We start from the raw sequence: 134,469 nt of genomic DNA on the forward strand, positions 1-134,469 counted from the left end.
AAAGTGAAGATGGTGAAAGTGACTCTACTGAAAGTTATGATCTAAATGAGGAAGTAGGTGATGAAAGTAAGGATTTCATTGATGACGAAGATAAAGATTTCATTGATGATGAGGAGGCCTCTTCTGAGAATGAAAATGAGGATTTTTCTGATGATGAGGACAGTGATTACAGTGAAGAAGACACTGATGATTAAACCTAGTTCAGCTTTTCAATATTTAGCATAAAAAACAAATATCATTAACATTGGCATATAACATAGAAGTCTTCAATGCAATATAAGGAAAGTGATATATGATTATTGGTTTTAGTAATTCTATGGCTGATTTCCAAATTTTATAATAGTTTGAAAGAAGGTAATTTTTTTGGGGTATATTGCTCATAGTTAAATTCTGTTGAACACAGTAAGGAATCCATACTAAATTATACAAAGATGTATGCAAAAGTTGTTCAAATGGTGCTTAATATGGTGGATAATGATTATTACCTTTTTATTGTTTAGCATATTCACAAGATGATCATATTGATAAATGTTTAGGAGACTTGATTTCCTTATTTTTTCATAAAATGACACCCTTTAACATTTAAGGAATATTTAGTCACATGTTAGGATTTTCATGTTGTCACTTGTTCACTTATTATGTGCTATTGTAGACTAGTTATGTTTTATAACATTTTTTATTGCGCTCAACCCTTCCACCGAAACCGAACTCTATAAAAAAGCTGCAATGCTAAGGTATCATTTGTGATTTCAATTGCAACCAATTTTAACAAGAGTAAAACATCCTATATGCAAAAACAATATTTGATTTTTATCCATAGCTTAGATAGTAAAAATGTTATCATAAAATGATATAGGCCTCAGGGAACAGTTAGTATCTCAGGGACTGCAAATGTGCTTTCATCCTTGCAACCATTCAATAATAGTACAAACGTATGACATTCATGGAACCTATTTTTTACAAGAAATTTAATTTTTTAAATTGAACTAAAGATTTTACAAATTTTATGTTTTCATCAGATTTGATTAAGTATTATTTGTTACATCAATAGATATAAACAATTCACCAAAGTTTCATGGACATTGGTGAAAGCCTTTTTGAGTTATTGTCCGAAGTGTTAAAAACCCCCCTTTTTTATGAATAAAGCCCCATAAATCAAAAACTTAAAATCTGAAATTTATAAAAATTGAAAGGGAGCTTACATCAATAGATATAAACAATTCACCAAAGTTTCATGGACATTGGTGAAAGCCTTTTTGAGTTATTGTCCGAAGTGTTGAAAATCCCCCCTTTTTTATGAATAAAGCCCCATAAATCCAAAACTTAAAATCTTAATTTAAAAAAAACCGAAAGGGAGCTAACGTCAATAGATAGAAACAATTCACTTAAGTTTCATGGAAATTGGTGAAAGTGTTTTTGAGTTATTGTCCGAAGTGTGGACGACGGACGGACGAACGGACGGACGGACAACGGTATACCATAATACGTCCCGTCTATAAGACGGGCGTATAAAAATGTACACTCTAGTCATAAAATATAAATACAAGTTGGCGTAATAAAATATGTATGTTTAATTAGAATGATTGGGATAAAGGTTATAAATGAAAAACAGAGGATGGAACCTCTACACAAATGAGTATAATATACAGAAAGTTCTAGTATTTTAATCTTGGTATTTGTGAATTACAATAAACAACAGACAAAGCGAAAAATTCTATAAGAATTTTAATCACTTTGTGATTAAAGGAAGGGCTTTAACATAGTTTAGAAAATACAACAACTCTTGATCGTTGTTCTTCATCTCATTGTTATTCGTTCAGAACTATTTTAGGGTTTTCTTCTATGAGTATTGCAATTAATTCAAATGTTACCAAAATGTTTATTTCTTTTAAAACTTATCATGACTAATGTTCAAATTTCATCAGTCAAATGTGGTCATAGGCGGATTTTCATAATTCTCTTTTAGATCCTATTAAACACTATTATTTAAAATTGCTCCCGACAAATTCCCATATTCAATAAATAAGTTTTACAGGATGGATACAAGCAATGTACACAGACATAAAAGGTTGTATACTCAGCAATTGTTTGGTGTCCAGCAGTTTTAACATTTGGATGTCCAATTTCTTCGTTGACCTTCGTATAAGTATTTGAAAATATGGCAATTAAACTTAGACAAGATAATAACCTCACGAGTTTAGAGGCAGAAACTGCTCACTGAAAATATTTCAAGTTGCAGATGATACAACACTATTTCTGAAATCACAAAAAGATGTAAGTTTAGCAAAGAAACAATTTAAACCTTTTGGAAGCTTATCAGGATTACAATTAAACAGAAATAAAACAGAGGGATTTTAGTTGGGAAAACTTTAATATAGAAGAGATAATTTTGAAAAAAAATATTGAAAAACAGATAACATTCAAAGTCTTGGCTTTTACTTTGGTTGAAACAATCAAGACTCAAAAACTAAACACTGATAAACAGCTTAATAAATGTGAAAAAAAACAGTATCAAACTGGATAAAAAGAAATTTAACATTAATTGGTAAGATAATAGTAGTAAAATTATTAATTCTTCCAAATTTAACGTATATTGCATCAAACATGTACATATCAAAGGAAATAATATAACCTTTTAAAACTCAAGTATATAATTTCATATGGAACTGGAAAAAAGGTAAAGTTAAACGAGCAGCCCTTGTAAAGACTATGTAGAAGGTGGGATAAAAAGGACCAACATAGACTTGCATCTCAAATCACTTCAATTACGCTGGATTTTAAAACTTAAACTCTGGTGATAATTGGTCAATCATACCCCCGAATTTGGTAGAAACCTTTTGATATTTCAAATGAACATTGAAAATGTTAATATGTTAGACAAAAGATATTTAAATCCCTTCCTGAGTTCTATCAGTAATTGATTAAAACTAGGATCAATGTATAGGGTGGACAGACAAAGATCCCACAAACATTTCTAGATATAAGAAAGCAGATTTTATAGGGCAATCATAACATACAAATAAAAGGAAAAAAATATTGTTTACTAAATGGATTGAATATAATTTACTTTATGTAAATGACATACTTGATAAAAGAGGTTATGTATCAGAAAATTAAAAAAAATACTTAAACTAAATAATAAACGAGATTGGATAAGATAAGAGAATGATCCTTATTAAAGAAAGTTATTCCAAAACATTGGCAGAATATTTTAAAGCAAGGAAGCTCATTTAAAACAAAAGTACACATAGAGAATACCAAAAATCTCAAATACTACTCAATCATTATATCTATCCAGAAATGAGTTATAAAGAAAAATATTCAATATTATTTGCCCCTCATAAATAAGGAAAATTTAAATATAAGCTTTAAAAGCACTCTTAATTTTATATTTAAATATCTAGATAACAAATTTAAAATGTTTAAATGAAAATCACTCCAATTCATCCTTCCATGCAATGAATTATTGGAAAGAATTAGAAAACAATTCATGCAATTTCTGCAAAGAAATTGATAACTATAAAAAAAAAACATAACATGCCTTTATTATACTACTTACTGACAAGGAATATTTAAACTACTAGTTTATCTTCAAGTAGATAGATATATTCTACGGCTAGAAAATTTAATAACTGGCTATAAAATATCAGATATAAAATATTTTGATATAAACACCCTGATAACAGTTATATTTTTCTTCATATATAAGGCACATTTTATTTCAAAAAAAAAAAAAATGAAGATAGAAATCTTCAAAATTTTCAAAAAGGAAATATACGACATAATAAAATTAAATGCGATAAGAAATATTGAAACCAGAAAAACTTTTTAAAGACATCAATATATTGTATACTGTATATAATATCTGTATATGAATTTTTATAAATTTGAGCAATTTCAAGAAAGAGTAAAAATCAACAATTTTATCAAATATCATATTCTGATTTCAAGAATCCCTCAGACTATGAAAAAATGCCTTAAAGAGAACTGTTTAAAGAAAGATTTGGATAAGCCTGATAATGGTGATACTTTTTTGAAGAGAATTATAGGTAATGTGAAAGCAAAATTTGTATATAGAAATTTAGTAAATAAAGTTATAGAACTACCAACAGTCAAATTTTTGAAATGGGAAGAACTGTTGACTATTGATTCAACAGAATGGTCAGAATATTTCAGGATAACCAAAAAATCCTGTAGAGATGTTTATTTAAGAACTTTTCAATACAAATTTCTGCATAGAATCATAGCAACTAATACCTTTTTATACAAAATTAAATTAAAAGACACCAAGATTTGTACTTTTTGTAAACTTGGTGAAGAAACCATTGAACATCTTTTTTTTGAATGCCCAATAACTTTTCAATTGTGGCAGTCTTTTTCAAATGTAGTAAATCTTTTTTTTGTAAACTTTGTTCTTAACAAAGAGAATGTGTTTCTTGGTTGCAAACATGAAACTTCTTATACGTTCAGGTATTTCACATCCAATTTTTTATGGAAATATTCTTAATAAAGCACACAGGTGTCAGTATTCACCTCAAAAACTAACAAAACCTTTGAACAGACTTATTAAGAAGGGATATAGTTACGATACTGTTGTCAGGTCATTAAAGATTGCATATTTTGGCGTTAATATTGATTCACTTATAGGGTCTTTGCATCGGAATTAAACACATTTATTCAAAAACCAGTTGTTGGCATGACACGTGTTATGTTCTTCTCATATATGTTATGATGGTATGATACTAAACCCCTAACGGGAAGGATTGTGCCTGATGTTCATATGATGAAATCATAATCTTTCAGTCAGTTTAATTGAAGTCTGGAGCTGGCATGTCAGTTAACTGCTAGTAGTCTGTTGTTATTTATGTATTATTGTCATTTTGTTTATTTTCTTTGGTTGCATCTTCTGACATCAGACTCGGACTTCTCTTGAACTGAATTTTAATGTGCGTATTGTTATGCGTGTACTTTTCTACATTGGCTAGAGGTATAGGGGGAGGGTTGAGATCTCAGAAACATGTTTAACCCCGCCGCATTTTTACGCCTGTCCCAGGCCTCTGGCCTTTGTTAGTCTTGTATTATTTTAATTTTAGTGTCTTGTGTACAATTTGGAAATTAGTATGGCGTTCATTATCACTGAACTAGTATATATTTGTTTAGGGGCCAGTTGAAGGACGCCTCCGGGTGCGAGAATTTCTCGCTACATTGAAGACCTGTTGGTGACCTTCTGCTGTTGTTTTTTTCTATGGTCGGGTTGTTGTCTCTTTGGCACATTCCCCATTTCCATTCTCAATTTTATGAAAGTTTTTTACTGAATCTGTTAGTCATAATTACAAAGAATTATATATACAAATGTAAATTAAATGAAACAAAACCAAATATGGTTGGGTTAAAGAATAGAATAAAGAAATACCAATTTCTTGAACATTATATTGCAGAGAAAAATAACAGAGTCCAAGTGTGTGAAAATTTTGGTCTCCTTTACATGTAATATTTAACTAATTATTGTTACATATAAATGAGAAATTTTATTTTTATATATATTATGAGCAAAAATTTATCCTTGAGCTTTTAAGTTTTTTTTTTTATTTTTATTTTTGTCTTTAAAATATATAATTTTTTTAAATGTAAGTCAAGATACATATTGTAGCATACCAAATGAGTAAAGAGTATTTGTATTGTATGAGAGAAAGTCAGAGAGCGAGAAAATATTACCAAATAAAATTTATATGCAACCTTAAATATTATAATTGTAAAAATCAATTTGTCAGTGATAAAAATTGTTTACTGAATTATTTTCTATAATATTTAACCCCTTGAAACCCTTGTCAGGTGGTAGTGTAGGGGTACATGTATGTTAAATCCTGACTATTGAAAAACAAATAAAAGATAAAAAAATATAATATCTGTAGGTAATGCGTAAGTTTGACCATGGAAGTATTATATTGACATAATACTTCCATGGTTTGACAAATCAACACATGCTTTTTTCCTAGTATAAATAATATACCACAAGGTGCAAAAACAAACGTATTGGTTTTAATGTAACATAATTTGATACACATACCTATATATTTATTTACATTAGCATGGTCAAACATGTTAGCTTGAAAAAATAAATCCTCCTAATTATAAAAGAATAAGAAATTCCAATTACACAGATATCCTTGTGAGAAAGTAAACATACAAAATCATTACAAAACGATACGGTGTAGATCCGTTATTTTCCCGATTTGTAAGGAGACCCAAAAAATTCAATAAATGAATCAATTTATATTGATGTTTATTGATATTATGTTTTATGTTTAATTGTATAACACTAACATGTATATACTATTTTATTATATATTCTCCCTGGGTATATAATAATTGATATGTATACAGGGCTACTAAGCACAATGCTGTAAGCTAAGTAAATTGTTTAACAGCATTTAGTGCAATAAAGATGATTTAATTGTTTAAAAAAATTTAATACATCCATTTCATCTCTTTTTTTGGGGGGGAAAGGGGGGGGGCTTGAGCGTTTGTATTGACCGTAAATCCTGGCACTTTTATTGGCCGCACAACGTTAATACATTTTCATTTTTATAGATGGGTCAATACAAATACTAGTAACAATTAAGGTGATAGTCAGATTAAATGGCGCTGTTTCCACACTGATATGATTTATATCATAATTTTCTTACAGTTTTCTTTGGAGACTTTTGGTTATAATGTTAAAACAAGTTTTATTATAAAGAATCACCAGCATCATAAAACTAAAAATAGACTGGCACAAAACTTGTCAACAACGATGCGGATGTACTCATTAAGGAAAATTTCGCCTCTAGGGTGCGAGCTCTATTAAAAAATATATATAGATATAGATAGTCCGGTTTTTTCTGTTTTGGATACGAAATAAAAACTCGAATCAATGGTTTGTATCATCAATGTTTCGGATAAATTCTAAATCAGTCCGGACCAACTATACTTATTTCTTAAGGGACCTATGATTGCGTTGGATAAAAACCGCATTTTTTATACGTGTGCATTTAAAACAAATTTCTTGGTAGAGAGGTCTAAAAACAGCACAAATATCATTTTCCAAACGACCAAAAAAGTGAAAAAAATATTTAAACAAAGCGCATTTGACTAACAGGTCGACCAACTGATGTTCTTAAACCCTGCTGACCAAACTACCAATCAGAAAACAATAAACTTGTGGATAAGAAGGTAAACCGTAAACATAGGGTGCAACAATTTGTATACTATATCCTGGTTTCGACAACGAATGTCTCTTTAGTGATGTTAGGGATCGAAACGGTATTTGGATGGTCATATAATTTACATCAAATTTAGAATAGAGTCTTTTTAAAGAGTCAAAATAGGTTGAACGGATCATATACGTTGTATACAATTTCCAAAGAAAAGTATAATACAATCCCGAGCGGAAAAAATAAACAAGTCTAAATTGAAAACAACGTTCAAACCTAGTATGTTTGTGTCGGATAAAAACAGCAATTTTTATACCTGTGCATGTATATCAAATTTCTTGGGAGAGGGGTCTAATTACAGCACAAACAACATTTTTCGAAAGACCAAAAAAGTGAAAAGTATATTTTAACAAATATATATATAGTTTCATGTTTATATTTATTTTACAGTTGTTCAAAGTTAGGCAACCGATTTAATCGAGAAAAGTTAACGGCCTAATTTAATTTCAAAATAATGAACGAAAAACAAATATGTAACACAGCAACAACCGACAACCACTGAATTACAGGCTTATGACTTGGGACAGGCAAATACAGAATGTGGCGTGTTTAAACTACATGTAGTTTGTCGGGACTAAACCCTCCCCCTAATATACAACAGTTCTGTAACAGCAAAACAATAGAACAAATTAAAAACAGTAAAAGAAATAAATATATGAGAAACAGAAAAAAAGCAACAACCACTCAATTACAAGCTACAGATTTGGCACAAGCACATATAGACTGTGGCAGGTTTAAACTAGTTTGATGGCGCCAACCCTCCCTTAACCTTAAACAGTGGAGTAGCATTACAACAGAAAAACAAACTATTACAATCAGTTGAAAAAGGCTTAACTCACAGTCAGATACAAACAGTTCGGTTATAATATTGTAAGAGTTTATAAATATAATGATTAGTTTGTTAAAAAGATAATAACTGAAAAAAGGTTATGAATTTTCAACTTTAGATTTATACTTGAGCTTGTTAATAGCTAATCATATAAGTTATTTATTCCATGTTTAACAATTAAGTTGAATATTTATAGAAACTACATTTTGTGGGAGTATTTGTGTGAATTTGAACAATGATTGTTACTTAAATACCAGCTAAATACACAAAAAGCTGACGGAAAAGCAGACAACGATTTGCACAGGTGTTTACGCGGCAAGTCCATTGAGGATATATTGTGAACAAAGTGCCAGACGAATTCCCAATACTCAAGGAAATCGTTGATGGCGCCAATCAACGAGTCTGACGTAAAATTCATTTCTTATTTTATTCTTAACAAGATGTTGGCATGAGAATGGGTTATGTTCTTCTCAGTTATTCAATGATGGTACGATACTAAATCCCTACCGGGAGGGATTGTACTTAATTTTTCAAATGATGAAGACATAATCTCTCAATCAGTTTAATTGAGGTCTGGAGCTGGCATGTCAGTTAATGCTAGTTTTCAATTATGTATCCTTGTCATTTTGCTTAGTTTCTTTTGTTGACTATTTTGATATCGGATTCGGACTTCTTTTAAACTGAGTTTTACTGTGCGTATTGCTTTATTTTACATTGTCTCAAGTCAGAAGCCTACGGCCTTTGTTAGTCTTTTTTGTTCATTTACTGTGGATTCATTTATTTTCTTGGGTACCAATTGTCATGGATGAAGGAAAACTTGCATGTTCGTGGACATTTAATTTAGTGGTTTTGCCGAAGTCTTCATACAAGCCTACAGAAAAATGTTCATTCGTTGAAAATTTTATTTCATGGTTCACCGGTACCCAAGAAATTCACGAAAGTTGGTATCCAACGAAAAATAATGAATCCACAGTATATGTTTTGGAGTTAAGTGTGACGTCCATTTTCACTGAACTAGTACACAATTTTATTAAGAGTCCAGATAAAGACCACTTCCAAGTGTGAAATTTTCTCGCTTCGTTGAAGACCCATTGTAAGCCTCCTGCTCTTTGGTCGCCGGGTTGTTGTCTATTTGACACATTCTCCATTTAATTCGATAACAAACTGAAATAATTTCAAACCTATTACTTCTGCCTAATATAAGATATATCAAACTGTAGGTTGACAAGTTTCGACAATGACTATAGCTACAGCCTGTTTAACACATGGATCCCGCTGAAAATTGGACTTCAAATTTCACCAGAAAACCAATTACATTTTCATTTGATTCTGTGATCAGTAAATACTCGACTAATCATGTTTTCTTTTCTTCTGACATCCGATAAATTACTCATACAACACTTTGATAAAGAGATATTGGCCACATGTAAACAATTAAAAAGTAACTGTTCTTTTAAAAACAGTCACAAGATCAATAAATAATTTACAAGATTAACAATACTCATTAAACAACAACGTATAAGACGTAATAAAACATTTACCAAGTTTAAGTTTTGAAATCAAAATTGAAGCGTTTGAAAGGGGTGATTTTTTTTATATATACCTTATTATCGCTATTTTGTGCATTTTTCGTTTGATCTTTTTTTTGTGATAATTTTCATATCATGCTACTCGCTTGAGATGGAAAAATTATGGCTAGAAACTAAGCAGGCACGTGGCGTTGCTAACGAAATTGACATGAAATTGACAACGTCGTCATAGGTAAAATAGCGATAAACAGATTACAATTCACTGTGCTTAAACGGCTGTGGGTAACTTACCCACAGCCCAAGATGGAGCCGCCTTGCGTCGTTTAGGGTCTTCTCTTCTATAGAATAACAATACCATGGATGCATCAATTAAACCACTGAATTAAAAAGTTGTAATAATTGTATAGGGAAACCCCTAAACTTAAAAGGTGATTAAATTTTACAAAATAAACGATCACAGCACGATTTGAAAAAACGCTTAGGCTGTCCGTAACTTAAAAACAACTTGTCCGTAACTTTTTTCATGATACCAATAGGAATGTCCGTAACTTTCAAAGAATCGACATACGTGGATGTAATGTTTTACTTATGATAGAGATTGCATCGAATGCATAATCAGAAATGAAGTACATCTCTAGTATGATATAATTCATTTGAATTAGAATGGAAGACAAAATTGGGAATAATATGAAAACAATAACGATAAATCCGTTAAACTTGGGTCTGATTTTTTATAACGTCGGGATACCCAAATTGCCCTGTTCGGAGGGTGGTTTCCTACCATTGCAAATAATCTGTTGAAACATCATTGTTGATTTTTATTTTTGAACAAGTCGACTACACAAGTATTTTTTACACATGCATGTGGCGTGTATGCACTAACTGATTTTCTGCCAGCAATGACAAGAATAGATCATGCGTAAATTCGGGATTATTATTTTTTTGAGGGGGGAGGGGGGATCAAAATTGCCCAATCACAGGTTCAGCCAAAAACGATTATATTAAAAAAAATATTCATTTCTATGATTTAAAAAAAAATCACTTAATTCTAAGTCCAATGACATTACGATTCTATTAGAATTTAAAGTGGCCTGTTGCATTCGATGCTCGAACTTTATAGATTTGCAGTAAATGAGAAAACTTGAAGAAAGGACATTTTGTAAAAATGTATAAAACCTAGTTTTACAGCTAGCTGCATATTTCACTTGTATGCAAGTTGCATTAAATTTCATTAAATTGAACTAAACTAAAAGACACAATAGTTAAAATTCAGTGACATAAAAGGAATAGAGCAATCAACATAGTGTTGTTAGAAACAATTAGAAATAGTATATGAAAATATAAATAACTAAAACAACAGGGTAATTTGATAGTTTAACAGTCCCTGATAACATACAAAGAGAAAAAAAAACATACTAGGAAACGTATTAAAAAAAACATAACACTATAACTTACTGGTGGGATGCATAAATACCGAGCCGCGTCAAAGAGTATTCATCAAAATACACATAAAAAGAAACAGAGGTGAAAATAAATCGCAAACAGATAATTAAACTAAAAAAATTAAAGAGTATGACAAAGACATGGTGCGAATCGAAAACGTCGATAAGACGCACATCAGTTAATAAAAGTTCAAACCATAACCAGGATCGAGTACCACAAACCCCACATAAAACCTACGTGGTGTAAGTATGATGCGTTAATAAAATCACATTTGGTGGTGAATGAGTAGTATAAACGGCCGTGAAGGTTACACATACGATGTTAATAGTCTTCTAATTGTTGAAATTATAATTCTTAAAATTTTAAATCAAAAGTTACCCACATCTGAAAATAAAGTTACGGACAGTCTGCTTAGTTTCGATCAAAAAGTTACGGACGTCTTATGCATTTTTTTTAAGTTGGCCTTGCGCTTTAGTGAACTCTATATTAACAAATTAATGGTAATTGCTAGTTATTTCTTTATTCAATAATCCTATAAATGTTACATTCTGCATGAAAAACGTCGCAAAAGGTACATTTTGTATGAATTTATATATCGACAATTCTAGAGTCCGCCATCTTGGGCTGTGGGTAACTTAAGTTACCCACAGCCGTTTAAGCACAGTGACCATTGGTCATCTCAACTCGATTGCCTCTCTCGCTTTCGCCGTCCCGGCTCCATCGAGAAAATAACTTTTCTTTTCATAATTTTATAACACAGTAGAAAAAATCTAATACAATCCTTCTATTTTTTCATAGTTTATGAAACAAAAGAGTGGTTAATGTTAAAGTAGGAAAATTGTAGAATGAATCCTTTCCCCTCAATTTTCAGTGGCTTACATCTCGAAAACCCGAATTATTTTGACATAGAGTAGCAAACATCCGCAAGGGGGAACATTATCAATTAAAATAAATTCTCAGTTATAATCAATGTTTTGTCTTTCTTCATATGAACATATAAATTCGTATATCTTTAGATCAACAAGATTAAACATTAAACATGTGCGTCCCGAACCCCCCCCCCCCCCTTTTTCTTGTGTATCACGCAATTCTGTGTTGACGTGAATTATCATTGATATGGTCATAATCATAAATTAAGTGACATTACATATTACAGGAACTGAAAGAAATAAAACGATATGAAAACGTTAATGGCATTCTCTCATAAAAGAGTAATATTGGATTCATGAAACGAAATAATACATATATGCCCTTCACCGGAAATAAGATGTATTTCTAATTTTCTGTATACATAGTACTTTTATCTTGACTATTTATTTAATCCTATCTTGACTATATAAATTACTACGGTGGAAAAAAGTTCTTTACCTGTATCGTGTGTATATATCTAAATTAAATTGGCAATTCTACAGATAAAAATAAGATAAACAGGACAAGCTGTTAAAGTTATTCGCATGGTGTCAGACTATGATATAATCGATACATGTCGTATATTTAAAAACATTCCTCTCATGATTGTTCTATTAATTTTCGTTCTACTTACTGATTATTTAACCTGCACTACTCGACCAAGTTTCACATTGTCATTACTCCGTAGCATCAGTATGAAACCGGTGGAACTTTTGTTACACTGGTAGAGACTTGTACATTTCTTATGAATCTGTGTGAGTTTGTTTTGCCTTGAAATATGCGAGTGGCTATCTAGTCCTATTACTAAATAGAAGCCAATAATAATTTCAAATACTATATTATTACTTTATCTTTAATATACATTTCATGTGCGTTTAGCTCATATATATATCATGAAAAGGAGAAATATCGTGTTAGTTGATAAATTGTTTCTCTTGCTCTACATGCTTTACCTACCACTGGAGTTCAGACTCATTCAATCGTCACAAAACAAAATAGAACAAGTTCACTAATTTGTCCTTTAGAGATAATGAATTGATTTCCCATTTTGCACCAATAGATAAGAAGATGTGGTAGTATGAGTGCCAATGAGATACATAAGTTCTTAAGCAAAACAATTCAAACCAATGTGAGCCAAAGGCTAATTGTTGAAGGCCGTACATTGACATATAATGGTTTACTTATGTAAGTTGTGACTGGGATGGATAATTGTCTCATTAGCACTCATACCATATCTTCTTACCTCTATATCCCTTAGCATGAGTTCGAATACCGGCGATAAAAGGACAAAACTTAGCTTCCAAAAATTTGTAGATTCAACATTGTTGATACGATAGTCCAGGGCTTGTATTTCCTATCATGATGTCCTTGAAAGAGGGTTGCTGCTCATTAACCAAGAGTTCCAAAAGATGAAGTTGAAAGTTAAAATCATTCCTTCGTAAATTTTACGGATGCCATCACAAGTTGGTTTACCAGATGACATCAGATATTTCGATCTTTGACTTTGAATGTCCCTTTGGTATCTTTCGCTCCTCTTTTACTTGCATAGTGATAACTACTCTAGTACTCTGAAAAACTCTACAAAAAAGGGGGGGACAAAAGAATACCAGAGGGACATCCGAACTCATAGAACAAAAATAAACTTACAATCCATGGCTAAAAAAAATAAAATAAAAACAGACAACTAATAGTACAAAAGACACAACAAGGAAAACTACAGACTAAGCAACACGAACCCCATCAATAACTGGGGGTTATATTATGTGCTCTGGAAGGGTTAGCAGATCCTGCTCATCATACGACACTCGTCGTGTGGCTCATGTTATTACAAAACCGGGGCCTTATATAGCTGCCTATGCGGTATGGGCTTTGTTCATTGTTGAAGACCGTAAGGTAACCTACAGTTGTTAATTTCTGTGTCAGTTTGGTCTCTTGTGGAGAGTTGTCTCATTGGCAATCATAATACATCTTATTTTTTTATAAAAAAAAGTCTTATTCGGTAAATCACATTCGTGAGAAAAAAAACCGGGATTGTAGTACCGACACAAGGAACATATCCAATATCATTTGCAAAACAGATATTGCATTACGGTCAATCAACTCGTGATGGCGTCTGTAAAATTTACGAAGGGATGATTTTAACTTCACCTTTTTTTAACTCTTGGTTCAATAACTTCCTTGTGGTCAGCTTATCAAGGAAATTATGATAGGAAATATAAACTCGGGACTATCGTATCAATTGGTAATCTCATATGTTCCGTATGCATGCGCTGCTGGAATTTTGCAAGGATTTCTGAATAACTTTCAACCCTGTATACCACCATCCCCGATGTGAAATTGAAACATCGTCTAAAAGAAATTATCAACATTAACATGGTAGCATACGCTATAAGTTTATAAGCGATCAGTATGCTGCAGTTTCTTTCGGACAACATATTTATTATGCCCGCGTCACACTGGTCCGATTTACGCCGATGGCAACTCGATAATGGAAATTTTCAAAATCGGGACAGATCGTATCCAGATCGGGCTATTCGTAGTGTCATCTTTAAGCATCGTAGAACCATCGGCCACTTTTTCTAGCCTTCGGAGACAACTTCGGTAAGGGTTCTAAATTTTTTAACATGTTAAAAAATCCCCGAAGGTGCGTCCGATGTTGAGGGTTCGTATTGAGTTCGTATCACCATCCTCACCATCGTAATGTCACCGGGAATGCATCTTTGCACATCGTATTGCATTCGTGTTTCCATCGTTTCCATCGGGCAGTTTTGACATTACGATGTCTACACGAATGAATCACGAAGATACCCGAAGGTCTTACGATGGCAACACGACTTCGTGAAGACCTCTTAATCCCGTCGTGTTGCCATCGAATAAAAGTACGAAGGCGACAAGATGGAACTACGACGGCAATAAATCCAGCTAAATGTAAGTTAATTTTCGCGCTAAAATACATTTAAAGTGCCATGCGCGATATGCACTGGTCAGTCTAATACGACAGTTAAGAAAGACGTCCACAAAACATGGAGCTCATATCATATGATTCTATGAGAACAAGAAAGGTGACAGCGTTGTTTCTATTAATTCAAATGGAACAAGAAGAGCAGCTATTACAGGCTCAGGATTTACTTTTACAAGTAAAATATTATTTTTTGTCAATTTTTCATATCAAGTAACATAATGAATATCATAAACGCGCCTCGTACACCAACACTGCAGGTACACGTATATAGGGAAACCAACCTTTTCTTCATTATTCTGATTTTTTATGTATCGTCTGAGTTGTTGTCACACGAATGTTTACTCCATAACCATTTTGTTTTCTATATGTCATATTTTGCCGCATTTGTTGCTTTCCCCACATCCTTCCTTTTGTCTATATTATTATGATATTCTCCTGGAAAGAGCTCTTTTTGAATAAAAGGGATCAACGAACCCATTACCTTACCTTTAATATACTAGTAGATCAGTAAACATGGGCATAATTATGGGTGATTATTCAGACTAGTGCACACATTTTACAGTTCAAACAAGGCAATGCCGAGCGTGGCATCCCCTCGTATGTCACATATAGAGGACAAATATGGACACTATATTTGTATATGACACATGCAGAAAATGGTAAATTGAATATGCATATTTGATACATAAACTATTTTTTTAGAAATCAACCAAAACATTCGGTAACTGGAAATACCTTTAATATTGTCTTTAGAACCAGCATAAAAAAAAAATGAGCAACCAATTTCCTGTGTACTATGCTATTTCAAGGAGAAAAAAACAAGTCCATCTGCATGACCTTCACCTTTGGCCTTGAACGTAAAAAATGTCCGATCATTACAAGGAGGAACAATATACCAAATGTGGTTGAAATCTTTTGAAGCATATTGGTTTTAGAGTTTCCACAAGGGTGATATTGCCTTGTATTACAACTGCCACTGTGACCTTGACCTTTGAACTTTAAAGTCAATAGCGCTTAAGATATTCTTAACGAGTAACACCATACCAAGCTTTGAGCATTTTGGTTCTAGAGTGTCCATAACAATTTAATCTACACGCAACTTACATGTAGTAGGCGAGGGGATAATAAACTAAGTTTTATAAGAATTAGACAAAAAGATCGATTTCCCGCCATGCATGGCAGACTTGTACAGAAACGATATGTTGTCGAAATTCTGTTCGTATCTTTTAGACATCGTATGGCCATCGCGCCATCATCGTAATCCATCGTTTAGCCTTCGTAATCCATCGTGTAGCCTTCGGATGAGATATGAAGCTTAAATACCCGTCTTCGGTTAACCTTCGTATGTCCATCTTTTGCTATCGTATATAATTTCGGCACCATCGTATAGACTTCGTTATTCATCGTACTTGCTTCGGTCACTGTTTGATATTTTAACGAGTTCGGGACCAACTTCGTACGAACTTACAATTTTCGCATTCGGGTGTCCATCGTATATAAAAATCGGGACAGTGTGACGCGGGCATTAACAATAAATCTAATAGACAACTCAATAAGGTATTAACCATGCTACAAGCTCTACAAAACATGCATTTTTCATTTTGGGGAGAGTTGTCTCATATGCAATCTTATTTTTAACTTTTGTCTTCAGTGTAGAAGAGCTAACTAAATTCATGTCCTCTTATATATACAAGTGTTTGAGGTTGATTAAGCACTTAAATACTGATTCTTGTATGATCATAAATTTATAAGCTGACAAGTTTCTCCCTTTTTACATAACAGAGGCTTAAATAGTTGACCTTTAGTTATTACGTAACTCACCATGATGGCTTTCCAAACTTTAAACAACTGGCAAGAACATGGACTATAAATGTAAACAATAGATGCGAGTTCAACAAAAAAATTATGAATTTAATTAAAATGTTGTTATAAAAAAAGTTCTCGATATTCATTTTTTGTTATGCTAAAGACTGTTGACCCACGTATTTAAAAAAAATCACAATTTAGGTAGTAGAGTTAATATATAATTCACATGTACAAGTTTAAGTGGGAAATAGCGATTAAAAAAATTATTAGGTGTCCGTTGATTTTTGTTCTTAGTTTTTGAAGATTAATATATACGCAATAGTATATGTAAAATGTTCATGTTCAATGTACAGTGACTCCATGTCTCCATTACTATAGGTTTATAAACATTAAGTATGTCCTTTACTAATTACTGATGATTCAAAAGAGGATTTAGTTTTACACGTCAGATTGGATTATATTTGTGTATCCTGTATGTAAATAAAAGGAAAATAATGTGAAAAGAAAAATGTTTGTTTTATGAAGAATATGAAGACCAATTAAAATAATGTATAATTGGATGATTGTAAAGTTATGTATTATTATTTGTATATGCTGTTTAAGATTTAGTACATGCTCAGGTAAGTCTACATGTAATACACATTGTTTACAGTTTCAAAAAATATTTTTGTAATTTTTATGAACACATAAAATTTATTTATTTGTAGATTTATGACCTTTTATCAGGTATTTGTTTACTAATTACCTTAAAAAAATACAAATCGCAAATGATTTATTATAATGAATCTGTTTTTAATGATGAATACGTCACATTGTATAAGGACTGACTGCGGGATGTGCTATTGTCACTATGTAGTATTTACAACATTGTATATGCTGTTTAATTTTATTTTTTTTCAAAATATTAACAAAAAATCATTTATGAGATTAACAGTGGATGATTTTATGTGAAAAACAACTGCTGGTATAAAATTAAATTTTTAAAATTGGGAAATAGTTAAATCATTATCATAAATTTCAATCGCACAAAGATTTTTAAATACAAAAGTGCTTCAGGCTAAACTTTACAATAACTTGATAGTGTCCAGGTTAAGATGTGACAAAGTATTGTTAATGGGAGATGGGTTTCAATGGAAAGAAATTACCAACTGACCCATGTTGATATCACACATGATTAATTTTTATGTTTTACAATAGTTGAAATATATTAAACCTATATCTGCTTTAAAGGAGCATTATCTACGAAATATATAAAACAATATTAGTGTTTTATCAATCATTATTGAAAGTGTTACAGTGAAATAAAAATTCGCTTGCAGCAGCCAGTTTGATTAAATTTTGTCAAAATAATCTTCGGTTGTTTTTTTTTTTTTTAATTTTTGGTCGGGTTATTGTCTCTTTGACACATTCCCCATTTCCATTCTCAATTTTATTAGAATCATTGCTGATGAATTGTTCACTTGCAAGTGAATAATTCGACTACAGAATGAATGCGTATTCATGTGAACTTCAATATAACCCTTAGCTAGAGATGGGTTACACATAAAATAGGCATTTTATCTGTTATAATGCAAAGAATGACAACATTTTTGTTTAGGGGCCCGCTGAAGTAAGTCTTCGGGTGTGGGATTTTCTCGCTATGATGAAGTTCCATTGCTTCTTTTTTTTTCTTTTTTTTCTTTATCTTTGGACGGACGGGTTGTTGTCTCTTTGACCTATTTCTCATTTCCATTCTCAATTCTATGAAAGTGAAATAAGGAAAACCCATTTGGGTGACTGATCGATTCACAACAACGCATTCTTATACAGGTAATAACGATGATAAAACTATTTTTTAACCTTTAATATAAAATCAAACAGACCTAGACAAATTCAATTGCACGTGTTCGCTATCTATTTATATCTATTTTTATGTGTTTATGACCGTTAACAGTCTTTGGGAGTCTTCGATTGATAATTAGATAGGGTCTAGACTAAAATACACACGAAATTCTGGCTGTTACATTTTAATGAGTCTATGTATTGTGATTTGTTTATTAGAGATTTTTTGTGTATTTTGGATATACGTTTTCGTATGTTATAAATCAAAAATGAGAATTTGAGTCAAATCGATGAACATGAATTTGACAACTGAAGCCCCTTTCATCAACGTGTGTTCATCAAAGTTTATTAAACGGGCAATAACCGGTAAAAACTCACACATAATAAGAAAATTAAACATTTTTTTACAACACTTTTATGCAATGATTCTTATTATCTAGTGTATTCATAAACTGTATAATTTTGTCCTTTTTCTAAGTTGAATATACGTTTTAGTATGCTATAAATCAAATTTATGTCAAATCGATTAACACGAATTTGATATTAATGCTTATGATACAAGTAAAACAGTTTTTGATACTGATGAATCAGGAAACAGATGCTTGCTGGAAGTTCTGTGATTACTTATTCTCTTTTTGATTTCGACTCCAAATCGACACGAACAAATCTTCCTTTGAAGCAGGAGATGCTCACTCTTTTGGTGTAACTGTTAAATTTAATAGGCTTTTTATTATCAAAAACATTAGATAGTATGTCTTCACTGGTTCCATGTTTGGTGGATTTTGTTGTTACTGTATTTGAGTTGTTCATAACATGTAAACAGTTGATATTAGGCGCATTTGATGGTTTCAGATTAGCAAACTAGTCGTGGTTTTGGCTACAATGAGACAATTCAATGAGCCCTATTTGGCCTGAAATGTATGTATTTTAAGTTCCTTTATACTAATATGGAAACATTCGTCGACATTTAGCATAGAAACTAATTGAATGACAAAGACCATCAAAACTTGTTTTAACGGGGCATAAGGGGACAGTTTCAATCATTGTTTTATCTGTTTCCTGTTTCATCAGTATCATAAACTGTTTCATGTGTATCAATAACTGGTTCGTCTGTATCAATAATTGTGTCATCTGTTTCTCTGTTTCATCAGTGTCAAACACTGTTCTATCTGTTTCAATAACTGTTATGGAAACAATAACTGTTTCATCTGTTTCCGGTTTTATCAGTGTTTCATCTGTTTCATATTTCATCAGTATCAAAAACTGTTTCATCTGTATCAATAACTGTTTCCTCTAAATCAAAAACTGTTTCATTTGTATAAATAACTGTTTCATTTGGATCAATAACTGTTTCCTCTATATCAATAACTGTTTCACTTGTATCCGGTTTTATCAGTGTTTCATCTGTTTCATATTTCATCAGTATCAATAACTGTTTCATTTGGATCAAAAACTGTTTCATTTGGATCAATTACTGTTTCCTCTATATCAAAAAATGTTTCATCTGTGTCCGGTTTCATCAGTGTCAAAAACTATTTCATTTGTATTAATAACTTTTTCATTTGTATCAATAACTTTTTCATTTATATCAATAAATGTTTCATCTATTTTTGTTTTATCTGTATCAATAACCGTTTCATCTATTTTTGTTTCATTTGTATGAATAACTGTTTCATCTGTTTCCTGTTTCATCAGGGCCAATAACCATTATATCATTATCAAAACTGTTTCATATGTTTCATATTTCATCAGTATCAAAAACTGTTTCATTTGTATCAAAATAACTGTTTAATCTATTTTTGTTTCATCTGTAACAATAACTGTTTTATCTGTGTCCTGTTTCATTAGTATCAATAACTGTTTCATCTGTTTCCTTTTCCAGATGTATCAATAACTGTTTCATCTATATCAATAACTGTTTCATCTGTTTATGTTTCATCAGTGTCAAGAATTGCTTTATCTGTATCGATAACTATTTTATCTGTATCAATAATTGTTTCATCTGTATCAGTAACTGTTTCATCTGTTTCTGTTATCAGTATCAATAATTGTTTCAAAATAATCAGGTTTCACTCGGTTTGTTTGTTTTCATGATAAATATTTTAGATTTGCTATTTCATTTCTTTCAGTTAACTTAGCATTTAAGAAACCAGCTATTCTCAGTTCCAATTACACAGGGTCGGATGGGACGATATATTTTACAGCCGATCGAGCTGTAGATGAAAATACAAATGATGTATTTGCGACACCCGGAGATCCTGCAGGCACATGTACCCATACCCGTCAGACTGCAAACTCGAAACCAGTATATTGGCAAGTGGACCTCGGACAGACCAGTATTGTAACACGGGTGAAAATAGCGTACAGAAATGATCGTAAGTATAAACATTTAATTTTTAATTCAAACTAACTTCAATAATTTTTTGGTGAGATATCATGGGTCTGACATGAAATTGCAAGACCGGCGAATCTAATAAGCAAATAAAATTTGTTATTTCTAAGCATTATATATTTGATACTTAGCTGATAGATATAGGAAGATGTGGTATTAGTGCAAATGAGACAACTCTCCATCCAAGTTTCAATTTATAAAAGTAAATCATTATAGGACAACGTACGGTTGAATCTATATTGGAGCTGGGTTTTTTTTAACATTATTCAGCACCAGTCTTTAATTTGGAGATAGACGTTGGAATTATTAAGATACCATAAGGTACGGAACTCCCTCAGGTAAGGTTAAAACTAGTTTGATTTTGGCCCTACTATTCAGTTTTCTATTGTTCATTTCGCTCTTGAAGTTTTCAAGTTTTAGTATTTGAGCGGTCCCGATGAAGGTAAATAAAGAATTTGTCTAGCAGTTGTTTGCATCCTCCTCGTTCTGTTCTCTGGTAGATTCTAGTAGTTGTCTAATTAGCAAACATAATAAATCTCCTTATTTTTAAGTTTAAAGGTCTGTTAAGGTTCTATTGCATGTAATCTTTTCCAAAGTTCCATATGTTTGCAATTCAAATTTTAGATCTAGAACTTGAAATATCGATCAATCAAATATGTTGTTCAAAAACGGTTAAGAAAAACATCAACACCTAGCAAACAGACTAGCTTGTTTGTTAAAGACTGAATCGAGACTTGCAAATAAAAGAAAAAAATATATAAGTCAATGAAAGCAATACTTTACAACACAAAATAAAAATTAGAAGATTTGGTATGATTATCAATGAGACAGTTATCCCTCAAAGTCAAAATGACTTGGATGCAAGCAACGATAGTCTACAACATGACCTTCAATAATGATCTATATCAATACTCTATTCTCATAAAACCAATGCAATGATCAAACCCCATACCGTATAGTTATTCCATTTTATATATTTGACAGAAGGGATTGTCTTGATCTTTTCAAAACATGTTACCCTCTTAACGGACGTTGAAAATTTCATGCTTTTGAAACATTATTATTTCTAACGAGTTGGTGTTGTGTCAAAAACATCATATTCAACCTCTCCAATTTCAAACACTTCAATGCACCACGAGATCATATTGCTTCACTCCAATTCTAAAACTATACGGTACTAAATTTTGTTTACAACAATTTACAATGATTTAATTTCCTTTTTCCAATACCTCATTGTGCTATGTCTTGTTCACAACGCCATCAGTTCCCCTATTTTCCACTTGATACCTCGTTTAATATAGTCAATAGTCTTAAATAAACTCATCATAGATACCAGGACTAAATTTTGTATATACGCCAGACGCGCGTTTCGTCTACAAAAGACTCATCAGTGACGCTCGAATCCAAAAAGTTAAAAGGGCCAAATAAAGTACGAAGTTGAAGAGCAGTACGGATCAAAATTCCTAAAAGTTTTGCCAAATAAAGCTAAGATATTCTATGCCTGAGGTAGAAAAGCCTTACATTTCAAAAATTCAAAAATTGTAAACAGTTAATTTATAAATGATACCGTCTGACATAAACCTACAGTACAACGACTATCATGGCACTCGGGGTTGATAGAGTACAACTGTGTTGTCTATGCTTCATGTAAATTTGTATCACTTGAATTGTTTCAGGCAACGATAGAATGAATGGTTATAGCATTACATTTTCAAACGAGTCATTAGCTAATGGTATAGTGTGTTATCAGGATACATTTCCTGGAAAGCCGTTGACAAATGACCAGCATAACTGTACAGTTATTGGAAGATATGCTCGATACGACAACAACATTGGGTTCGCAGAAATTTGTAATTTTGAAGCCTATGGTACGTGTGCATTTTGTTATATTGATATTTTTATTACATTTAAAAATGATTTGGTTAAGGTCTGACACATTAAAAAATACATGTAAGTGTTCTAATTCTATCAAGAATCATTAATATTTATTTATCATATTAATAACATGATCCTAAGGAATGCTAAAGGAAAATATTATAATGGAAGCAAAGTTAAATGTTATCAACAATATACTACCAAACATTGATACTTTTTAAGTACAGTCAAGCCTACTTAAGAGACCACCTGTATTAAGCAAAACATGTGTTAAAAAACCACCTGTCTTAAGTGACACTTTTTTGCTCTCCCTTAAGTGGTCTCTTAAAACAGGTTTGACTGGATATTCAAAAAGTTTCATAATATCCGAAGAACATATTGCATGTCTAAGTTGACGAAAGTAATCGGAAAGCAACGATTTCAATAAACATGGAAAGATGATAGATGATTGATACCTAAGTTCTTAATACATAATTTTTTTATTAGTTGACATTAGCTTTAATAAGTTGATATTAGCTTTGAACTAGCTGTCAATAACTGCGAGTACTCTCGGTACTGTACTTTGTCTTTTTTGTTGTGGAGATGTATAAATACCCTGCCACGTCTGGTCTGTATTTTGTTACTTTTGTTTTTCTGCTTTGTATCGATCTTATTTGATATACCATTTTCAAATGATTTTTATAGGGTGTTCATGTGTTACGCCCGCTAACATGTTAAACCCCACCACATAAGTGTACGTAGTTATCAAAGGTACCAGGATTATAATTTAGTACGCCAGACGCGCGTTTCGTCTACATACGTGCCTGTCCAAATTCAGTCTGTGATTCAGTGGTTGTATGTTGCTGTAGATTACATTTGTTTTCGTTCATTGATTTGCACATAGACCAGACCGTTAGTTTTCTCGTTTGAAAGGTTTTACACTTGTCATTTCGGGGCTTCTTACAGTTGTCTATGTGATACGGGATTTGCTCATTGTTGAAGGTCGTATATGTGTCATTTTCAAAAAATTTCGAATTTTTGAAATTGCCATATACGATGCAGGAAATGCTTACCCTTCCGGAGCACCTGATTTCACTCCCGGTTTTTAGTGGAGTTCGTGTTGTTTCTTAATTATTATTTATAACTGTTGATGTAAATGTCCTTTGGTTTTGTGAGTCTTTGTTTACTCCTTGGTTTTGATTGTTATTGTCTTATTAAAAGTTACTTATTCAAACAACCCTCTACATAAGCAAATCAAAACAAACAGTACTTTTAGAACAACATATTAAAAGATGCAATCTTAATGATGTCATACAAGAATATCATGAAACATTTTTTGATCGAGGGTACAATATTTTGTCTCTCCTGTTACCATTTTCAAAAGAAATTTTGGGTTATTAAGAAAAGGTTTAGATAAAATGTTGAGCTTGTTTTACGTAGCCAATTAGATGGTTTTCAAAAGAATAAAATTTTATATATATTCATTCTGTAAAATAAGAAATTATTTGCCAATTTTCCAGGTTGTACTGAAAAATGCCTCTAAAAATTGGTTTTCAAAGGTTGTAAAAATTACCACCAGTAATGCAAAGTCTAAGATAGCAATTTATATTGTTGGGCATTTTTTTACCCTTTCAAATAAACCCAACATCAAGTAAATCCCTCATCAGTTAGTTTACTTTTCTCGTTATTTCATTGGTAACAGGAACGTACGTGTATGATATATCACTAAATAAAAGTCTATCCTGTTACCAAATGATGCATTAAAAATTGTTTGAGGTATGTTACTGTTAGCATATTTTTTTTAAACATGTACAGAGCAAATGTTTGTCTATAGGGTCTGTTATTAAGCATTTTTAAAAGTTTTTGATTATTTTATTAATATGCTTTACAGAAGACCATATCGATAAACAATTGTACACCACATGTAGTTAACCGTTATTTGTACGATTTATTCAGACTTTCAATTTTAGATATCTGTATATTTTATTGTTGCATTTTGATTATTCAAATACAATATAGGATGTCCAGTCGGGTCATATGGTATAAATTGTGCAACATTGTGTCCAGCCACCTGTTTGTCCCCTACTTGTAACCCTGATAATGGATATTGTATTGGCGGATGTCGAGCTGGTTGGCAGGGGAATAAGTGTCAACAAGGTAATATTTATCATTTTAGTTACTTATTCAAGTAGATATGATATAACATATAATATAACCATTTCCCAACTAACTTGTTATGTGATATTTCAAAAATTGGAATAACTAGAAATGTACAAACTTGATTGCTGGAAGAAATATTTGATATTCTGAAGGTGTGTGAAATTGATATGCTAACAAATTATAAAATCAAAAATAGGCCAACTCTTTGCAATGCATAAAAAAAAATTAAAATCAACAAGTAAGTAACCTAATTCGTTAAACATATCCGAATTTACCAATTTCATTCGATTTATAGTATGTGATGATGGCACTTACGGATTAGGATGTGGCAACAGTTGTTTCTGTAGAGGGTCTGCCTGTAATAAGGTGACGGGAGAATGTCCGGTTGGAGGATGTCTAAGAGGGTATAAAGGGACTTATTGTAACGAAAGTGAGTAACAACTTATTATACTCTGTTATCTGTTTAGTATTATTTGTTTTATTGGAGGGTGGATTTAAGGTATAAATATTGGAAGCAGTAATTTTGTTCCATCAAAATATATGTTTATAGACAAAAACATTTGGAAAATACTTGAAATGTGTTTTTTTTTTTACATATTTCGTTGGTGTAATGATATGTTTATAACTACTTACCTTAATCACTACATGGGTTAACTCATTTGAATTGTCAAATTATTTAAAGAAAAATTAGTATTTACTATTTCTCTCTGGTTCTTAGAATAATGGGTTAGAGATGCAAAACTATAAACACCCAAACATATAACTAACATATAAAGTAGTATTTGCAGTTTTGCTATTAATGGTACTGCATGTATATTGCAACTATTCGGCCAGTTTATAACTTTAATGTAATTGAATTTCAGCATGTACAGGTAACCAGTTTGGGTTTGACTGTCTGTCTGTTTGTAACTGTGCTGGATCTGACTGCTTTCCCGAAAACGGAACGTGTTTTAGTGGAGGTTGTTTACCTGGATGGGCATTGGATTCTTGCAGTCAACGTATGTGAATAATGTTCTATATGAGTAATATAGTTATATGAATAATCAGGGATGTTGGATATATGTAAGTGAGACAGAGAAATCAAGCAAATATTTTAGACAGCGACCCTATAATATAGAATAGAGACAGAAATTTATTTTATAAGTTTAATAAGGTCTATGGACTAAAGCAATTGGGATTATGATATGATTTAAACATTCATTGAGCAGTTTTTTTTTTTGTTTTTTTTTAAAGTTATGTAGAAAGTTGAACATAAAGTTTTGAATTAAATTATGAACGAAGATGTGGCATATTTACATTATGAATAGACATATTTAAAACAGAAGGAAAGGATGAAGATTGTACTGAAGGTGCCATTTATAACGGAATTATCTATTACAGCGTGTCCTCCGAATACGTTTGGTCAGGACTGTAATGCCACCTGTGGTAATTGTGCTCGCGGCAGAACATGTAACCCCGTAACTGGTATATGTGATAACGGCTGTGCCGATGGTTGGTTGGGGATGTATTGTAATATTTGTAAGTAGCAATTTAGTAGAAACACATATGTATTGAACAGTTATAATGCTTTCATTCAATCAAGGAATTGTATATACAATTCCTTGATTCAATAAGGCTTATTTCAGACGGAAACAAATTCTAATTAAATTTTCCTTTGTTTCTTTTCATTTCATCTTTTGGTGTTGTTTCTCTTTTTGTACCCAGCATAACGTTTTGTTGTAAACATCGACCAGTTAAGGTTTCTATACTTGTTTCGGCATTGTATTTCACAGCAACGTGTCCCTTTCAAATACATAAAGTTGGAAATTTTCATTTCAAATCGATGTAAAATCAAAACGATGAGTACAATCTTTATTATAGCATGACTTTTACATGGTAATGTACTTCCGTTTGTCTGGGATTTATCCTGTTGCTTTTGATACAAATTCGTATTTTAACTTTAATTAACTTAAGATTCATGCTTGAATAAATACCAAAGAGATATAAATGAATTATTATTTTAATTGGCAAAATAAAGGCCACGGTTCACAAATTTATCAAACATTAATTTATCATCAAGAAAGATGAAACATTAGCATGATCATGAGGCACACATGATCAAAGTTAACACATTAGCGTGGATCACTGTTGATCAGTTATAATATTAGAATGGATCACGATTGATCAATTAAAAACTTTAGCATGGATCACGATTGATCAATTATAACATTAGCATGGATCAAGAATGATCAATTAGAACCATCTGTACAAACAGAGCACTTTATCATTACTGTCCAATACTGACATTGACTTTAAAATACTGGCCCTGGGAACAAAAGCTCAGTAACGGCTATTATAGTCCATTATGTGAACATGGTGCAAGGTTGTTGGCGTTGTGTCGCTTTCCCGCCAACTGGTCACATGTTAAACATGCGACCACCGCCATGAAATAAAAGAAAACGACCCAACAAGCCGTGGCCTTATTGACTTGGTTGCTACATATTTATATTCATCCCTTGTCTTGCAGGACGAAGCCTTTAAATCAACGAACGTCATAGCACACTATTGCAAGTGCACGACTTAAATTAACAAAACATTATTAGATAGTAACCACCATGTTGTACACTAAATCATTATCTGTACATTTTCTTTCATTAGGAACGCTTACACAACATCCTAAAGAAAATTTTGAATTCTATACAAAAATAGTTCATTTCCCATGTTTGAAAGATAAACACCGTCGATGTTGAAAAGTCCCTTCTCATTCCATGTTATTTCAGGATATTTTATGTATCCTCCACCAGACCAGCAAAATTGTTTATTCTAACCGCAGCTCGGTTCAGAGACTTAATGTTTTGGCCATTCCGCCAAACTAGCCTTGGTGGTATCTGGGACCAAATTAATTTAGCTTTAGGGAGCAATTCTAAAACCTTACAAAGAGACGACTTAATTTGCCGTGTAAAATTATGTAACTTGCAGGAGCCTATGTTGTTGCCCCCACAATGTATAATTAAAAAACTGGCTCCTGTTCAAATATTAATAAATATTTTATCTTTGGTACTAATTCGTGCCAATTCTTGGCACCTTTGCCTTGCCACCAAATGGTACATTTTTTCCGCTTCAAACCCAAACCGTCATAAGTGGTGCGGGCATTGGTAAATGCATGTTTTACAATGGACGAGCCTATTATCCAATAGACTTTTCCTCATATCTCTCAAGTATTCCTATTAAAACACAATTAAACGTTTAATAACATAATTTACCATCTATTTACATCTACATATAAAACAATAATTGTCTTTGATATATGACCACATCAAAATAAATTTTTTACAATCTGATGTATGACCTATATGCACCAGATTTCCATCGTCCTAGCTTCATAATTTCCTCATTAGAAATTCCTTTAGAAGAGGCTTCTGAAGCTGCCCCAATCCTGAATGAATGTGACTTGTAGCCACTTGAATCAATACCTATTACATTCAATGCCTAAGATAATATACCAGAGAACTGATAACGAGACACGCATTTTCCACCAAGGTGACAGAGTAAAGGACCATTTTTATTTGGTCTTACTCTTAGGTATCTTTTTAATAGCAGTATTGGACAAACTGTTGAATCCGTCTTCCTTATATCAATAGAAAAAACCTTACCAGTTTGATCCCCCTTAGAGTGCGTTAAGTGAAGCATAATAAACTCCCCTTTTGCTCCCCATAAAATTTGTGTACCATGTATTGATATTATATTTTGCGCTTGGCCTAATTTTGTGTAAACTAATTCTCCAACTCTCAGAAAGCCATGAAAGGCGACTGAAAAAGCTGCCGCAAAAAGCAAAGATTCATATGCTGAATAACAAATCGATGGCAACTTTTCAATTATCCTAGCCAAAAGTTCCGATGTAATTGGAAGCCTTTTATCCTTCGAGAACTTACTGCGTTTCAAACCCTCTAACATTTTTCGTATAATAAAATTTTGTGAATAGTCCATAAGTTGAGACTGCAGAACCTTGCAACGAAAACCGATTGCAGTCACGTAACAGCTGACAGTTTTATGCGCTCTCCCTTTCAGCGATAAATATGCAATAAAAAGCACAATATGCGATGGGGGAGGCAGCCACACGCACTCCATACTAAAGTCTTTCCGAAATATCCCGAAACTCCGCAATCCCGTTCTATATGTATCCTTCGTGTTCGAAGCAAGCGAGGCATCTACTAGACGATCAATTTCAGACCGGAAATCAGCTGCAGAAAAGTTTCTGGGATTGGTGTCGCCTCTGTCTCTGCTTGTGGTGCTACCATGCGGAATCTGTGCAACTGTTTACGTGAAATAGCATCAGTGATGAAGTTTGAACGACCTTCAATATGTACTGCTTTAAATTGCATATTAAGGTGGTACCTAACACTACAGGGAGATAACTCTGTAAAGTCAGCTAAACGTTTTAATTACGTTGTGTTGTAAAAGCAATATTAAGCTTCTCAATGATCAAAATTGCCGTTTATCAAATTGCTATATATTTTTGTTAAAGAAAATTTTATGAAAATTAAACGAGCCAAACTAATTTTAGTGAAAGTGTTGGGTACCACATTAAAAAGCATTGTGTGTAATACAAAAGGCCGAACCAACTCCATCACTCGTCTCGATTTTGAGGATTTCTTGTTCAAAATACTCACAAGTGCCTTATTATCTGTATGAATAAGTAGTCGCTTGTTGTGCAAATCCTCTTTAAACAACCAAATCGATAGCACAATAGGCACTAACTTCAAAAAGGTTATATCAGCCATAACATCAGTGTTTTCCCAACTAGAAGGCTATTGAAAATAAGCCCATCGGCCTTAAAAGTAAACTCCACAACTTAAATCTGGGTTACCAGCGCTATCTGTAAACAAATGAATTTTACTATTTGAAAGCCATTCTCTCTCACCAAAAGCCAAAGTACCATTGAAATTCTCGAGAAATGTAAGCCAAGTTTTTATGTCCTCTTTCATACCTAGTGTCACTCGGATAAAATGATTTGGCCTTTGTATACCGCACATAGCATCACAAAACCTCCTGTTAAAAGCTCGAACTGACGGAATTGCTTTGGCACAAAAATTCAGGGAGCCCACTAAAGATTGAAGATCCGTCAGAGTGATTTTTCTTTTCTTTATAGTCAATTCCAGTTTTCCCTTAACCTCCGTTGGTTTGTCTTGTGGTATCCGAATAACCGTCTCCAAAATGTCTATTTCTAATCCCAGAAAAGTCATAATACACGAAGGACCTAAAGTATTTTCCTCTGCTAGAGGAACTCCAATATCTCTGCAAATAGTCCTAAAATTGTTCATGAGATGTAAACATTCCCCCGACCTAGCTTCTTCGGCAAACAGGAAATCGTCTAAATCATGCTCTATTGATTCCTTGCGCGATTGAAAACGGACCAACCACTCTAAGAAACATGAAAACTTTTCGAACAGCTCGCACGCCGCCGAGCATCCCATTGGGAGCGCTTTCTGGAAATAAAAGTTGTCTTGAAAGCGAAAACCAAATAAAAACAAATTCATCCGGGTGCAATATTAATAATCTAAATGCCTAGACTATATCCATTCGTGCCATTTCTGCCCCCTTTCCTAGTTTATTAATAGTGCCAAGAACTTTGTCAACGGATGTGTATTGCACAGTTGCTAATTGGGGGTCAATAAAACTATTAATACTACTTCCCAGTGGATAACTCAAATGTTGTATCATACGCCATCCGTGAATTTTAGAGCCAGGAGGAGGCTTATCAGCTACAAGCCCTATCGGTGATAAGCGGAGGTTGGAAAAAGGTTTGTTTTAAAGGGGCCCGCTATTCGCCCTGCCTGAATCTTTTTCGTAATTGTTTTCTCTAATTCAGACTCATGCTGCTATACCGAAGTCAAATTCGAACAATTTACAGCTTAACGCGGACCCAAGTAATTTACTTTAAATCCATTTGTAAATCCATCTAACAATATATGTGCATCAATTTTATTTGGATAACTTTTTAAAAAATGTCTTAATCTTTCCACTTTAAATCGGTGTCTTTCCTTATTCCGTTAGCCTATAATGGCTATATGCTTCCTGGGACTGACAATGCGGACTTAAGGGAGTACGCTGATCAGGTTGATGTAATTAGAATGCTTCAAAATGGCATAGAAAATAAAGATATAACACTTTATGACATGTTTTCATGTTTAATTAAGAAATCCATGATTTTTCCAAAAATCCACACTTTCTACAACCTTTTAGGTAGTAAAAAATTAAGAAATTGTAATTAGAACCATATTTCAATAATTAATAGTTAAAAAGGAAGGTCTTATGTTCTTAAAAACTGATACAAGAAAAAAATCCATGTTGGAATTAGAAAAAAATCTTCATTTGAATTTTCAAAAACTGGATTTTGCCCAAAATCTTCTCTTTTTACGACCTTTTAAGGCTTAAAAAATAAGAAATTGTAATCAGAACCACATTAAAAAAATTAATACTTAAATAGGAAGGTCTAATGATCTTAAAAACTGATACAAGAAAAAAATCCATGTTGGAATTTGAAAAAAAATCTTCATTTGAATTTTTCAAAATCTGTATTTAACCCAAAATCTACACTTTTTACAACCTTTTAGGGCGTATAAAATAGGAAATTGTCATCAAAACCACATTTCAAAGTTGAAGGTTAAAAAGAAAGGTCTAATGATCTTAAAAACTTGTACAAGAAAAAAATCCATGTTGGAATTCGAAAATTTATAAGCATAATTTTCAAAAACTAGATTTTACTCAAATCCACACTTTTTACAACCTTTTTGGAGGTAAAAAATAGAAAATTGTTATTAGAACCATATTTCAATAGATAATAGTTAATAAAGAAGGTAACATGTTCTTGAAAACTGATACAAGAAAAAAATCCATGTTGGAATTAAAAATAAAACTGAATTTGAATTTTCAAAAAACTGTGGTTTGCCCATATTCTGTTCACTTCCAGTAGTATTACTGCCTCATTTTACTTTAAAAACTTCATAAACAAAAATTTAGATATGCCATTATAGAGCAAATGATCATGTGATGTTAACTAGTAAACATAGTTTTCCAACTTTTTAATTTAGATTTTTTTTCAATCTGTAACACACAGTCATATTTGTTGACCATCACAGGAATTTGTAGGAAAATAGCCACGTTCAAAAACTTTAACCCTTATCATAACTGGAAAAATTAACCAACTTTACCTGCATACCATAATATGGTATAATTGAAACTATAACTTGAAATTGAAAGGGGGTAAAAACAATTAATGCACCATTCATACCAAAGTTCCCTTACAATGTAAATATCGACAAGTGCAGCAGTAGGTAAAACCATGACAATACTCAAAATCATCCCCTTTATTTTTTTCAGAATCAATCATTTGTAATAGCTGAAATACTTTTTAATTATCACATAAATTCTTGCTCAATACAGTCCCTATGATCAATTTCACAATTTGAAATAAAGTATTTTCCAAAATATCAATAGATGACTCTCCACTTTTGCTTTGACCAGAATTGCATGCTTCAGATAATAAATGGATAGAAAAATAAACATTCTAAATAAGAAAAAAATACCGGAACAATATTTTACATGCCAATTAGTTTTTTTAAGAAAACAAATTTGTCCTCTGAAGACCCTAATCTATACTATAGACATTTATTATAAATTTTGAATATGAAATAACCTAAAGTATGTATACACAAGAATTGTCTTAAAAGCCCCAATCCGAAAGAAATCAAATGTGTAGCAAATTTAGATCTTTTGGATTATGATATCAATTCCATGCAAGATTGGAATGTAGTTCTAATTCGGATATAAATATATGAAAGGTACATCAAGCATCTGGTTTTAAACTTTTGAAAAAGTCAGATATGGCATCCACTATCTTCTTTGATTTGGTGACACGCACTTTTCCATTTACATCCTCCTCTTTCAGAACATCTTCTATTCCTTGGCGGCCATCTCTCGCATATGAAATGCGTAAATGAGAAAAAGACATGCCACTCGCTGCTATTACATTTGCAGTTCTTAGTGTGATTACTTTCTTCTCTGTAAGAGGTGTCAAAGTAGGGAGAAGTAGTTTTGTTTTCTGGTTGTGGTCATATCTCCTTGCAGCTGAATCAAAGGAAAAAGATGACAATTGTTTTGCTTCTGTTGATGGAGCCAAGTGATGGAAAAGACGACTCAAAGCAACAACGTTCTCCATTGAATCATGACCGTCATATGTTTCATTTAATATTGTATTGTACAAATTTGATTGTGAATATGAGGTTAATCCAGGTAATAAAGATTTGAATAGTTGTAGCGTATCTAAAAATCCAAGAATGGAACATGAACATTCATTCATAATTGAACAATCATTTAAAGCACAAAATAGCACTGGAATGTCATATAATTTGATGTTATGACCAATAATTATGTTTTTCTTGTATTGCGCTAAAAATAATATAAACATCTTTAAAGCCTCTTTGATGACAACAGATTTCACTTCCTTGTCATGGCAAAACATCTTGCTCCCTTCAACTTTGATCCCTGTTATTTTCTGTGCCTTAGGTGTTATTAGTTTCTTTGGAAGTACATATGTGTTGATGGAACCTTTGTCAGATGTTGCAGAAATCTGTGTTATGTGAGAGTTTCTTGCTGAAATATAAAAGGCATAACATTGGTAAATCACTTTCATGATAGGCATGTTGAACAAGCACTAGCCAACAGAATCATGCCAATAAAAATTGAAAAATGCATTAACTAGAAATTTTTTAAACTTTACAAGCCCAATCTTTTGAAGCCTGTCATTCATATTATCTATACTATTTGAATGCTCATTGATCTCCGTTTTTGTTTTCAAGATAGTAGTAAACTGAAGCTAAACTTGTCAAAGCAGGGACTTTAACTTACCCTGGGTACTGAACAGTCCATTTTGAGAATAAATTTGTTTTGTAAATTTGAGACCTAATATTTGACCATACATTGTTGTTTGAGAATATATATATATATATAGTAGCCATACATATTTCGATCTTTTTATAGCTTACTATGAAGTATGGGCTTTGCTCATTGTTAAAGGGAATACAGTGACCTATAGTTGTTAATTTCTATGCTATTTGGTCTCTGGTGGAGAGTTGTTTCAGTGGCAATCATACCACATCTTTTTTTATATATACACTATATCTTGGAGGCATACAAGTATAATATATAGCACAATGCCGAAATACAAATAAATTTCATATTTCAAGACACTATACGTATATCGTTTTTATACTGAAATCGATAAAAAAATAAAAATAGAATAAAAAAATGTAACAAATATTGATAAACAAGAGTGCACATGCTGAAATGTCTCGCCTTCTTTACTAATCATTGATATTATGTTGATAGACCTACATATAAAGCTTTATTACAACTGTCACATAAACTAAACATTAACCAAAGAAAACGAAACATTGATCAATGAACCATGAAATGAGGTCAAAAGATGAACGTATTAGAAAAATAGACCAAAACTTAAAAACTTAACTTTGACCACTGAACCATGAAAATGAGGTCAAGGTCAGATGACACCTGTCAGCTAGACATGTACACCTTACAATCATTCCATACACCAAATATAGTAGACCTATTGCATATAGTATAAGAAAAACAGACCAAAACAAAAAAACTTAACTATAACCACTGAACCATGAAAATGAGGTCAAGTTCAGATGACACCGGCCAGTTGGACATGTACACCTTACAGTCCTTCCATACACCCAATATACTAATCCTATTGCTTATAGTATCTGAGATATGGACTTGACCACCAAAACTTAACCTTGTTCACTGATCCATGAAATGAGGTCGAGGTCAAGTGAAAACTGTCTGACGGGCATGAGGACCTTGCAAGGTACGCACATAACAAATATAGTTATCCAATTACTTATAATAAGAGAGAATTTAACATTACAAAAAATCAAGTAGTCACTGAACCATGAAAATTAGGTCAAGGACATTGGACATGTGACTGACGGAAAGTTCGTAACATGAGGCTTCTATATACAAAGTATGAAGCATCCAGGTCTTCTACCTTCTAAAATATAAAGCTTTTAAGAAGTTAGCTAACGCCGCCGCCGCCGTAGCCGCCGTAGCCGCCGCCGGATCACTATACCTATGTCGATCTTTCTGCAACAAAAGTTGCAGGCTCGACAAAAATAAAGTGTTTGGAATTTCCCTCTTGGGGTACCATTTTGGGGTATTTCCCTATGAGCGTAGCCCAGGCGGTAAGACATTGACATTTTAAGGAATTAGAAAGGGAAAATGAACTTATTAATAACATTTGATAAACATGGTTTATAAATTACCAATTTGAAGACATAACAAGTTTAAATTCATAAAAGTTTGACCATTGTTACTACACGTTGTCATGGTTGTGACGTGACGTTGTTGGTGAAATATGGTAGTTCCGGTAAGTAGGTGGGGCTAATAGGTTAGTTGGGGTCATTGACGTATAAAGCTAACGTTTATACGTATCTATAGTAAAATAGCTGATTGCAGTATAAAATATATAGCACAAACGGTTCACCCTTTTAAAGTACCTGAATATAATTTATGTTTTTAGTGTGGTTTATTGTTTTTGTAGTTGATCAATTTTATACTGAATTTGTCTGATAATTTGGACACATGTATAAAGTTTCAATTATTTTTATGAAAAATAGGGTTGCAATTTCAACAGATGACCATATCAATGCAATTCTGAAAACATATGTCAGATCAAAATTTCTATAGGAGAGATAGATCTTTTTACTGCAATCATACCTAAGCCTGTTGCTTCAATGTCGAAGAAAATTTTATTAACTGTAGTGGACCATTCAATGGTTTGGTATGCAGGTTGCAGTGAAGGACTTGGAATTTCTTCAATGTCATCTGAAAGGTGGACTTCCAAACCAATGCCAGAAGAATAAGTTACACCTTCCCTAACTTCTCTTGTGGCAAGCTTTTGATGTCTGAAATAATCCAAATGAATAACTAACAAAATGAGGCATCATAAAGGGTCTCTTCAGCCTTAGTCAATTAAATCGCAAACATTTCAAAATCAAATGATGCTTTACATGTGCATTGTGAATACATTGTATATCAATCAGTCAAATTACATTGAGTTATCATACAACATAGGTATTTGCGAAGGACAGACATATGGATAGAGTAGCTACTACATGTATAGAGCAATAAGGGTATGTCCTTATTATCTATATTATTTCACATATGATAATGAACTGTAGGAGGACTTTTACTCACAAATGGAATACAGTCCTGACATTTTGGTGGTTTTTTTTTTAAAGCATGCTTTATCATTATTGTATGCAGCCAATGTATAAATATTTTTCCAATTGGTTGCAGGAAATTATTGTCACAAGTGCACTGTGTTTGTGTGTATTGTGACATTAATCAATCAAATAAATTTATTTGATAGTCAGCTCATTGGTAATCTGACCCTCATAATTCAAAAATAGCACCACAGAAATAATCCCCCAAAAGATAGGCTTTTTTTAGGAGAACATTCCGCTGATTTCAAAAAGCGTTAAAAATTTAGGTACCTTGTTGACTTTAAATTTCTTCGTCTTTGTTTGAACCTGTAGGTATTTGCTATTGCCTTTCTTTTTCGGTGTTGAATATCTCTAAGGACTGCCAGACGTAGAGTAAAATATCCTGAATCCATTGACATTGTTTTTATAGCTCTTTTCTCTCCGAAAGTCACTCCGAAATGATACACAAGGCTTTCTTTTCTCATTCTGACTGTTTTGTGTAGGTTTTAAATTGCAAAACAAAGCTGCATGAGCACCCCCGCATTTTAAGCATCTATGAAGATAACGACAAGCTGAACGGCCGCATCTACCTTTATTGTTGTACAAGAAACTTTGAATTTGTTGAATTACTAAGGCTTTTCTACCTCAGGCATATATAACATTAGCTGTATTTGGCAAAACTTTTAGGAATTTTGGTCCTCAATGCTCTTTAACTTCGTACTTTATTTAGCCTTTTTAACCTTTTTGGATTCAAGCGTCACTGATGAGTCTTTTGTAGACCTAGAAACGCGCGTCTGGCGTATATACTAAATTTAGTCCTGGTATCTATGATGAATTTATTTACCTGCATTCATTTGAGATATTTGAGGTTCTTGTATAGGAGTTACACCCTGGGAAATATACAGAAGCCATAACTCAATGTCTACACAACCCCAATTCATTGATGGGTTTCTGGCACGTTTTAGTCTAAATTGTTGATCATAGGTTAACCAACCCATATCAGCACATATGCCTGTTGCCAATTTTACATTATGAATATACTTAATCAAACCCGGGGTACTACTAGGATGTGCTGCTGTATAAATGGTAGTATGAATTAAGATAGCATCGAACCATGTATTGATGTCGGATATTTTCTTTCAGGATTTTGGCATTAAATTAAGATTTCCATTATTATCCATAACTACTACCCTTGATTGCTCGGAATGAGAAATAACCAATAGGTTTTCTAATTCTACATATTCCTCATTAATAATTTTGTCTCTTACTTGCTGTGAAATGTGCACCCTAAGGTCATCATTGAAACTTTTTACAGGGGCAATACTATCATTCTCATTTACAAGTATGCTGTTATTAGTGAGATTTATACCTGACAAATCAGTATCTGGGGTTGAGCAGAGTGTGGGTGTCCTCTGGATAGCCTCGATTGCTTTAGCTATTTGGTCCTTTAATTCAGGCACGATGCGTTGGGTGACAGTATCTGCCACCTGCTCGAGTTCAGGACTCAGGCTTGCGGTCGCCTGCTGCTGGGGAACTCGCCGAGTAGTGGCATTCACACTTCCAGTCCTCCGGTAAATACTGTTTCCCCATCTGAAGAATGGTGTGCGGACTTCCTGTTGGCCGCCGCATACGGGCTTCTCGTCTTCCGGGACGTTCTTCCCATATTACTATCACACATTCTGAAAAACTAATATGTGAAATGTGAACAAATCCTTTTTTTACTTACTTTATGCAAGTGTGTACGTTGGTTTAATTCAGAACTTATATATATCGATCCTCGCTATAGAGATCAATTAGTTTTGCGTTGAAAGGATTTTTATACAAAACCACGCCTAAACGTTAAATCCCTCTGCAAAACTTGCCAAAAATTTATCTTTACTAAATCTTATAAAACACATTTTTCTTTTCTGATAATTACATGTTGTATTAGGTACTATTGATTTTCAAAAAATTGCGAACCTACATTATAAAGAAACTGTATAAAGAAAGGTAACTCGAATAACTGAAACGGCAGCTTCACAGAGCTAAAGCAATCTATACCATATTAGGATCGATTGAATTATTTATACTTCTTTATTGACTGGGGTTAATTTTAGAAATATATCTGAATCCTATCATCTTAATCTAATTGACTCATCTTCTTATTGGTAACTCAAGTTGTATTTTCGTGAAACTAATTTATGATAATCAGTCTTGATGGCTGAAAATTCAAAACCACGAAATCATCCGTGATTTTTTTTTTATCAAACATAAGAAAGATTGTTATATCATTTTTTAAAAGGAGATCTTGGTAAAAAAAGCTCTTTTAGACTCAACATAAAAAAGAGAAGTTATTCAAACAATTCTTACTTCGATATATGCAATAACTAAATTAATTGAATTCTCTTTTCAGCATGTGATCCGGGATTTCATGGTTTTAATTGTTCAAAAGAATGTGGAAATTGTTTTAATGGCACAATTTGTAATCCTCAGAATGGACATTGTCCTGGGCAGTGTGATCCTGGTTGGCATGGCAATACATGTCGAGGTGAGAAAATCTTTCCAAATTTTGCCTGTGATTTAGAGGTAAGTGTTGTTTAAAGAAAAAAAATGTGTTAATATACCAAAGGCCTATGTAAACCACACAACAATTTAAAAAAAAGGACAGACAGGAAGTGCATGAAAAAGGGCAAATAACAAAACGTTGCACAAAAAATAGAATATTAAAAAATAAAAAAAATAAAACTCTAAATACGTCAGTTTTTTTCAATAGTTAACTTACAGAAATGATTTTCAGTTGTTATTTCTAGGTTATGAGATGTGTATACTTTCTATTTCAGCATTAACAAGCGATTCCGATGGGTCTTCAACGGTGACAGTTGTTATAGTTGTATTACTTTTATTGTGCCTGGCTACAGGCCTGATACTAATTTATATAAAAAGGTAAACCATATTATCATTATTTAATTTTAATTCAAAACGTTTTGTGAGAAACCCATATCAAATTAAATTTTATGTATCCTCGGATTCATGAGACTTTAGTCTATTTATTGAGTATTTAAAACGTTCCTGGTTTTATATGTAAGTGTTTCAATCAACCATCCCAATCAACGAGATAAATAGTTTTACTAAATCATTTCTTCTTTTTAATATATGAGCTCCACTGAATTTTACATAAAGTCATTATGTTGATGGAGTGAGTAGAAAAAAATACAAGAAAATGTTGCTGTTCCTAATTTTTTGCAATATTAATGTTTTTTGTTGTTGTTTTTTTTAAATTTTATTGTAACTTTTAATCTTCATGATTCTAATGATATGACCATTTCAGAAGAAAAATAGCAACTAAACAAAGTTTTAAATACAGTAAATCGTTCGTTGATTCCAGAGGACAAAACGATGACCAGAGCAGAAACTCAAATGCACAGATTACAAATGAAGCCATATATTACAACACACCCCAAACAGTAATCCCTGATAAAAAACAGGATGAACTCCAAAATAATATAGCTTTGACATCAGGTAAAATTAGTTAAGGTTAACTATCATTGTCCAAAGTAAAGCAAAGTTTTATTTTATTGAACAGAAAACGTGTTTGCATTTGCACCAAGACATTTGACCATTAACCTTTACATACTCGAAAAAAACACACTGAAATAGAAATATTCCACTTGTTTACTATTCATTGCAGTCCGTTGGGTGTATCATCCTTGGCATGGTATTAATAGTTATCAAAGGTACCTGGATTATAGTTTAATACGCCAGACTCGCGTTTCGTCTACATAAGACTTATCAGCGACGCTCAGATAAAACCAGTTGTGCCGCCTCTTTATCATATTTTCTGTTCAGTATTTTGAATTGATCAATCATGTCACCCGTCAAAATATAGAGTCTGTTGTCATCCTAAATATACATGAAACATTTTACTATACATCAAGATAATAGACTAAGGAAAAATGTTCAAAACAATACATAGCGAATTCCAAGCTGAATACTATTGAATACTAACGTTCGGTTTGAATCTTTCTTATTTTGCTTTTTTAGTGATATGAGATCGAAAATAAATAATAGTGATATAAACAGCAACACTTCCACTCGAAATAAAAAAAAATAAGCAAGGAAATTATTGGTTATTGGTTTTTTTCAGATGAGGTTATTTATTCAAATGAAGAAGGGGAAGATATTTGTACGAATACTAATATAGAACTTAACGAAATGGCAGAAGTGATTGAAAATAAACGCAAACAAATATTTACAGAGGAATATAATGTAAGCTTTAATTTCAAAATCAGAGTATTAAAAGTAAACCAAATGAGTATTGGAATGAGTGTCATGCAAAACATAAACTGCGCTAGATTTGTCCCATTTTATAGAATTTTTATTTCAATGCTTTTCAACGTTGTATTTTGATTTGACTTTCCAAATGATTTGATTCAAGTGCCACTGCTGAGTCCCTACTATATTGGCTAAGTTTATACCTAAAACTATCTATCTCAAACCAATCTTTCTTTGTATTACTGCCCGTGAAAGGTATATTTTCTAACCACTATTGTTATACAAAATTCATTTCAAGAGGCGTCATTCAATGAATAGACCAATATTTTTTTGTTGTTGATACATAATGTTTGGTTTACCATTTAATCATTATTTTCGTCTTTCCAGCAACTTCCAGCTGGTCATCAGTTTCCCCATGAATATGGAAAACATCCAAGCAATAAAACCAAAAACAGATTTTTAGCAACATTTCCTTGTAAGTCATCCAATCATAAACATGCACAGAAGAAAACTTTATATACATTATTTTATTGTTTAGGGGCCAATTGAATAATGCCTCCGTGTGCGAGTAATGTCACTCTGCGTTGAAGGCCCATTGGTGGCCTTGGGCTGCTGTTTTCTTCTTGGACACTACTTAAGTGTCGCGAACACCATCTACAAATTGATTGACCGATATTTCAGTCATTTGCGAAATGTTTTTGCAGACTTTGATATTAAGATACCAGAAAAGACTGATCTGGATTGTTTACATTTTTAAATCGAGCGTCACTAATCAGTCTTTTGTAGACGAAACCTGTTTCATGCGTGCAAAATTGTAGGCCTGGTTTATATTTTGAGATTATATATAATCACTGAGTCGATGCATCTATCATTCTTGACTTGGTACAGAACATTTAAAGACAAATGGTGGATTGATCCTGGTTTTATGGGTAGCCAAACTTCCGCTCATATGGCAATGTTAAAAATCTAGCTGAAATGATAATATAATAGTTATCAAAAGTACCAGGCTTATAAATTGAGACGCCAGACGCGCATTTCGTCTTCATACATAAGACTCATTAGTGACGCTTAGATCAACATATTTAAAAAGCCAAACAAGTATAAAGTTTGAGAGCATTGAAGACCCAAAATTCTTAAAAATGTTTGCCAAATAAGGCTAAGATAATCAATGCTGGGAATAAATAAATTCTTAGTATTTTCAATAATTCGTACTTTTGCAAATATAAGATATATAATTGATATTCATCTCAACACCGAAGAGCTGACTACAGGAAACCGGAACACTTACCATGTCTCGCTCCTTTTGCGGGTTCATACAATTCTCTCAGTTGTTGTTTGTTACTCTTATTTGTATAAATAAAGGCAACAGTAGTATACCGCTGTTCAAAACTCATAAATCAATGGACAAAAAACAAGACCAGGGTAACAAACTAAAACTGAGGGAAACGCATTAAATATAAGAGGAGAACAACGACACAACATTAAAATGTAACACACACAGAAACGGACTTAACATTAGACAAAATCCTATGAGAATAAAAAATATAATATCAAACCCAAATACATGAATTTGGGATAGATAAGTACCATGACACGTCTTATAGTAACGTGAATTCACACTCGAAAATAAGAGAAAACAAACGACACAACGGAAACACAACGTTAACATGTAACACACACAGAAACGAACTATAATATAACAATGGCCATATTCCTGACTTGGTACAGGACAGTTTTAAAGGGGAAAAAAATGGTGGGTTGAACCTGGTTTTGTGGCATGCTAAACCTCCCTCTTTTATGGCCATGTGAAATATAACATTAAAATGATAACACAACTTTACAGGACTACAATATAAATAAATAGGAGAACATAATTGACAAAGAAACACACGAACAATAGCCAGCAAAAGGCAACACGTTTAAAATTTTAATACGCCAGAAGTGCATTTTGTCCACACAAGACTTCTAAATCGATAAACGAGTTCTCTACATTGGTACCTACTGTTGCTTAAATTCATTGATGAATTTGTAGTCAGTGATTAATTCAGAACTTTTTGTTGAACAGATGATAAAAATAGAGTTATCCTTCCTGCAATTAAAGGTGTAGAAAATTCTGACTATATAAATGCCAGCTATATTGAAGTAAGTATGCCTTATAACATTATGATCCACTTGAATTGAATAATGTCTCATATCAAATACCAAAAACCCTTAACTACTCACAAGATAAAATTAATTTATCACAGAACCATTAGTAAATGATAACCTTGTTAGAATATGAATAAAACAACACAATGATGGCAAACAGTGAACATGCAATTTTTAAAAGTCAACCAAAATTTACATATAGAGTTCAACAAGGGGTTATTCATAGTGGTGCAGAATCTGTTTACCCATCATGAGCACCCCGGTTAAAGATGATGTTCGTTTTACTTAATGTTTATTGTCTGTGTTGTGTTTTGAATTTTGTTTTTTTTTCTGACTATGGTGTTACAGTTTTGTTTTATCTCTGATTTTCTATTGCCCCTTAATGTTTTCTGTCTGTCAAGAAAAAAAAAAGGAAAATAACAAAAATACAGACCTCCAAGGAACATACTAAACGGAAAATCTCTTATCAAATGACCAAATTCAAAGGTCAATCCCATCCAACAAATGGAAAGCAACTGTCATATTGCTGACTTGGTACTTAACCTCTACCTTTTATAACAAACGTGTAGAAATAGTTTTACAACAATGTAAGAGCAAAACAACAGACATGATAGGTAAACGTCACTATATGAGAGGATTAGTACATAGATACATTTTTGTAATATCAAAGCATAGAGATACGAACAAGTGAAAACTACAGTCGCTGTAATTTAGGCTACAATATATACTTTATTGTCGTGTTTTGCAATACATACAAAGTTGATGTATCAATTTCATGTTACTCGTGCTAGTGACACAATAAAATATGTATGTCAAATGTACTTTTCACAATGATATGTTATTTTGGACTTTCATTTTAGGGTCTCGATAAAGAAAAATCGTATATCGCCTCACAAGGTAGGTACATATATATGGATATAGTTAAAAAGATAATAACGTTCATTTTAATTTGCTGATGATTACCTACTTTGATTGGTTATTCATGATATTAACGTATAGTTTCAGTTATAAAAAAAATAAAATAACAAAATCGATATAGAACTTTTTAAAAACATTTGAGGACTTTTCTAATTTGCATGTGTTTTAATCTAATATATGAAATATTCTTTTTTCCCGCAAAGGTCCAAAGAAATCAACAGTTTCAGATTTCTGGCGAATGATTTGGAAAGGAAAAATCGAAAAAATTGTAATGGTTACCAATCTGGTTGAGGGTGCAAAAGTTAGTTTATTTAACAATTTATCAATTTGTCCGTTTTGTACAGAAATTAGAAAATTATGATCTCTAGTGCAAATTAGAATATTTTTAAATGAATAATAAATTGTAAGATGGAAAGTTTTTTTTCTAGTTTCAGAAAGTTGCATTTTGGAATTAATAATAAATGTGTATTCCCTCTTTGAAACTTTTAGTTACAGAAAAACAAATGTATAAAAAAACGCAAAAAGGTAGTTGGAAAATTATTATGCGGAAAAGTACATCTGTTGTAATTCCAAGCAGGTTGTCTTAATGTCTTAATGTGTAGTTTCAGTTAAACAACCTCTTTGCCATATTTAACTTAGATTTGATGTTTTGTTTTAGACAAAATGTGAAAAATACTGGCCGGATACAGATGATCACTTGACACACGGTCCTTTATGTGTCAAAAACAACAAGGAGACTAAATATGCTGCTTTTACTATTAGGGAACTATCAATATCGAATAAGAAGGTAGTATGTAGCATGCTTATTGATTGTCGATTTTTATATAAAGAACGTAGATACTTTGTTGGCAATGCAAATAAAACAAATATAAACACAGTAAATGCATGAATAACAAACACTCATCAACGTAACCAGGCTTTTCAAGATACACACATAAGAATCATCAGTTCAACTAGTACTGGTATCAAAACATTTGGGAACTAAGAACAGAAGAGTATGGAAATATAAAATCATTATCGGGATGTTCAGACATTGGTTAAAAAGTATATAAAAAATTCCGAACGCCAAGGTAATTGAAAAAAGGGAAAGTCCATAAAAAATATTAAGGTTATCAGCCAACGGAACGTGTTAAAATGAATTTCAAAGGCAATTTTTTTTCTCAAATTTTAGTTATTGAGTTTCTGTTTTTACATGAGACAAATTTACAGATACTCGATAAAAATGATTTAAAATATTCTTTAATGACCTCAATTTTGATAGATAATTTAAAAAAGAAATATTACACTTAAATATAAGTAAAGACATTAATAAGAATTTGAAATATCTCAATTTAGAGCGAAAAGGAAAGAATAATATACCAGTACCATTTCACAAGATGGCCTGACCATGGAACACCTGATCCGTCCCAACTGGTCCACTTTAATAGCAGAGTACAACTGCGAAATACAAACACCGGACCTTTACTGGTTCACTGCAGGTACTTATATTTGTAAAAAAAAACATGTGAAAGGTTCTTTCGAAATTATATTATATCTGTATGTGATTTGAGTTCGGAATGAACCTATTCCCAATTTCTTTTTTGGTTTGTTTTAATCCGTCTTATTAAAGTTTAATTGTTTATTTTTTATTTTATATGGTCCTTTTAATCATCTTGTTAATTTGCATTTGTATGAAAAACTCCATTGACTTTATTATTTAAAGTGGTTGTGTGCCAGGAAGCACGATGTTATATTAAAATCGTTTAGCTTGTTGGATTTACCAAATAACATATGAAGTAAATAATCTTAATCAATTTCGTAAAGGTTGTATTGTTATTACCATTATTGCCATTATAATTACTAGAAAATAACTTAGTAAAAAAAAGAACAAAAGGACACAACATTTCGTAAAAAATAGTCAATTAGATGGCGTAATTATTTTTTTAAATATCCCCACCCCCTGCCATAAAAACAGATAAAAGATTAAATGAAACATTATAATGTACAATGTGTTTTAGTGCTGGAATAGGAAGAACGGGGACGTTTATTGGTTTACACGAGTTAACAATCCACGGTAGAAAAACTGGTTCTGTAGACGTGTTTCAATATGCAAAGTTGATGAGACATGGACGAATTAATATGATACAAACTCTTGTAAGTTTTAATATATGAATTCAGCAGACAGTTTGGTAACACATGATACAATAAAGCATATATCGGCAGGCGTTTTTCGTTTTTTTTACAACCTTTACTTTCTTGAATGAATTGAAAAAAACCATCAAAATGATCATAACATAATAAATATATAAGAATAGGATGATAACAACATATAAAGGTCCGACCGACATTTTTGCAGAGAAACATATGGTCACTCGACTTTCTTCTATATTATGTTTTGCTAAATGTAACATTCAAAATTCGCTTCTTTGAAATAGATATTAATGCACAATTACACATACAAAGGTGTATTTCATCCTACAGAAAGACTGTTGAACATGGGAATTGGATTTATTGGAGCTTTTACAACACTCAGTTTAATATTACGTCATAGGTTGCAAATATTTCAAAAATGAATATATAATAAAAAAAACCACAAAGAACACATGTTTTTTCTATGGTAGACAGCATTTAATAAAAACCACAATATTACAAATGACTGATTTGGGTTAGGCACATAAATGATGTGTCGGGGTTACACATAATTATAATACTTAGTTACATAAACGTTCTAACAAAAAATCTTAATATTAATGTCATTAACAATGAATGAACAGATATAAGTAAACGCAGTTGACATAGGATCATTACATTCTTATTTAGGAACAATATATTTTTCTGCACGAAGCTTTATTGGAAGCTCTGACTAACCTAGAAACATCATATCTCCGTGAGGACTTTTCTGAAATAAGACAGTCATTATTTTCCTGTGACAGTCCTACAAATCAAACGAAACTTTGGAGTCAATACGAGGTAATTATGTTTTAATGTTGAAAGTTATCGATGATTTTGACCAATACTGGTGCAAGGATATTCCTCCATTATGCTGTTCGGGGTATTTTTCGAATGTTATTTCAGCTTGTTTGACAAAATTTTACCAATTGTTCATTCCCAACTTGTAGACGTTCTGTTCTTAACTTTCTGAATTTAAAAGATGTTTAGTAAAGATTACTAAAAGTGAAATGCAAAATTGTCAACCAATCGATTTATTATAGTTTTTTTTAAATGTAAAATAAAGGAAACAGTATTATACCGCTGTTCATAACTGATAAATTGGTTGAGAGAAAACAAAACCGAGCTACGAACTAAAACCGATGGAAAGGCATCAATGTTAAGAGGAAAATAACGGAACAACCGAAACTCTGAAGCTCAACAAAAAGAAATGTTACCATACATGGAAGTTTTGATCCTTTTTAATGATTTATTTTCCATCTAACATGTGCAAAATATAAATTTTCATGCATTTTTATACATGCATCCTCAAATAGACAACTCCAGATTTCATAGTTCAATAAGAGAATTATTACTTTATTAAAACATAAAAGAAACTCAATCATCAACAGTTGCGGAAGAAGCTTTTATATGTATGACATAGTGAAAGGTGTAGTTATGTATTTTCTATATATTTGTAGCATTTAAAAGCAAAAAAGCCAATACAGGATGATAATTGCTATACTGATGCACTGTCGGAGAAAAATAAGTCTAAAAACCGGAACCATGAAATCATTGCACGTATGTAGACGCAAATATTTAGTTTTTGTTATGTAAATACGTAAAATCACAAATTTGGGTAGCATACTATTATCAATCAAGTTCTTAATTACTCAGACTCTAGTTAAACAAATGCTCATTACAAGTACATCAAGTTCTAAATTATTCCATTCTTAAACAGACAAATGATACTGACATTTCTAAATTACACCGACCCTAGACAGACAAGCTTTCATGATGTATAATTAAAATTCTACTTTACTCCAACTCTAATTAAACAAATGATCATATTACATACTTCAATGTCTTAATGACGTCGACTCTTGAGTAAAACAAATCATGACATATAAAAAAAAGTAGTTATCGTGATATTGTAATATTAATTTATGGTCAATTTGTTTTTGAATTGAGAGGGTAGTCCTCAAAACTCAGAATACATTTAATTGTTAGTTACAAAAACCTAACATAAAAGGATTTCGTCTTGTGTTCTGTAAGATTACGGAGTTCCTTCTCCACCAGTGGCATCCTTTGTGTTGTTAAATGCAAGTAAAAATCTTATATTAAGTGCGTTCGGTAATGGAACATTCATTCAAAAAACCTTTTTGGACCTATTTGTAGTCATCTATTATACAGCATGTGGCTGCTAAAATGTTATTACCAGAAGATTTCAAACAATGTACCTAACATTATACATTAAATTGTGTTGACAAATATGATACTTTTTAAAAAACAACAACATTATAATATGTTATGAGATGCGTGATCCACAACAACAACACTGTATGTCTAATGTGAGTCTGTGAACGTAGAAACCATCAAAACTGACTAAACACTTTAAGAGTTACTGTCTGAGTTACGTTTACTCTTGATTTCCTTTTAAGCTGGGGTCATACATTCACGATTTTTACTGCCGTCCTTGACAGGACCATTCCCGATTAAAATTTGTCAAAAGTCTGATCAAGATCCTGTGAATCGTGGATGGAAATCCGATTTGTATCTTTCGCCAGGTAAAATTCGACCGAGTCTGTCACGACTGCGTCCCGATTCTACCGAATGTAATCCGACAGAGATCAGATAGTGACAAGACAGTGAACCGACGCTGACGGAAGTTATCCGTTCGAAAACTGTCGGCATACTCGGGATGATCAGGTACTGTCGGAACGTAATCCTATCACGGTCTGCTCTATCGCATTGCAAACGGCTTTGTCTGGTCTCAGTCGTATTGTATTCTGTTATTGTCGGGACTTCTCCAGATCATTCCCGTTCCACAGGACACCGTCCCGAATACACAGAACATTGTTAGGAATTCGATCCGATACAGCAGAATCTGTCACGACATAGGCACGATTGTAATCCGACTAGACAAAATCGGCTGAGTTTCCCCGAATGTTACGGGACGCACCTAACTGTCGGGGTACTTTGCCGAACTATTCGGACCCTTCCCGACCAGTAGTAATCTGTTACGAACTAAAACGACTGCGTTCAGACAATAGTAGGACATTCCAGATAACTGAGGATACTAATCCGACTTTTTCACTTTTCGTGTCGTATCGCTGTCTGATCTCAAACGGGAGCAATAATCGGCAATGTGTGAACCCCGCATTATGTGTGATTATCTAGAATTGAAGATAAGGAAAATATTTAAACGCAAATTGTGAGGAACTACTTACCCCTATCTATGAAAAATGAAACATTTATAATACATATGGTAAATGGTTGAAGAGGTTTCCATAGCATATGACGTTTCAAAATAATATTTACTATTGTAGATAATAGATACCGTACCTACCTTAATACATATGCTCCATCAAGAACAGATTATATTAACGCAATCACTGTTCCAGTAAGTAGTCAAAATATGCTCGTATACAATTTAAGACAAACCATACCCCAATTGATGTCCATAAGCTTGTTCTGTGTAATGCAATACTTTACCTGCAGAGAAATACTCTGAACTTGAAAACTACAAAATTGCTACAGGCATACTTGGCATGAACTGTTATGAGGTCTAGTGATTTGATTCCACTTCATTCTGGGTTTATTTATTTTCGCTTATATTTTCAGCCATGTGTATTGTTTTGTAACTGGACTTAACAGAACATCAATATACATCTTGACTTTTCTATTTGGACACACAGTTTGGATTTATTGTCTGAATCAGATGAATCCAATACGATGTGTAATGAGGAGAGTTGATTTTTTTACTGTTTTTTTTTAACGTATTCCCACGAAAATTTAAGTAAAAAGTTCTAGGCAACACAAAATGAATAAATGAATGAAGTAGAATTAACAAAATGTCAAGTACAATATCAATTTGCATTGTTGACTTTAATTAATGTCAGAGTAAATATATTCAAAGCAGTCATATTAAAAACTGATTAATACGTGTAAGTAATTATATATATATATATATATATATGTAGTATGAGTGACAATGAAACAACTGTCCATCCAAGTAGTATGAGTGACAATGAAACAACTGTCCATCCAAGTCACAATGTATAACAATTTAACAAGTATAGTTAAAAGTACGGAATTTGGCAAAAGTAAGGCCTTGACTAACACCGAATGCCAAAATAATGGAAAATCAAAAACCTTATAAAAAAGTGAAAGAGCTGATAAAAGGACCAAAAGTATAGCCACATCTGGACAATAAACCATAGTTTTGCATGAGTGAGATATATTCCTGAATTTAAAACAACTTTCAAATTGTTTTAACAGCACATTCCGATCAGAACAGTATTCGTATTCCATTCCATTACCAAAATCCAAGTACTGGCTACTAGGCTCGTGATACCCTCGGGGACTTGCAGTCCACCAGCAGAGCAACTATCTACACATATGACACACATTAACACATATCCCAACGACGCTGATTATCTATTTAGATGTTTTTACGACAAATAAGTTACTAAAATGAAGCAGAAATGGTTGAATTACAACTAATTTTCATCAAGAGTTTTTGTTTCATTATTTATTATTCTAAAATACATAATTGTAATATTATACTTTTTAATTATTCTGTGGTTATTCCCGTATACAACCTGTGATGTAGGACGGGTTGTTACCTGGAACACCTGAAATCACTTATGGTTTACTTTGTGCTTATAAAGGTACAAATATGTTATGACCACAAATGCTTATACAACGTACAAGATTGAATACAGATTCAGTTTATATAAGAGACACAAATGTTATCTTCTAATTTAAGATTCGTCTTGTCTTTTATATTTAGCTTTTTATTGTTGTAAAGAGACTTTAAAGTTACTCTAGGCATCAAATTACTGTCAAATTAATTAGATAATTGTGTTTTACAGTCATACAGAGACTTAACAGGTTATATAACAACTCAAATACCTCTACAAGATACTGTAGATGATTTCTGGAGTATGATTTACGATCACGATTGTGGCTGTGTAATAGTGCTAGATAAAATACCAGATGTGAGTTTTTTTCTTATTTAATCAAATAAGTGACTAACTGGAAACATAAAGATCATTTTGAAATTATATTCTGTTATTTACACCCTTTTTTTCAGAAGGAGTATTTCTGTTTGTTCTAACAAAAGTAACTTTACTGATTAAAATTACTGCAAATCTCTGTATCTTTTCAAACACATTTTCTGCACACATTTTTTACCTTAATCCTTCTGGTTTACAGAAACAACTAGTAGTAATTTGTGTTTGTCATAATACCGAGCTATAGAAATTAGTTTTTACTTTGGTCAGTTTAAATGTAATATACATAAATTGTCTGTTTGAATTTGAAATTTGTCTTCATACAATTACAGACGGTGATTTCAATCCCCTTCTGGAAGATATATTGTAAATCGACACAAACAGTGGACTATGATAATATGCACAACAATTTCATCAAATGTTGCATTCCACTGAACAATGCGCTGATGTTATGAGTAGCTTAATTACCTCTCGCTATTTACCTTTTTCCTTTCTATCCTTCCAGTGCGATATTAATTTAGAATTAAGGATCTCAAATTATATGGAAATGCTTTTACTAAAAAAAAAACATTTGTTGTTAATGTTTCACAAAAATCGAAACTAAATCAAACCAATTTCACCACATTTCTTTCACGAGTAAAATTTCAGTGGTGGCATATTCCCAGTTTAGTACTGTTATAATTTGGATAAAAACAAAGAAACGAAATACTAGTAATTTGAGTTAGGAAATTGTTATGGACAACCTTTGAATGTGAGTTTCGTCTTTTGAATTGTAGGATGTTACTTTTACACCTCCAGAAAATGAATTTATGAGACTTGAATCTTTTGTTGTTTATTCTGAACGTGAATTTCCGAGGAGTGACAGCATAACTGATTTTGATATAATTCTCAGTCCTCAAGGAAGTGTGAGTATACTATTATCTAACTATACGTTTTATCTAACTACAAGAAAAGAAAAAAACCGATACAAAGTAAGTATTGCAACGACCTTTTTAATATTTAGAACAACGAAGAGCGACAAAGTTATAATGAAAAAAGTGTTAGGAGAAACCAAGAGAACAAGACAAAAAAGATAAACATAAAATACATGACACAAAAACGATAGAATGAAAAATATAAACTCTCAAAACCTGAAATGAAATGTGTGGCTACGGAGGTAAGACAGTTTAATTTCAGTTCTACAAGTCGCACCATACAATTACCCACAAATGATGAACACAGTACGCAATCATATTCAAAATATGACTATAAGGGGATAATGGAAACTGTTGAACTGTAACGCCACACGAATGAAGGCTTCATGTTCAAATTGTGACAATTTCATGCATAATATATCAACACTGTTGTTATATTTTACAGAATAAAGAAAATGACAGGAAATTCAAAATGTTTATTAGTACTAAAGAACAACATGATGTTATACCAGACAATACAGAGCTGTTTGTATCCTTATGCGAATGTGTCGTTGACTTTGAAGCAACAAATACACAGGATTGCCCAGTAGTACTTGTATGCCGGTATGTTGACAAATGCAATTATTCAATTATTTTGTGGATTATATTGGAAAATGTAATGTAGATGTAACTACTTATAAGGGACGACCCGTTGATTTTCTGAGGGTAAAATTTATTTTGGAATTGAAAATCTTAGCCAGGTTAAGAGCTCAACATATACCCTTGCATAAACCAGGATGAAAATGAATAATCTGCAACACAAAAATGCAGAAAACTATTGTGGACAAATAAAAATATTTTTCGGCGCGACAAAGCCATGGAGAAAAAATAAGCTTAAAATGAATAGTCAATCCGCACTAAATCATGTAAATTCAGTTATTTGATAGATAAATTCAAAAATAAGTCGGAAGTCGTGGATAGGGCAATATCATAAACATATCTAGAAAGACAAAATTTCCCTGAAGATAATTTGATTGTATTACGTGCTAGTTATATTTACAAGGGTTTGGTATGAGATCTTTTAAAGTTCATGTCGTCTGTACAAAGTGCCACGCAAAAGGGTTCCAATAAAACATATTAATGACATAGTGACACCATCATAATGACTGAAGTGATAAAAGAAATTGAAAGCTCAGTCCACAGTAGCTAAAAATAGTGATCAGGAAAAAAACACAGCAAATAAGAATAAGAAGTTCTGTACTTTAACGTGTTTTTTTCAATTGAAACAGAGACGGTGCATCACGGTGTGGTATATTTGCTGCCATGACAACAACCATTCAGAGAATACTAGTGGATAAGGACCTTGACATTTTCCTGGCTATTAAGACAATTCAACAAAGGCAACCTCGATTCGTTGACTCATTTGTAAGTTGACAAATCAGTATTAGTATAAGAGTATAAGGAACTTGGTAAAACCATTTCGAAGGTACATGTACACAATAGTTGTCAGGATTATAATTTAATACGCCAGACGCGCGTTTCGTCTACATAGGTCTCATTAGTGACGCTCAGATCAAAACAGTTAAAAAGCCAAACAAGTACAAAGTTGAAGAGCATTGAGGACCGAAAATTCCAAAAAGTTGTGCCAAATACGGCTAAGGTAATCTACTCCTGGGATAGAAAATCAAAACATAAAATAAATGGATCGTGTATTGTTAAATTTATGCAATCATATAATTCATAAGGACAAGGAAATTGAAAACATAAGACACATTATTTAGAGCGATTAATGTCGATATGCCGTTGGGCAGGCAGTAAAAACTTCAATTTTAAGCAGGGTATCTGATTAATTTTGTCAACTCCCTTTATAGAATTTTCGCTTATACATGATTCATATTCATATTACTTTTGCAGACATCCAAATATTTTTTTTTAACAACATACTCGATTGCAGGATATGATAAGATAATTTAGATGTTTCGAATCTGCATACTTATAATCATGTAAATTTCATTATTATTCATTTCTATCATTTTAGGAGCAATACAAGTACATCCATGAATTAGTAGACGACTATATGGATTCTAATCAGCTGTATGTGAATGTATAGATTTGAATTATTTACCAGTCCATCTTTTTTAATCTAAAACTTACAATGTCTAACGTCAGTTTGTTGTTTAAATATTTGTCTCATTTTTAAGTCTATGTATATTTTTATAAATAAAGATAATATGAAAGAGTTGTTTGTATATTTACCATCAGCAAAACTGTTTTAGGGATTGCAATGACTATGAAAAGCTTCATTAGTGCGTTTTCATGTTGTTCAGACAATGACCTTAGATGCTTAATAGTGCGACAGACGACTTTGCACCTGACTTTTGTATATGGTTTTTAGAGATTGTATGTTGTGTTGTTTCGCTATTATCTATAAGTAGTACTTATCCCACATCTCTCTTTTGTCGGTTGCAGTGACAAAAAGTTTACTGAGTGTCAATAGGAACGGAACACGGTAAACCAATGTGTTTGTCCCTTTTTTAATGAAATGAAACATTAGGGGCTTCGGTGTCCGAGTGATACAAGTACTGTCTAAATCACTAAACAGTCAACACTGAGGTTGTGAGTTCGAACCCCGCTCGTGCAGGTGCACTCGATTCCGATCTGTTTTCTGTTTACATTCACCAAAACCCCGCGGAAATCTCACTTGCGTAGGAGCGTTCTAAAAGTCATATACGTTAGTACAACAAAGTTTACATTAAAGATTATATAATTGTCCCGAATAAACAGCTGTCACGGATGCAAACCATTTCCATTCTCAATTTTATTAAAGAAACAATTATTTTAATAAAAATATAAATCTTTGTAAGATCTAGTTCAAATATTTATAGTTTTTCACTTGCTTTCCATCACGATATAATTAACGAGACGTTTTTTCAAACACAACCAAATCACCCACCATGACAGCATTTTGTCCAATCACAGAAAGGATTTTCGAGCATGCGTATTATGTTGCCATAGTTAAGCGTCCTTAAGTTCAAAGGGCACAAACCGAAATTATACCGACTACGTCGGAAAAATTACACAGTGGTATCTTTTGAAAGAGATTGAGTATTATTAAATTTTCCGCTGCCAAAATTTCTTTTGTATAGTCAAAAATATACATTGTAGTTTTTACTTGATATAACCACTAGGAGCAGGTTCTGCTTACCCTTCTAGAGCATCTTAGATCATTTACGTTTTTTTACCTGTTTGTGCTACTAGTATTCAGTCTGTAATTTTCTTTGGACAATTTGGTAGACTGCTGATGGTATTTTCGTCGTTTCATTTCTTGCCATTATAGTGGGTTTTTTTTTGCTTTTCGACTGATGATTTGTTTTGTCACTTTGGAATCTTTTGCCTCTTTTCAACAGTAGGATAACCTTCAAGTATTAATGTAGTCTTAAAGTTTCAGCTCCCTAATGGGAAATTTTGATTTTAAACATATTTTATTAATTAAGATATAAAAAGGATTGAGCAGCAGGCACAGCCTATAAAAGCTCTCTCCATAATACACGTACAAGGTATAATTCAATTATAACAACTGTATTTAAAATAATGCATTATAGTAGAACATGCATGCTACTTGTGTGCACACATGAGCAAATATATGTGAACAGTGTTACTTACTTAATGCAAAGTATATTTAAATATATAGGCAATTAATCATTAGTTTTGTAAAGTACCTTGAAACATGCAAATATCCTTTATAAGCCATTGGAAATATATATATATATGGCTTGAAAGAGACACTAAGCTTGCTTAGTGGAATAAATGAATTAATGTTGGAGTGTATGAGAAAAAAAATGAAAAAATAAAACTAAATCTGCGAAAATTAAGTAAGTTTCAAACAAAACGTTGAGTGTCACTGATATATTTCTGAACAGATTTAAAAATAGCAATATTCATATCATATGAAAATAATCTGTTTCCAAAAAGTAGTAAATCAATATTTATGTCAAGATTATCAACAATGGAGTAGACGGAATCAAGAAAGATCTGTCTTACATCATTATACTTAGGGCCAGTAAAAAAGAAATGTTGGTTATCATCAACAAGATGGTTACAGTTTGCACAAAACGTGTTCTCGGATAAGAACTGATTAAACAAATGAGATTTAAGGTTGACAATGACTTATATTAAGTCTCCTTATCCCATAATTGAAAGGTTTAAATATATCATCAGTCCAATAAAACTTATCCAGTCCACTTCTTAATATACCCAAACTTGGTGATTTTTGTAAACTCAAAGGAAGACTATTCCAAAGTCTAATAGTGGAAGGAATGAAACTATTAAAAAACGATCTAGTTCTAGCAAGAGGCGGGTGAAAAGTATTATTTCCATTTCTCAAAGTATAGGGGGTTTGTCTGGGAAGATATGGCTGGACTAATGGGAAAAGGCCAGAAGAGCAATAACTTGAGCAAATGTAAGTTAATACTTATTTCTATCAATCAATAATCATATTATTATGATGCGCTAAACTCTTGTGTGCAATCTGATAAAGGACAAATTAAATATGTGCTAGTAGTGTATACTTTCTTAATTTTTATATTTAGATATTGGACTTTAGAGTATGGGTTAAATGTTAAGCTTATCCTTCACTTAAATTACTTAGTATGAGTAAAACAAATATATAAACAAATGAAATACGACAAGAGAAAGTGGTTGTTGATCATGTGTTTGAGCATTCCTGATCAACAGAAAACCACTTCTGACTAACCAAATTTGTAATTTAATGTTTTTAGCAGTGTGGTGATACCGCCGCTGGTGGTAACTATAACTCTGGTCTTCTCTAACGAGTGAATTATGGTCTCATTAATCGGTGATATTGTCTTGATTTATAACATACTTTTATAACATACTTCACTGATGATTTTAGAAATGATCGAGACATCATGTTATTTGTCATTTGACCTCTGGCGTTCAATACTGTAACATTTGTAAACATAGCGTTAGAGCGTTTTTAGCACTAAATTATTTCGACCCACTCACTCCGGTCATTCCCTGAAGAGGACTTCAATTTATAAAACTCTAAAAAATCATAATATATATAGTTTTAATTCATTTATCTTTGAACTCATTTTCATTGATTATTGGTCAATGTTATTTTCGTGTGTTTTGGTCGTTTTTTTCAAGTGATATATTAAGCAATAAGTCAACTGTATTTGTTGTATGGAATTGTTGTATCATCTCACCGTGTCCTCATTTTTGTGGTTCTTTGGTTAATGTAAGTTATTTCTTTGTCTTTCGATCTGTTTTTTAAGTAATATAGTCAATAGGTCAGATATATTTGGTGTATGCAATTCTTGCAAAGTACTTGTCTGTCTGGCAGGTATCATGTGACCTGTACTTCATTTTCATGGTTCAATAGTCAATATTAATTTTTTTTTGTGTTTTGGTTTGTTCTTCGATTACCATAAGCAATAGTTTAACTATATTTCTGTATATAATAATTATATATAATATATAAACATGTCTGTATGACAGGATTTATCTGACCTTAGCCTCATTCACGAATATGAATATTATTTAAAAAAAAAGTGTATGTAATACTTGCAGTAAAACATTTATCTTTCAGTCTATCAACATAAATCAATGGTCAGTAAAGCAGGCGAGACATGTAAGCATGTACATCCTTGTTTGTTTGTTGATAAACTCTACATACATTGTTGTGAAATGTTATTAAACAAAATTTTCAATGCTGATAACTTTTATCTAACTTCATGTTGATCACCTTTGTTTATTTTGTCGAGGTTTTATCATATTACAGATGAATAACAATTTGATATCTTTCATTCATTACGTTATTAGCAATTGATAACGTGCATATAAATAATTTTGAACATTTTCCATTAAAATTGCTATTTCTGATTTGCATTTAGTAATCTAGTTTTGTTTATTCTTACATTCACAAGAAAGTATACAATGGGACGTATTTTGCCAATTCATTCGACAATACATAAATCAAAGTTAGGTTCCTATTTGATTATTAACTCCTCAACTGTTTCTGTTTTTACAAATATTAGGGTTTATGCATTCCTGATGAAGGTAAGTCCAGAAAAGTTTTTCGGACGCAGGAAATTAATAAAATGTTTTCTGTGAGAAAATATCTATGAGTAAAGCAAATAGTTTTCTGAAACTGACATCATCAAGATACTTTGTTTAGTTTTGGAGGACGTTTTTGTGATTCCAATTGTAAACATTATATATCTGTGTAGCAACATTGAAATACCTGCATATGGAGTATATATTTCAAAATTTGGTAAAATAACCCAGGGCTTGTGTTTCCTATCAAGAGTTTTGTAGACCGTTATTGAATGTCTGTGTTACAGTTGACTATGGATATGTTCCACCTGTTATGCATCAATCTCATCCCCTTTTTACCGGTAGCAACATCACACACTGCGACTTATTACCGATTATTTTTCTTAGAATGAGTAACAAAACGGATGCCACCAGCCGAACATGAGCTGCTTACCCTTCAGGATCCCAAGTTCACTTCTAGTTTTATTTTGAAGGGTTTGCATATCTTTTGCACAAGTTACCAGTCTTGTTTTTTGTTCAAATTTTTTTCGATGTCTGTTTTGTGTTCTACACGTAACAGTCTTGACCACTCTTAGACACTGTGCTTCCTGTCAAACTTTCACATTTATTAAAAAATAAAGGATTACTAAATTCAAATGACTAATGGGTCTATAAATGGAGTTAAATCCTATAAAACCACTATAAGTCACATTGTTAAACTTTAAAAATGGTAAGTGTTTACAAATATTATAACATTGTTTCATTAACATATTTAACATGGTGTGTCAAGGATTGATCTTCATTTTGTTTACAAAAATAAGCAGACAGGAAATTTATAATTTGAAAAATAAACATTAACATAAAACACACGTCAATTTTTTGAATTTTCTTTTATTTCATGGCTTACATATCCATAAAAGAAAATATTTTATACAGAACTGCATTGTTTATTAATGTATGTATGTATTCTGTATGCATGTCCTAAAATCGGAGCAGATTTTTTGTGACCTATTTGGGCACAAATCGTGCCTTCAGATGACGACGTTCTTTTTTGCAGTTATTTATCTGAGTCGTCATTCTCATGTGCACAAAAACTATAACGTTTAAAGATATATACTCATAATGTTTATGAATGTTATTAAACAAAAACTGGTTTCCCTTTGATGATAATTTTTATCTATATATATATATCTTCCTCACCCTTGTTTATTCTGTCAAGGTTTTATTATATTATAAATAAATAGTGGTGTGATAAAATTCATGCAGTATCATCTAAAATCACGTTTTCTGTAATGATCAACGTGCACATAACTAATATAAAATAATGGATGTGAAAAGAGATCGCTCCAAAAGTTTCAGCAATAAGAATGAGATTTTTTATATTGGAGACCAATTAAGGTAAATATAGATACGTTGTATATGCTGTTATTTAGAGCTTGTCTGAAGCTAGAATAGGTTTACCATTCAAGGCCGTCTGGTTTGATCTGCGTAAATATATCCAACAAGCCATATTTTTAGCACACAAGGATTCAGATTCCTTCGAGCCTTTTGTTTGTCTTATTTGGTGTATTCCATAAAAAAAATTATAAATATGTTGCAAGTGCGTTAAATTCACAAAAAAGGAAAAAAGTTCAATATGTTTCCGTCATATACCCATTGCTATCAATTATGATTCACTTTGGTTCATTAGACCTGAACGTCTGTGGTAAAGACTCCAAGTGAATCGATCTGTTCGATCATATTCTTATTTTAGTATATCTTGTATTGTTGATAATTTGTGCCACATTCGTCTAGTTTGACCCTTTTGCTATCACATTGCGCTTATTGTCAGACTCTACTTAATTATTTTTTTTGAAAGATTGCCCTTCGAAACTACTACACTAATTCAATAAAACTTCAAATGTTTTATCTTTAGAGTAAGTTGTCTATCTATATCTTTTTTTTTTTATCAAAACACTTAAGGGTTTCTACCTAAATCATAGATAGCCTTTCTCCTTTTTGAAAACAACTGATCGAAGTTTTGACTTGCACTGCTCTTCGACTACCTGATCTATTCTGTTTTTGTTTGCTTATATAGCGCACTTGACCAGTCTTGAAAAGATGAAACGTGCTTCTAGCTTAACATATCATAAGCCTTATATCTTTGATGACTGTTTACAAAATATTATTCTAGAAAAAAAAGTAAAATAACAAAAATACTGAACTCCTAGAAAAATTCAAAACGGAAAGTCTCTAATCAAATGGCAGAATCAAAAGCTCAAACACATCAAACAAAAGGATAACAACTGTCATATTCCTGGCTTGGTACAGACATTTTCTTATTTAAAAAATGGTGGATTGAACCTGGCTTTATAGATAGCTAAATCTCACACTTGAATGACAGTCACATCAAATTTCATTATATTGACAACGATGCGTGACCAAAAAAAACAGTCATAATAGGTAAAAAAGTCAATAATACAGCAGTCAACATTGTGCTATAATCCTTATCACTGAAAAAATACAAACATGTAACAAAGAAGCACAAAATGGCATACAGACCAAGCATGTTAGTAAAATTTAAAGACAAGAATACACAAATTTATCATAGTACAATAACACAATGACTCTGTTGGTTGAAGTTTCGTTCCAGAGGATATCACCTGCCCAATATTCATCACTTTGTGACGCCATGGAATATCATGGATATAACCATTTCCTGTACATTTTCTGTTTGTACAATTTTGAATCTTTCGAAAACTAGACATAGATGCCTTAGTCATTTTTGGCTCAACTTTTCGGAAGACAAGTTTAACTTGCAGTGCATGGCATCACACAGACTGAAATAAATTAGAAGCAATATAGTACGAGTTTTCAATATGAATATCTTTCGACTATAATTGAATATATATTTTTCAGGACACGAATTAATTTTTCGAATTTACTGAAAGACAGAAAATATCACTTCAAAACTTATAAAAATTGTTTCATTGGTAAGGAAGTTGTATCCTGGCTAGTAGACTGTAAACTTTGTGAGTTCCGTTCTTCAGCCGTTACAGCACTGAGAACTCTACAAGACCACCATATTCTCCACCATGGTAAGATAAAAAAAAGATTTCGACCATTTGTTTTGATGTTCAACAAGACATACGAAGACTTCTCTCTCCCTCGCTTACGAGACGTAAAATGAATGAAATGATTTTTAAATGTGCAATAAAGATTAAGTGTAAAGGTTGAGATACCTTCCTGTCACAAACATACAAAGTGTGATTTTATTGAATGTCAGAAACAAGTGACATAGCAATACTTTTAAATTCCTTCCACCAACCCAATTTATTCTTTGGATAAATATATTGAAGTAATTTATTTCACAGACATGGACTTATTTTCGTATATTTTATTCATTAATCAAGACACCTGCAATTAGGTGTAGTATAGTTAAGAAAACATTGAATTGTGCACCAATTTAATTACGTATTCCAAAGAGATTTTTTTTTAATTTCATATGTCATCATGTTGATAACTCCACATTTTCGGTGTTTCTTAACAGTATAATGAAACTGTGTAACATAATATAACTTAAGTTTCTTTATCACAACAAGACTTTAAGAATTTTAATCTCTCCTAAGTTCTGCTGTCATTTCCCATTACCTTTAAACAGTAAACGCATGTATTACATTTTGTAGTATGTGATGACCATCTATTCAAGGACGACATGTTATTCTACAGATTTAGAATTGATGATGGAACACATAAAATGGATATGGATCTCAAAATGTTTTATAAAGGCCAACAAATATATAGACTGTAAGCACAAATATAGTTGTTTTACATTGTCATTTTGGGGCCTTTGATAGCTGACTATGCAGTATGGGGTTTGCTCATTGTTAGAGGTCGTACGGTGATAAGTAATTTCTGTGTCATTTGATCTCTTGTGGAGAGTTGTCTCATTGGCAATCATACCACATCTTCTTTTTTTATATTCATGTATTGTATTATTGCTAAAGTGGTGTTCAAAACTCTGTGACAATTAATTTTGTGAAACGATGTTCAGACAGAAATATAAAGTTTTGTTCAATGTCACGTCTAATAGTCTCAAACCAATCAAAATCAGTGGAATAAAATATTTCACGCAGAAGTTGACAATCAGTTAAAATGCTTTTTTCGATCAAAATGCACACTGTAAAACATCATAGAAAACCGACGTCATTATTGATACAAATATTTTATAACAGTTTTTTTCTTCAAGTTTTTCCCCATGCAATCAAAATATTGTCATCCCTAGTTTTGTGAAAGGACAAGAGAAACAAAATAAAATTGCCAGGTATTGTAGAACACAAACATAAACAAACCGAACATAGTCTTTGGTCATATGAACAATGCTTTAAAAAGTTATTATGCTCTAGACCCTTTATATGTATGTGTTGCAATACAATTTGATTACATGCAAAATATGATATTACAGAGCTACTTCTAAAAAGAAAGGCATAATCCGTGATTATCAGTTAAATGCTCAAGTATACAAAGAGGCTTTTATTGGGTCTGCGTTTGTTGACTGGTTAACCAATCAAGAACATATTGGAATTGAAGACGCAGTTGATTTAGGCAGAAAATTGTTGGACTATAATATCATAAAGCATGGCAAGTGACAAATATATTTTATAGTTAGTCATATTTTTTATTACTTTTACGCTGGATGCCAAGTGCTGATAACATACCACAAATGGCCTTTCTGGTCATGAAAAACTTAAGGAATAGAATCACTAATTCAACTGAACGTTCGTGCAAGAAAGAAGTAACAAGGACGTTTGGGTAACTGAAGAATCTCCGTTAAACATTTTTATTCTACAAATAAAAAATATACAAAATGGAAATATGAGGGTATATTTGCACTATCAATCAAATCAGAGTACCAGTTTACTACCCAAATTCCAGAAACTAGTGTACTCTGATATAGATTTTTAAAGAATGGTGTGTTATCAGCATAGGTCACGATTAGATAAAGAAAACATAAGTATGGGTTGAAATAAAAGTAAGGAGATCTGGTATAATTTAAAAGGGGGTTTCATTTGGGGGTTCTGATCCTGGATCCCGCTTAATGTTTTGTTAGATTCCACATCCTGATCATCATTCTATTAATAGCGACTGTAATTACATGTTACCCGCCCGACTCGTTTCCCGTTTCATGCACAATAGAATGACTTCACATGTCACGACTCAAAAATGAGAAATTCCGCGCCACGCTTAAATTCAAATTAGACCAGCTGCAAACGACATAAAACTCCATAGACCGGACCGAAAGAAATAGATCTGATTCGAACATGCAGTTACAGGTCAACGAAGCGTCTTCAGTAGCGAGTAAAAATTCAAACAAGAAAACTTCTGGTTAAGTTTGAATTTTACTAAAACGAACGAAACGACTTAGACAATCACCACTGGAATACCAGTTCCTTGCTTGGGGTAGGCACATAAAGAATGTTGCGGGGTTTAGCATGTTTATTGTCGTTTAGTTCTCCCTTATCCTGGATAGTTGTGTAACAACAACCACAAGAACAAGCTGTAAAAATAGTTAGAAGTGCTTGACTTATAGTTCGATACAAATGATAAAAATAATATAAGACACAAAGTACAAGAAAAGAAATCAAATCAATGTTAACACCGATGGACACAATACTTACATATCTTACTTCATTGATACATTTGAAAATGATGATTGTTTTAAAATATTTTATTTGTATTTTCTAATTGTATAAAAATATTTTGATATATATTTTTTTTATAAATTTATTTTTGTTTACCCTTTATTTATTCCCTATTCTTACTTTTTCAGTAACAGACGATCACCATTTTAAACATGACAACTGTTTACTTTATCAGTTTGAATTTGACTTTGATCAAAAATTTACTTTTCATAATGTGTTTAAGTTTTCTATGCCGACACATTCCAGAAACCTTTCAGATTCGTCAATTATTGTGAAAGACTTTAACCGAAAAAGATCGGCTAGTAGTGACAAATCTCATTCATCGGTAGATTCACATGACGAATTTGACCCAAACAGGAGATTCTCAGATTCGTACACATGTAAGTATACACACATTTATCATTGCATTTTCGTGAAGATAATTAAGAAATGACTGTAATATGTTTTCTGTCTATGAAGAAATAACATCAAAAATGTGGTCCACACTACTTATTTTAAAGTGTGCACCGCATTTTTTTATGTTATTTCGAATAGACAGAAAAAATATAAGTCATTTCTTATATTTAATTTAAAATTTCATTTTAAACCGGAGTAAACCATGGAAAAACGTTGATGACATCACGGTCACATGGCAAAATTATGTATATGAGCTGATAAACAAAACAACGTCAGCCAATCAGAAGACGCGTTACATCCAAAATAAAATTATATTAAAGGGGCACTAGCTGTCAAATTCCTGGTCACCGATTTGACTCAAATTCTCATAATTGATTTATAATAGTGTAAAACATTTATCCATACTACCAAAAGTAAAAAATAAACAGTTTACAGAGCATGGGGTAGATAATATGTAGGTCCCTTTCGTGCGTATTTTAGTCCAGACGCCATCTAATTAACTATCGATTTGACCTCAGATGACCATATAAGCGATGTAAACATGAAATTCAACGAAGATATGAATAGATTAAACCAACACGTGCAATTGGATTTTTTTTTAGGTCTGTTTGAGTTTTTTATAGATTAAAAATATATGTTCCTCATTGTTTTAACCGTATAAGAATGATTTTATATGGATCGAGTCAGTAATCAAATGATTTACCTTAGTTTCACTTTCATTGTTGACATTCTTTTTCTTTAAATAACCAGTGAGTACACGTACAATGCATGCGTTGTCAATCTGTAGCAAGGGATTAAATTGAAGTTCAGATGAATACGGATTTAATGAGATCGACTAATTCACTTGCAAAACTGAAGTTCAAAATTTCTAATATGTAGATGTTATCTTCAATTGTTTTTTGTTTCTACTTTTTATTAGAACTGTCATTTCTAAGGGAAGCATGACATTCCACCAGATAATGCTAAATTGAATGACTATTCTTATGATTGGAATAGTTCATCCATGGAAGTAAAAAACAACCTTTGAAAAAAGTAAAATCACAAAAATACTAAACCATGAGGAAAATTCAAAACGGAAAGTCCCTAATCAAATGATAAAACACATCAAACGAATGTCATATTCCTGACTTGGCACAGGCAATTTATAATGTAGACAATAGTGGATTGAACCTGGTTTTATAGCGCTAAACATCTCTTTTATGACAGTAGCATCAAATTCCATTATATTTACAACGATGCTTGAACAAAACAGATATAATAGTTAAAATCGTCAAAATAATGAGTACAGCAGTCATCAATGTGTCATAATCTCAAATAGAACAAAACAAACAAATATTTAACAAAGAAATACAAAAAGCATGTATCAAATTAACAACCACATTCATTGCTTACTTATATATGTATGTTAAATCATCCCATGAAGGATTGAATAATTTGAAGTCCTGCGAAAACGATATTTTGATGGAAAAAATATGACATGGTTCCATATTACTATTTAGAATTTTCTTCATATGATGTTATTCCTATATTAAAGTGAACCAATTTATCGGAAGATAATGTGAACACCATTTAAGATTTTGGTTCATCTCGTTATAGTTCATCTATTAAAAAGATATATGTTAAAAAAAATATGTTCATGGGATTTGTCTGAAATTAAGTATAGAAGTTTATTTGTTGCTTTCTGATAGCAAAGAAATTATATAACATGTATTGTTACAGATTTTTTATTTACACTAAGCGCTTATCTAAAAACAAAATCAGAGTGAGCTTACCACCAAGCCTATTTGATCTAGTACTGTTGTTTTGTACAATTTAAAAACATAGAATTAAATTTACAATTTTATTTAAGGTTCCATCCATGACAAAATTAGTGTAACTTCGTCAGATAATGAAAGCGTTGACGGTACAGAATCAATTGACGGTGACAGTTCATTAACATCGCCAAAGTCAGGTAAGTCTGTTACGTACATCATTTAAAATGTATGACAGTGATACGTGAGAAAAGATTGTTACAAGAATACTACACAAGTCCAACGACATCAACATGACAAATATATGCGTCTATTCAATGATGGATAGATATTTCTTTTCATTCAGTAAATGTATAAAGTATTGTTTGTTTTCTTTAGAACATGCATTGTTATGTTATGTTAAAGGTTTTAAGTACTATACTAAGTATTATTTTATTTTGTTTTAGTTTTGCTGAGACATGCAACAGTAGCTGAGTTAGTGTCACCTGAGACTCCATATATCAAAAGATCATTAAGGGTAAGTATAAATAAGTTATAGCTGCTAATAATATCGCGACTGTTTTTATAGCAAGTTTAATGAGGGTATATAATCATTGTTTACGTGTCTTTTAAACAACGCTACGAGGAAATGAATGCCAAAAAAAAAACCATGCCCACCAAGCACGAGAAAAGACATTCGCGATTTCCTCTTTAACACGTGATATTTTTCAACAGCTGGGTTAATTGCGGTATAAAATAACGGTTTTATTATTTTTTTCTACTTTTCACTTGAATTGTACGTTTAGATTATTCTTTCATATGCCGCCGAGGTACACAATAACACGTACGGCACTTTATGTTATGTCCCATCGTAGGCAAAAAAATTGTCAGTGCCGATGTACTGGCTACAAAGCTGAATATATCGATAAATACAAAAAGAGACAACGAGTTAAAACATCCACAAATATTTCAAATCTTTCAAAAAATTAAACATAATATTAAACGAAAGCTGTCTTTCCAAATGACATGTTAAAATGATACCAAGGCAATCAACAATCATAAATTGCAGAGCAACGGACAACGTCATGTTATGGCCTTTTATATCTTTCTTTATTGTATGCGATTGTTCATTGTTGAAATCAGTCCATCATTCTATAGTTGTTTACATCATCTTTATTGATCTCTTATGAATAATTGTCTCGTTGTCAATCATACAAAACTTTTTTCTCTTAACACCTTATCAAAGTAAGCTGTTTATTGCTAAATCAAAATGTTCCAAAAAGTTGTTAAAGATGTTTTTTGTTGTAAGCAGTTTGATTTCATACATTGCATATTATAGATCACAAGTGACTCTGTTGGGTATGGATTCGTTGTTAGAGGTGATGGTCCAACTTACGTCCAAACCATTGATCCACTAGGGCCTGCTGCAGCTGCGGGACTTAAGGTGACTAGTTTAATCGTATTTGACACAACTATTTTGAATTACGGGTCCTCAATGCTCTAGATCTCCAACTTTATACTTGTTTGGCTTTATAACTATTTTGATCTGAGCGTCACTTATAGCGTCACTTATGTAGAAGAAACGCGCGTCTGGCGTATTAAGTTGTAATCCTGGTACCTTTGATAGCTAATTACATATATAAATTGGATAACGAAAAAGAAAAGTACTAAATATCTATTTGCGGTCAGCATTGGAAATGCTGAATGAATTTTTATAACCAGAATGACCTTGTTTTAGTATTCATATATAAGGAATGGAATAACACTCGTAGTTTATAGTCCCATTGCTTTACATGTTAAACTCTGCAATATCAAGCATTCTTAGATCTATTGACTTCAGTTTAAAATTTTGAAATTTACTTGATACTGGCCGAAAATTCAATATACTTTTATTTGCACATTTGAGCACACGGTTCCCGAAAGTTTTACAGTGCAAAACAGCTACTTCTGATATGAGCTAACAGGCAAATGTGTCCAATTTCAATTATTTTATTTAATATTCAAAAGAATATTTACTAAAAAAAACCCAATAAGAAATATTTAGAAAAGGGGGCCTATGATTCAGACAAATAATATATGATGTAAATATTTTTTTGTAGGTACGCCAGTATATCCACTCTGTGAATGGAAATAATGTCTTGAAGTTAAATCACAAACAAGTTGCCAAAATGATTATGGACGTTGAGCAATATCTTACTATATGTATCATGGTGCATAAAAGAGATGCAGTATTTACCGACATCGATTCATTAAAAACTACTTAAACAGAAATAGAATATTACACCGTAATTTTTACATCAATTTGAGTAAATCAAATATCAGATAAAAGAGATACTAACTTTATAAAATTTCCTGAGTACTTATATTATTCAGTATTACCATATTGTCTGACTTTTGTTAGTTGCCTTACCATGACAATGTGAAATACTTTTATTGAAATACCTTTCCTTTAAAACAAAAACACAAATTAAAAAATACAGGCGAGGTTGGTGGGTAAATTCTTTGATAAGGTGTTAATACAAATTTTGTTTGGTACCAGTTTTTAGTGCTCCCTCATGGTGATTAAGTTTGTCCGTCCTGTGAGAGAATTCATTTGCTGGTGAATTGGTCTAATCGTTACCGGTTGCTTTGTTTAAATTGTATCAGAACATAATGACATTAAAATAACCATGTTGATGATTACTTTTTTCATAAATATATACCACTTACTTAAATTACATCGATTTTTTTCATTTCAAACGTCTTGAAAATTGCAGTTCGCAAAACTATATTTTTACTGATAATATGATGGCAGTTAGAAAGATATGTCGTTTCTGTGCTCTTCCAGTTGTCGATAAAGTGGCAAACGTACAAGACCGTTGATGCAGAAAATTTGTGTAATGGAAAAAATAACTAGCATACATTTGTTGACTCTATGATTTTTGATATGTAAATCAAAGTGTAGCTTGTTCATTTGCAATTTTTCTAACATGACGATGTACATAAACTGGCAGGTTTATTTCAACATTCGAAAAGTAAATAATGAGCCACAACCGTAGATTTTCGAGTATAACAGAGTTGAAAAACGTGCAATATATTCAAAATACTTAGCTAAAACACATATAAAGTTTTAAACTTCTATATTCGTCTCATATCATACAGTCAGTTCTTTTTTTATATCCGTTTGATGACACTCTTAGGTGATTAGAAATCACTAACAATTATAACGTCGTCATCCGTATCACACATATCTTCAAATATTAGACTGTCCTTAATGCGGGGTTCACACATTGCCGATTATTACTCGCGTTTGAGATAAGACAGTGATACGATACGAAAAGTGAAAAAGTCGGATTAGTATGCTCAATTATCTGGAATGTCCTATTATTGTCTGAACGCAGTCGTTTTAGTTCGTAACAGATTCCTACTGGTCGGGAAGGGTCCGAATAGTTCGGCAAAGCACCCCCACAGTTAGGTGCGTCCCGTAACATTCGGGGAAACTCAGCCGATTTTGTCTAGTCGTATTACAATCGTGCCTATGTCGTGACAGATTCTGCTGTATCGGATCGAATTCCTAACAATGTTCTGTGTATTCGGGACGGTGTCCTGTGGAACGGGAATGATCTGGAGAAATTTGTTCGAACGGATAACTTCCGTCAGCGTCGGTTCACTGTCTTGTCACTATCAGATCTCTCGGATTATATTCGGTAGAATCGGGACGCAGTCGTGACAGACTCGGTCGAATTTTACCTGGCGAAAGATACAAATCGGATTAGAAGCGGATTTAGAACGGGGTTATCGGGATAAATTCGCTTGGAAACGGTTGAATATCGACGTTTCCTGAACAATATCTGATTGTTGTCGTGATTAAATTTTTAAAGTTTGAATTTACATCCACGATTCATAGGATCTTGATCAGACTTTTGATAAATTTTAATCGGGAATGGTCCTGTCAAGGACGGCAGTAAAAATCGTGAATGTGTGACCCAAGGACGGCAGTAAAAATCGTGAATGTGTGACCCCAGCTTAAGCTTAAGCTGGGGTCACACATTCACGATTATTACTGCCGTCCTTGACAGGACCATTTCCGATTAAAATTTATCAAAAGTCTGATCAAGATCCTATGAATCGTGGATGGAAATTCAAACTTTAATTAAAATTTGTAAAAAAAAATATTTAATCACGACAACAATCAGATATTGTTCAGGAAGCGTCGATATTCAACCGTTTCCAAGCGAATTTATTCCGATAATCCCGTTCTAAATCCGCTTCTAATCCGATTTGTATCTTTCGCCAGGTAAAATTCAACCGAGTCTGTCACGACTGCGTCCCGATAATGTAATCCGACAGAGATCAGATAGTGACAATACAGTGAACCGACGCTGACGGAAGTTATCCGTTCCAAAACTGTCGGCATACTTGGGATGATCATGTACTGTCGGAACGTAATCCTATCACGGTCCGCTCTATCGCATTGAAAACGGCTTTGTCTGGTCTCAGTCGTATTGTATTCTGTAATTGTCGGGACTCTGACGTGGGTATCATTGACGAATTTAGAATTAATAACGGGACTGTTTCGGGACGGTTTCGGCAAAAACGGTTCGCAATCGACAAGATTTGGACTCAATCGGCAGAAAAACAGCAATGAAAAATTTCTCCAGATCATTCCCGTTCCACAGGACACCGTTTCGAATACACAGAACATTGTAAGGAATTCGATCCGATACAGCAGAATCTGTCACGACATGGGCACGATTGTAATTCGAGTAGACAAAATCGGCTGAGTTTCCCCGAATGTTACGGGACGCACCTAACTATCGGGGTGCTTTGCCGAACTATTCGGACCCTTCCCGACCAGTAGGAATCTGTTACGAACTAAAACGACTGCGTTCAGACAATAATAGGACATTTCACATAATTGAGGATCTTAATCCGACTTTTTCACTTTTCGTGTCGTATCGTTGTCTGATCTCAAACGGGAGCAATAATCGGCAATGTGTGAACCCCGCATTATGCAAATTAAAATGTAAGCTCCGCCCGATCAGTTAAAATAACATTGGTAATAACAATGATCAAATGCATATACGATTTGACTAGGGACGACCGTTTTCATTACTATTTTGTTAAAGAGTTTTTTCTATTCATAATTGTGTCAGTTCATATGACAACACTTTTCCATCGTTTTGATTACAAGGAAGCCGCTAGATAAAAAATGCACACCCCTGATTGACCGAATCATGATATGGAGGATATTTACTTAACTGCACGTAAAGAAAAATTGTTCATCGTATTTCTGTTCAATGTAATTTGCATTACAATTTACACGATACGATTTCTATGAAAAAATAGATTATTTTAACAGGTTGGGAACAAACCCCCTATATGGTGATTATACCTGTATAGAGGGATAATCCTTCTTTAGAGGGTAAAAATTATCCCTCTATAGAGGGGTATTTTTATTTGCACTGGATTTAAAGCAAATTAGGGCAGAATGGCATTCTCTTCTTATTATGGCAGTAACCTTGAACAGTTGATGCACCAATTGATGTACTTAATTTAATATGCACATGCCCAGTTTGATGCTTATCTGACTAAATATACAATCTATTGTCAACCATGATTGAAAGCTGTGATGATCAGGTAAGTTCTACTCACTTATGCCTCACTGAACAGAATTACTATTGTTAGATTGAACATGAAATTTAAAGGTCAACTATTCCTTTTGTTGTTAATCAGGTGTTCAGATAGGTATACAATAGATTGCAAGTTTTGTCACATTTTAGCAGAAAACTGGTTATCCCAATTTTTAGTTAAGTGCATATGTTGATGCATATAATGCTAGAGATTATAGCCAATATAACTAGAAAACGCCATTCGGCCCTAATTTGCTTTAAATCCAGTGCAAACAAAAATACCCCTCTATAGAGGGATAATTTTTACCCTCTAAAGAAGGATTATCCCTCTATATAGGTATAATCACCATACAGGGGGTTTGTTCCCAACCTGTTTAATAATCATAGGAGTGTGGAATCCCTATTATTTATATTTCACGAAATATATTTAAGTTCCTGGAAATAAGTCTCTCTTTTACGTACTTGTAAATATTTGTTTTGTTCAAGATATATATCATTTGTCATTGCTTCAAATAAAACATTTGTTAATCAACATTTTATTATTTTATCTTGTAATGACTACTCATAAACTGAACTTTTATTTTAAACTTTGTAAGTCAGCGATCAAATTTACATACATCAATTATCTTTATAGCAAAAAACAAATATGAAACATTTGATATTTTTTCTTTTAATTTAATTTTCTTAGAAATCAAGGATTATATGTTCAACATTTGAATCAACAAACAAGGTTTAGTCCTCTGCTAATATATTGCATTATTCGATTGAGACGTTTAGAACCTTTGGTGACTCCACAGTTTAAATTCTATTACACGTACGATATGAAAAGTGTGCGTAACAGACACACGTTCACCTAATCTGACCCAGTCAACTGATAAAAGATGGACAGAAGATACCAGAGGGACAGTCAAACTCATAAATCGAAAAGAAACGCCATGGCTTAAAATAATAACCTGAGGGCGCCAAGAAATGGTCGTGTCCACCAAATTAGAAATATATGTAAATAAAAGCAACAGTAGTTTACCGGTGTACAAAAGTTTTAAATCAATTGAGAGAAAACAGATCCGGGTTTCAAACTAAAACCGCGGGAAACACATCAACTATAACAGGAAAACAAAGAAACAACACGAACACTGAAGTGCATATATATATATGTATATATATTAGCTGACCAGAGGTAACCAAAGTCAACAAATGTGGTTGTATCCCTAAGGATATTTTTAAGTTTTTGGCTCTCGATACCACACAAGTAATAAAATAACAATAGTATGTACATTATTCAATAAATGTTGAATTAAGAGGAATTAAGACAGGCATGGGTCTGATAGCCATTCACATGTTTTTTTCCAATGTAACAAAATCATCTTCATCTTGAAAACTACTAATGCATTTCAATTTCAGTTCTCTTCTGTTGTAAATGCATTTTTAAATAAATAGTTGCCCAATGTGAAATAAGTGAAAGGTTAAAGACTCTTTAGGGATTAAGTTGTAGCGCTATTAGTGCATTTGAGTCATGTTCAGTTCAAAATCATATGCATAGTTAGTAGCTTCCCACGTTAATTGTTTGTCCACTTAGAAACTTATATGCTATAATATCAATGCCTTGTCTACCCGCTGTACTATTTAGAACTTAGCATTTGATGTATAATTGTGTTCGTCGCGGAAGACGGTATGGTGATTTGTTGACGTGTTTTCTTAAATGTCATCTGATATGATAGCTGTTTTAAATATCACCTGTAATTCTATTGGATAATTACGTTGATGCTGACATACCTTTATATATATATTAATCAATTCCGCATACAGTTTTCGTATCTAGCTCGGTGGAACATCAGAAGAGAAACCAATTCCTTAAACGAGTAAGTTTATTTTGGGTATGTAAAACAAATAAAATATCTTATTCAAATAACAACAAAATAACTATTTTGTCGTTATTTTAAAGTTACATTTAGGTTTTTTTTTAAATAAATAATTTTCGTTCCCGTTATCTTCCGAAAAGTTGTCGTTCCTCATCGATCTTCCAAAAATTAAACTACAAGTCCTGTGTCGCGCTTTGCTAGTGTAAGCGAAGAGTGAACTTATGGTACAATGCGTATTATCATTTAAGAATGCTTCTTTTTGTAATTTCAAAGGTGGGAAAAGGGGGGGGGGGGTAAAAACGTTGATCGAAGTTCATCTTGTATGTAGCGCATAGGCAATTTATTCTAAAAATGTGCGCACGGTCAACGCTTACAACCTTATGAAATAATTTTAATAACATGTTTTCGCTATGATCATAAAAACTCTATTACTATCAAGTTTTTCTTTAATTTTCCTTGTGCACTTTGTTGTGGAAACGTGTTTCATCATACATGTAACAATTCATTTTGAAGGTTATTTTCAGAATGACTCGAGATTGTTATTAGTCAATCAAGATAACGTATTATAATGAAACATACATCTAATGTAATTATTTATGATTGATTCTCCGGTTTATGAAATTTGATAATAGTCAAAAAGACATTTTTTCTTTCTAATTGGATATACTGAGAATTCCATAAATGAATCACTAATAAACACAAAAACACGATTATAAATTTCATTGATGTTTTTAAAGGAAATCAATTATGGCCACAATCCCATGCACCCAAAAAAAACCAGTGGGTTTAAAACAAATTATGAGATAATCCCATGTTTTTTTCTAAATAAAATTGCCAAATATATCTATTAATAACAGCAAAAAAGCAATGAATTTATTGAATCCCATGTAATTCCGCACATTTTGGTTATATAGATGACAATGTAGCTCAAAGGAGAGGCGGCGACGGATTTGCAAATGAGTGGATAGCAAATTAAGTGTCCAGTGTTTTGACGACGTGTTGAGATCAATGTGACGTTATACACATGTTAAATTAACATTGGCCATTATACCACGGCTCTTTGTTTTTACTTATCGCCTTAAATGATCGTTTAATAATTTGGAAAATTATATATATCAGCAACAATCTTATCCAAAATGATACAACTAACATCAACATATAAAGCTTACATTGTACAAAACATTTCGTAGCAAGATATTAACGTGTAAAATTTGCAAATATGCAAGTAAAACATTGAAGAAAAACAAATATCAACGTGATATTTTAGTTCAAGAACTGAACACAAATACATTGAAGACCACTCAAATTCAAATTCTTTATTCACTCGATTATCAAAATTTACATCTGAACACATGCTGTTCCCTTAACGACTACGTTAGGTTATCATGTTTAAATATGTAAAAGTTCAATAAATTTGGACCCTTAAATTCATAAACTTTTATCTATGTTTTCGTCTTTTTTATTCTTCAAAAGACTATGACGTCAGAATGATACAGACTGAAATATAATATGTCCATGTGCATATTTAGTTATATAGAAATCGTATTAAGGTAGATGGGGTGTCTAAATTATAATCCATAGAATCTTTAAATAATTTGCCAAAATGTAGTTCATATCCTGCTTGTTTAAAAACATTAATAAAAAGAATGGGTCACCGGACTTATTTTCACGCTACAGGTTGTTCAAAATTGTCAAGATTTTGTATAGATTATGCATGGAAAACCCATTTTTCCGCCATAAAACGCAAACAACACCATAGAATTTTGAGATAAAATATGAGAAGATAGCTTCAATATTATGCTTTCAGATAAGAAAAAGAAAAAATGGGGTCACCGAACTCGTTTTCTTGCTACATGTAAAAATGGGTAAATTCCTAACACATTCTATTGTAAAAGTAACACTATCTGGATTATCTGCCCTTGCATTTGAGTTGCCTCCCCTTATTTGACAAAGTTGGAAAAAAATGAATCAAACAAAAGAATTCTTATTTTTGTAAAATACAATCATAAATATGATCAACCATGGCATTTTCTATATTACAATGAAAATTCTTACACATGAATTACCTACTACTATAAAAATTTGCACTTTTCATCAAAGATCTAGACCTTGTTTTCTAGTATTTCAAAATCCAAGATGGAGGAAGACACCCTATCTACCTTAATTTTCAAAAATAACAAATCTATATTCATATCGTATTTTTTTCCATTGCAGCCTGTAACAATGAAAGGCTCATCAGATTATGTAGTTTGTTGTTGCTTGTGAGTATAATAATAGTATCAGTTAATTAACAAACTTCATATATACTCTGATGTAAACTATAACTAACCTATAGCTGTACAATGGAACATATGGGCATACAATCTAAATATAAATCCCTATTTGTCAGGTGAGGTTGTTGCCGTATGGTATAATTAAGAAATAATTCATGGGGGCTTGAATATATCGTTATTTTACCACGGGTTGGCCCTTTATGACAAATATTTTACCCTGAGCGATAGCGAGGGGTAAAATATCGGCATAAAGGGACAACCCGTGGTAAAATTTAGATATATTCAAGCCCCCATAAATTATTTCGATTCTGATAAGACAAATATAGCAATTGTTTTGGTTCAAAGCGCACTAGATAGAGGCAAATATTTGCCGTTCCCATAAATTAACCCACTTTAAGATTGGCGGTAAAGAACGGAGCAAACAGATTTAGTGACATGCTCAAACTATTTACAATAATATATTTAGATAGATTTGGATGAATTTTAATGAAAATTTACTAATATATCTTCTATGTATATAAAAAAGGGCTTATACCACATTTTAGTATTGTTTGTTTATGTTTCATTCTGGTGATGATTTTCGGTATCAGAAGCGTGTATTTTCCCGAAAAATGCTTAAACTATTACGCTATCATTCTATGACGTCGTGTACTCCATCCATAAACAATCATATGACGTGGGAGTACAATCAGAACAGCCAAACCAATATATTCATATTTTACCACGGGTGTGTACTCAAAGCGTTTGAAGGACGTCATGTTAGAATTTAAGAAACACCGCAAAACTATCCTAAAGATATGAACTTCTACCATCAGATCATGCATGTTTTAACCGGGTTTTTTTTTATTATTGGACTAAAACGCGCCCAACTGTATGTTGATGCATTAGTAAAACAAATACTTTTTTTTATTACAGTTGGTTAGAGAATGACACAAAAGGAATTTTGCTCTAAATATTATTTTAAAATGATGCCTACAACTGCCTCAGACAAAGTTGGACTTAGACGGCTTTGGTTGAATTTTCAGTTTAGCCATTTAGGTTTTTATTATCTCAAGCGTTTTTAACTTTAGGCCATGGTCGTGCCTGATGATGTTGCAAACGAAGAGCTGTAGAACGATTGCGAAAGGGACCGATATGTAACAGACACCAGAGGACAAGGGAGAAATCAATTATTGGGCACTTTACAGCCTTCACCAATTAAAAAAACCGGATATGTTTTCCCTCAATCAATTTATGACTTTTGAACAGAGGTATACTTCTGTTGTCTTTCTTTTGCACAATTTTAAAATTGTTTGGCTTTTTAACTATTTTGATCAGTGCGTCACTGGAGTCTTTCGTAGACGAAACGCGCGTCTGGCGTATGAAATAATAAGCCTGGTACCTTTGATAACTATTTACACCACTGGGTCGATGCCACTGCGGATGGACTTTACGTCCCCGAGAGTTTCACCACCCTAGTAGTCAGCACCTTAGTAAAATTGAGAATGGAAATGGGGAATTTGTCAAGTGTTGACATGAATATCAATTATACGATAATTTTCATAAATCAACTGCTCGCAAAAGTATAAGTTATTCGAAATACTACGGATTTTCTTATCCCAGGCATATATTACCTTGCCGAACTTTTTGGAATTTTGGGCTCTCTAATGCTTTTCAACTATTTTGATCTTAGCGTCACTGATGAGTTATGTAGAGAAAACAGGCGTCTGACGTATCAAAGTATAAGCCTGGTACCTTTGATAAATATTTTATAGTTCAAACTTGGTCAGAAGTGTTCTATTGTGAACTAAAACATGCATTTTTAAAAGGTTGAAAAGATCTGCCGATTTATTTATCTTCAATATTGTAGGTATCAGCCTATTTATTTTCAAACTACCACAGAACTTTCATATTTGTTATACCAAGGCCGGGTTCTTTATTTTCAACATCCTCCTGGTAGCCAAAGCAAGGCCGTAACTAGGCATCTTATTTTAGTGAGGCAAAATAATTGAGCCGTGCAAAGCGAGGCGAACATTTTTTTGGAGGGTATGAAATGAATGGTACAAAATCCTGCATTCTAGGCATTTTTAGAGAGTTTGATAATGTTTTGAATTTGTACACTTTTTATATAAATTTTTCATATTTTAAGACTTTTACTAACACCAAATTTTTAACAACTTTATTTAAATTTATATGTAAGATAATCATCCAAATATCACTGATTTGAGTCTGCTGCCAGAACATAAAACAAACATCGATTCAGTAGAGTTTGCCACATTTTTCTATGGCCGGTTCAGTCAAATCGTTTCAGAATCGTGATTTGGTCTGCTGATATCCTTATCGCGATGAACATGGAGAATGGCAAGACCGCACAATCTCTCGTCACTCATGTATGCTCTTTTCCAAGTTTTCAGTCGTTTCAGGGCAGTCTGTGTTTCTAAAGGTAGCACATTATCATCAACACAATGATCAATGTCTTCTTCCAAGTCCTTCTCCATCAGCAATTCGGTAGCAGCTTTTGTTTGCAAAAGGGAATTAAGCTTTCCTGTAAGCACCATCATACAGTCGCAGTTACAAAATATTAAACTCGCTTTTATGCTGACAAAGAGTAGACAAACAAGGGATAGAATGAGAGAACATACATGTATATGATTCTATTTATAGAGTAAGTATATATGATATGGGTACAGGGGAATTGGAATGGAGTTTTTGACGTTTACATGTAGTTCCGTAATTTCAAATTATTTCTTGAAATAGTTGGTGGTATTTTAGTTTCAGAATCTGTAAATTTAGGGGTTAGGGGTTGGAGGTGTCCGATTCCGAAACCCCGAATATAAAGAAACGAAATTCCGTAGTCCCGAATATGTAAAGACAAAATCCTATGTTAAAGGTTCTACCATTCCTCAATAATATCAAATTGGAATATGGGATATTTTTTTCAATTTTTAAGGTTAAAGAAACATAGGTAAAAACTATAATCCATGCATTCATGTTTCATATTATTTATATTTTATTTATCTGTAAAGAGAAAGATTAAAGTTCGTGAAATGAATACGCAGATAGGACTGCCCCTTGCGATGCCCAGTACTTGATTTGTCAAAAGTTGGTGAAACGGAGAAATGAATACGCAGACAGGACTGCCCCCTTCCGAAGACCAGTACTTGATTTGTCAGTCTACTTATCGTTTTTGGATTGTTCTAATGAAGTTATATGCAATACTCAGACTCTGTTCACAAAAAAAACTAGTTTACTAGAATTATTCCTTCTTTACCTTCAGTGTCGCTTTTCCTTTTTCTGCAAGAGCCTGTTTTTAACTGAAGATCCATGATGATTATCGTTACTAGGTTAAAGTGTAATCGAGAAACATCACCCGTTGAGATGCTGAGTTATATCCAGAAAGAATAGTTTAAAAGGAATGATGACAAGTTATAGCAATTAAGGTTGAGACAGAACAACAAATGACTATTATATTTATATATATGTATAAAAAAAATAATCAGTGTCGAAATTTTAGTGAGGCAATTGCCTCACTTGCCTCAAGGGTAGTTACGGCCTTGCAAAGAATATCAAATGGTCGTCCCCTTCAGGAAAAAATATATTTCCTGTATTCCAATATACATGTACAAATACCCATTGCTGAGATAATTAAGATTAATGATAAAGAATATAATGGGGGGATATACAAATAGATGTATTGACGGAAATATTCAGGTAAGAGTTAACCTATGTCAGATGATTATGACACTGATTTCACAATTCAGTTAGATGTGTGAGTAATTGAATACACACCTCAAGACCAGTATGATAATCAACTGTTATTATCTATCAATATAACTGGTCAATTAAGACTGCATTTAAGTGGAGTTAATCAAATAATACTTACACCAGAGACAAAATTACTACATTCAGTATATATGTTTCTCCTATAAACACCTTTGAGGTTAATTGTTTGAAGTCGTGGCAGCTGCTCATGCAAAAAATGGAAATACTATGATTTCAAACAGGTGTTGGGACCAACCCTCATGTTAATTAATGGCTTTCATGAATATAAGATACTGATAAAACACTCATTTATTCTTATCATCTGTTTAAACTTGATAAATCAGCATATCGGACATGGTTCGTCTTAGAATTTTGCACCATATCCGAAACCTGAATGATCACTGAGAGCCATGTAAAAGTCCAGAAGAGAAATCGGCATTAAATGACCAAAGAATATGTATCAAAAACGAGTTGAGATTTATGTTTAGGTCGCTTGCAGCTTATGCTGTTCACGGATAGCCTAACTCAGCTTGCTTAATGTCTTAGTCATTAGAACATCTTGTGTCAATCGTTTATTAATACCAGTAACCTTTTTTGTATTGTTTTTGTAGAATCGTCATCTGTTTTACAATGATACAATCGACTCTATCAGTTGAAATTCTTGATTCAAAGGACATGGAAAATGGAGGTCAACAGGAGTTAGAATACGATTTACAAGTATTACCATCCAAAAGACAAAGAAAAATAATGAGATTTTTATCTCTCAGGGAACTGCTGCAAGCCTTAAAACCTCGAAGCTGGAGTAACAACTATTTCCGTTTATACAAACAATTTTGAAAACATTGTTCAAAATGCATTTCACCTATGACCAGACTGATGACTGTACATCTGAGTGTTCAGGACTTATTTTCTCTATGTAGACAATTTACTACTATTACTTAATTTTATTCAAAATGAACTTATCCTTTCCAAATATATATTACAAAAGTAGCATTGAAAGATTTTATGTAGTTTCTGTTTTACCAACATCAGATCACTGGACGGGATTGGGACTAGGGGGAGGAAAAACGCGTGCACATCATACTCTTATCTTTTCCGGACTTAAGTTTACACAAATTTACGAATATATCAAATATTATCGTGATTCAAACAACCCTCGTTACTTATATACCTTTGATAGAGTATACCATAAAGATATCCTTGCATTAAATTATTGAATGCAGCCTGCATGATGTCCAGTGGCAATGCATTTTCATGGCAGGAACAAACTTACAATCAATACAATAGGTTTGGTTTTGCAAGGTATGTCGAACATGCATGGTGAAGGGATGGAAGTTTGAATATCCACGGATAAATAAGTGAGTGTTGGAAATTTCCCCACCAAACTATTTCAACAATCTTTTGAATCCAACACAAACTCAGTTAGAACCTTCTGACTTTTTCAAATTTTCTTTGATAACCACTACACAAGAGTGAACACGGTAAATGTATCACCTGTCTTACTTATCTTTGAGTTTATGTTCAGTCTAACATGAAGGTTTTACTACACATATCACATAAACTTCATGACGAGGTCATGGTCAGATGATTCAACCCAGACAGACAAGTACAATCATTTCATACACCACATATAGTTGACCTACTACTTATAGTATCTGAGAAACGGCCTCATCATGTAACATTAACCTTGGTCGCTGATCCATGAAATGTTGGCGATGTAAGGTGAACCCTGTCTGACAGACATGCAGGCGTTGCAGTGAACCCATATACAACTATTTAAAAAAAAAACATTCGTTTAACCATGAAAACGAGGTCAAAAACAAAGAACATTTGAAAGACAGCATATTCGTAACATAGATATCTACATACAAAGCATGAAATATCCAGGTCTTCTAACTTCTGAAATATAAAGCTTTACTCAAATAGAGTATGCAGCCTCTTCCAGATAGTAATAAATGTCTCACATACTGCCACTTTCGTCACAGGCGATATAAAATTTGGAGGAGCAGCTAGTAGATAATAAATATTTGCGTAAAAAATATTTATACACAAAAATTATTTTATGGACAATAAGTTAAACAATGTTTACTTCTTTGGTCATAGTTTTCCAAAAATTTATCGTAAGTCTCCAATGTAAATGTTCCCTTCTGGTTACATTTGATCAGCTAATCAGCATCAAGATAACTTTACCATACAGTTATGTTTTAGTTCTTTAATGGATCTAGAATAGCATATGCTCATACTTAATTCAAATGCTCTAATGCAAAATTATTAAGTTTTTTGCTAGAGACTATATTTGTTTAAAGTGGTGCATGGAAGTAAGAACTCATTTTTATAAAGCTCTACAACTGTTTTCCTTCTTTTACAACCTTGACTTTCAAAGATTCGGTTTTAGAGGGTTCCTGTTATTTCTGAATCGTTTGGTTCACCAGTTCTGATAATAGTTACTTTAGTTTCAGTTCACAAAAAGACAGTGGATGATAGCTCTGTCTTCAAATTAATCAGAACTAATGACATTTCTTACTTACATCAGGAATATTTCTGACACATTGGTCTCATTGTCATCAGCCATTCAGGAAATTATATTTACAAGGGTTTACAATTGATGGACATCAAGTAATTGGCTGTTTCAGAATCTAAAGCATCATGGGTAATTTCATTGTTCGTACCCCAAAATGAAAATAACGTCATGTCATTGGTTAAATTTCCATTGTTTATGACATTTTTACCAATCAGGACGTTTTTGTGTACACTTTTGAAAATATTACCCAGGATGCATTAGATTCTGAAATGGCGAATCTAAATATACAGCTTTTGGTTATATTAGTCATGTTAGTAGGGATGGACAATGAATAACAAATGATGGCAAAATTTACTGGTAACTGGCTACATTCAATGAACTAATTTACAATATATTTTTATTGTAGTTACAACGAAGGTTTTCTTGAATTAAATACTTTGACACCATTCTGCATAGATGACCTGGCATACTTTGTCAACAGTCCACCAACATCTAATTTGTCTGTAGTCAGATCTCTGAAGAGAAAAAAAGATATTTTAAAAATATTGACTAGTCCTCTTTGAAACTACTATCCACATTTCAATACAAAATGAGCTATGCTTGGAAAAGAAAGTGGCTGACCAAGTTAATTGTCTAACTTTTAATAGCTCAAATATTTACCAAACAATGCAAATCCCATGTTTATAATTAGACATTTAGGTACATAATTTATTGATCATTAAATTTTGTCTATCAGATAAATAATCTAATAAAATATGTGCTGTGATTCAAATGATTAAGTAGTTACCTTCCTACATAAAGTCACATACTGAAGAAAACTTGAATATCAATTTTGAACTACAGGGACATATAAACCTGAATTACTAATTATAACCCAGCTTTTATTTTCTAGATTGATATCTATCTGTTTTTAATTTATATATAGCATTTCTATTATACTTGTTTGCTGATCTTATTTTGTTGAAAAATATTACCAGGTTTCATTTTTTTCTTCTCATTCTATCATAATTTCAGAAAGAAACACAACATGTGTAAATAAGGGTCCATTTAGGATTATAACCATGTTGACTTATTTTTTTATCTAACTTTTGCTGAATATTTTGGTTCTATTTATCTCCATCTTATTATAATTTCTGCAAAAACATAACAAATTGGTAATAATCTTCTCTTGAGTGCAATAACTCCTTAAGGTTTAAATAGATAATTCTGGGTGTGTTAACTTTGTTTGTAGATCTTATCTTGCTGAACTATTGCTGTATAACTACTTTCTATATCAACTATTAAGTTTCTGCAAAAAAAATCTTCATTGATAGGCAACAACTCCTGCAGGGGTTCAATTGATGATTTTGGCAATGTCGACATTTTGAGAAACATTTTTGCTTTTTAAAGATTCTCTCTTTCTACTAACATTTCTGCCAAAAATTCCCAAAAGGGTGAAAGTCATCTCCTATATCTGGTAAATTTGTAAGATGATAACTAAACAATGCAAATTTGCATTAAGAGGCTTAACTTCCAAATGTGGAGTCAAAACTTTCTGTGAATTCTATAGATGACCTATAGATATTTTTACCCATAATAGTATCTATAAAACTGCTTTAAATTTTTGAGATAAAAGCCTGCTTTTAAGCCCAGTGATTTATTTATTACAACAGTGGCTGTTTTTTAAGGATAAAATCCACAGGTTCAATTCTTAAACTTGACTGCTAGAGAAAACTACGGATCGATTGCTACAACAGAGGCGGCTTAGAGATGGTAATAGCTCACATGCCCTAAAAACTATTCAATTTTATTAATACAGTGTCAGATGAACAAAAACACTTTTGCCTTTATAAAATTCACATTTGAATGCATAAAATTTGCATCTTTATAAATATTTTTTAAATATATAAAGCCAAACACTCAAGCAAGATTAAATAACAAATTTCAAAAGAAGTACAAAAAAATTGCAAAAGCTGCGATATCAGACCTTTAGTACCTTTAGTACAGAAAATAACTGACCATAATGCAGTATCATTAAAAATTAATACTGAAAGAGGAAATAAGGGGCGTGGCTACTGGAAATTAAACTCCAGTGTTTTAAATAATGATGACTATGTAAATGAAATAAACAAATAAATAAACAGATATGAAAACGAATCAACTAACTGTGATGATTTAGGGATACTATGGGACAATTTGAAAATAGAGGTAAGAGATGCAAGTTTAGACTATTGTAAAAGAAAAGCCAAATTTAAAAAAGACAAAATAAATATCCTAGAAAAACAACTAAATGATCTCAATAATAAAGCAAATAATGGTACAGATGTAAATCATAAATTACAAAAAGAAATTGAGAATTTGGAAAATGATCTAGATTGTTTATATAAAGACAAAATTAAAGGACAAAAAATAAGATCAAGGGTAAAGTGGTTCGAAGAAGGGGAAAAAAATAGTGCATACTTTTTGGGACTAGAAAAAAGTCGTCAAACAAAAAAGATTATAACTGAACTATATGATGAAAATGGGATCCCAACAACTGATCAAGATAAAATTCTAAATCTACAAGTGAAATATTACAAAAAACTCTATGAGTCTACTAATCCTTGTGAAAATGAAGTTAAAACATATATTAATGAAACAAAATTAACAAAAATGCTTAAAGATTCCGATAGTAATCAATGTGAAGGGAAAGTAACAGAAATTGAATGCACTGATGCAATTTTTAAAATGAAGCTTAATAAATCCCCTGGTCTTGATGGACTGACAGTGGAATTTTATAGGCAATTTTGGACAAGCCTAAAACATATTGTTGTCAAAGTATTTAATAATAATTATGAAAAAAAAGAACTTACAAACTCCCAAAAGAAAGGTGCAATTTCACTAATTTAAAAAAAAAATGATCCTCTTTCATTAGATAATTATCGTCCCATAACTTTATTAAACACTGATACTAAACTATTAGCTTATGTATTAGCTCAGAGACTTAAAAAAGTCCTACCATCTATTATTAGTCTAGATCAAACAGGATATGTTAAAAATAGATATATTGGTTTTAACATCAGACAAATTCAAGATATAATAGATTATTCTGAGAAATTCAATATAGAAGGAGCAATCCTTTTCTTTGATTTTAGTAAAGCTTTTGACTCACTCGAATGGACTTTCATGACGGAAACACTGAAACGGTTTGGATTTAAAAGTAGCTTTATCAGATGGGTGGAAACTATGTATAACGACATTAAGGGATGTATCTTAAATAATGGGTGGGTCTCAAGTCCGTTTAAAATATTTCGAGGGATACGACAAGGGTGTCTGATTTCAGCATTACTTTTTGTTATTACAGTAGAATTAATGGCAATAAGACTTAGAAGTAATAAAGATTTTAAAGGTATAAAAATTACATTAGATGGAAAATCTTGTAATTTAAAAATTTGTCAATTAGCTGATGATACAACACTTTTTCTTCAGTCAAGGAAAGAAATAAGTTTAGCGCTCAGTATAATTGAAACATTTGGAAGTTTTTCAGGGCTTAAGCTAAATAGAAATAAAACTGAAGGAATATGGTTAGGACGACTAAAAAGTTCAAAAGATAATTATGAAAATATAAATTGGACCGACAAACCAATCAAAAGCCTTGGAATATATTTTGGGTATAACAAAAAAGAGTGTCAAACATTAAATATTGAAAAAGTGTTGGACAAATTAACGAAACTTGTAGAAAGATGGGCAAAAAGAAAGTTAACAATACTTGGAAAAATATTAGTAGTAAAAGCTCTTCTTCTACCAAATATAACCTACATTGCGACTAACAGTATCATTACTAAAGAAAATCTACAAAATATAAATAAAATCCTATATAAATTCATTTGGAACGGAGGAAAAGATAAATTAAAAAGGTCAATAATAACAAAAAACGTCGCAGAAGGGGGGTTAAAAATGATTGATATAGAATCCTATATAAAATCTATACATTTAAAATGGATTATAAAAATATTAGAATCAGAAAGTGCAAATTGGTCTGTATTATCAAAACTATACCTTAATAAATTTGGAAAAAACCTTCTTATTTTTAAGATGAATGTGAATAACACAAAATTGCTTGATAAAAACATATGGAACAGTACACCAACCTTCTATCAAGAGATGATAAAAACATGGATAAATGTAAATAATTGTGAAAACAATCATCATGATCAAATAAATAATTATTTAGAAATCAGAAAACAAGTTATATGGGGAAACAAATTCATAAAATTTCAAGGAAAATGTCTGTTCTTTGATAACTGGATTGATAGTAACATACTATATATAAATGACATAATAGATAAAAGAGGAAATATATCAGAAGAAATGATTACTTCAAAATTAAGAAATAAAAGGAATTGGATTTCTGAATTCTCAAAACTAAAAAAATCCATACCAAAACAATGGACCGACAAATTAAAATCTGAAGAATCAATCAAAACAAAAGTCCATATCAACCGAACAAAAACTAAACTTAGAGATTGTAATGATGTTCTAACTATTAATGCTAAAAACATATACAACCTAGTATTAAGTGTGTCAAAAACAGAAATACCAGTAGGATTTTTGAAATGGGAAAGAGTCTTAAGCAAAGGGAGACTAATAAATGAATTTAAAGACTCTATTAAATTTAATTTTGAATATCTTAAAGATAATAAAACAAAAATGTTTAGGTGGAAATTAATGCACTTTATTTTGCCAAATGAGGTGTTGCTTTTTCAGTGGAAAATTTCACAAAACAATCTGTGTTCATATTGCAATGAAATAGATAATTATAATCATTTTTTCATTACATGTTCATATCATAAAGCATTCTGGAAATCAATGAAAGTTTTACTTAATAAAGTCTTCATAGGCGAACATGTGATAAGTCTTCATTCGTTGGTTATAGGATACAAAATTCATGACAATGTATACTATGCGCTAAATCATTTGCTTAGCTTAATGTTCTTTTCAGTCTATAAATCACATTATGTTTCCAAATAAAAAAACCAAAGTAGTAGACAACTTAAAAATTTTTGAATATGAGGTAGAAAATACTGTAGAATTATATAGTATGACCAATACAGAGATCAGTAGTTTATTTACAAAGGTGTTGAATATTTTGAAGTATAAAAATTAAGTCATTTTATAGTTAACTTAAACTACATGTTTAGAAAAAAACCCAGATGTTATAGATCTAGATTATGTGTGATTGTATGTGTTTTTTTTTCTTCCTTTATTATAAATGAACTATGCAAGTAATTATCTGTAAGTGCTATGTCTAAGGTATGAGTACGTGTGAAAGGTATGGAAAGAAATTTGTTTGTAAAATGTATCATGTGGCAATGAACATGCATGACTGTAAGTGCAGAAGTTTGTGTGTACAGTAATTATTACTATAATGTATGAATGATAATGTGGGTAAATCAGATATATTAGTGTGTAGGTGTGAGTGTGTGTGTCTTTGTCAATATATAGATACTTCGACACGTGTACACTAAATCTGTGTGTATTGTTTACAAACTTAGACAGGTAAACTAAAGGTCACGACACGATACTTATCTAGGTCAAATCAATAACAAATTTAATAAAGATTGAAAGTGCAACTGTGAAAAATATATTTACACTCAAACTTACCTTTACGCAATATTATTCCAAGCTTTTAAAACCACATAGAAATTAATAAACCAAATTCACGAAACACTTCAAAAAATATTGTCCAAACACGAGGATCAGAAAAGTCGTGTGAGGTCACTTGACCGCAATTTATTTTTGATTAAATAATAAAAGAACCCAAAAAGTCATTCCGGATGAATGATCAAATTCCGTAAAACAATTATTGTGTAGATATTTTGTATATGAATATATCTGAAAATACCATTTGTAACAAATATAATAATAGTTTAATGTGTGAATTTAACCAATATCATTTATTAGTTAATTTTACTGAATATTATCCCTGGGTATTCAGTTGTTATCTAACAGGGAAACTTGATGAAATGCTGTACACCAAGTTTAATTGTTAAACAGCAATATGTGCAATAAAGAATCAATTAGAGTGTTAAAAAAAAAAAAAAGATTAAATAACACTTTGAATCAAAGATGGACGTGCGCTAATAAAATGAGAATTAATTCTGCCAATTAATATGACAGTTGAAACAATAACTACACTAGGACAGGTATATATTGCAATGGACACATGACAAGGGGTTTATGTGGAAAGTTTACTCTTGTATTTTCTTCTTTCCTTCATAAATACTGACCTGATGTAAGGTGATATTTCTTCTAATGACCACTTTTCTTTTGTTCTAAACAGCTCATCAAATCTACAGTAAAAAGAATAGTTAAATAAATCAAACCTAAAATCTAGATGGTACAGGTCTTTCCATGTACAGCATGGTATTACTAGAGAAATTCAAGAACTGCTTTAGAAACCAACATAATCTATAGCTCTTTTCATATTATTGAAGTTTTTTGTTTTGATTCTTGTTGCATCTATCAAATAGATTTGTTGGGTTTAAGTATTGATTGAATTGTAAAATAGAATGAGATCTGGAGTTTTAAGGTAACTAACTCTTTGGTCAACAATACTAAATTTTTATCTTTAGGTTCTATATTTCCTGTGAGAAATAAAAATCTTGCAAAATCTGAAAATCTGAAATAAAGTCATGGAATATATTCGTCAACTCTGTTGAGTGTACTTTATGATATTGACTCTGAAATTATATATACCTTTCTGCAACATCCTCAGGAAGATCATCAACAGAATAATAAGTAATTGTCTGGAGCTGACTACTCCTGTCTATTAGAGCCATACCCTGGAAAACATTATACAAGATTGTGGTTACAGCAATCAATATTTCACATAAATGATTAAACAAAAATAATTTTGTGGCTGCTAAATGACCAGTGTCTAACCCCAATGGTTACCATAAAAAGAAAATATGAAACCTTTTGTGGTTGATATATCAATTTCAATAATGTTGTCCTCTTTATAGAAAGCATGTGTGTGTATATATATAATTGATATTAAAAACTCTATTACAAATTGATTAACATATCATTTTACTTATTTACTACCTATAATAGACTAATTATGAAAGTACATATATGAAAAAATGTTTCATACTGTTCTTAAATAATTTATTTTTATATTGGCAAATTACACAATACAATCCAATTACTTCTTAGGCCAGAGACTGAAAACATAGTTAAAGGGAACATTGTGGAACATTAGAAAGAAGATAATACACAGGGTTAAAAGGTTTAAGCTTTTCATTATTTAATTTTGAATTAAATAACAAGTGGTTGATGAGAAAGTTTCTCAATCATTCTATGTGCATCAATATTAAGACCATACATGTATTGGGTTGACAGGAAGTTGACAAGTGAGGGATCTGAACATGTGTCTTATGTTTTAAAGGTAACCAATATGAAGCTTGGCACCAAATATGCAGAATCTATTATGTGTGGTAGCAAACAAAAATGCAACAAATTGTTACAAGGGCAGACAATAATTGCTCCAACAGGAACAGATATTATGACATTGTTTATAAACAAAGACTTCAGAAGAACTTCTGATAGGATTAACAAATATACATTGACAGGGATACCTATCACATCAGGACATAATTTCTGACTGCTGCGGGGTTGACAACTTTGAAATATATATCAAATCTGGGCATTTTCAGTTTTTCTTGGGAGTTCCAAAGTAAATTTTTAAACAAATCTGAAAACATCAAAACATCATCTTTTTCGCCCCTAATTGCTAAATGATTTGAGCCATACTCCCCCCCCTTTAACCATCCCTTTGTAGTATGGAAATTTGTAGTTTAATTTCAGAGAGATTTATACACTTAAGCACAAGTGGTTTGACTGGAAAAATACAAAAATGCTTATTTTGGCCCCATTTTTTGCCCAATTCCTAAACTGTTAGGGCCATAACCCCCAAAATTAGTCCCAACCTTCCTTTATTGGTATTGAACCTTCTGGTAAATTTTTTTAGAGATCCATTCACTTAAACTAAAGTTATTGTCCGGAAACTAAATGCGTCCTCGGACGACGATGCAAACAACTAAATGATAGCATTATATGACGCAAATTTTTTTTGGGGTCATATAAAAAGTAATTGTTATAATAACTGACCTCTTCTTCCATCCTTATAAATATGAGTAACGTAAATATCTAACCTGTAGTTGTTGATCCATTGTCTGCATACCTGAGGGAACTGTTTGTTGCCACGTATTACTAAAATCTTCATAGTTAAACTAGTGAAAATAATTAACTATAATTTTACACAAAGAAGAAATGTCTTTTCTCTTAATTTGATGTTAATTTAAGTAAAAAAAAAAAAAAAAAATAATATTACAGGTATGGGTAAACAATTATTTACAATGACAGGGTCATATTTTAGAATCTATATATTTTGTTGTTGACTCTTGTTTCATGTTAGACAGCAAGTATCTAATATATATATATTCTTAATAACAATTGTTTAATGTTTATAAAAAGGTAAGACATGATTGTTTTACTATACCTTTCCTTTTGAATGTTTAAGAATTTGCTCTGCAAAAAAACGGCAAACTTTGTCTTCATTCAGATAATAAAAATCAACATCTGAAAGAGAAGACAAGAACAAATGGTTATAATTCTTTTTGTTTTGATGACATAACACTTCTGTAAATGCCTTGTTATCATCAAGGCTTGCCATTATTTGTAAATGTATTAAAATAGCATCATATATTATAATGAGACAAACTATACATACTAGACTGATTATATATCAGGATATTAAGTTTAACCATTATTTCAAATATGACTGCTATTATTTCATTCTTTCAAGGTTTATCACACTTAATTCCAGCCTGACAAACTTGGAGTAAAATTTACCAATTTCCATTTGATCTTCATCATCTTCTGTGCTAGATGGTTTAGCTTTGTCTGCATAACTCTGTAACACATGGTCTAACACCTCTCTTAAAATGAAAGCAAAATTTAACACTAATTGTTATGATGGTTATGAATAAGAGGAAATATGGGAGTATACATCATTTATCAGTGAAACAACAACCTAACAAATACAATCAGAAAAGATGTCAACAACTGTCTTCAACAAAAAAACCACATGTAAAACAAGCTCAAAATAGCCCATGGGAATGATTTTGACAGACTCTTTCAAAAGTTTTCCTAAAACATCATAAACTTATTAGAAAAACACACAATAAAATGAAACAAGAGTGCACACGCTGAAATGTCTCGCCTTCTATACAAATCATTGATATTATGTTGATAGTCCTATAGGTATAAAGCTAAGCTTTATTACAACTGTCACATAAACTCAACATTAACCAAGATAATTAAACAAAGACCAATGAACCTTGAAAATGAGGTCAAGGTCAGATGAAACATGCCAGGCAGACATGTACAGCTAACAATGCTTCTATACAACATATATAGTTGACCCATTACTTATAGTTTAAGAAAAATAGACCAAAACACAAAAACTTAACACTGTGCAATGAACCGTGAAAATGAGGTCACGGTCAAATAAAACCTGCATGACTGACATAAAGATCATAAAATATTTCCATACACCAAATATAGTTGACCTATGGCATATAGTATTAGATAAAAAGCCCAAAACTCAAAAACTTAACTTTGACCACTGAACCATGAAAATGAGGTCAGGGTCACATGACATCTGCCGGCTAGACATGTACACCTTACAATCATTCCATACAACAAATATAGGAGACCTATTGCATATAGTATGAGAAAAACAGACCAAAACACAAATATTTAACTATAACCACTGAACCATGAAAATGAGGTCAAGGTCAGATGACACCTGCCAGTTGGACATGTACACCTTACAGTCCTTCCATACACTGAATATACTAGCCCTATTGCTTATAGTATCTGAGATATGGACTTGACCACCAAAACTTAACCTTGTTCACTGATCCATGAAATGAGGTCGAGGTCAAGTGAAAACTGTCTGGCAGACATGAGGACCTTGCAAGGTACGCACATATCAAATATAGTTATCCTATTACTTATAATAAGAGAGAATTCAACATTACAAAAAATTTGAACTTTTTTTTCAAGTGGTCACTGAACCATGAAAATGAGGTCAAGGACATTGGACATATGACTGACGGAAACTTCGTAACATGAAGCATCTATATACAAAGTATGAAGTATCCAGGTCTTCTACCTTCTAAAATATAAAGATTTTAAGAAGTGAGCTAACGCCGCTGCCGGATCACTATCCCTATGTCGAGCTTTCTGCAACAAAAGTTGCAGGCTTGACAATAAAACTGTGAGCTTCTGCTTACTGATTAATAGTGTAATAGTATGTAAGTATTCAGTAAAAAGGAAGTTGTTGAGTGATGAATCTGAAAAGGCATCAAACGGCGTAGCAGACTTATATAAACCCTGAATCCAAATTTCAGAAATCCTTGTATTGTAGTTCCAGAGAAAAATGTTTCTAAATTTTTTAACTTGGCTATCATGTGAAAAATGATATAAGTGTTCGGTAAACAGGAAGTTGTTGATTGATGAATCTGAAAACAATCCAACAGTATAGCTGACTAATATAAACCCTGAAACATTATTTCAGAAATCCTTGTAGTGTAGTTCCTGAGAAAAACAGAACAAAAAATATTAATGGGATCGACGAACGGACCGACAGTTTTACATTTCTTAGAACAGTAAAAGCCACACTTTTTTAAAGCGGGGGTATAATAACATTAATGGGTTGTTGTCTCAGAATCAGTCTTATTACCAGGAGTATACATGTAGCAGAGTTAATAAAGAAATAGTGTTGCAATTGGGGTTATTCCACATACATAAATGCATGGGATCCCACTAACATGTTTAACCCTATTACATTCTGTATGTATGTGCAGCTCCCACGTAAAAAACCTGTAATTCAGTGGTTGTCATTTGTTGTTGTATTCCATATTTGTTTTTCATTCATTTTTTGTACATTAATTAGGTTGTCAATTTCCTTGTTTGAATTGTTTTACATTTGTCATTTCAGGGCCTTTTACAGCTGACTATGTGGTTTTGGCTTTGTTCATTGTTGAAGCTGTACTGTGACCCTTAGTTGTTAATTTCTGTGTTATTTGGTCTCTTGTGAAGAGTTGTCTCATTGACAATCATACCACATCTTTTTAATATATTTGATTCAAGATGAAGTCAACTTTATCTGTAATACCTTGGAAACAGTTCCTCTAATGTCTTCATACACTCTTCGTAAGGCATCCCTGACTTTATCCAATCATTCTCGTCACACAGCTGTATCACATGACTTAATACCAACGATAAAAACTGAAAATCAAGTATTCTCCAATACCCTATAAATAGAAAATATATCAAAATGATAACTAGATGTGTCGGTAATGACATGAATGGCCCTGTCTCAAAACGTTGAAAAAACTTCAATTACAACAACACATATGGACACAAACATGATGGTAGTCTCACATATCAAAAATCAGCTCAAAATCTGAAGGCGCATAGAAAAGAAGTCAGTATAACTGTGATTCTCCACAATTTGGCAAAGTCTAAAGCCTGTAATTTTGGCAAAAATAAGAAGAGCGAAACAAAACTTAAACTTTATCTGTTACTCATCATGGTTAACTCACATATCAAAAATCAGCGGAATGATGGACAAGGGTAAAACTAACTGGCCTGGACAACTTTGTTATCAATATGGTATTATTTTCTCATTTTTTTTTAACAAGAGGTTATCACATAGACAGACAACCTAGTGTTTCCTACATTTATAGTTTCATTGTTAAAGCAATCACGAGCAAGACAACAAATACGCGGAAAGGTAATTCATATAGTAGTGGCATATTGACAAACATATTTGTTTACTACATTCTATACAAGTAAAATACTCTAGGGGAGGCAATCATTTTTTTTAAATGGATAAATTTTGATACAAGAGATAACTCTATAATTCTTAAGCTGTGAAAGCAATTATAAAGGAACATTCAACTAATCAGTTTAAAATAGATACTAATTTGGAAAGTAGTGTTAAAATAATTCACATTTGTTAATAATATGCTGTAAACCAACTGATTAGCAATATACTATATATATATATCACATCTCTGAAATCAACTTGGTCAATATATTATATGTTCATGTGGATATCTCCTCGTATTGTGCTCTTACAAAGGCTATAACTGTATAATGTAAAATAAGGAGAGTGGTATGTTTACTGTAGTCCTATGAGACATCTACCTAAAAGAATCGAAATGATGCAGATTTAAGCAATTATAGATCACCAAAAGGCCAACAACAAGTTTATTTACACTTTTAAAATGACTAACATACTAAAACTAAATGTCCCTTTTGACTATACCCATAACTATGTAGCTTATACAATCTTACCTTCAAGCTTACAAGCCTGAACTTTCTTAAGTGCTGTCTGTAGCTCAATTCTACTGGCTTGAACCAAGTTCAGTAGGTCATCATAAGTAAACTTCAAAAGAAATGATTACTGTAGAAACTATCTAAATAGCACCCCACAAAATATCAGTGAAAAATTTAATGTTTAGTCATATTACATGTAATACACAATAGATAATAAATTTTAAACATTTATAGTTTTTGGTATTCCTAAGGATTCAATTTGTTTCAATCTTTGAATTCGTAAATAGTTGATTTATAATCGATAATGTAAATCATATAATGAACTCTTAAATGTTCAACAATCAACCTAAGATTTTTTTTTTGGATATATTCTTTACAAAATGTGTGACCACTTTGACCCTAATTTTCTTCTGTAATTGGCATGCTGCTAAACATGACTAGTCTTGTACCTTTCTTCCTAAACATGACTAGTCTTGTACCTTTCTTCCTAAACATGACTAGTCTTGTACCTTTCTTCCTAAACATGACTAGTCTTGTACCTTTCTTCCTAATAAAATTGAGAATGGAAATGGGGAATGTGTCAAAGAGACAACAACCCGACCAAATGAAAAACAACAGCAGAGGGTCACCAACAGGTCTTCAATGTAGCGAGAAATTCCCGCACCCGGAGGTGTCCTTCAGCTGGCCCCTAAACAAATGTATACTAGTCCAGTGATAATGAACACCATACTAATTTCCAAATTGTACACAAGAAACTAAAATTAAAATAATACAAGACTAACAAAGGCCAGAGGCTCCTGACTTGGGACAGGCGCAAAAATGCGGCGGGGTTAAACATGTTTGTGAGATCTCAACCCTCCCCCTATAACTCTAACCAATGTAGAAAAGTAAACGCATAACAATACGCACATTAAAATTCAGTTCAAGACTAGTCTTGTACCTTTCTTCCTAAACATGACTAGTCTTGTACCTTTCTTCCTAAACATGACTAGTCTTGTACCTTTCTTCCTAAACATGACTAGTCTTGTACCTTTCTTCCTTGGTGTTCTTCATCTTCTTCACATTCTTTTCCACTGTACATATTCTCTTCCAGTAATAGTCTTAATTTCTTCACCTTAGGTTTACAGTGTCTCAACTCATAGTAGTTATATTTAGTAGAGGTTACCTACAGATAATCATTTTTTCACATTAAATGATTCCATTCATTTTATCTCTGTATCATACTAGACTTCATCATTATAAGTTCATAGCTCTGGTATATAATGGGTTACCGGTACATCACTGAAATCTCAACACACTTTCACTTTATTTCCAAAAGAAATATAATGACATCTGACAAGACTGCAAAAGTCTTTCAGTGATATTAATATCCCATGAACAATACAAAATTACTTGTATATGTCTTACGTTTTTTATGTGTAACTGGGTTGCTTATGTCTCATTGGTGCATACCCCAAATCTTGTTTTATGCACAAAGAAAATTTACAACTTCTATCTTTTGAACTCAATAATAGAACTATTATCATATACTGTAAATTCAGAAATTATTGCGGAGGTTTTTATTATTGCTAAAAATGCGACAGAGTTGTAATCACAATAATTTAAATGCGCATTTTGAAATATTTTGAATGAATTAAACAGGATTTTTCTCAAAATCATAAAAATTAAAATCGCATTTAAGTCTAAACTGACAAAATCGCAATAATAAATGCACGCAATAATTTCTGAATTTACAGTACATGATATTAAATTAGATTTGTTTTTATGTTTCAAACATATTTGTCTTGTGCAATTGAAATGCTATTTAAATCAGCTTGCATCAGATGTTTTTTTTGCAAATCATACAACCCTATTTGTCAATATTATTTTACCTGTCTGATATTAAGTTCCTGACCCAGACTATCACCATCTAAATCTTGACCTGTTTTAAGTTGAGGTATAATTAACATAGAATTAGATATCTCAGCTTCCTTGATGTCGTATGTTTTGTCCTTGGTACATAATACTGCCATATCATCTTTGTCTCCACGTATCACTAGTCTGGAAAAAATAATCAGGCCAATTAAAGGTACTTTTAACTTCATGACCTCATTTAGATATCATACATTTATACACAAAAAAAACCTCATGGTTTTAGAGTTCATGATCATGATGATTATATTATGTGGATAAACTCTTTGGGGATTAATAAAAAGCTTTTTAAAAGGCAATAACTTTTAAACTAAGTTTTACTGCATGTATTGCTATGTGTTTCTTTCTTCTACATTAGCAAGAGGTATAGGGGTAGGGTTGAGATATCACAAAATGTGTGTGCCTGTCCCAAGTAAGGAGCCCCTCACCTTTGTCAGTCTTGTTTGTTTTTTAATTTTAGTTTATTTATATGTTTTGAAGTTTTGTGTGACGTCCATTTTCACTGAACTAGTACACAATTTTGAGGATCACCTCGGGTGCAGGATTTTCTCGCTGCGTTGAAGACCCATTGGTGGCCTTTGGCTATTGTCTGCACTTTCTTTGGGTTGTCTCTTTGACATATTCCCCATGTCCATTCTTAATGTTATATAATCATGATAATGTTTGAACAAATTGGAGTCATATTGGCATTTTTCTGTGTATTGTATTATTGGTACCAATCAATGCACAATCATTTGCAACTAAGATGGCAAAATACTCTTAAGAGTATAAATGTACAATTGTAGTACATGTACATGTAATAAACTTGTTCATGTACAATATACATGTACTTCAATTGTCAAAAATCTACTCAAGCTGCAAAAGTATTTGTCAATTCAGAAATGATTGCTAAATTTTTATTAGTGTGGATAATGTGACTGGGTGACTTTCCCAACAATAAGAACTTGCATTCTGATATATGTTACATACATTATACATTCACATGTACCTGAATACATATTTTCAAGATATCAAAATGATTCATCTCAAATATTTGTCCATTCTTCAAAAATTCCAATAATAAATGCATCATTGCATGCAACAATTACTTAATTTACAGCTAATAAATCACTTAGACAGTAAAGTATATATGATGGTTGTCATGTTTAGAGGAGCAAGGTCTAAGATTCGTTTCAGCTTCTAATTTTGCCATTTGATAAGGGACTTCTGTTTTGAATTTTCTTCAGAGTGCAGTATTTTTTGTGAATTTACTTTTTTTAATATATAGAACAAAATATTAAAGATAACAACTGCCAGAACTAGGTGTTACTTACTCATCCCCAACTTTGATAGTATTTAGAATGCAGCTATCCACTTCCATAAGTTTAAAGGCATCATTGTCCATTTGTGAAGAGAAATATATACTTTGTATTGATGGCTTCACCTCAGATTTATCTAGCTTGGCATATTCCATTACCAAGTTGATATCTTGTAGTGTTCTATAGAAAAAAATCAAATATGTAACTCATGATCAGGATGCCTAAATGCTGTACACCAAAACATATCATTTATGGTATCATTTAACTAGAGTCAAATACTATAGTATCATCATAAATATTTTTTGATTTCTTTATCAGATGAATTCATTAATGAAATATTTTCTTTAACTTTGATAGGAAAATGCATTTAAGGTTTGTGAAAATTATACAGAAAACTATCAAAATGTTAACAAAAGTAAATTCAATTTACCATACATGTACATGTATATACAAAAAGCAACTACAGAAAATAAATACCTTTAAATAAGGAATGTTGGTAAATTTTAGACAAGTAGCAATACAGAAAACTATTCATAAAATTATACATGATCAATCCACATACATGTTTACATGCATCAAAGCTAGTTGCCATAATGTTAAGTACATACATGTATCCTAGCCATAAATTGTTAACACTATATCAACACACATGCATACATGTACCAAAGCTGTTTGACATAACATATCATGCACAATTCCATGTCAAATACAGGTGACTTGTAAAGCATAATTAAAAGTCAAGGAACAGATAGAAACTTAACCTTAACATACACTGGTACCCGGCAGTTTTTGAAATATTTGACAATTCTTTCTGTATATTCGGAAGGCATACTGATTATTTTATGTAGGAAACAGTAACCTACCTAACCTTAACCTAACTACTAGAGGATACATGTACATATAGATTCTACCAATGCATTGAGTGTGATACAATATTACTCCACTTGAATGCCAGTTAAATTTTCAAATTCAAAAAGGCAAGGCTCGCTGAGTATTAAATTATTAAAATTTAACTGTCGAGTGTGAAGAATATCATAAAAGATTTGATGGTAGAATCTGATTCTAAACTGATTTTAGACGATATGCAGACAAACTTAGTCAACCTTTAAATCATTCTTCCCTTTGTAAGTTTATCAGAAATCATCAGGAATTGGTTGACCAGAATGAGTATCTGTTTCATAGAATATAGTGGATGTGTTTCTAATGTTGCCTTAATGCAAATTACTGAATTAAACTTACCAGGTTTTTAAAAATATGAGCAACATGACAGGTGCCACATGTAGAGCAAGATCTGCTTTACCTCCTGGAGCACCTGAGATCACCCTTTGGTGTAGTTTATGAAGCTCAGTCCTTGATAGTTTTCTATGTTGTGTTTTGTGAATGATTGTTTGTCGGTTGGGTCTTTTTATTTTTTAGCCATGGCGTTGTCAGTTAATTTTTTTACTTATGAGTCTGAATGTTCTTCTGGTATCTTTTACTTCTTTTTTCAAATGATCTGGAAAAAGTACTTTTTATGTTACGTCATCAGACATGGTGGCCTTTTATCATGACATAACAATAAAGTGTAGACACAAACATGCATGTAGTATCCAGCTCTCAAGACCAATACTAGTTTGATGAACAATTTTTCTTGATCAATAAGAAGTTAAATTTCTTACTATCGGCAAACAGGAAGTAGATGTACTACAGATTTTATAAGATGTGTTGAAATCAGCATAGCGGATATAACATAAACTTGATTTGTAACAACTCATCATGGTAGACACTTGAAAATATAAAAAATCAGCACAAAATCTGAAGGTGTATAATAAAAAAGTCTGTATAACTGATTTTCAAGGTCCATGCATGGTCCAAAACCAGTTACTTCAGCAAAGAAACTTGAACTTGATCTGTAACTAATCATGGTAAACTCACATACCAAAATATCAGCCCAATATCTGAAGGGGCACAAATGTACATTTTGTATAGAAGAACAATCCTTATACATGTAACTGTGATTTTCAACAATTTATCAAAGTCCAAGGCCAGTAATTAGAAAAAATTGTGTATAATGGTTTGTCAAGGGTAAACAATATGGCCCAACAACCTTTAATAATGCTAGGTTATACATGTTATATAAAAAAGAAGAAAACAATTTTGTAGACAGTAACTATTTGACTACATATGTACATGCTCAACTCTAAAAAGTGTACATTTGGTACAATGTATATAGAAGTATAAAGGTAGGATGGGTTAAGATAACTAACACATTCTTTCTTTCAAGAAACAAAGATAGGGATCTACATGTACATGTCAATGTACTTATATATACAATTGTATTAATAATAATATATTCTATGCTAAAAGTATATGTTATATTTCTATTATACATGTACAATATATATATATATATGCATATCACAAAACAAGCACACTATATTGTTACTATACCTGTTGTCTGGAATCTCATTCCTTTAATAAAATGACATAAATAAAGCAAAATTTAAACATCTGGGACTATTATGATTGATATAAAAAGGTTATTTCTTTTAAAAAAATATGCCCAGCCTATATTCCAGTTCTTTTTTTTATCTTATCATAAATACTTAAATACTAAACTTAATGTCTACAAATCAGTTAAAACCAGAAATTGAATAAAAAAGAAATTGAATAAAAATGCTATAAATATTCATCCTAACCCAATTCTTAAAATATAAAATTCAAATATCTAAACATTTCCTAAAATGTTTCCATTGGTCTGTACATGCGGGCATATTCCTGGCCGATTTAAGAACTGCATATATATTGATCAGTATTTTGTTATAAACATGATCATGATGATCAGTATTAAAAGAAAAGAAGTATTATTAATTTCATTATAAAAACCGCAGTTGCACGATTTTCTGATTCAAATGAAAATAGTCTTCACAGTCAGTACATGTTACTCTGACATCATTTTTTAATGTAGTCATTTCTAATAAACTTCTGGTTCTGCCATTTGGGGCAAACATCATTAGATTATTCTGCTAGTCTTTGACAAACAAAGGTCAGGGACCCGTCATTTCTAGGAGGGGTCTTTTGATTTTGGAATTATAAGTTACAAACCTCCAATTCTTAACATTGAGGCATTATAAAAACTGTTAACTTTCTTCAGTACAACCTTTTATTTTAAATTCAAATGGTCCCGACTCCTAATCTTTATTTGACTTTTAAAAACAAGGTGTGTGCATAATGTGCGAATTTACAATGAAATTGCGGGAGTCTCACGCTAAATGTGCAGCAAGGCAGCCCTGTAATGTTATGTGATGGGATAGTCCAAAATTACTCTGACGTCCAACGGCTACTTTGCCAGACAAGCTGGGGCCTAGCTTGTCTCGTTAAATAAAGAATTTTATCATTATTACTATTGTCTGGCCAAACAGCCATTGGACGTCAGAGTAATCACAGACTAGTGATGGAACTTCTGGCATAACTAAAGGCAGCGCTCTAACCAACTAATCCAACATGTTCAAAGAAGATCTTCTTTTACTCAACCAATAATACTGCATTTGTATATCTAGTACTAGTTATACAACAGAACTACATCTGCATCAAACGATGATAAATCAGCACATTGATGAGAGGGGGTCGTTGGGGTGCTAATCCTGAAATCCCGGGCTTGAAAAAATGAAATACTGAGGTCCCGAATTTAAAGAAACTTAAATACCGACATCCTGAAATCCCGAGCTTGAAAACACCCGATCCCGACGTCCAGAAAAAGGTCCTGTCCTACTCTCATTGCTGACACAATATCACCACTACCAGATCACTAACAGCTAGTCTATGGTTACAAAAAAATCAAATATAAAAATTAGAGGACGAATTAACATGAACCAGATTAATGAGAAACTGCATGTAACTTTAAAGTGAATTTGAACTGTTGAGAAATCCGTGGGACACCGGAAGACGTGAACAAACATTCATTATTTTCTTAATCTGAATGGAGATATCTATCATATTTCACAAGAATATAATTATATATATCATTTATGACCTAGTATAACTGCTTTCTGATTCTTGCTCGGACATTTTGCAGGTTGTTTCCTTGGTTTTTACTTGCTTGCCAAAGTCAATCTTCAATCTTGATTGTTTTTCACAGATGGCGCCAAATTTGCAAATTAAAGAACCAACGTCGGAAAAGTTTTCCGGAAAGTGATTTCCTCTCCAGGAACATTGCGAGAGGAATACAAACGATCACAAACGGACATTCAGCGGAATTTTTTATTTTAAGACTCGATAAATGTTGTTTAAAATAAAAAATCTTGATTATTTATTTTCAAGACCAGGTCAACCAAAGTGTAATAAACCATATCCCGCACAAGATAGCAAAACAGAAAGATAGCCTCCCTTGGCTAACACCAAATGTACGTAAACTAATACGCCGCCGTGACAGACTATACAAAAGAAAGAAAAAGTCAGCGGATCCTAAGATAACATCCAAATTCAAAGAAGCCAGGCAAAAAGTACAGAAAGAACTACGTCGTGCATATTGGAAATATATAGAAAACATAGTAACACCTCAAGAAGAAACCCAACAACACAGCAATATGAAACGCTTCTGGACTTATATTAAACATATGAAGACTGATAGCAGCGGCGTGGCACCACTACGTAGTGACGGAGTACTACACTCGCATCCTGTGGACCAAGCTACAATTCTGAATAAGCAGTTTCAGTCTGCATTCTCCTCCAAGGAAACATATAGTCCAGAAAAATTCAAATCTCGCTGTAACATGCCAGGTCAATACCCTTCTGCTGAGGATCTAATTATTACAGAAAATGGAGTACTGAAACTACTTACAAAAATAAATCCAAATAAAGCTTCAGGACCAGACAATCTAAAACCAAGAATACTAAAAGAACTTGCAACTGAGATAGCCCCAATTCTAACTATCATCTTTACAACATCACTTAATACTGGGGAAGTACCATCTGACTGGAAGAACGCCAACGTAAGTCCAGTCTTCAAGAAAGGAGAGAGATACAAGGCAGAGAATTATCGACCAATATCTCTGACATGCATCTGCTGTAAACTCATGGAACACATAATAACTAGTCATATTATGAAACATGCAGATCTCCACAACATTCTATATCCATTACAACACGGATTTCGTAGCAAAAGATCATGCGAAACCCAGCTGATTGAATTTGTGGATGATATCACCAACAACATGAGCGCAGGTAAGCAAACAGATGTACTCATTATGGACTTTTCAAAAGCTTTTGATAAGGTTGGTCACAGTCTCCTGATGCATAAGCTGGAACACTATGGTATCCGAGGAAATGTGTATAAGTGGATTGCTAGCTTCCTGTCTAATCGAACCCAAGCAGTAGTTGTGGATGGAGAAAGTTCATCTCATATTGATGTAGAGTCAGGAGTACCCCAAGGATCAGTACTTGGGCCTTCACTATTCCTGTTCTACATTAACGACATGCCAGATGGAATTAAATCTACAGTCCGACTATTCGCAGATGACACAATAGCCAGGGGCGTAGCTAGGCATTCATTGAACTGTAGGCACAAATCGGCAGGAGGTCCAGGGCAGAGCCCTGGTAGGGGGTTCAGGAGGCGTCCCCGACGGAAAACGGATTTCAGCGTTTTGGCTGCAAAATTTTATGTACAAAAATATTAAATTTTCTGGTCATTTAATCATGACAATTATAATATACATGATGAAAAGTTCGAAGAATTATGAATAATTTACCATGACATCTGAATGGTGAATTAAATAACGCAGTACAATTGGAAAATCAAATATTAAAAAAAATATTTATAATATGTACTGCCCATCATAGATCCGCATAACCCTTTAATTAAGCAGTGCACCCTGTTTGATATTTTCAGATCTATTCTGTTATGATCGATATATGCGTTTAACTTAATGGATAGTACATATTGACGATCCTTCATTAAAAAAAACCAACTGATATTATACTATATAATAACACTATTCTTTTGGCTAGAAAGACATCACCCATCAATATTTTGATTCTTAAACCTTAACCCTAGACACACAAACACATACACACATAGCTATATAGTCGATGCCTAATGCAAAAGTTCTGTTCTGTTTATACTAAAGTAACAAAATTCAAGAAATTCGTATTTCTTTATATCCCGCTCTACTGTAAAATCCCTACCTACTTAGGAATTTGAATAATTGTGGTCATTACAGGTAAATATATATACTCAAAACTAATGGAAGCTAGTTGATTGATTGATTTTTAAACATCCAGTGTAAAATATTTATGCAAGTTTAGAACAAACAAACAAACAAATTGATTATTTACAATAAACACAACAGGGAACTTAGTCCTGTAATAGGTGTTGTACAGGACAAAGGTCTGGAAACTTGAAATGCCATGCATTGGAAAATGAGGGATAAGTGGATAGGAGCAGAAACTTTGCCTTTCAGTAGACCAACTACGAACTTCTCAAAGAGTGGCATTCTCTCTACAACTAGGCATAAGATTAAATGTCCCCATTCTGACCAAACGAGACTACGTATTTATACATCCTGCACAGCCAAACGGACGACCAACATTGGCAAGTCGGGTGAAGACAAAGTGGAAAGCTAGTTGAAAACTAACAATAACTAATTAAAAATTCATGTGTCTAAGTTGAGGTTCATTCAAGTTTTTGTTGATAAAATTGAAATAATCTGAACCAAAGTTCTAGTATATAGTTTCTATATAAGGTACACACATAAAAAACATTCAATTCTATCCAATGATCCATTCACTAAGGACGAGAGACTAGTGTACACATGACATTCGATAATTAGAGTTGTGACAACTTCACTGGAGTTCATCTACATATAACGTTGTTTATTATTTTTTTTAACAAAAAAAAAAATATTTGTGAAAAAATTATGTGTAGGCACGTGCCTAAAGTGCCTAACGGCAGCTACGCCCCTGAGAATGATCAATCAAAAAAATCCGGGTTTGATTTGGTTTTCGCAGAAATTATCTTATTAGACCGGCATTGTCAAAATTATTCCTTATAAGTTATTATAACTTTAATTGATTGTTTTAATACTAGTGAAGTAAACCTATGTTTAAGCCAACCCAAAATGGGTAAATTTCTCAAGAAATATGATGGGTAAAAGAGTGCATTCAAAAAGAGATATTCCCGGATTCTACCGACTATATATAGCTGCCGAGCTAACCTTCTAAATTTGAACAAACAGTTTTATTTAATATATTTACAAACAGCAAACTGTGTTACCAATTATCGAATGATTTTCGATCTGTAAAACTTCACATTGTAAAAATCGGTAAAAAATAAATGGTTTTACTGCAAAACGTTTCCAGTAATTTCAAGTACCTGCCACTTTTATACGCACAAACGTCACACACAGCACCAGTTTTTATGACGTCATTCAGATGAACGTTACAATTTAAAAATAAAATAACAACTGTATTTTTTTAAGTCAACCATGTGAACTAATTTCATTCAGTTAACTTCATAAATAAAGGCATACACAGTTTATAATTGGAGTATAGATTATGTAAAAATTTGCACATTATCACAGAAAAAATAGTTTTCAACACCAAAATTCAATATGTATTTGAGACTTTTATTTTTATTCTTGAAACACAGAACAAAGTCGATTATTTTTCTTTAAACCTTATATGGTTTCGGAAGTCAAATGAAGTTTTTTATGTATGTTTTTAATGCTTTGTGGTTTCTACTAAAAAAGCGACAAAAATGTCGTTTTGGCGTGCTAGCGGTAAACGACAAAAATGTCGTTTTGGCGCCGAAAGGGTTATAGCCTCTGCTGTTTCTTTGAGGAATATGATTGGCATTTCATCTGGACTACTGGCTTTCTTTTTGTTTAAGCGTTCTATGCATTTTTTTTACTCCTTTGTCTGTTATTTGAATGTTATTCATGGGTTTGTATGGAGATGGACCCTTGTCAGGAACTTGATGATTATTCTCGTTGGTAAGTATAGAATAAAGGACTTTTTGTTTTTGATACTGACTTTATCACAGTAAAATATCAGGTGAGCCCGAAGGGCGAGCCTGATATTTTCTGTGATAAAGTCAGTATCAAAAACAAAAAGTCCTTTATTCTGTTTATCGGTAATTTAAAAAAAAAATTAAAATCACTACAATAATAAAGAAAATAACAAAACGAACTTCTTTTTCGCGTCGAATCACGGCGAATCACACTTGACGTCACAGGCTGTATTACGTCATTTGAAATTTTGTCACAGTGCAGTAAACATGGCGTTCTCTTGCACAAAGTATTGAAAAGGAATCTATTGCACGTGTTTCATTAATATTCTGCTTTGGACATGACTCTAACAATGGCAAATATAATGATAGCATACCGGTAAGTCAAATTTCTTTATTTTTCACAAAGCATCAACATAGAAGGGGGATAAGAGGGGTCCTGATCCCGAAATCCCGGGTTTAAAAACACGAAATCGCGAGGTCATTATGAAAACGATCACATTGATTTCAAATAATTTTAAGAAAGCACTGTAAGTAGTCCAAATAATTATGACGTCTTGAAAGGCTATTATATTTTTTCGTTATAACTATTTTGACTATGTGAGGAGACATTTTAGTAAGCTTACTGTAATTTGTAAATTATCTGAACAAGCTCATTTCTTGTCTACCTCATAATTATTTCAAACATTTTAATAGACGTCACTAAACTTTTATCTTATAATTCTTGCTTTTGTCAAAGTCTTATTCATCTATTTTCAACACGGACCAGAAATATGAAACTTGGAGTTTAAAGGCCTTGTGGTTACCTTTAATTTCAAAAGCGAATTTAGAGGTAGGCGACGCGGGTCACAGTCACCCCTTATAAAGGCTACAATTCTGGTCAAAGCAGACCTTTATACATGTAGTTTGGTTACCCCCCTTTTTAAAATTTATCCTACAGTAGATCCGCATATGAATAAGTTCACTTTTTGTTCTTTGTTCTATGAATATCTGTCTTTAAATTGACAATGAAAACACATCTTTTAAAATTGTATATGATGGTCCCACAAAAATGTCGAAAATGTGTAAATTTCATTTTTTTTCTAGCTTCTCTCATGCGATGATGCGATAGCGGTAGTCCAAATAATTATGACGTCTTGAAAGGCTATTATAATTTTTTTCTTTGACGCCTTACATCAACGTCGATGTAAGGCGTCAAAGAAAAAAATTATAATAGCCTTTCAAGACGTCATAATTATTTGGACTACGATAGCGGTACCTTTTTGGTCACTATTTATGTGTTGCGTTTAAATATGAATTGTAACACTTTATAGTGACTGAACAGGTAGCCTAAAACAAATACTTCTCAGGAAACAGAAAAAGAAAAAGAAAACTACTTGGAACAGCACCAGGCTATGTATTGGTATTGTATGAATAAAAACTCGGATTGAAACATCATAGATAACGCATTTTTTTTAAAGTCTATCGGCTTTTTCATGCATTTTCTGTTCACATTTTCACAACCACCGTTCAAAAAGGCTAAACTAACTTTGTGAAAGTTTCAAACAATGCCATTGTCAAGTGTTTCATTCGCCAAAAATCTCGTGCGTTTCTGCGAAAAAAATCACGCGCAATTTTGTGAATGAAAGGGGAAAGTAGATCCTTACGCGTTGCATTCGCGCATGTCATTTGCGTACTAACCCAATAATTTTCATATCACGGCCAGTCCACTGATACTGACATTATCAGCGAGTACACATCAAAGGAAAAATGTACAAATTACCGATAAACACAGATACAAATTGGTTGTTTAACATATCTGCCTTCTTGTTTGGTGTTCGATTTATTTTATCTTCAGCTTTCAGTGTTTCAATGCTTATTGTATCCTGCTTCCTTAATTTGATGTATTTTCAAAAGGTTTTCGATGTTGTATCTTTTTCGGGATCTATCAGGTTATTCGGGTATTTATGGTAAGATGTAATAAGTTTGTTACGTAGAGTCTTTCTGAAAATTTTATGTTCTTAAATAGGTTTACACAATATTTTGTGATACGCATATGCAGAGTCGCTGGTACTTTATCCCGTTTCTGCATCAGGAATCGATAGTTTTTAATTCAAACACTTTTTTTGTCGTTATAAATATACTTACTATCTTGACATCTGTCTCCACGATAACCTGGCTTACAGTAACATGTTTCGTTGGATCCAACGATACTGCACGTTCCGCCATTTTTACAATATGTTTCGTCTTGGCACTTATCTTAAATTAGAACAATTAATATATATCAAATAAACTGCATAGACAACGTGAAATGTTGAAAATTAGATGCGCCAAAGTAAATTTACTCCTTTTCAGATCAAAAGAATTTGAGAAGGAATTGATGAAACTTTGGAAAAAAGCTTTTTTTGTTCAACTGATAAAGATAGTCTTATAGGTTGGCAAATACTTGTCGTGTTTTGTTTATATTCCAAAGCCCGATGTATAGCCAATGTTTTAAAGGGTTTTAATCTAGGAATTTTAATATCACAAAGTTAAAAATATTTTGAATTGGATTTTTTTTCTGCTAGACCTCAACAAAAGTGTTACTTCTAAAATGATAAAGACTGAAATTAGTAATAGTAAATTACTAATTTAAGTTGGCAGATCTAGTTACCACATATAATTTGTCTACAATGCATGAATGGTATTGAAGATGAATTCCATTTCCTCAATAAATGTAATCTTTAGAATTCAATGGAGATATACTCTTGTAACTCAAGTTACTTAGTTATGTTTGTTATCAATATGCGTGACCAATATACACTGATATTTGTACTCTATGTGTAGCTCAGTAATATATTATACTATCTTGTTAATATAGTTTGAATAATACCTCTGTGCAATGTAGATGTAAAATGTGTTTTTCTCTGATTGTAAATGAAGTCTTATCTCTAAATCTATTGGATGTTAGATGTGTACTGATTGGTGTATTGGACCTAGACACATGGTTTTGTACAATTTGTGATTGGCTTTGTACTATCTTGTCAGAATCTGCGAGTACTCTCAGATCTGTACTTTGTATCTTTTGTGTTGTTGTTAATTGTTTTATTGTGCTTTGTATTAATGATTTATTCACTTTTCAACTGATTTGTATAGTTTGGTCTTAGGATGTGCTGTTACACCATCGTTTATTGTTTTATGCATAAACCAGGTCTTTACTTTTCTCCAGCGTTAGAAGTTTTTTCAACTTGTCATTTCGGGCAATTTATTACGGAAGCCGATAAGGGCCATTCAAAAGAAAAAAAATATGTCGTAATTACGACATAGCATGTCGTATGTCGTAATTACGACATAACATGTCGTATGTCGTAATTTCGACATAACATGTCGTAATAACGACATAGCTATGTCGTAATAACGTCATCGCTATATATATAAAAGAATATGTATTATGATTGCCAAGAGACTAAATGACACAGAAATTAACAACTATAGGTCATTATAATGCCCCCAATAATTAGAAAAGCCCCCGCATAGTCAGCTATAAAAGAGGGACGAAAGATACCAGAGGAAGAGCCCCCGAAATGCTGTGTGGCAGACAGTGTTATTAATAAATCATAAGCTCCCTTGGTAAAACTCAAAAATTTCATATTCAATGTTTTTTATTGTTAAATAATTTACATGAAGCTTAATAAGTATATATTTGTTAATTGCATAGCTTTTGCATTCATTTGAAATCATTGCTTAAAGATATTTATTTATACAATACAATACAATATTTTTATTGGCACAAACGCATTTACAATAAATGGTAAAGATCGAATGGATAAACAATTTGCAATACATGGTAGTAAAATACAAACAAAAAAAGTAAAGTTTAATATTTGCATCGTCGCAAAATCTTTGGTTACCTTCTTTGGTTACCTTCTGTGAGAAACTTATATATTTTATAGATCCCATTTAAGTTTAATAAGCTATCGACCATGAAAGGGCTGTATAGCCTGTCAAGGTCGATTTAAACTTCTATTTGTTGGAAGAATAATATGAGGACTGATATTCAGTCCTACCCAGGCAAGCCAAGCTTTCCACCTCCCTTTGAAAAAGCGCAAATTGCATGCCTTCCTGTAATAAGGGTGAATTGAAGTATAATTGATTGCTCTATTTCTACTTTCAAACGTTGGGCACGATGTTCCTACAACTCCTAGGATTTAAAACAGAATCTTCGAAATTTCATCCGCAAAACAAAATAATGTTAGAAATTAAAACAAATTCAATATATGTTTTAAATTATGTTTTACAGCTCTTGATCATATACTAAGTAATATCTAGTATATTTGAGGATTAAAATAACAAAGCTATGTGGAAAATAAAACGGATGTCCAACGTAACATTTATGAAAAACTGTTTTAACTCTTATGTATATATAGTGATTCTATTTCTTATTCTCTGATCTTCTTGATTCTTGGCAGGAACAACGACATGTGTCGGTTCTTTGTGGCGTTAAAGCCGTTATTTTGCCAAATTTCATTTGACTCGGTGGCTGCCGATGATGATCATTAAGCTGGAATAAGAAAAATGTCCATCGACGTTTTTCGTTAACTCATATACTGAAAATGAATAAAAAGAGTAAGACAATAATAATATCTAACAAAAGTACAAATATTTGCCTCATTGTTCGTGCATGAGTTCAAATATTGTTGATTCAATAAAATCTTCTCTACACAGTCGTTTTTTCAAACGGTAGCCATTTTGTCCAAGTTGATATTTCATTTTTCAAAGCAGTTAACGCATATTTTTTTTATAATTGATCAAAACAAACGTTAGATACACGAATCTAATAAAAAAATTCCAAGATTCTTTTCTTATTAACTACACATTTGGGTCTTAAAAGAATAAAATGCTTCCACCCATTGCAAAACGGTAGACAATTTGTCCAAACGTCTGAAAACGTCTAAAATCCGAAAGACGCTAATTTCCGAAGTTACATGTCTTTAAGTTTCATTATTAAAGGTTAAATTTTGCAATTTTTATTAATCGTTTATAGCTTTTAACGATTTATTTAAAAGAATGGTGAAATGAGGAAAAAAGTTCATTACATGAACTTCGTCAAACTTTTGCAAAAACAAATTGGAGACACCAAGACAGTCCTCTAAATGTAAAATGCGAATTGAAAATAACCATGGAACAAATTATCACAATGCTGGGATGTATAGTTACAGACCCACGCCAAGAGGGTAAAATTATAACCAAAATGTACTAAACAGTGAAGTTTTAAAATATACAAAGACAAATTAAAAGAACACTATAACACGTAATTAAGACGACAAGCAACGTCTGAACCGAAAATCTATACTTCAAGACCATCATATACTATTTTGAAATTGATAAGGAATAGTCATCAACAATGTCTTGATATGTTCCGATGAACTTTTTTTTTTAGAAAAAGGACAAACGTTGTTTGACATAATCCTGATCCATCAACCTTTTACTTATATACTGGTTACGTTATATACAACTTGACTAGAAGCTGTAAGATCTTGAATATCGAATGAGTTAAGAAATGTATAGCCTCATATGAAGGTGTAGTAGATATTGCTGATAAGGTGGAGGACTTTTAGAAATTCAAAATGTTAATCGTTTCTTTTTGCATCTATTGGGATGACAGCTCATGTCAAACTTGAGGTATAAGTCTTAAGATGAAGCACATGATTGTTTATTTAATTTCTAATTCTGGAGGATATATAAATGGAACCCAATCACAAAATTTTGGATTGCTAATCGAAAAAAAAATTCGATTAATATATCTGATGATACGACTTCTTTGAGACCTTTTAGAAACTAAAAATATAAATAGATATTTTTATGGTAATATGAAGGAAAATGATGACAAAAGAGTTGTTTTGTTATGCACATGTTTCCTGTGAAGTAACATATTTCAATGAACATAGTATATTATTCATACATAATATATAGGCTAAGTATTTTTATTCATACATATTTCAAATATCAAAATAAATCAACATAGGCTACAATTGAAAGTTCATTTACAAAAAGTAAAATCACAAAAACAGTGAACTCCGAGAAGAATTCGAAACGGAAAGTCCCTAATCAAATTGAAAAATCAAAATATATCATTTATTTCCTTTACCATTAGGTAGATACATAGATTGTTTTCGCCCATGGAAATATTTTGAGGGTGCACAATTCTACAGAACATACTAAGGGAAAGGAAATGAATTCTTTGACATCAAGATAAGATATTTCAGTACATATAATTTCTCATATCCCCTTGATTTTAAAATTAAACCTGTTGTTTCTGATTCTTTGTTTTCGTGATTCGCGCCAAAGTTTTGAACAAACAACTGTGTAACTGTCCAAGCTAACGTCATATAGTAGCAAACACATTTTGACCCTACCGTTTTCAAATTATCATATGCTATATGTTATGTCCTTGCTCAAGTTCCGCAATATTCTATTATCTATAACAATACACATATTGGTATTTTTTAATATACGCCTAAATTGAGCGCCACATAATGTTGACAACGATTTCAAGGTGTAAAAATGTTCAGACTCATCAGTGACTCTCAGATCAAAATAGTTATAAAGCCAAACAAGTAAAAAGTTGAAGAGCATTGAGCACCCACAATTCCTAAAAGTTGTGCCAAATACGACTAAGGTAATCTTTTCATGGGATAAGCAAATACTTAGTTTTTCGAAAATTCAAAGTATTGTAACAGGAAATTTATAAAAATGACCATATAATTGATATTCATGTCAACATCGAAGTGCTGACCACTCGGCTGGCGATACCCTCGGGGACGAAACGTCCACCAGCAGTGGCATCGACCCATTGGTGAAATTAACAGTTAAGTTTTAAAAAAATACAAAGACAAATTAAAAGAACACTATAACACGTAATTAAGACGATAAGCAACGTCAGAACCGAATCTATACTTCAAGACCATAATATACTTTTTTGAAGTTGATACGGAATAGTAATCAACGATGTCTTGATGTCTTCCGATGAACTTGTTTTTTTTAGAAAAAGGACAGACGTTTGTTTGACATAATTCTGATTCATCAACGTTTTACTTATAAACTGGTTACGTTATACACAATCTGACTAGAAGCTGGCAAGCTCTTGAATATCAAATGAGTTAAGAAATGTATAGCCTCATATGCAGGTGTAGTAGGTATATTGCTGATAAGGTGGAGAACCTTTAGAATTTCAAAATGTTAATCGTTCCTTTTTGCATATTTTGGGATTACAGCTCATGTCAAACTTGAGGTATCAGTCTAAAGATGACACACATGATTGTATATTTAATTTCAAATTCTAGAGGATATATAAATGGAACCCAATCAGAAAAGATTGGATTACTAATGGAAAAAAAAGAATCTATTAATATATCTGATGATACGACTTCTTTGAGACCTTTGAGACCATGAAATTATATATAGATATGTTTATTGTAATATGAAGGAAAATGATGACACAGGAGTTGTTCTGTTATGCACATGTTTCCTGTGAAGTAACATATTTCAATGATCGTAGTATATTATTCCTACATAATATATAGGCTAAGTATTTTTATTCATACATATTCATAAATCAACATAGACTACAATTGAAAGTTCATTAACAAAAAGTAAAATCACAAAAACAGTGAACTCCGAGAAGAATTCAAAAGGGAAAGTCTCTAATTAAATTGGAAAATCAAAATATATCATTTATTTCCTTTACCATAGATTGTTTTCACCCGAGGAAATATTTTGAGGGTGCACAATTCTGCAGAATATACTAAGGGAAAGGAAATGAATTCTTTGACATCAAGATATGATATTTCAGTACATTTAATTTCTCATATCCCCTTGATTTTAAAATTAAACCTGTTGTTTTTGATTTTTTGTTTTCGTGACTCGCGCCAAAGTTTTCAACAAACAAAAAGTAAAAACACAAAAATACTGAACTCCGAGGAAAATTCAAAAAGGAAAATCAAAAATCAAAAGGCAAAATCAAAAGTCCAAACACATCAAACGAATGGATAACAACTGTCATATTCCTGACTTGGTACAGGCAACTGTAACTGTCCAAGCTAACGTCATATAGCAGCAAACACATTTTGACCCTACCGTTTTCAAATTATCATATGCTATATTTCATGTCCTTGCTCAAATTCCGCGAGAGTTGCGCAATATTCAATTATCTATAACAATACACATACTAGTATTTTTTACTATACGCCTAAATTGAGCGCCACATAATGTTGACAACGATTTCAAGGTGTAAAAATGTTCAGACTCATCAGTGACTCTCAGATCAAAATAGTTATAAAGCCAAACAAGTACAAAGTTGAAAAGCATTGAGGACCCACAATTCCTAGAAGTTGTGCCAAATACGGCTATGGTAATATTTTCATGGGATAAGCAAATCCTTAGTTTTTCGAAAATTTAAAGTATTTTAACAAGAAATTTATAAAAATGACCATATAATTGATATTCATGTCAACACCGAAGTGCTGTCCACTCGGCCGGCGATACCCTCGGGGACGAAACGTCCACCAGCAGTGGCATCTACCCAGTGGTGAAAATAACAGTGAAGTTTAAAAAATACAAAGATAAACTAAAAGAACACTATAACACGTAATTAAGACGATAAGCAACGTCAGAACCGAATCTATACTTCAAGACCATTATATACTTTTTTTGAAGTTGATACGGAATAGTAACCAACAATGTCTTGATATCTTCCGATGACCTTGTTTTTTTTTTTAGAAAAAGGACAGACTTTTGTTTGACATAATCCTGATTCATCAACGTTTTACTTATAAACTGGTTATTATACACAATCTGAGTAGAAGCTGGCAAGCTCTTGAATATCGAATGAGTTAAGAAATGTATAGCCTCATATGCAGGTGTAGTCGGTATATTGCTGAAACTGTGGAGAACCTTTAGAATTTCAAAATGTTGATCTTTCCTTTTTGCATATATTGGGATTACAGCTTATGTCAAACTTCAGGTATCAGTCTAAAGATGACACACATGATTGTTTATTTAATTTCAAATTCTAGAGGATATATAAATGGAACCCAATAAGAAAAGTTTGGATTGCTAATGGAAAAAAAATCCATTAATATATCTGATGATATGACTTCTTTGAGACCTTTGAGACCATGAAATTATATATAGATATTTTTATTGTAATATGAAGGAAAATGATGACACAGGAGTTGTTTTGTTATGCACATGTTTCCTGTGAAGTAACATATTTCAATGAACGTAGTATATTATTCCTACATAATATATAGGCTAAGTATTTTTATTCATACATATTCATAAATCAACATAGGCTACAATTGAAAGTTCATTTACAAAAAGTAAAATCACAAAAACAGTGAACTCCGAAAAGAATTCGAAACGGAAAGTCCCTAATCAAATTGAAAAATCAAAATATATCATTTATTTCCTTTACCAATAGATAGATACATAGATTGTTTTCACCCATGGAAATATTTTGAGGGTACACAATTCTGCAGAATATACTAAGGGAAAGGAAATCTATTCTTTGATATCAATATATGATATTTCAGTACATATAATTTCTCATATCCCCTTGATTTTAAAATTAAACATGTTGTTTCTGATTCTTTGTTTTCGTGACTCGCGCCAAAGTTTTCATCAAACAACTGTAACTGTCCAAGCTAACGTCATATAGTAACAAACACATTTTGACCGTACCGTTTTCAAATCATCATATGCTATATTTTCTGTCCTTGCTCAAGTTCCGCAATAGTCAATTATTTATAACAATACTAGTATTTTTTATTATACGCCTGAATTGAGCGCCATATAATTTTGACAACGATTTCAAGGTGTAAAAAAACGTTGATGTGCTATACTAGTATTTAAATTGTGCGTTATGTCTTGCGAGGTAGATGTTTGATGTTCACGGGTATATACGATGCTACTTGTGCTAGGTTGAATGAGTTACATGCAGTGAAGTACTATACTATTTGAAGTCTGTGAAATCGTGATTTTAAACCCGTACCAAGTTTTGAATATAACAGTTGTCACAGTTGTCACAAGTTTTCTCTTTAACTTTTTTGGATTCGAGCGTCACTGATGAGACTTATGTAGACGAAATGCGTGTCTGGCTTAATACAAAATGTAATCCTGGTATTTATGACGAGTTTATTTTCATTCGTTTGATGTGTTTTGAATTTGATTTTTTGATAAAGGACCATTTTGATTTTTCATTGGAGTTCGGTATTTTAGTTATTTTACTTTTAAAGTGCAAATGCTCATATTATATATTTTTAAAATTTCGTTATTTAATGCCTAAATTAAAAAAAAACTGATTGTAAAATATTCCAAGTGTTATGTTATAAAAAAATGTTGGTTATTAAAAGTAAAGTGGCAAATATTTCAGGTCGTTAAACATTTTATTTGTCAACCTTTTCAAACAATAAATCAAACTGCTGTGTTTTTAATAGCGGTTCCAAAGACATATAGTTATTGATTGCGTTATGTATTTTTTGATTGATGGTCTTACAGAATAGATATTTTCATTTTTACCAGTAATATGTTGGTCTGTTTTTTCCCCACTATGGCTTTATAGTTATTATATAAATCTTATTCAATCTTTATGTAAACCTTATATAATTTTTATGTAAACCTTATGTAATTTTTGTGAACCTTAGGTGTGAAAAGGATTTCCTTGATTATGTCAAGTAAGAGAAGATATATCTTATGTAATTAGTACTCATACTGTGTATTAGTTCAATCAGAGACATATTATATTATATGTCTCTGGTTCAATTCAGGAAAGGTGGTTTAATATGAAATGGTTGTTTAAGAGGTGTTAATAATGCGAGTCATAATTTAATGATTCCTAATAAAAAACAACGGGTTGAACTTATTACACTCTTAGAGTATTGTATATGTTAATGTATGCTGCTGGGTTTTATAATGAATTTTTAAAGGTCGTTGTTTCATAACCAGTGTTATTCTAATTTAAAAATGAAATTAAAAATATATCTAGTATTAAAAAGTAAAAAAAGTAACAACACACAAACAAACCAGCAATTAAAATACCAATATTGGTCTGTGATGTCAAAGGATTAAAACAGATGGATACTCTGAATGTAACTGACAGTTACAATTAGCACATAATCATCAAGGTTCATAACAAAGTAATCCAAGATTTCTTCTAAGTTTAGACATCTTTAACACTAACCTTCAGATAACTGCGCTTGCAGTATGAATATGTTTTCTGCCAATAGATATTGTTTTTATTGCCATTATCTTATTCGCTTAATCAATATTTTCATAGATCAAAATATTCTTGTTTCTGAATTTCCTTTTCACGAAAAGGACGAGCATGCGTTACATATACAGAACACATCTGTGGGCGAATCTTTGAAAAAAAAAGATAACATTTATCTTCATGTTGCTAAAAATCACCAGAGAAACCTGCAGATTCCATCACAGAATCTCGTGCACGACGACCTTTTCTCCACTCTCGACAGTTAAATTATATATATTTAAATATTTCGGCAAGACTCGGGTTTTAAATATCAACACTAAACTGTCTCGAGTAGGCAAATATTTAAAAATACACATTGTATTGGTGGAATCTATCATATTCACATTCGCTTCTATATACAATTTGTCAATAACCATATTTGGCATTGATGAAGGTCATGTACTTCTCAGAACTACACTAAATCCAATAAATGGATATTGGATGTGTACTGATTGATTATATAGTCTAAGATAATGATTTTAATTAGCTGTTAATTATTGGCTTTGAACTAACTGTCAGGAACTGCGAGTACTATCTGATCTGTGCTTAGTGGTTTTTTTTTGTGTGGGATGTATAAATACCCTGCCATGTCCAATCTGCTTTTTATCGATCTGATGAGACAATCCTTTTTCAACTGATTTGTACAGGTTGTTCTTATGTTGGAATGTTACACTTCTGGTCCTTATTGGGAGGAGGGTTTGGCACCAGCAAAAGTTTAATCCCGCCACATTCTGTTTGTGCCTGCGATTCAGTGGTTGTCGATTGTTGCTGATCATATTTCATCTTTATGACTTGTCTGATGCCAAATTAAAGTTACAGTATTATGTGATCATCTCAGGAGGTTTTGCTTCTGATACTGTTAGGCACCGTTGACACCTTGTGGTTAAACATACATAGATATATGTGGTATGAGTGCGAATGAGACAACTCTCCATCCAAATTACAATTTGTAAAAATAAACCATTATAACTAAAAGTACGGTCTTCAGCACGGAGCATTGGCTCACACCGAACAGCAAGCTATAAAGGGCCTTAAAAATGACTGGTGCAAAACCATTCAAACTGGAAAACCAACGGTATAATCAGTATTAAACACGAGAAACGAGAAATACTTCAGCGCCACATAAAGTAACGACAACCACTGAACACCAGGTTCCTGGCTTAGGACATTTTAGCATGGTATATAGAGTGATTAAAAAAATATCGACCTCAAGAAAATCCAAAATAGAAAATCCAAAATAGAAAGTCTGTAATCCATGGCAATATCAATAGCTCAAACACATAAAAAGAATGGATAATTGCCATATTTCTGATTCGGTACAGGCATTTTCTTATGTAGAAAATAATGGAATAAACCTTGTTTAACAGCTAGCTAAACCTCTCAATTGTATGACATTCACATAACATTCCATTTTATTGACAACGCTGTGTTCAACTGTTCAACGCCGGATATTCGTTATTCAAGAATGTTTTTTTTTATCGCACACTTATTCACTTACTTCCATTGTAATGTGATTATGATTGAAATGCAGATCCCATTGTTGAATGACCATTTTCAAACTCTTTCTCGTTTTACCAACCATTGTTTGTATTTTTTGCTTTTGCTTTTGATCTCGGTTTCTTTCTATGTCTTAGGATGTTGCAATCAAATTTAGAACGCAAAATGACTATAATAATTAGTGGTGTAATTAAACATCAGATGAAACCATCATTACAAAATCAAGACATCAACACAGATCCATATAATATAATAGACGGTATGCTTGACACAAGTTGTATTTACCATCACAGCATTTATGTGCAAAATACTTTGGATAAAAGTCTGGAAATAAGGTGAGTATTAATCCTGATAGCAGAACAGATAATTATAATTGCAGAAAACTTTAAAGGTCTTTTACTGGAAAACAAATAAGATACTACATTAAGGTGGTATGGGAGTCTAAAATAAAAATGATAGAATTTGTTCATACTTTGCCAAAACGTTGTATCTATTGAAACATGTTGAAAAATATAATAAAAATGATAGGTCACCGCGCATTTTCTCAAGCTACAGGACGGGACAAAATGACACATTTTGTATGGATTACACAGGAAAAAACACCATTTTGTGATTAGAAACTAAACAAATTGATAGAATTGTTAAATACTTCAGGAAAAGATAGCTTTCAGACACTGCTTTGAGAATATCAAAAGAAAAGATAGGGTTACCGTACGTTTTTTCCGGCTAAAATACAAAATAGGAAAATTCCATACAGAATCCTTCAGAAAATGCACTTTTTTTTTAGAGTTACCTCCCCTTAAAATGCCAATTTAAATTTTTTTAAAAACAACCAAAAATAATTAACATTTGCAAAAATATCAATATTCAGAAGTTATATTCTTATAAATTGGTACTTTTAAATGAAAATGTACATTAAACATCTGCATTCCTGCATCAAATTTTGTTAACTTGATGGAAAATCTGGACCTTTGATTCTCTGTTTTTTACAATCCAAGATGGAGGAAGACACCCATACCACCTTAAACGTTTTAAAAGTGAATAATTTAATGAACATTGGTATAATACTAACATCAAAGATGGGTACTCCAATCAATATATTGGTTTACCGATCGTCTTGTCATGGGAAATTAGATCCCTAAACAAATATTAAGAAGATAATATGAAGAAATACATACATACATGTATACAACACTTCTTCATAATAGATAAGTTCAATAAACGCCAGTTGAATAATACAACATGATACATTAGTTCAATAAACTCTAGGTAAATAAAACTGCAGAAATTATGCAATGATTTAATTCAGTATAAAGCGTTTTCCTTATCTAACTGACAACCTTTGAAGGGTTCAATATACTCGTTTCTCCTTCAAATATTTCTACAACTAGCTGTTATAATAAGAAATTATTGTGGTAACGTTTCATTTTATTACATGTAGTGGTAGCATTGAAGTTTTTTAAAGTTTTTTCTTTTCTATTTCTTCTGTTACTTATCCTTGTTCTCACCATTTATTGACATATCCTCCTTCAGTTTTACTTGTTTTGTGATTCAAATTTAAATAGAAATCATCAAAAAGAATCGATCTCAATTTCAGGAGGCCGAAACTAAATCATTAGAGAAAAAATATAAGAGGACTATTGATAAACGTATGAGGGAAAACAAAATAGAAATAAAATAAAAATTTTGAAATCCACTTATCCCAAAGAGTATTGGAAAATTTTGAATAGTAGAAAAAAAACCAAGAAAAGCCCTAGTATACCTATGCATATATTGTTAGATTATGTTAAAACTTTAAATGCTGATAGCGCCAAAAAAGAAAGCCAAAACGTAAACAATCAAAACGATATTGATAGATTAAACATGTCATTGAATGGACGATAACTGTAGGTTGCATTTCTGTAAATATTGACAATGCAATTTCCCATAGGAACTCCTTTTACGGCTAAAACTGTACCACTTTTACTATGACGTTTTGAAAAAAATCTTATCCTAGAATTGAAAGTTCATATGCACCACAATTTTTTTCAAAGGTCAAAATATAGGGCTGTGCGACATATTTTCAACGTTTATATGCCCTGAACTTCTCAGAGTTTAAACTTACACTAATTTTCTTAACTACCCCTATCTCGAATGAAAGGTTACCACAGATTTCAATGTAAACAATATGCACGTGTTTATTTACTGGTAACATTATGCGCGTGTTTATTTACTGGTAACATTCCCAAGTTCTGTCTCTGCGATATGGAACACAGAGAGCATAACTGGGAACCAGTATGTAAACAAAATTAATTTTCTATGAATATTCTTTTACTCCCTAAAAGAGGCGTGTTTTGAGAAACAGCTGTATTTACAAAGTGCAACCTATACAGACATTTATTAAATAGAAAACTCTCTAAAATCAGTTTTTCTCACATGAATACTCATTTATCAGAATTAAAGTCTTAAAGAAATCACTGTGTATACTCTAAGTTTTTCTTTACTATACATTTTATACCCCCTCCCCTGTTTCAATTTTTTAAAGAATTTGAAAACAAGACTTTAATTATTGCCAGCTTACCCTATTTGCATATTTTCTGATAAAAAATGCCTAGAACCTGTTAAAAACTGTTTTGATAACATATTGAAAGCATATCAGAATATCAGAAATGTAATGTTTAGCAATCAATCATTACAACATTCAAGATTATATAAAGTATCCAATCCAACCTCTATCTCCAGTCCACATCTTACTGTATGCCTATTTGTCAATTAAAGAACACATTTTCTGCCTCAAATGGTCAATTTAGAATTCTTGTCACAACAGTATCATCTGTAACCATATATCTGACACAATTTAGCTACTATATATAATAGAAGTGTTCAAACAAAGCCATATTTGCAATAGTTGTATGTATGCAGATACCAGTCTGAGATATAAGTTCACTTAAAATGTTGTATAGATGACTGCTAACATCTGATTTTTGCATAACTTCCAAGCATAGTTATTGTTTTCTATATCAAGAACTTTAAAATCATAAAATCATAGCATTTACAAGTTAAATTATTTGTTTTATGACCCAGGGGGTAGGCAATTTTCTATGTTTTTTGCCCCTGGGGCCTCAAATTTCCTAAATCATTCTGCTGTTTCTAGCAATTTGGAATATTTAGTACATATTCAGGATAGAACACACTATTGTAAGTTTTCTTGAGATATTTTTGTTTTTCTAGCTTGTATTTATTATGCCGTGGTGACAAAAATGCAGATCTAGGTGTTGCGGCTTACTTTTGGGTTATTGAAAGGACACAAATACCCCATAAATAATATTCAGGAAGGATCTATGAGTTTCAATGACTGCGAAGAGTAAATATAAGCACTTCTTGACAATTTAACTTAAAAATATGCAAATATTATGATTTAATTTTGTATCCAGGACTTTAAGTAAACTATGCATACTGTAAACGGTGAATTTATGCTCAGTCATCATATTTAAGGCCCAGGATTCTATCAATCTTCATTAAATATTTATAAAACTTCTTATTTGAGTTAATTTCTTTAAAATCTGTGAAATAAAGCAAATTTGGTTTTATTCTGAATGTTCCCCTTTTTCACCCTATATAGGTTGCATTTCTGTAAATATTGACAATGCAATTTCCCATAGGAACTCCTTTTACGGCTAAAACTGTACCACTTTTACTATGAAGTTTTGAAATCTTATCCTAGAATTGAAAGTTCATATGCACCACAATTTTTTTCAAAGGTCAAAATATAAGGCTGTGCGGCATATTTTCAACGTTTATATGCCCTGAACTTCTCAGAGTTTAAACTTACACTAATTTTCTTAACTACCCCTACCTCGAATGAAAGGTTACCACAGATTTCAATGTAAACAATATGCACGTGTTTATTTACTGGTAACATTATGCGCGTGTTTATTTACTGGTAACATTCCCAAGTTCTGTCTCTGCGATATGGAACACAGAGAGCATAACTGGGAACCAGTATGTAAACAAAATTAATTTTCTATGAATATTCTTTTACTCCCTAAAAGAGGCGTGTTTTGAGAAACAGCTGTATTTACAAAGTGCAACCTATACAGACATTTATTAAATAGAAAACTCTCTAAAATCAGTTTTTCTCACATGAATACTCATTTATCAGAATTAAAGTCTTAAAGAAATCACTGTGTATACTCTAAGTTTTTCTTTACTATACATTTTATACCCCCTCCCCTGTTTCAATTTTTTAAAGAATTTGAAAACAAGACTTTAATTATTGCCAGCTTACCCTATTTGCATATTTTCTGATAAAAAATGCCTAGAACCTGTTAAAAACTGTTTTGATAACATATTGAAAGCATATCAGAATATCAGAAATGTAATGTTTAGCAATCAATCATTACAACATTCAAGATTATATAAAGTATCCAATCCAACCTCTATCTCCAGTCCACATCTTACTGTATGCCTATTTGTCAATTAAAGAACACATTTTCTGCCTCAAATGGTCAATTTAGAATTCTTGTCACAACAGTATCATCTGTAACCATATATCTGACACAATTTAGCTACTATATATAATAGAAGTGTTCAAACAAAGCCATATTTGCAATAGTTGTATGTATGCAGATACCAGTCTGAGATATAAGTTCACTTAAAATGTTGTATAGATGACTGCTAACATCTGATTTTTGCATAACTTCCAAGCATAGTTATTGTTTTCTATATCAAGAACTTTAAAATCATAAAATCATAGCATTTACAAGTTAAATTATTTGTTTTATGACCCAGTGGGTAGGCAATTTTCTATGTTTTTTGCCCCTGGGGCCTCAAATTTCCTAAATCATTCTGCTGTTTCTAGCAATTTGGAATATTTAGTACATATTCAGGATAGAACACACTATTGTAAGTTTTCTTGAGATATTTTTGTTTTTCTAGCTTGTATTTATTATGCCGTGGTGACAAAAATGCAGATCTAGGTGTTGCGGCTTACTTTTGGGTTATCGAAAGGACACAAATACCCCATAAATAATATTCAGGAAGGATCTATGAGTTTCAATGACTGCAAAGAGTAAATATAAGCACTTCTTGACAATTTAACTTAAAAATATGCAAATATTATGATTTAATTTTGTATCCAGGACTTTAAGTAAACTATGCATACTGTAAACTGTGAATTTATGCTCAGTCATCATATTTAAGGCCCAGGATTCTATCAATCTTCATTAAATATTTATAAAACTTCTTATTTGAGTTAATTTCTTTAAAATCTGTGAAATAAAGCAAATTTGGTTTTATTCTGAATGTTCCCCTTTTTCACCCTATATAGGTTGCATTTCTGTAAATATTGACAATGCAATTTCCCATAGGAACTCCTTTTACGGCTAAAACTGTACCACTTTTACTATGAAGTTTTGAAATCTTATCCTAGAATTGAAAGTTCATATGCACCACAATTTTTTTCAAAGGTCAAAATATAAGGCTGTGCGGCATATTTTCAACGTTTATATGCCCTGAACTTCTCAGAGTTTAAACTTACACTAATTTTCTTAACTACCCCTACCTCGAATGAAAGGTTACCACAGATTTCAATGTAAACAATATGCACGTGTTTATTTACTGGTAACATTATGCGCGTGTTTATTTACTGGTAACATTCCCAAGTTCTGTCTCTGCGATATGGAACACAGAGAGCATAACTGGGAACCAGTATGTAAACAAAATTAATTTTCTATGAATATTCTTTTACTCCCTAAAAGAGGCGTGTTTTGAGAAACAGCTGTATTTACAAAGTGCAACCTATACAGACATTTATTAAATAGAAAACTCTCTAAAATCAGTTTTTCTCACATGAATACTCATTTATCAGAATTAAAGTCTTAAAGAAATCACTGTGTATACTCTAAGTTTTTCTTTACTATACATTTTATACCCCCTCCCCTGTTTCAATTTTTTAAAGAATTTGAAAACAAGACTTTAATTATTGCCAGCTTACCCTATTTGCATATTTTCTGATAAAAAATGCCTAGAACCTGTTAAAAACTGTTTTGATAACATATTGAAAGCATATCAGAATATCAGAAATGTAATGTTTAGCAATCAATCATTACAACATTCAAGATTATATAAAGTATCCAATCCAACCTCTATCTCCAGTCCACATCTTACTGTATGCCTATTTGTCAATTAAAGAACACATTTTCTGCCTCAAATGGTCAATTTAGAATTCTTGTCACAACAGTATCATCTGTAACCATATATCTGACACAATTTAGCTACTATATATAATAGAAGTGTTCAAACAAAGCCATATTTGCAATAGTTGTATGTATGCAGATACCAGTCTGAGATATAAGTTCACTTAAAATGTTGTATAGATGACTGCTAACATCTGATTTTTGCATAACTTCCAAGCATAGTTATTGTTTTCTATATCAAGAACTTTAAAATCATAAAATCATAGCATTTACAAGTTAAATTATTTGTTTTATGACCCAGTGGGTAGGCAATTTTCTATGTTTTTTGCCCCTGGGGCCTCAAATTTCCTAAATCATTCTGCTGTTTCTAGCAATTTGGAATATTTAGTACATATTCAGGATAGAACACACTATTGTAAGTTTTCTTGAGATATTTTTGTTTTTCTAGCTTGTATTTATTATGCCGTGGTGACAAAAATGCAGATCTAGGTGTTGCGGCTTACTTTTGGGTTATCGAAAGGACACAAATACCCCATAAATAATATTCAGGAAGGATCTATGAGTTTCAATGACTGCAAAGAGTAAATATAAGCACTTCTTGACAATTTTGATTTAATTTTGTATCCAGGACTTTAAGTAAACTATGCATACTGTAAACTGTGAATTTATGCTCAGTCATCATATTTAAGGCCCAGGATTCTATCAATCTTCATTAAATATTTATAAAACTTCTTATTTGAGTTAATTTCTTTAAAATCTGTGAAATAAAGCAAATTTGGTTTTATTCTGAATGTTCCCCTTTTTCACCCTATATAGGTTGCATTTCTGTAAATATTGACAATGCAATTTCCCATAGGAACTCCTTTTACGGCTAAAACTGTACCACTTTTACTATGAAGTTTTGAAATCTTATCCTAGAATTGAAAGTTCATATGCACCACAATTTTTTTCAAAGGTCAAAATATAGGGCTGTGCGGCATATTTTCAACGTTTATATGCCCTGAACTTCTCAGAGTTTAAACTTACACTAATTTTCTTAACTACCCCTACCTCGAATGAAAGGTTACCACAGATTTCAATGTAAACAATATGCATGTGTTTATTTACTGGTAACATTATGCGCGTGTTTATTTACTGGTAACATTCCCAAGTTCTGTCTCTGCGATATGGAACACAGAGAGCATAACTGGGAACCAGTATGTAAACAAAATTAATTTTCTATGAATATTCTTTTACTCCCTAAAAGAGGCGTGTTTTGAGAAACAGCTGTATTTACAAAGTGCAACCTGTAGATGAAATCGAAAAAGCAGTTCAAAAGTTGAAAAATAATAATTCCTCTGATGACGATGTCATTATAAATGAGTATTTGAAGCGTTTATTTCATATTCTATCGTATATTTTAGTAAAACTTTTTAATATTACATTTGACAGTGGCATTATTAAGATTATTGAGAAATATTATACCAATGGGTAACAAATTGGATCACAGAAAAGTTAGGCCTATCACTATTATTAGCTGCTTTGGTAAATTATTTACCTCTGTTTTGTTTACAAGATTAAATAAACAAGTTTTCTGATGATTATCGGATGATTTGTGAAAATAAGCCAGGGTTTCGAAATGGAGACAGTATTACAGATAATTTATTTGTTATTTACATGTTTTTTTAGTTTAATGAAAAGTACAAAGAAAAAAATGTATTGTGGCTTTATTGACTTTGCTAAAGCCTCTGATAGTGTATGGAGAAATAAATTGTATCAGAAATTGCTTAGACACGAAATTAATGGTAAAATTTATAACGTAATATTCAATATGTATATTGGTATTAAATCAAGAATTGTGAATAATGGTCAATCATCTTACTATTTTCCTTGTAATATTGGTATCAAAAGTTAAATACTGAACTCCGAGGAAAATTCAAAACGGAAAGTCCCGAATCAAATGGCAAAATCAAATAATAAAACACATCAACGAATAAACAACAACTGTTATATTCCTGACTTGGTACAGGTATTTTCAAATGTAGAAAATGGTGGATATCACCTGGTTTTATAGCGCTAAACCTCTCACTTGTATGACAGTCGCATCAAATTCCATTACATTTACAACGTTGCGTGAAACAAAACAGACATAAACGGTAAAATTAGGTATGTATGGTACCAAACATCCACCCTTAACTGAAACAATAGTGTAACATCACAACGAGAAAGACACACTATAGAATAGCAATTCAAATGGAATAACTCATTCAAAGGATATTTACACAAGTGAACATACACTAATCAAATAAATTTGATCTATGATACAATATAAATACAAAATTAATGAAATAAGGGATGACAAATTAAAGTAACAGTATTATACCGGTGTGAAATGTTAAACAATATCAGAAAAACAACAACAGCATTGAACAAAAAATACCATTATAATGTACACAGGTAAATGAATTTTGTTGTAAGTTATAGAGTTTAAAAGAGGGACGAAAGATACCAAAGGGACAGTCAAACTCATAAATCTAAAACAAACTGACAACGCCATGGCTAAAAATGAAAAGGACAAACAAACAAGAGCACACACGACACAACTTAGAAAACTAAAGAATAAACAACACGAACCCCACCAAAAAACTAGGGGTGATCTCAGGTGCTCCGGAAGGGTAAGCAGATCTTGCTCCACATGTGGCACCCGTCGTGTTGCTTATGTGATATAAAATCCGGTAAATTGTCTAATTCGGTAGGTCACATTCATGAAAGGGAAGGGGATTATAGTTACGACTTAAGGAACATATCCGATATCATTTGTGAAACGGTTATTCCATAACGGTCAACCAACTCGTGATGGCGTCCGTAAAATTTACGAAGGGATGATTTCAACTTCACCATTTGGAACTCTTGGTTTAATAGCTTCCTTGTGAGCAGCAACCCTCTATCAAGAAAATCATGATAGGAAATGCAGGCACGGGAATATCGTATCAGTTGGGAGATATATACCCCGTATGCAGGTGCTGCTGGAATGTTGCTACTTAGAAATGGAAAGTTCACAATTGGAAAGCTGAAATCATCTCTTTTGTCGTAAAGTTTTGTTTTCAACCGACCCTCATTGTCAATTTCTAGATGTAAGTCAAGATATGAGGCCGACTTAACTGTATCTGTAGTATCCTTTATCTCTAGCTCGATTGGATAGATGCATTCCACATAGTCACCAAATTTTGAATTATTTAGTGAAAGAACATCATCTATGTAGCGAAAAGTAGAGTTAAAGGATATTGCTAACCTCTTATCTTTCTTCCTAAGAAGTTCCTGCACGAAGTCAGCCTCATAATAATAAAGAAACAAGTCGGCAAGTAGAGGGGCACAGTTTGTTCCCATTGGAATGCCGACAGTCTGTTGAAAAACACGTCCTCCGAACGTAACAAATATGTTGTCAATCAAGAAATCAAGCATCTTGATAATATCAGTTTCAGAGAATTTTTTGTTCGAATCAGAGTGATCCTTTACAAAGTAGGATTTATCCCTCCCCAAGACAAGATACTTGTATCTACGTTGGCCATTCTTTTTAACGAAGCAAAGCAATACCAACTCTTTCAATTTGTCTTTTAGTTTGGAATGTGGAATACTAGTGTAAAGAGTAGAAAGGTCAAATGTTTTAATACTGTTACACGATGAAAGAGAGTTAGATTGTATGTACTCTAAAAGATCTTTGGAATTTTTAAGTATCCACATCTGATTCACGCCCCCTCTAGAATAGGCAGTTTCACAATAACTTTGAAGCCCGTCTTTGATTGCTGATAAAATAGATGTTAATAATTTCGAAAGAGTTTTCGTGAAGCACTTGGAAGACCCAGCAATATACCGTTGTTTGTAAGGACACTTATGTAGTTTAGGTATCCAATATAGTGATGGCAGATCTAGTTCTTCATCTTTGGTTGAAATTCCAAAGGAACACAGAACAAACCTATGATTAGCCAGGATTTCCTCTTTGGTAAGTGTCGTGAGGGTATATGTTGAGTTTCCACGTGAATTGTAAATACCTAATTCGTTTATCAAGCAGTTAATGTAATGAGTTTTACACACAAAAACGATGTTGTTTGGGGCTTTATCTGCGGGAACAACAACATATTTGTCATGGGGTAGGATAGGTGCTTTGCAACATTTTAAATGGAGAAAGGAAATATTGTTACGAAATAAATAATTGTGATGTTCATAGTATGAAGTGAAAATATATAGTAATACAAAACACTTACTAAAGCTGGTATATAGACCAGATATTTACCCTGAATAAGTAAACATTAGATAACAATAAAGCATTACAAATAGTATCAACAGGTCAAATTCCCAAGTTAGCACGATTCGAGAGTACTCGCATTTACTGACAGCTAGTTAAAAGCCAAACACAATTAATAATAAAAAAACATGTTTTACACTTAATATAGCTAAATTCATTTTCCTGTACATATAATCTAAGGTAATTTTCCTGTACAATAAAAACTAAGGTAATTTCCCATTACAGGTTTTAATTTAACCTCGTCAATGATGAACTTTTGTCAAGTTGTAATTTTCTTTCACTTGCCAAGTTTTGTGTTCTTAAATGATTTTCGATAGTCTGTTAAGTTATTTTTTACTCGGTGAGAATTAAATTGTTTTTAATATCTATCATTACTGGAGGCCTGTATGTTGACAATTATGTGTCTTATAGTTTCTAATTGTCTTTGGGTTACTGTCCACATCTTATTGTATTCAAATAAGTAGTTAAATTTTCAACAGAAACTGAATCTTTGTTCAAACAACCTTAATCGAATTGATTACAATTTTTCAAAGGTCACATATATACACTGCACTAAGAAACTATATAAAAATTTATAATTATCCTGAAATGTATATAACAACGTCAACACTATGCATTTTTATCCTTTTTATTATAAATATATGTCTTATGGTTTAATTGTTTTGAATAAAGTCTAATCAATCTGAGCAATTTATTGCAAATTTATTTGAGCCGTGGGAAGAATTTTACTAATAAAAGAAAAGTTTATTACGTAAGTCTTTTAAATAACAATAAACATGTTTTCAAGGAGTACATTATTTAAATCTGCTTTTAACGATGTACTTTAATGTAGGTTAAGGATACAAGTTTTTACGGCAAGAACAAATTGAGATGGTATTACTTATCTATATGCTTATGCGGATAAGGATTACGGAAAACGATTTAAAAAAAATAAATTATACACGCCTTGTTAAAAAAGTATATATGACCAAATATTTAATGGAAAACTATAAAAACTGTTCTAACCGGAGCTAGTTATCCTGTTGTTATTTTATTGTAAATATTTGGTGAGTTTTGTTGATGATATACAGCTAGTTGTACCAAATGCTATTCCTCCGTGTTTTCATATGACTCAAGGGTCATTTATACCAAGTGTTTGATTAATTTACACTTAAATGTATGCCCTGTTTTTTGACACACCTGAAAAAAACACCATTATGGTTACAGCCAAAAATTACTACCAAAAATAGCATATGGAGACAACAACGACAACCACGTATTATAAATTATATGCTTCTGGCTTTGGACAGACATATCTCAAATGTGGTGGTCCCTTGGCACTCCTAAAATAGTACAGTTATGCAACAGTACAATATAAAAAAACTAGATGCAAAATTCAGTTAGAATAGTTTGATTCATCAGATCAAAACATTACAAAGAGGGACAGTCAACCCAAAAACAACAATTATAGAGACAAAAGACACAAAATGACAACCTGACATTACTAGAAGTTACTTAAACCTATGTCAACGCCAATAACAGCTAATACAAAAATCAAGCTCTCCGATTTTCTTGAAGCATGGAAGCATTAACATACAATATATTGTGTTTCATGTTAAAATTCAAAGCTATGTATGATCTTTGCGATCTTTCCTTCAAAAAAGGAAAAAGCCATGGGTAGACTATATTATAGATATATGGCAAGACTTGGACTAGGCGTTATTGGAGGTGTTTATCAAGGTTCATGATATTGAAGTATAAAAAGTAAAAATAAAGAAATACCGAACTCCAATAAAAATTCAAAACCAAATCTCGGTAATAAAATGGAAAAACCAAAAGCTCAAACACATCAAACGAACGAAAAGCAACTGTCATTATCCCGACTTGGTACAGACGATTCCTTATGTAGAAAAATGGTGGATTAAACCTGGTTTAATAGCTAGCTAAACCTTTCACTTGTTTGATCCTAGCATACAATTCCATTATATTGACAATGATGTGTGAATAAGGAATGACAAGAATACATAACATGACCATAGCTTAAATTCACAATGGCGTGATGTGCAAGTACCGAGTTATGCCAAAAGGATATTTCCAAAATTGTACTAAACAATAAAATGTTTATAATTTATAAATGAAAAATGAAAGAACACTGTAACACGCAATTAAAGCGACGAACAACGTCAGTACCTGATCTATACTTCAAGACCATAATGTATTTTCTAAGAAATTGATAATATTTATCAGCAAGGTCTTGGTATGGTCCAACGAGACGTTCTTTCCGGAGCACTTGAGATCACCCCTAGTTTTTTTATGGGGTTCGTGTTGCGTATTCTTAAGTTTTCTATGTTATGTGTGCTATTGTTGTCTGTTTGTCTTTTTCATTGTTGGCCATGGCGCTGTCAGGATATTTTCAATTTATGAGTTTGACTGTCCCTTTGGTATCTTTCGTCCCTCTTCTTTGACATAACCCTAGTTCATCAACATTCTGCTTAGACATTTATAACGTTTTATAAAGTCTAGAGTAGCAGCTGCAAGCATTCGACTTTTTTTATCCCGTTTGCAGGTGCAGTTACTAAGGTGTGTGTGTGTGGGGGGGGGGGGGAGGGGGGACTGAAAAATTTCCGATTTTTTATCGTCTGGTTTGTCGTAGATTCGGGTACTGAGATGACTACTTATGTCTAATTCGAAGGATAAGTCTAAAAATGAGTCTGAGGAAATCGTATTTTTGTTTCTTTGTTTCTTTAATTTCGAGTTATTGAGGATATTTAAATGAAACCCAATCAGAAAAGTTTGGATTATTAATAGAAAGGTTATCAAATTATCTGAATGTTAAAATAAATGATCTGGCGTCTTTGATCTCATTGTTTTTAACAATTGTCTGAAGGAACCCAGACTCGTATGAAAAAAAGAAGAGGTCGACAAGGGGATGTGCACAGTTCGTTCCCAAAGGAATGCCGACAATATTTTGAAAAAAGTCTACCAGAATAATTCTCATATATGTTGTCAATGAGAAACTCAAGCATACTGATATTCCTCTGTGTTTTACCTGTTTGCTCACTATTAACCAAATTCGCCATATGGTATCCCAAAGTAATAAAATGATAGCATATGCTGCCTTTATTTCATATTGAAAAGGATTGTTAACTTAAATTTTTAGACGATGTTTTCAATTTCACGTGGAGAATTGTTGAATACAGGGTGGAAAAATAAGAAGTTATTATAGAATTAGTTTCAGAGAAAGATCGAGACTTAAAATTATCAATCATTTCTTTTGAGTGTATCAGAATCCACATTAGGTAAATGCATGTACCACCACACGAGTAAACAGTTTCAAAAAATATGTCTGAAGACCCTTTCTAGCAGACAGAATGTTTGTCAATCTAATGAGCAATTCCTTTGTAGAACATCGCGTGTTATCATTACTTAAAGGTAAATATTGAACAATTGGAACAATGACAACACTTTTTGAAAAAAAAATACTACTTTTTATCCGGAGTAAAATGACAGCTATATGTCATAAGAAATGGATAAAAATCCTATTACAATAGAAATGCCGAATTTTGAACCAATCCATGAACATTTTGAATATATAGAAACAATGCTAACACTACCAAACACATTATAACTATCATTCGATGTGAGTTCGCTTCCGTATGCGGTCGAGACCGGTCATTACGCCAAGCTGGATACGGTATGACATGATAGACTGTACATTTTGACAGGGCAATTTAATAGAGACCGAAAATATTTTTTAATTAACTGTATATTAACTTTTTATTGGATGTAAGAGAGGAACTTTCAACTATATAAAAAAAAAATATTTTTCAAAATATTTTTAGTGCTGATGATGACAAGTTTGACCTTATATGAACAGTGATGACACTCAAGTTTAATAAAGAAAGACGTTGCATTCAATGCTTAAACGTAGACTGATAAAATTGTGAACTTGTTCTCTTTTCTGGATGTACAAATAAGTCTTAACGAGTATTTGAAATCTTTATTATCATTGGTTTTTGTTATTTTATTATTGCCTTTTGATATTCATTATAGCGTATAATTTTCATTTTGCATAGGATGAAAGTGTCATATATCTTGAAGGCGGGAATCTAATATAATTTCAAAGATTTTTGTTAAGTGTAGGAAGGTGTATATTATTTTATGACAATATAATAAACAATTTACTTACATACTGTATAAATACGTTCCAACGGTATGGGGCCTCGAGTTTGGAAAGATCCCATAATGGCAGTCTTTAAGGTAAACTGTCTGTTTACTTCAAGTCCTAGCTGGCTGGCTAGTGAAAAGGCTGGCATTGCTCCAAGGGTCAAAACTACCCATGCCTTTTCCTGACTGCTTGTTTCCCTTTTGGTTGGTAAGAATTGATTGTTTAGTTGAGTGGCTGACTGGTTGGTTTGGTTGTTCGTCGCTTTGTTCAGTTCCTGTCCTGTTGGACGACTAGTTGATATTTGAATTATCTCGCTTTGTAATTTGTCTTTCGTCGGTACGTTACTTCTTTGTTGTCCCCGGATACAACTGCCGCTAAAATCTGGGTTCTTCTGGAACGAAATATTACTCCGTGATTTTAATGATTGTTGCCTCTCATTATTGACATATTCCAATCTGACATTTAGTGTTTCATTTAAAAATAATGAATATTATTTGTATTTGTATTTTATTTTCATTTTATTTTAAAAGCGGCCCGTTATGTCCCCACCCTTAACAATTTTCAATGAAACGGAAAACAAAACAACAAAAAAGCGGTAAAATATGTAGAGGAAAGTAAACTATAAATTACACATGTATTACTAGTATACAAATATTCCACCACACTACAAAGTTATCTCAAACAAGAATATGATGTACGACCCCAGAATATCTAAATCTTGAAAAATTGAAATCTCACTTTTGCCACGGACGAGGGAATTATGAAAGGGTATGTTGATAGTGTTTGGGCTCATAATTATTGTACTTAAGTAAGAAATTTTAAGTTGCGGGTCACTACAATTTAAGGTAAATGGACGCCAGGCGGTGTACATCAAATATTCTTTCATTGAATTGAGAAACATAGTTGAAATCGAGGAAAAAATAAAATAAAATATTGCTGTTTTTAATTTATTTCATTACTTATTTAAAATGTGTTTAAAAATTATTTCAGGTATAGTACCTATCGCTGCAAAACAGCTTGAACTCTATGAAAATGTGTAATACAGTGAAAAGAGCTTGTTAAACAAGTGGAAGGGAACTGGACACAAAAAAACAACAACAGTAAAACATACAAATGACACAATATGATCAATTTACTTTGTTAATAAAAATCGTCATTATATACTTTCTAGTAAATATCAATTAAAGGTCTTTAAATGAAAAAACAAAAACGCGGCAAATTTCTTTATATAAATACAACAAGAAAAATATTTTTTCTGTCTGTTCTCTTTATTTTCATCTGTGGAATATATATGGCAGTTGATATCAAAATTTATAATGTTGGCGTTTGTTTTTGTTGCAGTTCAGTGTTTCTGTTGTTCCGTTGTGTTTTGTCTATTAGTTGATGTGTTCCTCTCAGTTTTGGTTTGTGACCCGATTTGTATTCCCCTTAAAGTCATAAGAAACTTCAAATTAAAAAAAAATTGATGCATATGTTTTTATAACTAAATGGCTAGTTTTTATAATAAAACTTTTGTACAAGAAAATTCTATATTTTGTCCAAATTAAGAAGAAATTTAATTTTTATTAATTGTTTGCTTCCGGTAAACAATTCACCGATATTTTTTCCGTATGCGGTGAACTCAGCGTGACCTTTCTCGTAAAAATCCGGTGGTCGCAATACGCATTGATCTGGCATTGAAATACATTATTATCTTAATGCACATGTTATGCACGTGCTCAATATCCATACTTCTTTGTTGATTGTTTACTAACTTAGGTATCAATCGGTAAACTACGGGTTCAAAATTCGACAATTATTAGCTGCCATATTTTCACATCATAACAGACCGAGAGAAAAAACTTTTGACGATTATACAATATGGATGTGTAAAAAATGATAAAATCGTGCACAGAAGATTTAGTTTGAGATATATACATGTATTAGTTCCAGAATTGGATAAATATTTTTTTCACCAGTCACTCGTTTCATATGACTTTAATCGATTTTTGACTATCGAATAGCGATATACTACTGTTGCCTTGATTTATAGGTCGCTCAGTCATTGCATCCTTGGAACTGCTCTTATAACATATTTCAACAGAAG

General features: G+C 32.2%; 3 protein-coding genes and 1 long non-coding RNA gene across 6 annotated transcripts; 3 read left to right on the forward strand and 1 right to left on the reverse strand.

Moving 5' to 3' along the window:
- The first annotated feature begins 17,054 nt into the window (after nt 1-17,054).
- On the forward strand, nt 17,055-53,817 carry LOC139516083 (receptor-type tyrosine-protein phosphatase epsilon-like). Its single transcript, XM_071305930.1, has 26 exons — nt 17,055-17,351; nt 20,682-20,927; nt 22,621-22,812; nt 24,818-24,955; nt 25,254-25,388; nt 25,822-25,956; nt 26,339-26,476; nt 38,618-38,752; nt 39,045-39,147; nt 39,533-39,723; nt 40,349-40,470; nt 40,864-40,951; nt 42,542-42,618; nt 43,485-43,521; nt 43,746-43,843; nt 44,201-44,329; nt 44,878-45,020; nt 45,540-45,675; nt 46,342-46,491; nt 47,151-47,250; nt 48,999-49,072; nt 50,547-50,672; nt 51,464-51,592; nt 52,047-52,204; nt 52,870-53,005; nt 53,619-53,817. The coding sequence occupies exons 1-26, from the start codon at nt 17,279-17,281 to the stop codon at nt 53,688-53,690; spliced, it is 3,261 nt and encodes a 1,086-aa protein (XP_071162031.1). The 5' UTR covers nt 17,055-17,278; the 3' UTR covers nt 53,691-53,817.
- Nucleotides 53,818-58,889: 5,072 nt separating this feature from the next.
- Nucleotides 58,890-68,123, forward strand: LOC139498129 (DEP domain-containing mTOR-interacting protein-like). The gene is made up of 9 exons (XM_071286464.1): nt 58,890-59,035; nt 60,536-60,714; nt 61,303-61,423; nt 62,082-62,257; nt 63,447-63,698; nt 65,564-65,665; nt 65,912-65,982; nt 66,784-66,888; nt 67,544-68,123. The coding sequence occupies exons 1-9, from the start codon at nt 58,962-58,964 to the stop codon at nt 67,706-67,708; spliced, it is 1,245 nt and encodes a 414-aa protein (XP_071142565.1). The 5' UTR covers nt 58,890-58,961; the 3' UTR covers nt 67,709-68,123.
- A 4,720-nt stretch (nt 68,124-72,843) lies between these two features.
- On the forward strand, nt 72,844-79,928 carry LOC139516089 (uncharacterized). The gene is made up of 3 exons (XR_011662910.1): nt 72,844-72,915; nt 75,130-75,176; nt 79,541-79,928. It is a non-coding gene; the product is annotated as an uncharacterized lncRNA (long non-coding RNA).
- A 1,905-nt stretch (nt 79,929-81,833) lies between these two features.
- Nucleotides 81,834-101,159, reverse strand: LOC139498139 (sister chromatid cohesion protein DCC1-like). Of its 3 annotated transcripts, none has more exons than XM_071286471.1 (13): nt 101,047-101,159; nt 99,465-99,485; nt 97,050-97,214; nt 95,697-95,865; nt 94,856-94,990; nt 93,844-93,934; nt 92,657-92,795; nt 90,325-90,410; nt 89,972-90,051; nt 89,625-89,702; nt 88,168-88,253; nt 87,699-87,761; nt 81,834-81,965 (listed from the first exon to the last, which is right to left on the reverse strand). In XM_071286471.1, the coding sequence occupies exons 1-13, from the start codon at nt 101,079-101,081 to the stop codon at nt 81,857-81,859; spliced, it is 1,257 nt and encodes a 418-aa protein (XP_071142572.1). In that variant the 5' UTR covers nt 101,082-101,159; the 3' UTR covers nt 81,834-81,856. The 3 variants fall into 3 exon arrangements, with proteins under 3 accessions (XP_071142572.1, XP_071142587.1, XP_071142581.1); XM_071286486.1 differs by having other exon boundaries at nt 87,664-87,761; nt 101,047-101,152; XM_071286480.1 differs by lacking the exon at nt 99,465-99,485 and having other exon boundaries at nt 101,047-101,151.
- Between the last annotated feature and the right edge of the window lie 33,310 nt (nt 101,160-134,469).

Source organism: Mytilus edulis, chromosome 1, assembly GCF_963676685.1.
Source record: "Mytilus edulis chromosome 1, xbMytEdul2.2, whole genome shotgun sequence".
In the NCBI taxonomy this organism is placed as follows: Eukaryota; Metazoa; Mollusca; class Bivalvia; order Mytilida; family Mytilidae; genus Mytilus; species Mytilus edulis.

Excerpts from the sequence above, each read along its gene's own strand:
- LOC139516083 (XM_071305930.1), top strand. The coding sequence starts at position 17,279 with ATGTATAATTGGATGATTGTAAAGTTATGTATTATTATTTGTATATGC. Across the intron at positions 24,956-25,253 it reads GGGGAATAAGTGTCAACAAG|TATGTGATGATGGCACTTAC; the intron begins GTAATATTTATC and ends TTCGATTTATAG. Across the intron at positions 46,492-47,150 it reads AACTTTGGAGTCAATACGAG|CATTTAAAAGCAAAAAAGCC; the intron begins GTAATTATGTTT and ends ATATATTTGTAG.
- LOC139498129 (XM_071286464.1), top strand. The coding sequence starts at position 58,962 with ATGGATGTGAAAAGAGATCGCTCCAAAAGTTTCAGCAATAAGAATGAG. Across the intron at positions 65,666-65,911 it reads ATTAACATCGCCAAAGTCAG|TTTTGCTGAGACATGCAACA; the intron begins GTAAGTCTGTTA and ends ATTTTGTTTTAG. Across the intron at positions 65,983-66,783 it reads ATATCAAAAGATCATTAAGG|ATCACAAGTGACTCTGTTGG; the intron begins GTAAGTATAAAT and ends TGCATATTATAG.
- LOC139498139 (XM_071286471.1), bottom strand. The coding sequence starts at position 101,081 with ATGTCCGAGCAAGAATCAGAAAGCAGTTATACTAG. Across the intron at positions 95,866-97,049 it reads ACTATCAAAGTTGGGGATGA|ACTAGTGATACGTGGAGACA; the intron begins GTAAGTAACACC and ends TATTTTTTCCAG. Across the intron at positions 90,052-90,324 it reads TGAAGATCAAATGGAAATTG|ATGTTGATTTTTATTATCTG; the intron begins GTAAATTTTACT and ends CTTCTCTTTCAG.